Source organism: Centroberyx gerrardi, chromosome 14 (assembly GCF_048128805.1).
Source record: "Centroberyx gerrardi isolate f3 chromosome 14, fCenGer3.hap1.cur.20231027, whole genome shotgun sequence".
In the NCBI taxonomy this organism is placed as follows: domain Eukaryota; kingdom Metazoa; phylum Chordata; class Actinopteri; order Beryciformes; family Berycidae; genus Centroberyx; species Centroberyx gerrardi.
In genome coordinates this window covers 19055831-19195188 of record NC_136010.1, presented here as the reverse complement: position 1 = coordinate 19195188, position 139358 = coordinate 19055831, and the positions used below count along the sequence as shown (strand labels likewise).

The window sequence follows — 139358 nt, the reverse complement described above, 5'->3', positions numbered from 1 at the left end:
CTTATGTGACCCTTCTGTGGAGAGAAGGAAAGAGGGCAGGAGAAATGGCGCTGTTAGAAAGTAAGTACGACTGTGAAGGGTTTGGAGAACGGCAAGGGGTCCCCATGAAAGCAAAATACTAGAAACATAAAGAGGAGGAGAACCACTTCTAATGCAAAAAGGAAAGTAATTATTCAAGTTAACACACAGATAAAAATGTGTTTCCTTTGAGTGTTAGAAGTAGTTCTCCTCCCCTTATTCCCCCTTTCTTCTTGTATTTTGTCTTCCTGGAAACCTTTACCCCTTTAAAAAACATTTGTACCTGAACCATGTGATTTCAAGAAGTTGTTTCCTTTTTGAATTAGAAGTGGTTCCCCTCCAAATATATTTCCAGTATTTCTAAAAGTGATGTAATGGAGGACAAAACCACATACAACCAGTTTACTCACCTTTATATTGTGAAATTAGTTTACCCACCTTTTTGAGCCATATGATACACATGTTTTAGGATATAAATTCATAATTTACATTGTAGTAAGTAGGATCAGACTGATGTGAGGTTAGCTATTTGAAGATATTTTCAAGTAAAATAATAGTATTCTGAAAAAAATGCTGGGGGGGAATTCATAGGTTACGCATTTCATTTAATAGCAAAACATCACAGAAAATGATTGAACATTGCTGTGAGGTGAAATGTGGTGGAACATCAAATTCACTCTGATTTAAAGTCAGTCATATTGATATGGGGAATCAGATCATTTTCTAGCTGAGATAGTGTATATGGTTGATAATCCTCCTCTCTCTCTCTCTCTGCAGGCATTGACACAGTTCATACAGATAGTCCACACACACAAGCACCCCTCCATGTGCTATACTGCCGCTCCGGTTCTGCTCAAAGCCAAATCCTGTGGCGTATGAAATATCTCCCCCCCTCTCTTTGTGTTTCCGTCTCCGAGATGTCACCCCCTGCTGGTTTGTACAGTGAGAGGAGGAGAAAGGGTGGGTGAAAGTTAGAGATTATGGAGAATAAATCTGCTCAAGAAATCTGATTAAACCAGTTTTGGCTCCGGGCCGACTGAACCCCACTGATCATGGTTAAATCAAGCGGGACCTCCCACATTAAACCTGTGCACTAAAGGGGGAAAGATTCAACCAGTATTCATGCCAGTTTTAACTGAAGGTGGGGGGTATATTATATTATAGGATCCACTGGGGGATTTAAATGAGCACATATTTCTAGATTTTCAGATGAACATGTCACAACAAATCCCAGCCATTTTCTAGATTACATTAGGTATGAGGCAGACAGTCACATGATGATGATGTTTGTGTGCCTGAGTGTCATAGACAGTTTCTGAGCCAGACAGCCATTGTGTAAAGCGCATTCATGGTGCGCACACTGACCTTGGCTGTCTGCGACTCTCCACATCTTTACCACCCTGCCTCACATTCTCTCGCTCCCTCTCTCTTTTCTCGTCCCCCTCCAGTAATTGCATGTCAAATCAATGTTCCCCTGTGCAGCCAAGCACAAAAACTTTGTTGCCACATTCAGCTCCCGTTCCTTTTTTTTCTTTTTTTTTATTTGGTTCTCTTTCTCGTGCCTTTACAATCCTCCCCCCGCCGGTCTGTCTCCTCTCCCCCTCCATATCACCGTGTTTCCCCACTCACATTTATTTCCAATTTTCTTTCCCTTTCTGTTCTCTGCCTCTCGCCCTGCCCTCTCTCCATGCTCCATCCTCCTCTCTCATGTTCTCCAGACGCGGGTTTTCTTCTTCCTCCATGCTGCCTCAGCAGTTCTGCCTGCCCAGCCCCTTCCCTGGAGATGACAAAACACGCTCCTCTATTTCAGCCCTTCCTTCTCCTTGCGTGTTTGTCCTTCCTCACTCTAATGGCCCTTCATAAATCTTGCTGTCTCTCTTCCCCCTCTCCTAATGAGTTGCTTCACCTGGAAACAAATAAGAAACTTCCTCTCTACATGGCCTATCAGTGACAGGGAATGAACACTGCGTAGTTTGTGTGTTCGTCTGCAGTGTGATGCCTAATTAAAAGGAAACACACCTTACTCCAGAATACATCTTTAGATTAGTTCTCCACAGTCTGTACCCCTCTCTCTCTCTCTCCCTGATTCTGTCTCTATCACAAAACAGGAGGTATCTATTGTTCCCTCTGTCCACAGGATGAGTGGGGTGCTGTGTGCTCATGACAACACGGCTCCATTCCCCAGCACCAGAGTGAGAGGTAGAGGCTATTAGGAAATAGCTCTGTGGTCATGAGTGACAGGTCTGAATACTGAGAGAGAGAGAGAGAGAGAGAGAGAGAGAGAGAGAGAGAGAGAGAGAGGGAGAGAGGGGAGTCTCATTCATTATCAATGAGAGGTGCTGAGATTGCTTTGAAGATGACTTCATACAGGGTAATGGTTGTTGTGTGTTAGACAGCTATTCTGTCCTGACTTAATGGGGAATCCATTACACGCTTACCATGAGCTGTTCCCTATTATCTCTAGGTTAGTAGGTCATTACATACAACTACTGCTCTATAAGCTAGATAAACTACGCAACACTACGTAGCCCAGGGCGTGTGCACATCCCCACACTCCAGACTCCTACTGTACATTTGTGTCTAGAATGGGACTGAAATGCATAAAAGCTGTTCTCTTATAGTGGAGCCTCCAAGAATTCGTAGTTGCACAGTAGGGGGTGGGCGGTGGCGGCTGCGGAGCCGAGGGTGGGGGTGATATGGATAGAGATGAAAGAGAAGCAAAGAGTTCAAAGTGGTGAGTGAAAAAGCGAAGGAGAGACAGTGAAGGAGTGCACAGGGAGCGAGGAGGAAGGGAGGTGAGGAGGGAGTAATGAAGCCGGAGACACGGGGAAAACAAGCTTTCAAGAAATTGCCGTGATGAATGTAAATAGCGAGCGAGCCTGGCTCAGGGTTCAGCACTTGTATGTAAACACACACACACAATGGAAACCCATGGGAAATAACTAAGTGGTTGATGCATAATTAGTTCTTATCTGAAAGCCTTTTAAAGAGCAAATTAATCTCATATGTACTGTACAACAGGCTGAGAGAAAAAATAAGGGGGAAGACAAAGACTAAGCAGTGAGCTCACAGTAATATACATAGCCTTCAGTGTGTGGAAAAATACACAAACAATCATGGACTTAATCTGCAATGTACTTTTATAAACTGTTTTTTATGGTGAATCTTTTTCTCCCAGCATCACCAATTTTTTTTTTCCCAAGCCTGGAATTATGAACATTTCCACAGCGTTCATGTTGAAGCTCCTGCATGACCGAGATTTGCCCCCCACATATTGAATTCCACTTGTTCGGTAATTGATTTTTCTCATCTCCCATGCTTTGAAGGGTGCAGCAGCCACCTCCTCACAAAATCAATTAATCCGGAGACGTAGTTGACCTACTCCGGTGCTAACCCCCGGTTGTTTGATATATTTAAATAGACAAGCAGGGAATGTGGGTATAAACTCATAACAGTGAGAAGCTATTGATTTAAAAGACGGCTCAAGCGCTCTTTGAAATAATGGGGAAGTTAACAAGCCTCAGTGGGAATATATATATTTTTTGTAAATACCTTCATCAATTTGAACAAAAGATGAATTATCAGCAGAATTTCTGTTGGTGCTGGTGGGAAAAGGGGGGGAGCAGATCAGAGGAGGAGAGGTGAACTTTAAAGATAAGAGGAAGTGAAACGTATGAGATGAAACTTCAGTGATCCTCAATGGGGAAATGGCAGCATGTCACAGATTGGATTTTGTACAACCTTACATGTGCTTCACCTTCTCCCTCCCCCTCTTTTTTTTCCCATCACTCCTGTCCTTGTTAAGTGAGAGATGGGACTGACTAGACATGCAAGCCATAAACATGTTCTCCATCTGCCTCCTCCCTGTCTGGCCTCCATGTCAGTCACACGCCTGACAACTCTGAGGGTGAAAGAACAGGGACTGAGTACACAAACACACACACACACACACACACACACACACACACACACACATGCACACACAGACACCGTATGCTCACTAGCCTACACTTCACCTGAGAAAACAGACACACTCCCGACAAAAAGAAGCTGACAAGCCAAAAGATAATGAGTGGGCTGTCAGGTGAGGTAATTACTGAGCGCTAACGGGTATTTTTGCTCCATTTGAGACATTTAATAGGACAAACAAACACTGAGCAGTCATGTGAGATTACATGCTGAGGTAGTTGTAACTGAGACGACTAGACACTTAGATGTTTTAGACCCAGGATAGAAATCACATAAGGGGAAAAGCAATGAAAGGGAACAGATCAAATTAAGGGAGTGATAGGAAGAAGGGTGATGGGTAAAGCAATATTTGGCAATATGATACCAGAGCAAAAGAGTGCACTGCCTGTATGCATATATGCATATATGTATGTTCATGCATGCATATGTTATATGCACACGCATGCAGGCCTGCTTGTGCATGCGCATGTGCGTGCATGCAAGCATACATTTATTCAACTAATGTCAGTCGGTCATTGATATGTATTGATTCCCATCTGTTTGCCCAGTGTGAATGTCAGCATGTTTCTTCATGTCATTGTGAAAAAGAAAAAAAAATCACGCACATTAGGCTTGTTTAATGACTTAAGTTGCCATGGAAACAGTCTCCCTTTGAAACCTGCTTTACAGTGATGGGGAGAGAAAAGGGAGGGAGAGGCTGGAGGGCTCCGGGGCAGAGGTTTAGTGTGTGTGTGTGTGTGTGTGTGTGTGTGTGTGTGTGGGTCAGGTGCATGGTAAAATGGATATGTAAAACGGAAAACCTTGCTAGAGTGGTCGGTGTGCACTAGGATCTACAGCTGACTTTGTAATTCATCAACTGCTCTACAATAAATCCCATTACTTGAGGCTGTGGAGGCAAAATTGATCAGACATGCCAATGGGTGTGTACCAACCACCACTGTGCAGCGTATGTGTAGCACAGGCCCGATGTATAATGCATGAGATATATTCCTTTGGCAAGAGAGCCAAGTGTTTTGATACAGACAAATTTAACAGCCTGGTTTTCCAGCCTGATGTAAACGTAAGCTGTTTAACGTCGTATTTATTGTCTGAAAAACACAATTATTCAGTGGACTGCGTCTAATTTGGAAGTGTAATTACGCATGTTCGTTAAGGAAAACAGCACAAAGCTAGGGACCTCAAAAGAGACTAGAATAGCGTGCAAAGCCATGAAATGTGGAGAAAATGTAATTGCATGTTGCTTTTTTTATGATGAGACACTGCATACCTACATATTTTCTTTGGCATGGTGTTTGGATTAATCAGCCATCTGCACAGCAAGAGACACTGTTTTTCTCATCATTCCAAGCAATAACACAGATTGAATTTTATGGAAAAAATCAGCATGAAGACTGTGATTACTTCAGAGCTTCAAAATTCTTGCACCCTGCAATTTTACCTGGAAATGTGTAGGCTACTCTTGGTATTTTGGATGGTTTGCTTCACACTTCTTTTACGTTTACTTCTTTTTATTTCATAGACTATGGCTTATGCTTCATGTGTGAGACCTCCAGGTTTAAGTCGATATACGTTCAAACCAATATACCCCTTGAACGCCAGTCCAAGCGCTGGCGCTGGTTCAGTACTCCATCTACATTTTCCCTCTGTCTCATGCTTCTCTGCTCTCAGCCAAGAATGTAGTTTCAGGCTTATCAGACCACAATATACGCAGACATGCTGCTCCACCACACCAAGGTATCTGCTCCTCTCGCACAACCGCTGATCACACAGTAGCCCTGTATACAACATGACACCCTCTATGCAGAATTACCATGCTCCAGTTCATGGGACATGTCTCCTGCCTCGCTCCCCAGGAATCACTGTTAACCCCCACTCCCCACCGCACCCATCTGGAAACCACAAGGTTGTATTCCAGTGGATCTGCACTGCCTGTCGGAGCTGAAAACATCTCCGGGGTTGCTGGAGTGACAGACACCCAGGGGCGCAACCTCTGGGCACGCTTGACTTCACATTGGCTGATCAGCAGAGTTATTTGATTTCCACTTTCAAAGACTTTGACCTGCATATGGTCAGTGTCATTACTGCTGACCCCTGTTATATGGGGGTCACTGATTATGGAATGCATCGCCTCTAGTCTGGCTCTTATCATATCCCAGACTACACACACTCGCAGCCTCTCTAGCACTCCACCCCAGGGATATGTGAAGTCACTCAAGCCTCTATATTCATCCCTGCTCTATGAAGCGCTCAAATCAATTACTTCTGTCGTCTGAGGGCAAACAGCAGAAAAATAGCCCTCTCCATCTCTGACTCTCCCTCCCCCTTTCATTTTCCTATTCCAGTCCTTCCCCTCCTTGACTCATTACTGTGCCCCTGTCTGGGCTCAGTCTCTCCCCCTGTTGTTTTCTCTGTTGGCATTGCCTCGGGCACCAGATGCAGCCTAGTTAACTGGCCCAGACCCCGACTCCAACGTGCAACAGAGACTTAACTGAGGCTTCTGGTGCCACAGATACTAAAAATGTTGCACTGCATACCCGCGAATGCTGAGCAGTTTTTATGTCTAGTAAGCACGGGACTTATTTTGGTATCACATGTATCATCGAGTCACCAAGCAGAAGCTTCCTTAGGCGCTGCACAGCCAGATGAGCTTACTCACGTACAGTCTGTGGTCCCAGTTGGCCAGTGGTACTGAGGCAGTAACCGTGGCAACCCCTCTCTCCCATAACTCTTTAGCCCAGCTATAACAATCCATCCATCCTCTCTCTCGCTCTCTGCACCACTCTACTTTCTGCATCCCAGCGTATCTCTCTATCTTATGCAATTTAGCTCAGCTCTACTCTCTTTGATCATAATTATTATAATCAGCATGAAGTGTGGTTATCATAATTATCAGTATTATCACTGCATGATTATTTGAATACAGCAACTAATAGGCTTGCTGAAGAGGTACAAAATGATTTACATTTACACATCCTTTTCTAGATTAATTTCTGTACTATTAGAAATATACACTAAACGGAATACTTGTCCAATTAGAAAGTAGGAAAATATCTCTGCAGAGGTAAGATGTGTCACATGTTGTAGTGGAGCATTCTATTTACTTTTTTTTATACTTTATAGGTGGGAATTTCTAGCTTGAAAACTAAACAAATTAGTTTTTAATTTAATTACCTCATATAATATGTCACCATGGTTTTAATTACATGTTTCACTTTGAATAATTGAGGAATTACCTGATGATTTTTTCCTTGATATTTCCATCAATACCTTTAATACCTGTAGTTAATATATGCATGATTTGTTTGGGATTTTAAAACCGCTGGAGGTTAAGAATTCATATGTGGACTGTTTGAGTTAAATGAGTGTGTCAACATGATGAGGTCCTGTTAATTACTGTGTCCATTTCCACAGATAATAGTGCATGACATCATCACAACAGCTACTTCATGATTGAAATGTCATTATTAAGGCACAGCGGCATCAGTGTGAGAAAGGGACAAGTTTAGAGTAGAGATTTTAAAGAGGAAAGACAAACAAATACTACTGAAAGGGAGAGAGAGAAAGAGAGAGAGAGAAAGAGACAGGAAAGGAGAGAGAGCGCTCACCTGGAACATGACCCTGTATTGTTCCTCAGGCTTTTGAACCACACACATGTTGCACCCCATTGTGGCGTTTGACCTGGTGCTGGACTGTGCAGGTCCAGAACCGCCCCAGCAGACCAGATCCCACACCAGCACTCTCTCTTCCTCGCTCTCTCTCTCTCTCTCAAGGCCTTTGTCTGTGGCAGTGGGAGAGCCCCACCCTCATTCGCAGGGCTGGTGGTATATTACACTATTCCCTCTTCAGAAAAATAGACAATGCATCCCTCCCAGGGAAGGTTAGAGAGAAATACACAGACGAGTTTAACTGGCTGTGTCACTGTTCTCCTCTTCTCATCTGTTTCATTTGAAATTCAAGTGTCATAATCCAGAGGAAATTCAAATGTGTAGATAATAGTCTCAGAGTCAAAAGTCCATCCGTCTGTTTCTGTCTCCATCGCAGGCAAAAATTGCTTGTTTCAGTTCATGTGCTTGGTGTAGGTTCAGTTTATATATAAAACCACACCATAATATTTATCTTTGGACTGTTGTGTAAGAGGAGGGATGAGAGCAGAGTGAATGAGATGACAGAACCGGGGAGTTGGAGAAAGGATGCGTGCAATCGTTCTGCTGCTTTGTGCTGTAGTGTCATTAAATAGATTCGACAGTTACCTCAGACAATTCGATGCTGATCCTATGAGTTGTCAAACATGATCACACAGCATGCGTGGTCTACCCTCCCTTGCGCGCTCTTTGAAGTCGAAACCTGTGCCGAGGATACAGCAGGTTTTCCCAGCAGAACTCTAGCTGAACTCGCCCACGCTGCTCCCGAGTTTTTACACTCGGAGCGCTAATCCTCCCAACAGCACTCTTTCACCGAAGCACTTTGAAAGTTTCAGATACAAACAGCGCAGCTATCAAAGAACTCGCCTTGGTCCTGTTTTTCTTCCCCCTCTCTCTCTCCCTCACTCCCACTCCAAGCTTCCCACCTGCTACTCCTCTGCTTTCCAGGTTCGCCGAGTCTGGCTGCTGAGATAACTTCAACCACACAAAAGCCCTGTCAGGACACTCTTGTCCCACTCTGGTCCTTCACCTCAGGATCAATGCCTGCTCCTTAATGTTTGGGGTCATAGGCATTTCCTAATTTAACTCCATTGATGCTCGCCAAGCGGAGAGGTGGGGAAGGTTGGGCGGGGAAAGGTGGTGGTGGTGGTGGTTGCCCACTGAACCATTAAGCAGGATCTTTAAGCCCTTGCTGTGGAGCTAAGATAAGCTGTGTGCCAGGGAGACAAGACCAAAAAAACACGCACACCTGCACAAGCATCAATGAATGGCAACAACACACGCTTCTTTCAACTACAAGGCCTGCTACACACCCAACCTGCCAAACGCTCCGTATCTGTCAGCAGAACTGCCACCAGTAGTCGTTTTTCACACCGCATGTCCAAATACAAACGACATGTGAGTAAAATATTATTAGATGGTCTGACAGGATGTTTGGGGAAGGCAAACGCCCGTGTAAAGCCTGTTGAAACGGATTGCAGGCTTTATCTGATCTGTTGTCAGATATCATGACATGTTTAAGATCATTGATTCTCTAAGTCGCAGCATTTCCAATCATCCCTACACCTCTGGCCTATTGCTCTAGGGTGTGACTGAATGAAGGATTATAATTAAATTAGTGACCTCTTAAAGCAGACATCAGACAACCCTCTAACCTTTCCATGTGCAGAAATCAATATCAAACCAACTCATGGATCTACTGCATGGTGTGTATTGGGGAAAGATTGTTTATCATCAATACCACCAGTGTTTGCCTATTACAAATCCTAAGATGCTTTCAAAATGAATGATTTCATTCATGTACACAAGTTATATGTCCTGTGTTTTCAGCCTGAGCCTCTCACACAAGCACATTCTCTCCTATTTCGACCCTCTGCTTTTATTGTCCTTCGGCACTTACAAATGGCCTCAGTCTATTGATATGGAACGGCTACTCGCTCTATGACTAGCCTCATTCTGCGTCCCTCAAGGATACCTCCTATTAGCAAGGACACAAAATCGTACCCTAACTTCCTCCGGTGCCAGTCCCTCCCCTTTCCTCCCCCCCCCTGAGTCTTGTCGCCTTGGTTAAACCTTTATCTTTAATCCTCTGGTGAGAGCTGCCAGTCCGGTCACAGCTGGAGAGTCGTGTCTGAGAGCTCTATCCCTGTGTCTGTGCTGCCAGCAACAAGGTGTTACAGCTGCTAATCCTCATTCAAGCCTCCACTACACCTGCATACTTTCCAGAGGCAGTGTAATCCCAAACGCTGGCTCCTAACACACTCACACAAACAGCACACACACTCACAGTCACATACTCACACACACACACACACACACACACACACACACACAAGGTATCTCCAGTCAAGCCTCCTCAATGAGAAACATACCCATGAAAAAGTGGGAAAAGACTACAACCTGATAAGCAGTTAACACCGTAAGCACTGGAGAGCACACACATTAGCCAGTCAAGCTACAGTGAAGTGTCAGACGGGCTCAGCAGGCGTGTCAACTGCTCCAACTGTTCATCTCCTCTCTCCATCTCCACCTCCTGTCCATCACCCTGTAGATGGGTCTGACAGATAGGAGCCACATAGAAATATGGTATGAAATGAGAAATGATTCTGTCTGAAAAATGCCTATATTCTTGAGAAGATGCCAGTTATTCTGAGTCCTCACAGGCACGAAATGCACCTGAAAAAGTTAGTCCATCTTCAGTCTGCGGAGAGGAAGATTAGAAATGAAAGAATAGCAGGCGTTAAGTCCGTTTTAATCCCCCTTTTGTCTGCTGGTCATTCTATTCTGAAAAACAAAATCCACAGGAGGGTATTTGTGTTTAAGGAGAGAGAGAAAAAAAAAGCATGGTGAGTAGTCCAGGTGGTTTGTGTGTTGAGCAGAGTGCAGCGCCTGTCTCAGGTCAGTGATAAATCACCATCAGCAGCCTCACAAGATGAGAGAAATCGCTGATGGCTGATTGGAGGATACTTCTTGGCTTCTCCCCTTAGGCGCGACGGTAAATGCACTCCCCCACTGCAGCGGGGAACACAAAGGCGGTTCTTCCCAGCGGTAAGGAGCCTGCTGATCTGTACGCCACGCCACTACTAAAGCTGAATTCTTCTGGATTCTACACTGTATCATTTCTTTCTCTCTCTCTCTCTCTCTCTCCCCTCCCTCCCTCTCTCCCCCTCCCTCTCTCTCTCTCTCCCTCTCTCTCTTTCCAGGGCTGGGCTACTGCTCTCTCCTAGTCCCCCATAATTTTTACCCACACCTCATTTGCTAACCTCTCCCCCCCCCTCCTTCTTCTATCCTCTCTCCTGCCCCTCTCTTTTTCTTTTAGTCTGCTTGTCTGCAGGCAAGGGAGCAAACACTGGCAAGCCTGTGTATATGTGCAGGACGGGGAGAAATAACCACCAAAGCTACATAAAAGTGAATGAAATATCAAGGTATTCATGCATAGCACTATCATGACACACAGACAAGCAGGGGAATAGGATCATACATCTTATGGCATACAAGCAATTCTGTGTCACTTTGAGTTCCCGTGAGTGGTATCTATAGCTTAGATGATATGAGAAGGAATAGGATGGCTGCACATTGAAATGCCCAAAGCAGGTAGGGAGCCCATGACTGGCTGTGCATTTAGATGAGGTGCTGCACTGCCACAAAGAAGGAGAGAAAAGAAAGAGAGGGTGGTGGGGGGAGAGAGAGAGAAAACAAGCGGATAACAGGTGTGACAGGATGAATTTAGAGATGTGGAAGAGAGCCAAGAGATAAAATGCAAATGACTGTGTGGGAGAGCAGTCAGGAAGAGGGGATGGGGTGGAGCGCTGCTTTTCTGCAGTGATGAAAATGACCCGCTGAGGGGGACAGGGACAGGGACAGAGGCATGTGGAGGCAGCGCATTTTACACATCTGCTCAGCATGGGCGATGTGTGTGTGTGTGTGTGTGTGTGTGTGTGAGCCGTGTCCCCCCTTTTCCTCCCTCTTTTCCTCCCTGTGTAACCCCACGCACACGGATAATACCACTCGCTAGTTAATTTTCAATTTAAAAAAAAAAAAAAAGCTTTGCTGGCACATTTACTGCAGTGTCACTGCCAAGTATCAGAGCTGGAGAAGTGAGACCGTCCATGGGGCGGAGAGGATTAGAGTATAGATGATACCAACCGGCTGAGGAGAATGTTGTTTACAGCACACAGCAACAACTCAGGGTTGGTTCTTGACCTTTTCTATGGGGATGTTGTCATTTTCTACCTGCCAGCTTCCCATTTTTCTATCTTTATCTGCTCTAACTCTCTCTCCTGCTGCACCAGAGAGAGTCATTTATCAGCTGGCCAAGGACTAAAGAACAACTCCTGCAAGCATGCTGTGTTGTGTCAGTTAGTGTGTTCTTCTCTCCCTCACACACATATACACACACACACACACACACACACACACACATTTTCGACCACTCCTATTGGGATACTTGCTATAAGCCCTGTTCTGGAGCCAGTTTGAAACAGGATTTCACGGTGGCTGTGTCTGGTTCAATGGTTCAACAAGCTTACAGACATTTTGGCCCATTTGAGAATGCTGCAGAGCCTCTAATACTGAACACACCCCACATACATACGCTCGCACACGCATGCATGCACACATCTGCTTGTCTCCTTATCTGTTGCACTCATGCATCACTCTGCCCCAGTATATTTGTCTGCTTTAGATCTCTATCTCAACGCAAAAGGTCAGAATAGCGTCTAGAAATAGCCTGAAATATCAACTGCCTGTTCCACGAGACAGAGAACACTAGAGATCGGACCGATCCGCCTTGTACGGCTCACATGTCACGGTCTGTTTCCAGCTTAAATACCAGCTCTTGCCATTTCACATTATCCACCACTCCTCCTTGCACCTCCTTCACTCTCATGTGTACAAAGGCCAGGTAGCCTGGAGGGCAGCACTTGTATTTCTCTACTGACCTCTGCCTTAGGGCTGACTCTTTGAGCTTACTTCACTTTCATAGTCCACAAGTCTCCATAAGTGATGACGGGGGAGTACAAACGCAAAGCAAATGTTGGGAGATGTTCACGTCTCAGTGTTCCTGTAATATTCTACAAATTCGCACAGTCAATGTGTTACGTTCCGCAAGTTGCGCATCGCCAAAATGCATTACAGGGAAGAATCGTGAGCTCTTGTCTAGCAAAATGTTAATGGGAAATATTATGCATGCATGAGTGAGGAAAAAAGAGGGTAGGAAGAGCAGTGTTTGACAGACACTCAGCAGAGAGGAAGTTTTTGTTGTTCAGGCTGAGTAAAAGAAATAAGTAAAGGAGTGAGGGATGTACAGGAGGAGAGATTAAAGAGTGGGAGGAATACAAATATGTAAGAAAAAAAAGAAAAGAAAACAGGCTCTATCTTTCCAGTGAAGCCTTTTCTTTAGAGAGAGGCAGAGCAGGGAAGCATGGGGCTGATATCAGGAGAGCAATGGAATACCGGTAGAATTTTAACAATGTTCTCATAATTTATTTACTGCTCTGAGGAAAAGGCTGCCAGATAATACACTGCAGCGAGAACCATAGTTTTGTGTTTTTGGGATATATAGTCTATACGTCTGTGTGTGTGTGTGTGTGTGTGTGTGTGTGTGTGCGCGTGTGTGTGCGTGTGTGTGTGCGTGTGCATGCACGCTCATGTGTGACGTGATCGCCATATCATAGAGAGCCCAAGTTAGGGGCGTGACGGCGGTGGAGAGGTACGGGGGGAAAACGACGCCTCACAGCAGCTTCATTCACATTCCGGAGAACTCACTCTGTGTGAAAGCCATTTCACAGTGCAAGAGATGAGGGCCAGCAGGCTCAAAGCGACGCTGAGACGGCATGAGATGAGGACTCAGATAGAGGCGGCGAGAGAGGGATAAAGGGAGGGAGGGATGAAAGCAGGGGAAAGGCAGTGTGTGGATGGAGAGGGGAGCCGGCACTAGGGAGGAGCGCTCAGTACCTGGGTTTCATCCTGTACTTCAGTGGAGGGAACTTTGGACAGTAGAAGGGAAAATGTTAAATAAATGGCTGAGATTTAAAATAGACTTAAGATTGGAATCAATTGTGATGCATTTCAAGAGAAACTAAACATCTCTTAAAATACAATCTATCCCAAATGTGTCCTTAACCTAAAACACTCAATATGAAATACTCAAATCACAATATGACAATATGGTGCAATATGGGCCCATTTAGTGAAAATTTTGACTTTTCACATTTGACTTTTCCAAAAAGGGAGATTTTTTTGGAGTATGTAAATAATAATATGTAGTATTTTTTAATTAGAGGAGACTAAGAGAGAAAGCAGGATTGAGAGAGACAAAGAGAGACTCACTAGAGAGGTGTTGAGCAGTGTAAAAAATAGGATTATTTGTCTATCACAGGAGGCTGACTGTTGTGTGGGTCATGTAAGTGCTCTTACACACAAATTAATGGCTTTTCATGGCAGTCAGGGAGCTGGAGAGGGGTGGGGGGGGGTAATTCCCTACTGTCAGCCCATCACTGTTCTCAAATCCTCACTCATCACAACTCTATATCCTCTATTCCCAATTCCCACCTCGTTCTCCTATCGTGTCACAACAGACTTAACATAGAGCAGGGACGGGGCAGAAAGAGGAGCAGAGGGGAGTAACGGGGGAGATAAGGGGTAAAAGAGAGGGGGGGGGGCGAGGGATTGTACAATACCATATAACCTTTAAAGAATAGATGTGAGGCGGGCAGACAGAGACTAAAGAGATTTCGGCGCGTATAATCCGACTTGCTGTTGGACCACCTTCCCCTTAATGAGGATCCTGCTGAGAACTGCTTGTGGCATCTTAGCAATGAAGAGAAAGAGTTGAACAAAGGGAGAAAAATGGAGAGACCGTAAGAGTTTGGAAGCGGAGGAGGTGAGGCGAGGGTGAAGGGAGCATGAGAGAAAAGCCGGGTGGAGGAGGAGATGGGTTCGACTGCAGTAGCGGGTGGAGAGACAGTAATCGTGGAGGGCAAAGATTGCGCGGCTTGAGAAACAAAGGGATCGAGAGAGGGAAAACACAAGTGTGTGCAGTGGGTGTTGCTTTGAATTTTCCAAAGGGGAAGGTGATTACCACAATACCGTAGGGGAGGATGAAGGCTTAGAGAGAATGGCCTAATTAATTTGAGTGCTAATACAGGGACTACAATATGGAGTCTTTATCTCCTTCGCCTGGATGATTCCTCTCTCGAACCTCTGTCTCAACCTGTAGTCGTATTACACAGAAAATCAGGTGCATCCACATAGAGAGAAGCCAGGCTTGGCATTAACACAACAGGAGGGGTGAAGGCAGGTAGAACATTGAATTAACAAAGACTAAATTAATATATTTATCTGTGAATATTAAATGGATATGATTTAAAACCAGCTGGCTATTATGATGATTCCAGCTGTGTGATTCCAGATTATTCCCAGGCAGAGTCTCCCTACAAATAGCCTAATGCTTTATCTTCATTGACTCTCTATATCAATAAAGACTGTATCATTCAGCTATGAGCAAAGTATTTGATAATCAATACTCTGGAACAATATCAATATCTTTTGCACACTCGCACAGGCGCATGCACACATATACGTACACACACACACATCATGCACACCTTGATGCATTATGAAGAGAGAACCTGGAGAATCCCATTAATCCCCTCCCCCCCCCCCCCCCCTCCTCCCTCCTCCTCCCCCTCTCTCTCACCCCCCTTAGGTGATCTCACCTAATGTGGTCCCCAGTGGCCGTGCGCTTTTCTAAACGCCTGCTTTCACCGGCAGAAGCTTTGATATTATTCTGGTCCTGCTCAGCGCTGTGGCTTGACAGCTGAGCAATCATTTTTTTTATAACATTAAAAAAACAAATTACGATTCCCTTCGCCCTGTTCTTTAGATCCGAATACTACAGTACAACGCTGAGATGTAAATAAAGTGTTATTGTGTAAGCATGCATAATACAAACCCCCTTCTTAAGGTGCTTAAAGACATTTGTGAGCTGTGACTCTCCTACTCCCACACATTCATACTTATGTGCCCCAGGCTCTACCAAATCAATATATCATTAGCCAGTCTCTCCTTCACCCCCCATTCCTCATTCAGGAGAGCCCTGCTCAGAGATCTCAAAGCTTTCCCTCCATCTCTCAACTCTGTCCCCCCCCCCTCACATTTCACACTATTTCATGCTGTTTTCCCCTCCCTTTACCTCGCCTCTCATCTTCATCCCTTTGGCCTATACCTCCCCATACTCTCGCTCCACCTCTGTTTCTGTGCTTTGTGTATTTCTCTGAGCCCACCGTTGACACTGCGAAAGAGGGCAAAATAGGAGGGGGGGGGGGGGGGGGGGATAAAAGGTATAGGGGAGGTATTTGAGCCGTATCAGGTAGAGATGGAGGTGGATGAGGGCAGGAATACGGGGAGGATTTCTGTGTGCAGCGGAGGAAGAAAGAGCAGAGCGAAGCAGGGGATGGAGCGAGGCGAGGAGAGGCGAGGCGAGGCGAGGGAGGAGGGGACGGGGAGCGGGGGGAGGGGAGGCTGGCTGGCTGGCTGGCTGGCTGGCTGGGTGAAATGAATGTGTAATTGCGTTGTAGTGGCTCAACCCCTTCACCAGACAACTGAGTGATGGCAGCGCAGACAAGCCCCAACCCTCCCGGTGGATGCGGCGGAGCCTGTGGGCCGCGGTGCTGCTGTGTGTAAACAGAGGAGGCTGTCAGCATCAGTGTACAGTCACCAGTACTACCAGGTGGCAACACACCCATCCCCACACTGCAAAGTGTCAAACATGGGATGTGGGTATAACGAGCGTGCATGGGTCAGGGAGACATGAATACTGGTCATTTTGATCAGTGAATGAGGAAAAGAGGAAGTGGAAATGGAAAATAGGAAAAGGAAATGGAAACTATTCTGTGTATCTCAGCTGTGAAAAAGCAGAGATTGTATTAGTGGCTTGCCTTGTGAACAATGGCATGGAGAGAATGGCTGGTATGTCTCTCTCTCTCTCTCTCTCTCTCTCTCTCTCTCTCTCTCTCTCTCTCAAATTCAAATATGCTTTATTGGCATGACAGGAAAAAAAACTCAATGTTGCCAAAGAAGTACAGTATTTCTAATGGGGTAAGATTGCAACATTTACTAATATTTAATAATGAATAAACAGTTCACTCCAATTTAGCAATACTGGAAAGAGAAGAAGTCTTTTGAAAGAGTAAATAGATATAAAGGGAAAAGGAAAGGAGGGTAAATCTGGAACAGACAATACATTTTCAACACGTAGCTGATGGCATTTATTAACAAACTGAGCTGCTAGTTCTACAGTTTTTACATTTTACTCTCTCTCTCTCTCTCTCCTCTTCCCCACCACTCTACCTTCACCCCAAAACAGGCCACCCATTCACTCACAGCCCACCCTCCTTCACATTTTTTTTTTTTTATTCTCTCCCCAGTCTCTTCTTTTTTCTTTCCCTCCCTCCTTCCCTCCACTTAGATTGATGCGAGGCGGGGTGACGATGAGGCTAATTAAAACGGCGACGCTGTGCAGTGAAATGAAGGAAACACCACATCTCCCCATAACCGCAAAAAAATGAGAGATGTCATGTGAATGGAACGCCACCTTGGAAGTGGCATGAGTGACGCTGATGTAAAACAGATGCAGGGTGATGTCAGGCTACAGGGCCGGGTGCTGGAAATGGGGAAACACAGGGGAACATATCATTTCAGATGTCCTTTACATCTCTGTGTTAAATGCAGTCCAGAAATAGCCGACTGAGATGACCCACCTTCCCCCCTCTCTCTCTCTCTCTCTCTCTCTCTCTCTCTCTCACACACACACACACACACACACAGAGAGAGAGACACACACAAGGAACAAAGCAGCCTTGTTTGATGTGCATTTCTCTGGGACAACTGATGAAACAAACAGGTGAACTACTGACAGCTCCAAAAGGGGCGGGAATCCGATTCTAGTGACTGTACCATGGTTACTGCAGAGATCTTTAAAGAGGGATTGGCAAGACCAGGGAGGGTGCAGATGGAGGAGTCACCTTGAGGGAGAAGGGGGGGAGGGAGAGAGGGGCAATGCCAAGTTATTTATTTTCAGGTCATAAGCTTGTGGATATTGAGGCATGCACTTGATAAGCAATGAAGTCAGATTCTAAGATATAAGAGGGGTATGAAATTGATAATTGTAAAAAAAAAAAAAAAAGGATTGTAAATATATAAAAAGTACAGAGAAAATGCTGTGGGGAGGACATCATTTACACCACACAAGACCTCAGCAGGTGTCAGTTCCTGTCTGCCTTCATGTGTGTGTGTCAGCGCCACATAACAGTGGGAGCGTGCTCAGTGTTGACGAAACACACTCAAAGACCGGAGCCGCTGGGAGTCTGGTCTTTCTCTCAGCTGAGGCGCAGGTGGAAATGAAATAATATTGATTTAACTCTCAGAAGCAGCATGACAGATCAATTTTCATGCTTGAATCTGAGTGCAGTCCACGAGAAGTCCAAGTGGCATTTATTCCACAACAGCGCTGCAGTAAAGCTCACCTCAGGCACCCCAGGGTGTTTATCTGGGGTGTTTATGGTAACAACTGGCCTCTCACATGTACAGACTCTTGATTCTGGCTCTGTAGTGACATACTGGGGCAGGACTCCAACAGGCCGAGGAGGCGGGGCGGGTTCATCGTAGGATTTGTAATACATTGGAAATTGTAAAGTAAAATATTGCCTAAATGATGACATGATTTAAAAGAGTTTGTAACAGCCAAAACTATATTTGCATATAATGGTTTCAAATGGCTCTTTTGTAAAATGGTATTAGGCGTTGCTGTGGGTTATTTTCCTAAAACTGAAGAGGATTCCAATTCCCCACATTAAACAACAGTGACATCTATTGGTGGTTGAGAAACTAATTTATTGACTCGGGAACTTAGGGTTGTCCAGCTCCATTAAGTCAGCAGGGAATAAAACGTATGGATGAGCAATTTTGCCTGGAGAAAATGTGATGCAATATGCCAGTTTTGGGGAGAAAAAAAAAAAGAATAAGTATATATTGTTTTGGGAGATTCAGAACGAGAAAAAAACTTCCACACTGGAAATTAAGTGTAATTCGACCTGTTGAACAGATACAAACAGGATAATATGGTATAATATTGAATGCTATTTACTGATTAAATAGGGCCTTATGGAATAGCCACTCAAAGGCTTAAGAAAAGACATTGTATGTGATGAGGCAGACACAAAAAAATATATACCAAAACACTTGGAATTATACTTACTATCTTAAGAAATCCATTTCAGTCCTAACCCTTGGCTCACTGATTCTGAATGGCTGTTTAATGAGGCTGCAGAATCCAGTCTCAAGACAGCAGGAATAAGAGCCTGTGTTTAACAGACGATGACTTAAATACAAAACCCTGTGGTTTACACTATTTGGTAGTCTTTATATGTTGGTGTTCTATCTTTATTTATTCTGTTAATTCATCTTGATATGACATGTTTTCCCCTTTTTAATCTTGAGATGTAGCCTACGTGTTCCAGGATACATGTTTCTAAAAGCTGTTTCATGTGTCAATTAAATGTTAGCCTATTGATTAGAATAACTTTTTCCACATTGTTGATTGCTGATTTTGATTTTCTTGCATGAAATGTTATGAGATGTTGGTCACTGAATCTTGATGCCATGGAGGATATTACAATTGAGATTTGTGTTGAATAATGGACAACACTGAGACTGATGAATTGTGTTATCTATTTTCTGATAATGGATTTTTTAGAATTGGGCCTCGCTCTCCATCTATCATCAGTCGCTATTAGGAATGTCTCTCCAGCCCTGATCCCAATAGGTGCCTTGCATATAACAGTTTGATTATTTGTCAAGTGCATTGTAGTATTGTTTTTGAAAAGTGATAAAGCAAATGTAATTGTTTCAGACCTGTCTCATGGTGTGTGTGTGTGTGTGTGTGTGTGTGTGTGTGTGTGTAGGTGCATCAGCGTCAGTGGGAATCTTCTGAGGCTGCCATTACCCCTCTTTCAGAAACCATACAAATACGATCTTTTGTATTATTATGCTGAAAAATAAGTCAGTCCCCACTGTTTAGTTTCATGACGGACCAGCTCAAAGTGAAGGTATCCTACTCAGGAAAATGTTGTATACATTACTGTATGCCTTGCATATGCATGTATAGCCTACTGTAGGCCACTGCATAGACTGCCATGTTATTATTTAACCACAAGATGGAAACAAAAGATCAGACAATGTCACTGATACCAAGATGAGTTCTCCTTTATGTTTTGACATAGCTATAATGCTGAGAAAATGCCCTGCTGCATTTGCTTACATACCAATAACAAAGTGCATTAAGTTTGTATTATTCATTCATTCTTTTTTGCTACCTGCTCAACCTTGGGTTGGTGGTGCAGTGGAAGAGCTAAATGTTATACTGCAACCTGTCATACCATTTTAGTGCGTGAGAAGGTAAGGAGCTTGTAGGCCTATGTGTCTCATTCATCATTATCACAAGGCATGAGAAACTGATCAGTTTGAGAAATTAAACCTTACAGTTACCCAAGGGTCGTAATTTTTAGTATAAGCCACTTAGTATACAGCTTTAACAATACACTGTGACATGACAAACAAAATCTAGGCTGTCTACTGTTTAAATATGGTAAGCATGGATGTCACTGATAAATGGAGGGCATTCATTCAATGCAAGTTTTAAATCACACACACTGTGCTCTTTTCTGTTCACTAAATAATATATTGGTATATTTCATATACTTATGAAACAAGACAAAAGTTTAAAGGTATGGTGTGAAATTTTTCAAAACCCCCTAATCAAATGTAGACCACAACTACTGACACTTAAATAGCCTACATGCTTGTTTATTCGATTTTCTCCAGCAATGTCCTACTTCATGCTCACAGTTACACACATTCACACCTGACAGCTCCACAGGAACAGTTGAGGGTTAAGTGCCTTGCTCAAGGGCCTTCTCTAACCTCCTTATCAAATTTGTCAATCTGCTTTATTTTCACCCATAAAGAATTGTAATTACTCAAATTATCTTTATCATTGTACATTTTATACACCTTGTTGTCATGTCCTCAATTTTCTATTTTGTCTTTTAAAAAAAGTATATTTTGACAAATAGTTGACATGAACTTGTTTGAGAATTTAATGACTAGGGGACATGGTGCTCACTGCCATATAGTTCTGTATTTAGCCTGCAGCAAGGGCCTTTTGTTTTCACAAGGAGGTTTTATAGTGGCTACATTTATTCCTATACTAATTAATTTACAGCATTTTCCTTTTTTGTCGAGGCTTGTATTTTTCAGGCGGGAACAACAGTGACATCCATCGGTAGAGCTGTGACAGTGAATACAGACAGGCGCTTCTCAGTCAATATGTGGGAACCTCTCTTTGTCATACCTGTTTCGACCGGACCTGAACTCTGCTACACAACACACAGTTGTTTTCAACCTCCTCGCTTGTTTTGGTTTTGGAGAGTGAGTGCGCGAGCGTTCGAACTCAGAAAGTGTAACTACACAGTACTCCAACAAGATTTACTTTTGTTTTTGATTTTCTAAATGATTAACACACATAACAACAGGGAGGTTGTTGTTCAGTGTTGGATGATGGTTTAATGCTTAAGTATATTAGGTCAACGTATCGCAAACGTAACTACATGTTTATAAACTTGTTTCGCCGATGCCTTCATGAATGTGCGCGCGCGGTTTGGCAACGGAAATAGTGATTTTCTGCAGAGATACGCAGAATTAACTTAATCTAAACACTTAATCCCAACTCTTGTAAAGCAAAAATGTCCGCTTGTTGCGTGACCGGCTGTAAAAATCGCTATTCGAATACTAGCAAAGTCAATTTTTACGGAATACCATCTGGGTCACAGCCGTTTCAGAGCTACCGGAGGCGTTTATGGTTGCAAGCCATCAAACCTGTGAAATGTACAGAGGAAGCCTTAGAAAATGTTCGCATATGTGGTGCTCACTTTATATCAGGTAAGATGGACAGCTCGTTTTCATTTCACCACATTCTGTAACTTGGTTTAAATGTTAACACAGACATTTGGAGTGTCTGGAAGATGTGATGTAAGTTGATGTGATGTAAGGTAAAGTTGTCTAATTACTGTGTGTGTGTGTGTGTGCGTGTCTTGCAGGTGAGGCGTCCACGGACTTCAAGAGTGCAGATTATGTGCCTTCTGTGTTTGCATGCTCTACACAGAGCCAGATCCCCAGGGCAAAACTGCAAAGGTAAGAAATGTAATGTTGTTATCTCTAGAGTCCATGTTAGTTCAATATAACCTCAATTTGTCAGCTATCTAGCAATCTATAGCCATTGTCACAGCTGCTGGCATTGAGATGCATATCAATTATGAGTTTTACAGATAAGAGCCCTTTCTCATAAGATGACAAGCCCTGTACTGTGCTGGCTAGCAAACCAACAACAAAAAAGTAAACAATATTACAAACAAGCCTACCCTGCCATGCACTTACAAGTCCATGTTAGGACATAGTTTCCTTGCTTGTGTATTACAACCTAAGCCTCGTACAGCGGAGTCTTGTTTCCTTGTCTTTGGCTGGGGAGGACATCTGACTTCAAGACTCGGAACTCAGGGTTTATTTCATGTTACTTAACATTTTGTGCACGACTGCAGATAACATAGTCATGCACATCTAATAACACAGATGCTTGAAATGTGTCTTTGCTAGGTTTCTCCACCATCAAACTGTAAAAAAGTCTATACAACTGCAGTTCTCCAGGAATATTCACATTTTTTTTCATGTCCTAAAATATAAACCTACACAACAACGTATAGATTGTTGTTCAATGTTGTGTCATTGTTTAATGCTAAACTGTAAAGCATTAGGTCGATGAATTTCAACAGTTACTGGATAATTATATACTTGTGATACTTTACTTTATCTTTATTTGAAGTTGCTGAGGGCAAACTTTTCCACACTTTACACACTTTAAGATTAGATATGATGTTCTCCATTTAATTGCTTTTTCACGATTTCTTCTAAGGTTTTACCCTCCCCCAAAAAAGCACCGGCCCCTCCGCACCGTCCATGTGGACCCGACAGTAAAAAGGAATCGGTCTCGAGGCCGATCTCGAGTTGATTTCAGTCCTAAGATCCTCCAATCCTCTATTCCGATGGAAACCACTGACAGTGAACTCTCAGAAGTGGCACCATCAGCTTTAACGGTAGCAGTAATGATCTGTTATTCTGCCGTGTGGTTTTATGTTTTAGGAAAGGCCATGTCTCACATTTGAAAGGACAGAGCAGGACTATAATATGTAGTCAGCAATATCTTTATCAATACAGAAGTTGTTAGATCAGCGAAAGTATCTGAAGTAGAACTGATGCCAGTATCGCCCTCCACTTCAACAGTAGTAGCAAAGACCTATTATCTATAGTTTTATACTCTCTAAGAAAGAGAACTTGTCACATCATTTGAGCTGGCAAGATGCAACAGTATTCATTAAGTGGTCTATGTAATTTCTCTGCCATTACATGAGTCAGCAATCTAAGATGTTTTTTGTTTTATTTTATTCATTATTTTTTTTGAGTTTGCCTCTCCTTCTCAGTCTATCCTTCTTTGTGTGTGTGTGTTTTCTAGGAAGGAGAAACATCGACTGAAGAGACCGGGACTAAAACGGCAGCTTACCAAAAAAGCAGCAAACCAAAAAAATCATCCAAACGAAAGAAAGCTTTGCCGTCATTCAAGGTACCAGCAGGCATTCCAAAACCGTCCAAAAGGAGTCCGGTTGCGCTCATGCCACCTGCCGTCCCCCGGCCAGGTGGGTATCAGTGCGAGGTGTGCAATCAGAACTTCTCCCTTTTCCCACAGCTTGTAAGACACAAGCAGGTTCATGATGAAGAAAGGCGTTTTCGCTGTGAAACTTGCGGAAGGCGCTTCATGACCCGCAGCCACTTTAACGAGCACCAGCGCGTCCACACGGGGGAGAGGCCCTTTGCCTGCGAGCTCTGCAGCTGGTCTTTCACGACGAACCACAACCTCAAGCGCCATCTACTTCTCCACACCAAAGAGGACATGTACCGCTGCCGGGAGTGCGGCGTGCTGTTCTGCCAGCGCCACGAGCAGAATGCCATGCAGCCAATGTTCGAGTCGGAAGACGAGGCCGAGCTTGGGCCCTCTGTCGCCGCGCCTCCAAATCCGAGCGATAATTCGACATCAGAAACCGATCATCAGCGGGAGTCTGAGGAGGAGCTGACTGAGGAGGAGCTGACTGAGGAGGAGCTGACTGAGGAGGAGCTGACTGAGGAGGAGCTGAGCGGCGCCACCGCTGCACCCACGCTCACACCTGCTGCCCAGACTGTGTCACCCGCATCCCCGAACCCTGGACCTTCACCCCAGGCCGCCGAGCCCCTAGCGATGTTCCCCTACACTATAGTCTTACTACAAACCTCAGCGCCCCCGCCACCAGACCCCTTGCCCTCCTTTCAGCCCCGGCCACCCCCACCTCCGTATCCCAGCACCCAGCCCCAGCCCCGCCCACCCCCACCTCCACCTCCACCTCCGTACCCAAGCACCCAGCGCAGTCTCCCGAGATCCTCACTGCAGCTCTTTTCACCCAAATATCTCACATCAGCATTACTTGAGGTTAAAAGGAATTATTTATTTAGGGAAGCAAGTGGTGTCGACAAGAAAAAGGATGAGCAAAATCATGGGCGAAAGAATAAACGGGAAACAATTGCGTATGACATAGAGGTTGTGCTGTGATCTCAACGGTTGGGGGAAATATTTCATTTTTTAAAACAGAAAATGAATTTGCCCCTCACCTTCTACCCTCAGAATGGCCCACTTGCCTCAGCCTTAATATTCCACAGTGCCACTGCTGTGTGTCAGCGACTCCTGCTTTTTATCACAAAGCTATTAAGCTGTTCTCTCTTGCACATCAGTGTGCTTGGTAAATCCCAACAGAACTACACCCTGAGCAGATTGGACTCACTTGGATGGACAGCAGCCTTTTTAGTATGCCATGCTTTTTGCCTTATGATATGAAATGGTAGCATGTTTACTGTTTCTATGTCTACTGTAAATGTATAACTACACACTTCTCTTCAATACCCCTTTTTCTAAACCTGTTTCAACACACTACGTTATTTGCGTCACTTTGCTGTGAGTTGCTGTCACTTTTGAAGTATTACTGGAGAGGTGGGATTTGTTTCACCGTTGTTGCTAAGTAAATGTTACTGTTTTATAGGTAGGATCTTAAATGTAACCGACCTGGATTGTAAAATTGTTTGTTAGTTGCTATATGTATGTACTACAGCTATATTCTGTACTGGCAATTTGTGGAGCGATATCGGTTGATGCTGTGAACAAATGCACAGCGCTGTAGACTGGAAGTGGATGTGAATATCATTATACAGCATATTATCTCTGAAGAGTCACTGGATTCAATTTTCCTAACTACCTCGACTACTTCAGCTACCTCGAGCAGAGAAAATGTTTTTGTTGTTTTGTATTGTATGAATATATCTCTATGGAATGTACACCAATATAGTAATTATTTGGGATACGCAAGTATTACAAGGGTGCTGTTCTGTAACTGACCCTGACCTCCGACCTCCCTGTGGAGCAAGACAAGTGAAAAGAGTATTTCTCTAATGAAGTATCACATTATAGTCACATTAAGCTATATGAAGTATCATAAATGGCTGTAACATAACTTCTTGGCAACTGGCTGGTTATAATCTTAAATTTTATCTTTTTGGTCAACTTCGGCTCAGTTTCTGTCCCTTTTTGTACAATCACTGAATGAACATGTATATCAGAATTAATAAATATGTTAAAGATGATGGCTTATTGTGTGGTCTGTAAGCTATCTTTGTGCAGGAAAACAAAAAGTTGAAGGTTTGATTTACATGTTTCCAGATTCTTTTCTTTGCCAGGTGTCAACGCCTCTGTGAGCTTTTGGATCATGCAGCAGTGACACTGAAACTCTTCATTGAAAACGATACAAATTAAATCCTTTTGTTGGTGGCTCCGCTTCATCTACTCAGTGGTTTCAGTGTTATGCAATATTGGGGGAAACCTAAAACTACTTTTTAGAAGTAGCTCACATGCATCCAAACTACATTGTGGAAAACTGTCAAATCTTGGTTGTGATATCAGGTAAATTCTCACTTGGGGAACAGAGCAAAATTTCTAAGGTGAAATGTAGTCTGTAATAGAAAATGTGACAAGAAGCATTTAACCACTGAGAGAACTACAAGGTTTGATCTTTACCACCCAAATTCTACAAAATGTATTAAAACTAGTAACTGTCGTAGGGCATTAAGTAAATCTGTACTGAAGTTCGATCAGTAGGGTGCAACTCAGTCCACTGCAAAGTTAGCTGCATACTGCAGGGGGTGGGCAAAATAAAAACACCTAACAACATAACTATGAATATCAAGTTCCCAACAAAGAGTAGGGTTTGCCTTCAGAACTGCTCCAATCCTTGAACCCTGAACTGTGTGTAGTGGGATATTGGACAATTCTTCAACTTGGAAAACCTCCAGTTCTTTTGAGAGATGAAGAGGCTGGAAATCAAAAAGGTTTAATGATGTTTAGATCCTACTGTTGAAGGACAAAGGGTAAAAAACAACTCATCAGGCCATATTAATTTTTCCATTGTTCGGGGGTCAGATTTTATGCAGGTTATGTGTGTTATGTGTTGACCTTGGATACGAATGGTAGTCCTGCCATAAATACTCTGTCACAGAGATGTTGATTCAACTCTGTAGTAATTTCTGAGGCTGTAGTTTTGTTTTGTTCAGCTGCTATCCTGTTCAGTGTCCGTCTATCCACGAAGAGTTGCTGCAACTGTGTAATAGCTCAATGCCTCTCGCCAAAGTTGTCAATATTGTTACCAAACAGGGAATTATGTGAGTAGATCAGAAGTGAATGCTAATGTTGTTTGATGCTGACTAAATCCAACTCTTCCACAGTGGTGAGGCAACAAATCCATCACCAGTGAGAATGAAGTTGAGGTTTTGCTGGCAAGCTCATCAACTCATCTGTGCAGTCCAGACCAGTATGAAGCTCAGAGTTGCAGCTTTACAAGCTGAATCCAGATGGGAGTTCTCCCAATGAACCAGAATGGCAGGGGAACTTGTATTTATGCAAGGAGAAAGGCCTGGAATATAGCCTTGATGTTCATATCCACTGTCCTGCATGACACTGTATTGGTTGTGGCTCCAAAGGGTATTTTGACCTGAACTGCTGCACAGTTCTGAAGTAGAACAAAATGAGGCCCTCGCTCATCGGCATAGTTAAAAGCAGACAGAAGCCTGTAGATTAATTGGGTTACTCAGTTGTATAGGTCACTTATGATTATAATTTCAGGGCAAATGAATAAAATATATTTCCTATTCATAGCTACATCTCTGCGCAACCTCCTGTTATGATTACTCCAGAGGAGACTGACATTCCCACGTCTGTTTCCATCTGCACTTTATATTCGCTGTACGCAGCCTATTGGTCCAAAGACACCGGTAATGGTGGCTGCCATTTTTGATAGGCCGTGTCGATTGTCACTCTACGCAAACGACAGTAATGATTGGCTGACGTCGACGGACCCACGCAGCTCATTGGCTGATATTTCTTCGCATGGCTGCATCAGTGACAGAAGCGAGTGGTGCTGATGCTGTGACAATGGGAGTCATCCAGATAAGCATCATCTGGACCGAGTGTGCATAAAACACAGAGGCAGCAAACACGGTGTAATTCATTGTGAGGGACGGATAACCAGCTAGCTAGGAGCACGTGGCGGAGCCTGCAGCTGCTGTTTGGAGAGGGTAAGGCTTTTCCCCTGGAAAGATAAAAGTGAAATGCCTGAGGTGTTGAGTTAGCTGTTTCTAACGCGGGGGGTAGCTCGTTAGCGTGTTAGAGTGTTGGTAAGATGGTAAACCCCGCTAGCGAGGTTAAACAAGGTTAGCAGCGAATCGCAGCTGTCTGGTCAACAACAATTCGCTCATTAAATTTTAGGAGCTTTCTGACAAGTTAAGTTGCACAGCGCTGCGCATAGGAGCAGCGGCTGGTTGTAGGAAGGGAGCTGTGAGTCGACTCGTCCCGGGGTCGACTGCATTGCGGAGAGAGCATGCCTTGCAGAATAGCATATGTGCATAATATTCACCATACTGCCCAGTAAATAAGCTTTCAATATATCAGTACAGCGGTCGATAGGCCTGACAGCATGTTATTGTACCGTGGTGTGGTCTCTGCACCTCAGTTTGTTCGCATCCAGAGAACCAGAGATTTCATTCCAACACATTCATTCATCATTCTCATGGTTCCATACGTTTGATGTATTTGTTATAAATTAAAAAAATATATTAATAAAGTTTATACTTATTAAAAAAGTCTAAATCGAAATAAAACTGTTTTACCCATCATCATCATGATTACTGAGCCCTGACAGCTATTGCATGGATTTGCACAGATTTGTAGTGCGTTGCTATGTATGCTGGGATTTGAAGTTTGAAGAGGTTTTGCTTGTGAGTGAGTGAGTGAGTGAGTGAGTGAGTGAGTGAGTGAGTGAGTGAGTGAGTGAGTTAGTGAAGGTATGGATGGCTGAGTCTGTGCATGCCCCCAAGTGTGCATGTGTGTGCGTAAGTGCTAGATATGCTGACACCGGGGATACAGATACCCTTTTTTCCCACTTTAACCTTGCAATGTTTGCCTCCTCTGCTTCTGAAGCGTAGTGATGGGAGGCTTCAGTCGACAGGAGTTTTTCCAGGAGCTCGCCCATGGCTGCCTGCTGCCCACCGCCCAGCAGGGCCTGGAGCAGGTGTGGCAGCTGCTGGTCATCTGCCTGCTGTGTCGGCTCCTCTGGATGTTGGGTGAGAGTAATTTGTGAGAGTCAGTGTTGTTCACCCTCAGTATCGCCTGCCTCATCATAATCACTACCACTGTTTTGTAGCCTTTATTTCTTTATCTCACTTACGCCAGGCCTCCCGTCTTTTGTGAAACACCTGAGCACGGTGGCGGGAGGTTTCTACACCCTCTACCTGTTCTTCGAGCTCCACATGATCTGGGTGGTCCTTCTCAGCCTTCTCTGCTACCTCATCCTCTTCCTGTGCCGTCACTCCAGCATCCGGGGCACCTTCCTCTCCATCACTGTCCTCATCTATCTGCTGCTGGGGTAAGACGGTTCTCCTCTGATACCAGACGGCCCTGCACACATCAAGTATCTGCTTAAAGTGAAGGCTTTTGATGAAACGTAGTTCAAAGTCAGTGCTGCGGTGGTTTTTAAAATGTTTCACTTGAGGTGAGAAGCGCATCAAAAGTGAGACTGTTCTTCTTTTCTAATTTTATCAGAGAGCTCCACATGATGGACACTACCACCTGGCACAAGATGAGAGGTACGTTAGTTAAGAGTTAAGATAAAAGCAGCAAATGTAATTGCTCTTGATATCACCTGATATCCAGCAGTGATAATAATTTAATCTTGGATTAAGCACGGCTGCTGTTGTCCAGGTTCACAGATGGTGGTTGCCATGAAAGCTATCTCTCTGGCCTTCGATTTGGACAGAGGTGTGGTGACCAGTGTGCCCTCACCCATTGAGTTTATGGGCTATATTTACTTTGTGGGCACAGTCATCTTTGGGCCCTGGATCAGTTTCAACAGCTACAAAGATTCTCTAGAAGGGCGTAAACTGGTAAGCTTGATATCTTTAAGTATGGGGAAAGGTGTGGGTGAGGATTATTCAAAAGAAATATCCTGAGACTGGCTGCTAACTGTTTAAAAACCTTGCTTCTTCTTCCTCATCAGAGCTTCTCGTGGTTTTTAAAAGTGTCCATTAGCTGGGTGAAGAGCCAGATCTGCCTTGTTATTTCCAACTGTGTGGCACCCTACCTCTTTCCTTATTTCATACCTGTCTATGGAGACAAGCTGCTACGAAGGTGAGTGGATCATGTACTGCTGAAACTACTCAAATTTCCTGGTTATTATTTGGCATGGATTACTTATGACTTGTCTGTTTTCTTCTACCTACTACATGCTTTGTTCACAGCAAAAAGAGGAGGAAGATCAGGTAATTCATTATCCACCATGACATATTTTGTCCCGTTCCCTGCATGCTCATTTCCTGTTTACCAGCAGTGACACACCCTCACCTGCACGCCTGCACCCACATCACACCCCCTCACTGTGCATCCACATCTATACCTGGACACCAGTCTCACCCTCTCCTTTACCACCACTGTTTCACCATCTTGGAAACCATGGTGAGATATAATCACATGTCAAGTCAAAAAAAGCATTTGTATAAATTCATTGTAATCGCTGAAATTAACTGTTCCAACTTCTCTCTTCTATCCACTTGCTTCTCAGAGGTTCTGTGGCAAGGTAGGTCTCTCAAACGTCCGAACAATGGTGTTGATGTTGTTGTTGTCCAGAGATTTGAATGTAACTACTTATCTTTTTTATCTTAGGTGGCTGCTGGCGTATGAGAACGCAGTCTCTTTCCACTTCAGCAATTACTTTGTTGGTTATTTGAGTGAGACCACGACTACTCTGGCTGGAGCGGGCTTCACCGAGGAGAAAGATAACCTCAAATGGTCAGAGTTAAATGCTGCAACCATAACATTAAAGTCTCATTATTCAGACTCTGTTAAACAGGCCTCCCTTACCTTGTGTCTTTTGATTCGTAGGGACATGACCGTAGCCAAGCCGCTGGATGTCGAGCTTCCCAGGTCGATGGTGGAGGTGGTGACATCATGGAATCTGCCCATGTCTCGCTTTCTCCACACCTGTGAGTTATAATGTTAACATTGATGCCTTGTGGCAGCAGCTGTTTTTGCTTTTCTCTCCCACTATGAATGGGATGACAATGGCTCAGTTAAACAGACACTCTCAAGCAAGCTGATGCTCTCATTTCGCAGATGTTTTTAAGAGCGCTCTGAAATTTGGAACGTTTTCTGCGATCCTGGTGACATACACAGCCAGTTCCCTCCTGCATGTGAGTACCATGTCGAAGTCGTACACAAGCAGTCGTCACAGCTCCTCTGTATTTCTGTCTGTGTCAATGAGTGAATGAGTGGATTTCTTTGTTTCTAACTCTTGCGACTGGTAGGGTTTGAGTTTCCATCTGGGTGCAGTACTAATATCTCTGGGGTTCATCACGTACATTGAGCACGGTAAGAGTCTGCCTAACGTCGTCTCTTTTCCAAATGAGAACCTGTCCATTTAGAGAAGGTGCTTAGCTTTGCAGTAATGGTTAATTGCACCCAGTACTGCACTCTGTTTCTGTTCGCTGCAGTGCTGTAATTTACCTCTTCCTCTTGTTTCATTTTAATGTTATGGTGTTGTTCTGTTTCAGTGTTGCGGAAGAGGCTTGCAGCCATTTTTAACGCATGTATACTGTCAAAGAAATGTCAGCCAAACTGCACTCACCAAAACAAAAAGGTAAAGTGCACTGGTCTCTTTTTCCTTTTTTGAGATAAGGTTCTTTATTGCCATTCATTTAGCATTACCAGTGGGTTTTTCAGTGCAGTTTGTATGAGTATTACCAAAGACACAAACCAGATATTCCAATCTCTTGGAAAGTATTTCTTCAATTTTTATATAGTTTTAGATTTTTGTTATCAATTTCAGTTTAGTTTTAGTATTTACATACTGCACATAAACAAAAATATGAACATTAAAAGCAATTCATGTATATATTTTTATTTCATTTTAGTTAGTTTACAAGGAGTCAAGATAGTTTCAGTTCAGTTTTAGTTTTTTCAGTCTAGTTTTTATTTTTATTTCAGGTTATGACAATGTTTTCTTAGTCATACTTTAATAACCTTGCTTATAGGCAAACGTGACTATCACATTTAAAAAAAACCAATAGAAATATTGTCTAAAGATGCTGTGAGTAAGATTTACTTGTAAAAAGATTCAATGTATTGTGAAATAATTGAGACGTCAGGTTCTAATGCCTGCAAGAAAAGAAAAAAACACAACTGCTGCAGTTAAAAAACAGGAGCCCGGCCCCAGTGATCTGCCTTGTGCTGTCAAGTGATACATTTTGGGAGTTCTCTGGCATGATGCCCAGCAAAAACCCTTATGTTAGATTGGTTACACATCAAGAGCAGCAGGGAGGGGAAATAATGAATCATGCCAATAGAAAGCAGCCCACAGGCACTGTTCAACATTGTGCTGATAGTTGTTATCACAATTCATTAGACAATGATATATTTAGAGAAAATTCCACACAGGTTACTGTGAAAAGGAAATGCGTGAAACTGCCTGAAGTTATGATTGATGAAGTTCTGAAATGATCTGACATTCTTGCAGAATTCTATTTTCTTTTTGTTTTGATGTTGCAGTCTTGTGAATATAAATAGAACTTGGTGTTTTGTTCCTACAAAATTGCCTGTCCCCCCCTCTGCAGGCGCTATGGGTGTATATGATTAATACAGCATTCAGCGCCTTGGCAGTCCTCCACCTGACATACCTGGGCTCGGTGTTCAACTCCAGTGTGGACTACATGGACGAGGATGAGGTGAGGTCGCAGCACGTCTCCGAGGTTATACGCGACTATGTTTACGCACACTGCACTCACATACAGTTTACAGTACAGTATGTGACATGCGAATGAGCAAAACGCTATGTAAGAACGTAACCGCAGCCGGGGTATTTTTAGAGAAGTGTACTGTCATCGAGCTTACATGTGTATCGCCCCCTACAGGACGATGTGACCCATCATACCATTCAGAAGTGGTCCGAGCTGAGCTGGACCAGCCACTGGGTCACGTTTGGATGCTGGGTATTGTACCGCCTCATTCTCTAATGATGAGAGAGAGAGAGAGAAGGAAGCAATAATGAGAGATGTAAGGCTGGTTCTCCACTCCTGCACTGTGACCTGATCATGCACCGGACTGAAGAGAACAGAATCAACCTATATACAGTAAAAGAAAACCAACATGTCAGCACCGACATGCAGTGCTTGCTCTGTTGCCTGGGTACGTATTATTATAACCTGCTGGGGACTATTTTTGATACACATGAAATGACGGCCCGCCCCTCCCTCCTTTTCTCCGCACCGCACCCTTTTATCTGAGCCGCAGTTGTCAGCCCCTCATGTTGTGACAGCAGCTACTGATGTCTCACTGCGAGTCGCAATCAATACCTATCAGCATGGTGGTGATCGGCTGCTCCTTTCTCTGGACAGTTCATAGAGCCCATTATCTAGCTTTCAGAATCAACTGGTGAAGATGCCCTTCAGGTCTGCTCTTTCTTCGCCTCGAGTGTTTTACAATCATATCTTTAGGTCTAACACAACTTATCTCTTGAGCATGTGTAAGGAAACAAAGAGTTTACTTTTGAATGGAAAGAGCACAGATTATGGATATAGGGCTGCAATTTTATTGTTGCCAGTAATGATTTCCCTTTTTGTGAATTTTAGATAAAGAAAATTAATTGATGACTCTTTATGAATGAATTCAATGATAGAATTTCATAATGGTGTTTGTATTATGATTTGTGTTATTTTTATCCTTTTCCCATAATTTGATCCCTTGATTCCTTAGAGATGATCTTATTTGTATTTGTGAACGTCTGAAACACACACGTCATTATTAAAAATAAAAGTTTATAATCAGGGTATTTCATACGTGTTGCTGTAAACCAACAATGTTAAAACTGAACTTTAGATTGCAGATTCAAGATGCCATTCTACATAATACTGAATATTCATCCTCAAGTAAGGATTCAGGATTGTATTTTGACTATTATTCTGGTATTACACTGCTGCTTTTAATAATATGCTTTTATGTAATTCATGATTACTTGATGAAAAAAATCACCATGAGCTTCTGTGTATCAGATTGTGTTCAGTTTGTGTTTATACTTTTGTTACATCTAGAACATCTCTAGATGTATCAAGGATTTGCCTCTTGGTTACAATCCAAAGCTGTAGCGTTTTAGATTACTGAGCCTGAATGATCTTTCATGCCTGAGAACAAGTGCTCAGTCTTAGCTGACCTAATTCCACAAAATCCCCCCAGTATTTGAAATATTGAACTGATTTTCACTTTAAGCAAACTTTTTCTCCCTGTAAATGTGAAGCCACTGAAACACCTGTGATCTTTTTTTTATAAAATTTTTTACATGAAACCTGGATGGCGGTCTTTGTTTAATTTAAAGTGGGAAAAATAAGCCAAGTAGACGCTGTCTTGCAAAGTGTGAAACATTAAGATATCAGGTGAAAGCACAAGTCAAATACATACTGGACTGCTGTAAGAAATAGTCGTTTATTTGAATATTTATTTACAAGAAGAATGTATGGACTGTTAGACAGCCAATCTTGGTATGGAGTTTCAGGAAAGAGGGTTGAGTTAGGAAAGGACTGTAAAAAGGTAACGGTCTTCAGTTTTTTTTGCTTAAAGCATTGGCCTGGGTCAACCTTGTGTCCGTTTCCGAGCGTCCGACAGGCCCGAGCAGGCGGTGTGGGGAGGGGGACAGAAAAGCAGAGGGGGAGAGGGGAAAGGGAACGGAGTTTGGACAACAGATGCTGATGGATGGAGATGGAGATCAGGTTCACTTTCTGCCTCAGACGCCACACAGCCGCCCTATCTGCAGGCCCGGGGGGGAAGAGGGGAGGGGAGGGGAGGTGCGCTCAGCCCTGCCTGCCCCGAGGACCCCCATGCTTACGACGGCAGGACCCCAGCAGTGTCTCCAAAGCCATCTTCACAAATGCCTGGAAGTTATTGCTTCTCTCCCTTCGGCTGTCCTGCGAGGGGATGAAACAGACAGATACCTTCACTGGGGACACACAGCAATCACAGCGCCTCATTTCCATATTAAGTTGAGTGGTTCCCAAAGTATTTAAATTCTGTAGATGATTTTTTATTTTTTATTTTACAGGAAAATCATGTAGTCTACACACACATTTGATTTGTCTGGTTAAAAAAAAACATTCCTCTCACAAAAGGTCAAGAATTTTTTTTTTCATATAAATGCTTACCTCCTTGCTTCTTGTTATCATCTCCTTTCTGATCACCTTTCTTCGGCTGCTCCTTAGGACTCTGAGGTTGCTGTGAAATTAAAACAAACATAAATGAACAGAATCAACAAAAAAAATAGAATTTAAAGATTGAGTGAAACCAAATGATGATGCTTTTGGAAAAGTACAGGAACCATTTTCCTACCTTGGTAGCTGACTTCTTGTCCGATTTATTACCTGAAAATAGTGGAAACATTCAGACTTATTCTTATTCTATTCAGACTAATCTTTTGGACACAAACTAACTTTTCTTCCATTTTAACTGCTTCCAAATGAATTATCTATATTTTTAACCTTCAACAGCTAGGTGTTGTGGGATACAGATAAATAAAACAAAATACTTTGTGGAAATGAAAATTTTTTCTTCCACATACCTTTTGTTCCTGGCATTTTGGCTGTGCTCCAAAGTCCGTGCTCACTTGAAAATGCAGTGCTTAATGTGGTGTTCAACTCGCTCATTTATGGCCTGAGGTCGTGAATGGGGCCGTCAGTGGGGCCCCTTCGAGAAAGAGCACCATGAACAAGCAAAGAGCCCCGTCAGCTGAGCAGCAGGCCCCACAGTCCTGCGGGCCTTTGCTGAGCCAGGCGAAACCTCAGAGCTGACCTTATAATACCACCATTGTGAACCCACTGGAACTGTGCGCTCATCTATTGTCCATGACAAGACAGCATTTTCATCATGTTATTGATGCCATTAATGGCATAACAGAAAGGTGATGGTGTATTATATTTAAAATGTGTTCTACTGGGTCAGGGATTCCCAAACTTTGTTATGTCAAGGATCCAAATTAGACCATGGACCTTAACCTGATATGATTTTGTCCCCAGAAACCCCATCTGACAAGATTTTTTGGTTAGATATGACTTCATTCAGGATTTCATAATTGTCTGCGGTACTGTAGAGGTGGAGGTTAACAGCAGGGACTGCAAAACCAGTTATCAAAATAATCATCCGAATGCATTCTTTCATTGTGCAGACTTCTAGGTTGAAAAGCAATGGTGATTTTAATCAATTCATTGTTCTGCTGTGACCCCTGGGACCCCTCAATGACCCCTGGTGGCCCCCTGGCTCCAATTTAGGAACAAGGTAATTGGTTAGGTAATTGTAAGGTGTAAATATGTGTGTATTGTGCTTGTGTGTAGGGGAGAGGGAGAATGGAAAATTGAATGCTTTCGTAACATTGCAAGCTTTGATGGAAAGTTAATGTAAAAAAATACATTTGTTGCCTATGAAACCAGGGTAGTAGCTATAGCAAATCAAGTCACTAGGTGTCTGTTTCTAGGCTCGTTGTTTTCCATAGGCGTTGGAAAAATGTTTCTTATGGAAACATTGTGGTTTGTTGCATATTCTAAGTTATAAAATATATGGTCAGTTGGTCATGTTAGGATCTAAAAAGGATATAAATCTTAAAGTTAAATCCTATAATATCCTGTGAACCATCAGGATTCATTTACACATCAGTACACCAGTGGGCAGGTTACAGTGTGTCATGTGACATGGCAGAAAAAGCAGCGATGGAGAAAAGCTAAGGAAGGTGAGCCGTTTTGGACTGTATTTCTCTGTATTTCTTTACTGTATTGTCACATTGAACGTCTCACTATATCTATACATTTGTTAAGTTGTAGAGTAGCTATGTACATCGAAGAATGTCTCGAAAATAGTTGTTTATGCAAGGACATCGCAGATGATGTACAGGCTAACTTGCTAATTGCTAGCTAGCTAGCTAGCTAGCTAGCTGCCAGCTCGGCTGGCCTTTCCTGTTTGTCTACCCAGCGCTACTTGCTACACATACACTTAATACTAAGACAAACCCATTCACTCTATAACTGCACTTGCCTCTTTCGGGTCAGTTCAACACATATTTGCTGGTTTCTACTTTACGTACCAACCAGCAACTCAGTAGCTATCTCTCTTCCCTGTGGTTGCATTAGATTCTTCAGCATCATCACTTGACTCAATGTATCATTTGCTGTGGTGGGGATGGGGGGGTTGACATGATGATGCCTTAGTTAAAACTATATGAATGCAAGTAACAATGTAAAATGTTGTTTACTTTGTCAGGAATCTGCCCTGGCAGTGGCTTCCTCTCTACCCAGAGTGCTTGTGGAATGGCAGCAGTTTGGCAGCAGGTTTTGGCAGTGGACGCAAGGTGAGCCTCAGTCAGGCAGCAGGGTTTTATTATCTAAACTGATGAAGAGACTGTTCAGATGTGTAATGGCTTATAGATCAGTTGTGAATTATTGCGTGTGCTTGTCACCTCTCTCCCTCCCCAGGTACAATGCTTACCGCACGCCTACGTTCCCACAGTTCCGCACGCAATACATCCGCCGGCGCAGCCAGCTGCTCAGAGAGAACGCCAAGTGTGGCTTTGAGCCAGGGCTGCGCAGGCAGTACCTGAGGCTGCGCAGTCAGCTGCTGGCCCTGCGCTACGGGCCCCTGTCCGAGCAGAGCAGCTTCAGGGCCAGCAGTGTGCGCAGCTCCCGCACCACACTGGACCGCATGGAGGTCAGACCCAAAGAAATGGAGAAAGGAGAGGGACGGTGAAAGAGATAGACTAGAAGAGGGATGCCGGTACTGAGTTTGGCTCTCATCCTAACTCGGATGAGAGCCGTGTGGGCGATTGGACTCATCACGTAACAACTTAGACGCACAACACTTTGGTTGTCCATGCATACTAAGCTGAGCAGCTTGCTTGAAATGGCTGGCATTGCCCATGTGTAAAGAAACACGGGATATACTATTAACTTAAAAATTCATGGTAGTTAAGTTTTTCCTCAGACTATGATGGGGTATTATGTTTGAACTGCGTGTGTTATTTGTGATCTGTAGTTCTATTCACTTGTGCTCACTCCACGAGGGTCTGTCTCTCCCTGTGGCTCCCCTCCCTCCCCCCTCTTCTTGACAGGACTTCGAGGAGGACCCCCGCACCCAGGGGGCTCGTGGTCACCGCCGGTCCGTCAGCAGAGGCTCCTACCAGCTACAGGCCCAGATGAACAGAGCCGTCTACGATGAGAGGTAGCCAGAAGAACGCCTCACAGACATCCCCAACTTGCCTCCAACAACTTCTCACTTCTTCTTTGAGCAATTGCATTCTCTTAGATTTATTTCCCCTTTGAGCAGTTGCGTTCTGTTAGATTTATTGGCTGTAATTCTAGTTTGGTTGTATTGAGTAATGATCAAATCTCTCATATTGAGTTGGCAGCTTCAGGCCATGGTTGTGAGGTGTGTCGTATTGATTAAATGCTTGCGTGGTTGTTTTTATTTCTGGCTGCAGGCCTCCGGGCAGCTTGGTGCCCACCTCAGTGGCAGAGGCAAGTCGTGCCATGGCGGGGGACACTACTTTGAGCGAAAACTATGCTTTCGCTGGCATGCATCACATATTTGACCAACATGTGGACTCTGCTGGTAAGTAAATGTTTTTTTTTTAATGTATAATCATCAGTTTAGAAAAATTAAGCTTGAATGTTTTTTCACTTTATCCTTTTTTTCCCTCTTTTCCTTCTGTAGTTCCACGGTTGCAGTTTGCCAATGATGACAAGCACCTCCTTGCCTGCTGCTCATTGGATGGCACCCTGTCCATCATGACTCTGTCCCCGCCTCCACCCAGTGTCAAGGTGACTCTGAAAGGCCATGGAGGCCCTGTCACAGACTTTGCTTGGTCCCTCAGCAATGACATCATTGTGTCGACGTCACTGGATGGGACTCTGCGTATCTGGAATACAGAGGATGGGCGGTGCATCCGGGAGGTCAGAGACCCAGAATCCAGCGAGCTGCTCTGCTGCACCTTCCAGCCCATGAATAATAACCTTACTGTGGTGAGTCCCTTTTGAGACCGGCTGTCGTTTTTATATGCTCTAGTGCCAATTGTCCCAAAAACCCATGGGCAAGGAAGTTGAACTCAATTACAGCGAGCCGCATTGAGAAATCCCTAAGAAGTCATAAATTGGACTCATGCAAGACTAGAAAGAAGTGCTCTGTGAAAAGATCCCTACCTAACTGACCATTTTGTTTATTTTTTTATTTTTTTTTATTTATTCATAAACTAAATATAGTATACTTCAGGCTGCATTTCTTTCTGTGCCCTTGACTTGGAAATTGTTGAACATGAGGAGGCATCTGCTATTGGGTTATCGTAGTTATCACCAATTTCACAGATTTTGAAGTAAAATATCATTATATTTCAAATAGTTTCCTTTTCACTTGCAGTTTTATGAGAGGTGTGTGTGTATCTACAATTTTCATAGTGCCAATTCAGCGACATCATTAGAGGATAATACAGTGGTTGTGTATTAGAGGTCTGTGCAAGCCAGATATCTTCACCCTGCACCTGTCAGCTCCTGCTAATATGTTTGCTGCACCGGCAATCACCATCATGCACCTACCCTCATTCCTTATTGATTAAAAAAAACAATAATGTGCCATGTCCCAAATAGTAATGACTGACAGTCATACAGTCAAAATTCAATCAAGTGAATTCACCAAACTTCACATACAGAAACAAATTCTCCCTGTCTTTGGAAAATGTCGAGTTCAGTACGCTGTTTTGTTGGTAAATAATTGATTAGCAGAAAGTAAAATGAAAGAGAAAGAGACTTGCTCACAAGAGTGTCCTATTATGCCTCATTAAATGTAACATTAAGGAGATTGATATTATTTGTTCTTCAACTGACGATCAATACCTACAATGAGGTATACTAATTAAGGGAGGGAGAAATGTGTTATTTGTGCGTTATTTATGGCACAGACTTTGAAATCTGGCTTGTACAAGTTTAATTGGGCTCTCTGTCAGAGCAGCCATGTATTGGCTACAAGAATTCTGCCTCATGCTACAAGAATTCTGTTGGATTACACATTATGTATATTTATTCACGTAACACACATAATATTATGTATATTTCTATTCAAAACACATGGCACATTTGTATATTTATATTTAATCTCTTGTTATTTAGGGTAACCAAGGGTAACATTGATGTGAGTGACAGAGATAGATGTTAGACATCATGATTGTTTTTTACCCCCTGTGTTCTCTCTCTCTGCTACACATATTGCTCCTCTCTTCCTTATAATAATCCATAGTGTTTCCAACAGCGTTCAAAGAAGAAAATGCTTAACATGCAGAGTGCAAAGCACTAGAACTAAAAATTATATTTCATCTTTTAGCAAGAGTGCCCTGCTTCACTGGTTTGCAAAAGTCTCATTGCACCAGCAACAGCCACAACCAATGCTTCTTCCAAGCATCTCCTCAACGCTGCTAGGTACAAACAAAGAGGGCCTTCACTCCCAATTCTGTCATGCAGGTGGGAAACAGCAAGCACCACCTGCAGGTGGTGAACATCTCCACTGGGAAGAAGGTGAAGGGGGGCTCCAGTAAGCTGACAGGACGGGTGCTGTCTCTCTCCTTTGATGCTCCAGGGAGGATCCTTTGGGCTGGTGACGACAGGGGAAGCATTTTCTCCTTCCTGTTTGACATGGCCACAGGTACAGTAACAAAACATCCACTTGGTAGAGAGCACAGGAGGTGTGTACTGGCTGAATCACAAATTCTAATCTATTTTTGTCTCATGCACTAAATAGTGTCTCTGGTTGAGAGAGAATGAGGTTGAACTGTTTCTGCTGGGCTCTGCTGTTTCTGACTGCCTCCACACAGGGAAGCTGACCAAAGCCAAGCGTCTGGTGGTGAGTGAAGGCAGCTCCATCTGCAGCATATCTGCTCGGTCCTGGATTAGCCGAGAGGCCAGGGACCCCTCCCTGCTGGTCAACGCCTGTGTCAACAAGCTACTGCTGTACAGGTCAGTCCGGCAGAGAGGAAGTCACAGTTTGGTAAAAGGCAGTTCTGTCTCTGCTGTGCTAAAATAGTGTTTTAAGATAGACTTGTGTATTTGCAGTTTGACTTTTTCAGTTTCAGTGTATTCATGCTGTTGAATTTGATTGGTTATTTCACTATGCATTGGCAGGGTTGTGGACAATGAGGGCACGCTACAGCTGAAGAGAAGCTTCCCAATCCAGCACGGCTCCCAGCACGTTCATAGCATCTTCTGCCCCCTCATGTCCTTCAGACAGGGGGCCTGTGTAGGTAAGGAGTCTCTCACACTGCTCCTGCTGTTAGAAGGGAACAGGTGCATCAAAGAGCTCTGCCAATTGGTTTGAGATAATTAGTCCACAGTTCATTACATGCAGCCGGCCATCTCGTGTGCTAGGTAGCTTGCTAGTGTCAAAAATGCTGCATTTAATTAAAATGACATACAATTTGTCCACAATTCCATCAATTGGAGTGAAACTTTGTGCAAAAAATAGCATGACACTAGCCTCAAGACTCTTTTCAGATTTGCCACTCTACTCAGAACTTGACCTTACTTTACTTGCATGCTGTCTTTGCTGTCATGTTGTGAGCCTTCATAAACTGTTTATATACTATTTGAGCTGAATACTTGTTAGCGTTTTAGTATCAGGTTGTGTTTAGTTTGTGGCTCCCATTGGCTGTGATGGATCTCAAACCCATCTAAAATGCCTTCAAGAATCTCCAGTTAAGTGTGTTTTGTAATTCCATCATTACAAAACTTAAACCACTGATGTTTTGCAACATGGTTACTTACATTTTTTTAAAAAGGATGTGAAGTAACCAGCAGTTAAGGCAACCTGGGATTTGCCTTTACTTTAACTCCTTGTCTTAGGCGGTTGCAGCAAAACTGACCTCATATCAGCGTCTCTAGAGTGTTGTGAGGCATCTCCAAATTCTTTTTCCTGCAATAAATCTGAAGGGTGTATTCTACATATAAATGATCGCGTGGTTGTCACAATAATAGATCATTTTTCATCTGTACAATTTATGTCTCTGGAGAGTGTTTAGAGGCATTGTGAGCTATGAAGTTACAAATTTTCAATCCAAAATTTCCACTGAAGCAGTGGATTGAACTGAAGTCGGGGAGATAGAAAGTCGTCGCTCAAGATCTTAATTATGCTGATACTATCCCTTTTAATGAGGATTGCTTCAATTTCCCTCATTTATTTAGCTAGGTTTCCTTGTAATGCCTTTTCAGCATGTTATTTGTTGTTTTTTTGATTCTCTCTCTAACAGTGACTGGCAGTGAGGACGCCTGTGTCTACTTCTTTGATGTGGAGCGCAATACCAAGGCTATAGTGAACAAACTGCAGGGTCACGGGGGACCAGTGCTGGACGTCAGCTTCAACTGCGACGAGAGTTTACTGGCATCTGCTGATTCCACTGGCATGGTCATCATCTGGAGGCGGGAGCAGAAGTGACTGGCCCACCAATAAAATGCTTCCATGCACTGCATACAAAAGCCTGCCGCTCGTTATCCATCCTATAAGTCCGTAGATTTTTACTCGGAATGTAACAGGCTACATTAAACATTTAATGTAATTAAACTTAAGTGCAATGAGATAGAGCACCATGTTGTGTAGGTGGTTGGGATGTTTTAGGAATTCAGCGGGAGGGGGAATACTCCTACAACGGCATCTGAGAAATTGCTTTTCAACCTTCAAAAAGAGAGCACTACTCCCATGCATGTGTCATGGCTTATCTCTGACAGTTAGGGATATCATTGAATTCATGTGAAGAGAATGAAATGTAATCTTCCAGAGAAACCAGTTCCAACACGTTCTATCGCAAGACACTGACAGTCCCTCTGGCATAGATCTAGTTTACTATTTATGTAACTGTTAATCAGGCAGTGTAATCAAGTGTAGTAGACCGCCTTATTTCCTTTCAATTCTGCAGTTGCCTGTTTGCCTTTTAGACAACCATTTCCCTTTTTATGTTTGGTGGTGTATAATGATGTGCATGGCATTGAACCCTGAACCAGCCAGTACTGGCATATCAAATTGACCATCAGAAAAGAAACAAGTGTGTGTGTTAATGTGTGTTTGTACTTGCCTGTATGTGAGTGTTATTCAACTCATGCTGGTTGCAGATTAATATAATTTATTAAATGCACATACTGAATAAATAAACTACTGTAACTCGGTAATCTTTTGTTCATTATCACAAGCTCTATTATTAAAAAAATAAGATGATCAAGTGATGTGATTATCATTGGAAGTACTAGTCATCGTAGTAGGCTCAGATCAGGTCAACAGTGTAGTAAATTAATTTTGGTCTGCATTGCGTGGACCTTGAAGGTCCCTCCAAGGATTCTGCCTACATCAGTGACTAGAAGGCCTGTAAAAACTTGCCAATTTTTGCAGATACTGTGATGAATGTCACTTATTAAAAAGCCACTATATAGATTGCATCCACATAATAAAGCTCCTACAGCTCCTACGAAATTCATGAAATGTGAAAATTTTTATTTCCCAGGCCTAGAGACGCAATGAAAATGATATATAATTGTCTGGAAACATGGAAATTGGTTGAAAACATGACCTGGATCATTCGAGTTGCACTACATGTCATGGAAAAAGCATGGGGTGTGTAGGAATCCTGTAATTGTATCATTTGCCAGTTTTTGTTTTTGAAAATTTGCAGTGTATGACTTTAACGTCTTCATATTTGATGGTCGATTGTTTCCTCTCTGCAAGGTTGGTGAGGGTATCGTGACACAGTGTGGCTGTCTGGCTGTGTGGATGAGAGTGCAGAGTGAATGGTCGCTGTCCAGGAAAGTCAGGCCACGGCTTTGTCTAAAACAGGCAGGACAGGTGCCGATAAAAACAAGGGGAACCTGTCCAGGAGCGCAACAAATACAGCTCCTACAAACCTGAATGCCCTAATAGTGCAGCACAACAATGGATTCAGCACACCTTTGCATCTTCAGAACATACAGTGGGTGAAGATAAGGAATTTGCACCAATGAGCGCATCAAGAAGACAGCTTTTGTTGTGTATCTTGGAGGTAGGAAGAAAACTAAAAATAAGTACTTGGATGAATCAGTGCAGTGGGCATGTACTTTACCTGTTGTGACTGTCAGGCTACTAAAATTTGCATTTGTTATAGTGTCATGCTTTATTTTTCTGTGTCTTTGCCGAATGAAAAACTGTTGGATGTGTTTGTGCGCCGCCTTTCAGAACATCTCTTCTGAGGAGGGAGGCAAGGCCACACACATGACAGACAGCGCTCAGTGAACCTGTTAAACCTGGACTGTTCAGAAGATGTTTACACAGTTGATGCCGCTCGCTATGGAAACATCTCCCACTTCATCAGCCACAGCGTGAGTGCACAAATACAAAGACACTCAATGGAAATTATCATTCATTGAAATTCAAAATATAGGCCAATTAATTACCAAGAGAATACACAATCATATGATGGCTGGAATTGAATCAGGCTCTAATTAAGATTGAAAAATATTTCTGTCTCCGACCCCCCTCCACACACACACACACACACACACACACCCCTCCCCCCTCCCCCACCTCATTTTGTTTTGAATGCCAGAAGCATAATCATTTAGTATATGGGAGTCTTTTTGTTTGCCGTGTCAATGAAATCCATGTTATTTGTTCTTCCAGTTGGGAAAAGGAGAATTAGTAAATGAAGTGTTTTATTTAATTGCTCTGCCTTCTCCTGTCCTGGTGTGACCCGAACCTTCAGGTTTGCAAGGTGTTATAAACCACCTGCACCATATGCTCCCACACCTAGACGTCTTTTCAACATGTAGCATCAAGCCTGGAGAGGAGCTAACAACAACATGGAAAATACATTTCATTTTATGTTTTATGTTTTTTGGATATGGTCCTGTGAAAGTGTGAAATATTCTATCGCAGTTTAATACTAATAAAATGATCTTCCATTCATCCAGATATCTCGGTATAAATACATGTGAGCTTTAACCATCCTTTGTAATAACATTGATTTTTCAGGATTATTTATTTACAATAAATCTATTCCTTGGAGGCTTCCAGGGCTGCCACTTGAAAAATCTGCTATAGAATATCAGTTCTTTGTATTGATTTTCACATTTTACAATCACCACTACTGGATTTTGTTTGCAATTAAATGTTCTCTTCTAGGATACCTCAGTTGTCCTGGTGATGAAAAACGCTCGATATCATGTGTCAGGTTGTTTCTGTTATGGAGCATCAAGATATGGTATTGTTAGTTGTGTTTCTTCTAATTCTACTCTATTGATGCCTGTCTGAACTTAGTACATCTCTACAGTTTGCACATTACTGTGCATTATGTATGATATGTTTATGCTTGAATCCTCACATTAAGTGTTTGAATCCTATTATTCTGTTATCCTCATTGTCTGCTGCATGAATTTACAACACATTATATTGGAATACGTTTTTTTCATAAGCATCAAAATGTAGATTATTCATAACTAAAAGTATTGCTGTTTTATTGTGGCTGCGAAGTATTAGTAGGTTTTACACCATTAACTCACTGTGTGAGCCTTCAGAATTGTACTTGGTAGATCAATCCACGTTTTATGTTCCCACACTGAGTTGTTCAGTTCAAGCCCTGTATTACAATTCTAAACCCTAGATGTCTCTTCACTCTTTTGTGTATTTGTGCACTTGCCTCCATAGATTTAAAAGGTTAGTACTGGAGTAAAAGCATCGTTGTATACATCCTTTTAACTCCATAGAGGTTGTTTGGTCAATGCACAGTGGAGGGAAAAGGGTCCAGAAGATTTATTTTTTTTCCATTTGACGCATTGAAGTAAATAAAGCTAGACTGTTGTTTTACAGTTTTAGCTATTTTGTATCATGATTTTATTTTTTGAACCAAATCTTTTGAACCAAACATGTACATAGTATGTGATTTCTGTTGTAGTGTTTTGCGGTAGTGTCTACTTCCTGTGACCCTACAACATCCAGTCAGGTCAAAACTCAAAACGCATCAAAAGTAGAGTCTTTATTGATGAGTGGGCAAAAGAACCACCTCAGTTTAACTGTACAGATACAGAATATCATCTTGCGAAGGAATGCCAGACGCAAAAATCATGGACCTCATTTCACTTTTCACTTTGTCTTTCCACATCAACATCTGTACAATTTTTAATCCCCAGTCTTGGATCTATGAAATGCAGTGGAATGCATGCTAATACAGAATGCTGTGCAAGTGTCCACATTTAGAAAATTGACTGCACAAATATGCATATACCTATGCCTAACATAGGTCAGACATTTTCATTACATGAATCTTAATTTGGAGAGTCAACTTGGTGTAGTCTAAGCCTATTTCCATACACCAAACATCTCTCAAGTCGTGTCCCGCCCCGAAACATAATTGAACGCACTGTGACCCAGACACTCAAATGGTGACATTTATGCTGAAGGGAAATATAGGGGAGCCTGGTCACATTCAAGTTTCCTTCATGATAAGTGCCACTTCATTTCTTGAACCAAAACCATACTTTGGAAGCATTCCTAAGCTCATCATTTGCAAATAAATGTTTGAGTTATTTGCAAATGATTTTTTTTAAACGTCACATACATCATCATTCAAGTCATTAAATCCCAGGATCTATGTTTGCAATGCACAAGTGATGTTTTCTAATTATTCTGTCCTCTTACTCATTATCCATCTGTATTTCAAATTTGCTTGTACATTGCCATCAAAATCAAAATACATTATTGTCAGTTGCAGCAATCTCTTCAAAGGATAAATTTCCATAAGATAACTGCTCGATTTGTCATGGTTTTAAGACTAGAAAATGAGGTTGCTTTCATATTGACTCAATATTACTGGAACCTATTCTATCATCATTATTTCTCTCTCCTTTCTCTCTCTCTCTCTCTGTCTTTCACTCTCTCTCCCTCCCCCTCCCTCTCTCCCTCCTCTTCATATCTCTCTCTTTATCTCTCTCTCTCTCACACACACGCACACACACAAATGCTATATAAAAACACACAAGCAGGAATATATTTTCCTGTACAGTCTATACAATATGAAATCAAGTCATATTTCAAAATAGTGTCATCTGCTTAACATGTATTGTTTACAAATAAAGGAAAACAGGCAATTTTTATGATACAAATAAACCTGACACGCCCTAAATCAAGTCCAAAAAATCAAGCATGTTAGGGGTTTGGGTTCACAACAGCTATTTAAATGTATCCAAGGGTTTCGTGTCCGCTTGATATTTTGCAGTCTCCTCTGAATCACATGAAAAGGCGTCCAGGGTCGTCTAACAATCCATTCAGACCCTTTGAGTCCCTTGATGAGTTTCGAAGTTAGTCACACACTGAACAACATTCTCTATCAATAGTCCACCAGTACATTTCCGCAAGGATTTCAACCCTCTGTGTATCTGTTTTATGTCTCATGTGACACAAAAGCTAATTCTCAGTAGAAAGCTCTAGGGCGTGTCCCTCTGAAATAAGGCAACATTATTTTAAAATGGCATCTGTCATACTTACTTGGTGTGGTGATTGTTGTGATCGTTCCTACCTATTAACCATACAGTACATGAACAGAAACACAATCCATAAAAAGTGTTACCAGGACTTCTCTTATTGCCCTGTTCAAACCTTCTCACCTGCCGCAGAAGAGAAACTGTCGGACATTTTCATTCAAATATCAACATTCTTAATCAAATGGCACTGCGCCTGCATTCGTTGGCAAACTTTCATTTTGTTGTGTGAGACAACAAAACACACATTGACACTTAATCAAGGTGCATTACATTACTTCTACTCTCCAAATGTCCCTTCTAAACATGAAACATTCCCCTCATTAAGATCGTCGCTAAGCCAGCCCGTACGTTATCACATGATGCAGTAGGCCTCATCCTGGGGCAGGTGTTGTTTAGTCCTCCAGTAGGTGGGCAGGTGGGCTCTCAGCACTTTCCTCAGGTCCTCGTTGAGCAGGAGGCAGAAGATGGGGTTGACTCCAGCCTGGGCAAAGCTCATCCACACCGTGATGGACAGGTACCTGTGGGGGATGGTGCAGGACTTGACGAACACCCTCCAGAAGCATGCCACTATGTAGGGAGCCCAGAGCACCAGGAAGAGCAGGGTGATGGTGTAGAACATCCTGCCCAGCCTCCTCTCTGACCTGACCTCTTCCATCCCCAGCAGCCGCCGGTGTTGGTTGTGTAAATTTTGCCTGATGCCCAATAGGGTGGGTGGCATGGGACCACGGCCGAACCCTGCAATCCAGTTAGCTGCGGCCTGACCTGTGGCCCCGGGACCATGGAAAGTCCAGTTCTGGCTGATAGCTGGCACCAGCTGGACAGGTTTCATCTTGCGGTGCCGGTACTCAAACAGCAGCAGCTTGGCGTAGAAGCCGTGGGTGGCCAGGACCACCACAGCCAGCATGAGCATGAAGCCCAGGGTGTCGTTGGTCTTCAGGTAGCGGTGTTCGAAAATGCACTGATCCTCATCGCGGATGAACTTGTATGTCCCCACATCAAAGACGGGCGGGAACGCCATGGCAACGGCCAGAGTCCACACCATGCAAATGATGGCAGCGCAGGTCCAGATGGTCATGCGCTTGGCGTAGAATCGGTGGTGGGCGATGGCCAGGTAGCGGGTAACAGCCACACAGAACAGCATGAAGGCAGCGTGAAAACAAAATAGCACAGCCATGAAAGCCACCACTTTACAACTCAAGGCACTGTAAGTCCAGGCCGAGCTGTTGTGGACGGAAACCAGGACAAAGGGGAAGCAGGCAGCAGAGCGAACCGCATCGGCCAGGCACAGGTCCAGGAGGAAGAAGTAGGGGGCCTTGTGGAGGGCCCGGTCTCGTAGGACCAGGAGGGAGACTAAGAGGTTGCCTGCAAGGCTGACGCAGATGATCAAACCCAAGAAGACCAGCTTAAAGTAGGCAGACACATCTGAGGCAGAGATTCCTCCACTGTTGCTGCTGCCGCTACTGCTGCTGCTGCTGCCGCCTCTTGCCAGTCCGCTCTGTGAGGCCAGCACAGCCAGCAAACTGCCAGGGCCATCGATGGCAAAGCTCTGGTTAGCCATTCTACCACCTTCCACCGGAGCTGCGGTTAGGGCCCTTTATCAACACCACTGATCCTCCTACAGCCGTCGTGTCCCACGGCTCTCTCTTCTTACAAGGAGAGGCCGTGAGGATCTATTCTACATGACAGACTCATCTTTCCTCTTTGTCCACAACCTCACCACCTGTGAATAGAGACACACATTGTGAGGGCTGCCACTTGAGTGAAAAGCAAGATGTCTGACATGTTTGTTAGGTCTGAAACAATCCACTGACAGAAACAAAACTTGGAACCAAAGGCATGGCTGCAGAAGTGGTGTGTTGGGCAACACTGTGGAAATCTCTGCCTTCCTGTTTCTCTAAGGCTGGGATCAGATCAGCAGCTCTACAGCATGCCAGCTCCTTGGCTCTCTCAGTAATTACCTTGCCCGTTGCTAAGATACAACAGCTCACATACTTTGTGCAAGTGTGGGTGTTTGAGTGAATGCATGGGGGTGTACAGGGGGATGGAGCAGACACAGTACAACCAACACTAGGCATGCCCAACAAACAGAGATGTTGTAAATGAGCAAAGAACATTTTATGCTTTCTCTCTGTTGCTGTGTGCGTGTGTGTGTGCGTGTGTGTGTCAGTTAAAGAGCGGAGGGTGTAATCTGTAGGATTCACAGCATATAACAAATATGAGAATACAATGCCAGGGAGGCAGCCATTTGGTTTTACCGTGCATGAAGTGTTAGACATTGAAAATTCACTCAACATGAAGTGGAAATGTTCACTGTGATTCATATAACCATAGCTCATTCTTGATGTATTTGCAAGGAACATGAAAACACCCTTGTTTTGAAGAAAGGATTAAAAAGAATAATGACATTTTAGTCAATTGAAAACCAAATACAAGACATAACCTTTGTACACACCTCACCTAAAAATCCCTTTGTAGCCATAAGGCAACGATATGAGGTGTAACACATAACTGTGCTTGTCTGGGTGGGCGCTATGTAGGCCATGAAATGCAATATGATTTGACGTGAATGGCCTTATATTTTCCACATGTAACAGACTTCTACCACCTTGACAAATGGCATTTCACCTGATTTGATGGCTGTCCTGTCAGCTAGGCCTGAACCATGTATAGCCTAAAGTGAAAAACAGATGAACAGGTGTCACAATCACCTCTACTGTGTGTGTGTGTGTGTGTGTGTGTGTGTGTGTGTGTGTGTGTGTGTGTGTGTGTGTGTGTGCGTGTGTGTGCGTGTGTGTAACCTACCTTTCATCCTTTCATGTTTGGATTTATTCTTCTCACACGTTTAGAATTGATCCGAGTCGCTTTGTTTCACTATTTGTTAAATTGAGAGAAAAAACATTATGAAGCCTCATGCTCTTGCTGTGCTGTCAAGCTCAAACAACACCTGTTATGCATAAATCCATCGCAAGGAAATCGAATTGAGCAACATATAATAAACATAACACATTACAGGCTATCTAATAATCAATAGCTGATCAAATAATCCAGGATGAGGACTCTAGGGTTAAGCCACAGTTAAGGTATACAAAAAAAATATTCACTGCCACCCTTTTACAGTTTCATAGAGAGAAGGATGTGTTCATTTTGTCTCTGTCTGAAAATCATCCGAGAAAACAGATTTTATGTTGCATCACGTCGAAGATGGATTTCCAGAAGACTAGAACAGACGCGAAAAAATATCTTGTTCTGTTCATATATCCAAATGATGTCAGATTTTCAATGCTTATAATAACCCACCCACAAACGTTAGAGAGAAAAAAAAAAGATCGCGCATCCCCTCAATGAATATCGTCTTGGCATGTATATTGGCTAATGGCACCCGAACAATTAGTCCACATAGACATCAGCCTCGATACATTTCTTTTTTTTCATCTTTGAGTCGAAAGGCTATTTATTTACCCTGAACAGTAATATGCAGTCTTTGTTTTGCTGTCCAGCGAAGGTAGACTACAGCTCAATAGTCCATAATAAAAGCCTCCATCACAGAAAAATACATTTTTGAACAAATCCGGCATTGCCTCTTGAAATTCACATCGCAAACACTGTCGAAATCACGATAAAAATCAAAAATAACACGGCTGGATTAGGCGAATTATTCCTGAATAATCCCAATTATGGCTGCTTGCAAGGAGGCAGCTCGCATATTCGCGGAATCTGTCGGTTTTGTTCGGAGAGCGAGAGAGAGGCAGAGAGAGAGAGAGAGAGAGAGAGAGAGACAGAGAGAGAGAGAGAGAGACATAGAGAGAGAGAAGCAGAGAGAGAGAGAGAGAGAGAGGCAGAGAGAGAGAGAGAGAAGCAGAGAGAGAGAGAGAGAGAGAGACAGAGAGAGAGAGAGAGAGAGAGAGAGAAGCAGAGAGAGAGAGGCAGGAGAGAGAGAGAGAGAGAGAGAGAGAGAGAGAGAGAGAGAGAGAGAGAAGCAGAGAGAGAGAGGCAGGGAGAGAGAGAGAGAGAGAGAGAGAGAGAGAGAGGGAGAGGCTGAACTGTGGAACATTGTAGGCCATAACATTAAAGTGATGTTTTATTCTAATCCTCTCTGAAATGATAGGCGCATCATGCATGACACGTGCTTTCCATTATGTAGAAATGTGGAGCTCGAGCTGTCAACAAACTTTCGCATGTCCTCCGTTGGTTTTCTTTTTTCCTTGGAGAGAAACTGGGCTGATGGACCCATAACGACACAGACAGGCCTGGTCCCTAACCACCGTTATGAAATTTATGAATTATGAAACGGATGGTCCCAGGCCTCACATCTGATTGGCTGAGTCACCCTCCAAGTCGTTGTAAAATACCCAATAAACGCAGTTAAACAGTTAATTTCAATATCAATGTGCTAACCGAAAATCACCACTCATAGTTTACCGGTACTTATTTGTTGCTTAGCAACCAAGTTGTTTAGTTACTGTTCAAGATATTGCTTGGCGAAAGAATAATATTTAACTATTATTAGGCTACCATTAAATTATTATCGTTAAATGTCCAATAAATGCAGTAAAAAAGTTAATTAAAATATTAATATTAGTAATTGTGTTTACCAGGTTTTTAAACTACTGTTCAACATAGGCCCATTGCATGGAAAAATAATAGCCTAATATTTAACTACTAGGTCTATTATAATAAAATCATTAGCTATATTGATTCAAGTTAAATGGTTTTTTAATATAATGGTGTGTCACTGCTGTTTGGTGTCATGCCTTGCAACGCCTAGCTCTTCTAAAATCACTGTTAAACATGGCTCTCAATGACTTATTGCTTAAATATGATGATTATTTCGAAGTGAGCCTCTGTTGTAGAATCAGTGTTAGCCACACAAAGAAATAGATCCCCACCCTTTTCCCTGCAGTTGTCTATTAAATGCAACAGTATTATTAATATATCATAGTAATATTTGTTTTAAGGCCAGATATATAATCCAAGCATAATCATAAGAATACCTGACACTAGGGAGGTATTCAAGGACTGATATAGAGACGGCAATGGGTTTTGAATGCTGTGTTTCTTAAGTTAAATATAAGCTATGATGGGTTGATTCAGCAGAGAAATGCTTATTTTGCACCTTGAAGTATATAACTCTTCAAGAATACTGTATATTTGTACACACGATTTGTATGCTCACAAAAGTATAGACTAGGTCTTTAAGAAATGAGCCTACCATAAGGGAATGATCAGAAATAGTCAACAAATCATCAGTCAACTATGTAGCATCTGAGGAGGCTTCCCTGGGAATTGTCAGCATCCAAATAACACTGATCTCGGTTTACAATTGCCGCTCTGCGCTGTACTGTAGCACGACACCATGACTTCAGTGCAATGCATGACCTTTGGCTTATATCTGCAGCTCATGTTGCCTCTGTGTATTTCCACTTGATGCAAAGCAGGACATGCTCCAGAGATGGAGGGGCTAAAACCTCTGATGATATTTTAGTGGTCTGTCAAACTATATTTACAAAATGTCCATTGCAGTGCCATTGCTGTGCATGCAACTGTTGTATACACATTTCTAAAGTGCAGGTGAAAGAAAGAAAGAAAGAAAGAAAGAAAGAAAGAAAGAAAGAAAAAGACACACAGGGCTTCAGAGTATACGACCATATTTTATGGTAATACACTGGAAAAACTTTCATCACTTCAAACATGTCATACAGTGGTTCAGTCTGTCTGTGAGGTTGTCAAAGTAGTGCTATAGGATCGAGTGTTGTGCAACAACAATGTGGGTTAACAAGCATGAATTGTCACTTACTCTTTGCAAACAGAACAGTAGGAACGTGTATTAAATGACAGGTGCAGTAGCCAGGAGGCAGATATTCTCTAAAATAAAAATATCACTGCCATATGTCATACAGGGCAGTTTTCCACTTGTTTGTTTTATCCCTTCTCCAGCAGGATCCATTTCAAAACTAATGTTTAGGCAACTACTAAAGGTCATTAAGTCATCATTTTTTAAACACTAAGACAAAATACTGTGCATAACCATGCTTTACAAATTCCATTTGTATAACAAACCTCATTACTGAGAAATTGTGGCTTTTCAGAGTGTTCCGCTATGGAATTTCTTTTTTTGCCCCTCAATAATGACAAATAATTACACATAGAGTTAACTTTGGCAGTGTGGTTAGACTTCAGTTATTCTGATACAACCTCAGCTACATTCACAACAAAAAAATCTACTGCAATATAGTACTGAGTGTATTGGAATATGACACCAGGTACACAGTATCTCCACATAGCAAGAAGAAAGTAATTGCAAAGTACTTGCAAACAAACATCTGTTATAATACAGATGACAGTGTGATCACAATGCTGTTGTAGAAGTGGCTCAATTAACCAATTTATCCAGACCTTTATACCTTTTTTCAGTTATTGTGCATTGAAAATATTTTCAAGTTCTCATGTAGTCTGTACTATATTATGAGGTGTTTGACAGAATGCATGAGAAACATCACACTGTAAATTTGACCAATTACTTTCTCCTCGCATTGGACATTGTATTGACATTGAAAATATTCACAAATGGAACACCATATCTTTTTCTTTTGATTGAAATCGCACATACATCTACACTCACACAGGGACACCTAGAAACAGCAGCAGCAACGACGACTAGAACAAGAACCGCATGTGCTTATTTTGGAATCATGAAAAGGCACTTAACTGGAAGAACAAAGTTAGATCAGTGTAGGAGAAGGAACTACTCTGCCACAATCAGAAACAAAGCGAACCAAAAAAATAGTCCCACGAAGAAGAGGGCACTGGGTTCCTGCAACTCTACGGAGAGAAAGATGACTCCGCTGAGGAAGACGATGGATGGTATCAGATTCCTGTCCAAATCACGCTCAGACTGGGGCTTTAATGGCTTGGCAACCTCCGACAAGGTGTTTGGTAGATTCACTAATAATGTGTCAGGGGAAACCTGGAGAGAGTGCTGCTTCTCTTTCCTGGCCTGGGTAGAATTAGGAGGTAAGTTCTGGCTCACCTCGGTGACACCTGTAATCACTGAGGTGTTGTCTGTGAGTGCAGGTGATGGTGCAGCTTCACCTTCAGCTCCCAGAGACACCTGGCTCTCGAGAGACAAGAGGGCAGCTGGACTGTTTTCATCATGCGGTGCAGAGCTGGTTGAATCTTCTGATAACCCCGCAGCCAGTTCCCTCGATCTGACTACAACCCTTCGCCTAAAGCGCCGAGGAGTCACACTGGGAAAAGACTCATGGTCAGCGGGCGGCTCAGGAGAAGGGTGACCGGCGAGGCTGCGGGACAGTCCGTCCTCTCCGGTTGGCCCAAGGTTTGTCTCTATGGTAGGTGGCCACATACTCGAGGCCACTGAACAAAGGATTCCCTCTCCAGCAGCCTGGGAGCTGTCCGATCTCGGCCTTCTCTCAGTCAGTAGGTCTGCCGTATCACACTCTTTGCGTCTAGCAGCAGTGTCTCTCTCTTGGACTTGAAGGGACTCTTCCTCCTCCTCTGTGTTCTCATTACTAGGGCTTGCCTCTTCAATGACCTGGGAGATGGCTAGGCTTGCCCTTGTTAGCAGGACTTCCTCACCACTCTCTAGGGATGCAACATCCGTGTCATCCATTAATGCCCATCTCTCAGACACTTCAGCGTAGGATGAAGAAATCTCTGTTTGTGGGCTAGTGAACGAATCTGAACGATCTGCTGAGGGACTACTCAAGGCAGTGAGTGGCTTCTCGGTGTGGATGGAAAAGTCTTGCTCCTTCTCTCTATCTGTGCTGATCAATTCCTCTTGCTTCAAACTTTCACATTCTTCAACTGAACCCATCGTCGCCTCCACCAGAGACGGCTCAGTTGTTTCAAGACGTTTGCTGCATTCGGATGCAATAAATAATTCTTCATCAATGGTTTGTGGTTTGATTTTGGAAGACACGTAGGGCGATTGCTCACTCGGAATCACAGTGGCAGTGGGCAGCGTGTTAGTGGTCGATGGACGGAAAATGTCTGGAATACCAACTTCCTCTCCAATGGCCTTTAATTTTATCTTTGAGTCGGTCTGTAAGGCTCCCTCTTCATTTTTTTGGAATCCAGGATCAGCCTCAATGTCATCGAGTGATGTCTTCTTCTCAAAAGAAGCTGGACGGACCAGGGAAATCTCTGTTTGAGAGCTACTTTTGGAGCTTGTGCTACATATCGGTAGGTGTGGTAGGGAAGGGGTTGAGGCAGGCGGCAGTGCGGAGGGACGACTGCCTTCGGGCTGCTCTGAGATTTGGTTGCTTGATTCACAGTGGAGTCTGGGTAAAGGCTGTGACTTATTTGGCTGAACTGGTTCGCTGGCTTGGAGTATAAAGGATATCTCTTCATCATCAGTGTGCAACATGGTTTCGGAAGACATAGAAGGGAACTGGTCACCTGGGGATACGGGGGTAGTGGACAGTGTGCCATCAACAGATGGAGGCTCTTGGTTGGGTGGGACTGGGGGACCAGGGGGGTGATCTGCAATCTGTAAAAGGAAAAAGTGGAGACAGCAGTGACAGCCAGGAGAGTATCAAGACAAAGGGGAAAAAACAAAATTCACATTAACATTGCACACAAAAAGAAGAAAAGCATTTTACCGCATACTAATGCTTTTCTGTGAAATGGATTCCATGCTGACAGTGTAATTGTGGAGAAATGCAAACAAAACAAGAGCAGTGTGATGGGATTAGCCGACATTTTTACACCTAAAACGTTGGCAAAAACGTACATTGTAATGTTTTGACTTCCCCTGACATGAGTACAAAATGCTGTGAAGAGATCTTTCCTCTGTGGTATGGCAGTCTGAGGTGAATCAAAGATGCTTTCAGTTAACTGGAGTCCATACAATTGGAGTGCATCCAAAGGAGAAGAAAAACTGTATTAATACATTTTTTTCTTAAGTCAAGTCAAGTGAAGTCAAGTTTATTTATATAGCCCTTCATCACAAACCATGTCTCTCTCAAAGGTCTTTACAGAGTATGACATAATAACTATTTTACTGTGGAATTCAATATAAAATTGACAGGTGCAACTCCACTGAAAATGTACTTACTGTATTTTCATATATAGATCTGAGGCGGTGATAACTTTTTTTTGTGTTTTTTTGTTTTTTAAACATCAGGAATTGGATGCTAATGCCATCCTGAAAAGAATCAGATAATCTATGCTATTCTCATGTTTTCAGAGTCCAGCCTAAAATCCCACTGAGATGTTGAAGGGACCTGATATCAGCGTTGTGGGCAAAAAAGAAATACAGAATTACTAACATTTTGAAAAAGTCCTACAACCAAAACAATATAAAGTTTAAGTAACATATGATATTAAATGCTCGACAAATATTTGTCATTGACACAATTTACCACAAATGAAACAAGAGGTATGTATAATTTTGCATGCTGAATTTTTCTTTTATTGTAATTTCATGCCTCATAGGTTTTTACACCACATACTTTCCTAGAAGATTGTTTTCACTTTGACAGAACAGAGTACTTTGTGATCTCAGACAAAAAAAGTCAATTTAGAAAGTATTTCATGCAGAACAAAATGAGTAAAAACCAAAGGGGACCCAAACCTTTGCCCATGACCGAATGCTCAGAAAGTAAACTATGGAAACTGTGGATACTGGCTAGCAAAAATTAATTATACTGACACCTTTTCACTTGAAAATGATGACCCTAAATATCTAAACATTGGTTGCAGTTGATGTTGATAGTTGACCATGGCTATGGACTCACCTTAAATTCTAATGTTCTACCAAAATGAAAGATGGCTTTAAGTGACATTATACATGTGAAATATTGATCTAAAAGAAACATAGACAAGCTAGATAAGTACAGGCCTAACAGGAAGATATCTGCGTAGTATCAGTCAGATAGGTGGAAATTTTGCCAGCACCTCAGCCCAGTAAAACCTGACCACATGCTATCAATCCTATGCTGCTAGAAGGTGGGCTATAATAAAAGATCCAGCGCAGTGATTTCAACTAAGTCAGGAAAAGTTTAATGTTGATTTCTAACACAATGAGCATCATTTTTTCAGTTTTTGATGATTAGATGGTACAAAGCTTGTAGGACTGAGTGAGATAATATTTCTATCTTTGGTGAACAATTATCCAGTGTTTGCCACTCAGCAACAATGGAGGCACAGAGATTTTGGCTAGTTTGGCAAGTAGCTGGCTGGCTATTGTCTGACAGACTATGGGGCACCTCATCTACTACACATGCTGTCGACCAATCAGAGCATTCATTAAAACCTGAGTGCAGGTGACAGCATTTGCACCAGGAAGTAGATTGGAATTCTAAATCTGTTTGATTCTGTTGACAACCAGAGTTTTTCTAAGGACGTCAGTCAAATTTCCACAATGGTGAAATTTAGAATATTTTGGGTAACTTCACATTAACAGGTCCTTTGTTAAGTTATACCATGAAATTGAGAAATGCAATTCTCATTGCACTGACCTTTAATGCCCAACTATAGGCTGTCTGAGGTAGTTTAATCAACTTTATGCAGACCAACTGTAACTTTCCTCTTCTGCTGAAATAATATATTTTTTTCCACTTTGATGTGATTTATGTATGGAACCAATCCAAAATCATCTGTTGGTTGCCAAAATGCTAATGCCAGCCCCCTGGTAATCCCAGTTTTAAGCAGCTCAACAGTTCGCTCTCCCACCCTCTTATTAGAAAAATAATGGAACATTGCAAAACCTTTTACACTTTAAAATGCTACAGCTTACTATTTCTTTGGTAAGCCAAAGGTTCAATTCAATCACTGAATTGTACTTAGCACTTCTTTGGAAGTTAGTGTTTACACATGGCAATGCTACATGCAAGCTTGCTGCGGGGTCATGGTGGGAGAATTGTGCTTTTCTTCAAAGAGTTGTGCAACACTGTGCGGTCTGAAACAACCGTTTTTATAATTGCAAGTTTGGGATCTTGACATAAATCCCACTAAAAATGTAATTTAAATTAATAATTGATTTAAAATTTTTAAATCAATCTTTGTTCAGTGGAATCAACCAAGATCGGGGGCCGTTTCAAATGAATCACTAACATACAAAATGGCCGCCTTTGCACCAAGATTGTTGAGTCTAATCAAAGCAAATAACAATTCAACAAAACATTCTCTCCACCTTGACTATAGCACATTATGGGTGGACACCACTACTATAATCAATAATGATGCAAACATACAGTGGATTAGACAGGTTGTAAATGATGTTAGTCACTTGAATCACTTAAAATTGAAAAAAGGCCATAAATCCAAATTAAATGGACCCATGACGGGGGACAAGAAAGCAAAGGGGACAAAAACAAGAACACCATGCATGCTGATGTGAATACAGTAAGAAGCTGACAGTGCAAGTAGCATAAGACTCGTGCTGTAGCAGGGAGGAGCAAGACATTACCTAAGTTGTGGCGGAAGCTTCAATGAGCTGTGAACAATATAAACAACCAAGCCAATGATAAAAATTTTATATTTTTTTTAAAGTTATAAAAGTTTAAAAGAAATGTTTGTTATGTTTTATTAGGCACATGGCTTGCATAAAGGGATAAAGCACTTAGCCTGCTTGTTAAATGTGATTGTATCAACAACTGCATGCAAATCAAGATAATTTGGACATAATCCAGCTAGTCATTTGCTAAATGTTTGTCCTCTGTTGGCAAGTAAGCCAACAAGCTATTCTGTTCCAAACATGAAGGACTTATTTCAACTTTTACAGGTCACAGAAAGTTCAAAGAAGATAAATATCCCCAATGAAACCTCTATTAGTTTATGATTTATTCCATTAGAAACGGTTGGTGGAGAATCCCTTCTTACCCAGTCTTCATATTTTACCCTTACCTCTATGTCGATCTCTGGCTGTATGATGATTGGGCAGACGGGTGTAGGCCGAAAAGGTTGGGACTTGGAGGGGCCTGGGTCCTCTGAAAATGAGAAAAGGATAAATATGCTGAGAGAGGATGATTCGTCTGTACAGAAGAAGCCTATGACTTAGTTTCAAAGAAGAGAACTGCCAATATTATCTGCATTTGTTAAGTATAAATAAATGGATCAATTATACATCTCTACAAATGTCATGCAATACCATCATATCGAATTACCCATTATATTAATATTGGCATGTTCTCAGATAGTGAAACATGTCTGGTGGTGATATTGCATGACAGCATTCATATTGTACCTTCATCCCTGTCTGACTCGTCGTCATAATCGTAATCATCGTCCATACTGAAAGAGACGGAAGATTTAGGTTATGAGACAATAAACTCATAAAGACAAAGCCACTCAAAAGTACATTCTATAAAACAATCAAGCATCTCTATGATTTTACAAATGTAAATATTACCCAAGACATAATTGAAACCTCACAGAGGGATCTTGTGCTTAGATAATAACATTGTAATAACAGTGCAGTATTTGAGGCCTAATAACAATTAAAATACTCTCAGTGGCCTGTATTCATTTGTTGAGCTGACTGCACCATGTGAGGAAGCAGCAGACAGACATATGAAAGAAAGAAGCTTAGATATACTGAGTTTGCAGCTGAGGCTGAACAGTGAGACCAGAAAGGCAGGTCCACCCTGTGGAAGTTGGGTATCATGGATTTGTAGCCTCATCCACTACCAGTTAATTCAGGAGTAAGTGGTCCTGTCTGAAATAAAAGGACACCACATTTTGGATCCAAAGATGGAAATCTATCTCATGTTTAAAATAGGAGTTCATGTATATATGAAGGCGGCAGAAGTGGGTGGTCATACTACACCATCCTCAGCTCCTGTCACTGTTTGTTTTGCATACTTAAGCTTATTGTTTGCTGATGCAATTCAACTCCTTAACTGCTGAATCAGCTGTTTCAAACTAGCACGGTCAGCCGTCCCTTTGGCCAGACAGTACTGGTACAATTCAGTTTCTGAACTGCTGAGCAGGCTGAGCAGGGCGTTTCAAGCCAAAAGGGTCAGCCATGATCCATTCCATTGGCCTATTGCTGTTGAGATCAATGGTGAGGTCAGATATTACTGGGTGAGATATTGTAGGCTGAGGGTGAGCGTCAGTGTAAGTGCAAATACAATGTAAGTCTGTGCAAGTGCAATATCGTGTGTAGATGATGTATCAATGAGTATAGGTCTGATCAATGGGATGACTGAGACATGGGCCTAATTCAACTAAATGTATTTCTCTTGATGACATACATGCTCTCATCCACCACCCCACGTTCCTCTAACATCCAACACAGGTGTTTATGTGCTCACCCTAAACAGAGAAAGGGAAGTTACATCAGATCCCAAGTATATGTAAATTCAGGAACATTAATAAACAATTTTCAATAAAATGGAGATTGAAGGGGCTTCCTAGTGGCCCAGTGGAAGGAGCGTACCATGTAGGAGCGACGTCCTGGGTTCAAATCTGGCCCAGGACCTTTGTAGCATGTCATCACCCTCTCTCTCCCAGTCTTTCCTGTCTCTCTACTTTGAACAAATAAGGTTGGAATAAGGGGAGAATTGATAAAATATAGTAATGATCCATGTTTTTGAAATTGTCTTCAAAAGCATGACGCTGCCTAGAAACTGTAGAAAAGTTTTCTGTCATATAGGCACATCCCTTCCCAAGAGGGGAGGGGGAACATTGGCAAGAGTCCACCCAAAGGATGCCAAATGAAATAAAGGTCAAGAAGTGTGATGAGCATGTGACAAGAGCTACGCAAATAGAGTGGAAAAAAACTGCCATGCTGTTGATGCTCCCTATGCTTACTGCACTTCCAGTTTTGTGTCAGTGGGGCGGATGTGTCTTCAAATCTGACAGACATCAGACAAAAATCTTGCGGTGATACATTTGTGGTGACATGCAGTTGCCCAATTCACTTTTTGCTAAGCCCCGCCCCCCTACTGTTGCTATGCCCGTCAAGCTTTCTTACTCCATCAGGGCAAGCACTCCTCAACAATAACATTAGGTGCACTACCAAGAGAAATCCTTAGTAATTTTTGTAAAAATGGTCCTATGATTTTAGAAAGAAGCAGACTTAAAGGTCTTCAGATGCATTTGAAGGTTGCAAACATGATGTCAGCCTGACTCAGCAGTGAGCTGATGTAAAAAAGATTAAGATTGAGCCATATGCCCACCGGTCCCACTGCAAAAGTCAGCAACCTCATCACTTGGCGATCAAGGCAGATGACATTGAAATAAAGGACCTGCAGACAATCTTAGCTACAGTCATATAAGACAAAAACAGACTGTGTACATTCAGTATCAGCTGTAGCTCGCTGGCTAGCAATATCTATGTTTACCTGAGGTGGATACAGTTTGGTTAAACATTTGCTACTCCAACAGAACTTCAAATCAGGAACTGGAACTATGTCTCAGTTGGAGTCATATATTTTATAGATTTTGGCACCTGGGACTCTCTGCACCCCATAGTTACCTGCTACCAATACATACTAACCCTGTAAACATGTGAAACTCAAATTATCAGTCAACTTCAAAAGCCCTTAATGAATCTGGAATGGTCGCTGTGGTGGTGTGTTGGGTCTGCACTCCCCAAACTCTCCTTTTTTAATCAGTGACTCATCCATCCTTAACAACCCATCTGACCCCGTCCTATTTCCCAAGGCCTGCGGTGGAATGAAGACCCACATGACAGCTAGATCAGTTTATATCCTGAACCCTCAAACAACCATCCCTTTTATGGGTCCTTAAGCTGGGGGGACTTTTCCTTATGTCCTCTGCCTGTGTCACTACGCACTGTGCGATTCATCATGTGCTTTCATGTTGATGTAACAATAAATCACGCATTTAAATAGTCCTCTCTGCTATTATCTGACGTTAATGCAGTAAAGGAGGAAGCGAAGGGGGTGTGTGTGCAAGACTCAGAATACGCAAGGGAAAGGGGCCAATCTATTCCATTGAAATTGGATTGGTCTGATGTCAGCTGTGGTTTCTCTAAGGCTCTGATAGAAAAGGTCAGAGGTAAATCTTAGTGCAGGGAAACGCCAGGGCTGAAAATGACACCTGCCCTTTGCCTATTTTGATCACCCACACACACCACTGGATGATTGGCATTCTGCGAGGGGTGTGTACTCTCTCCAAAACACCTCTCTCCAACACTGCAAAGGCTGAGGACAGCAGCCTGTATAAAAATCAGTCTGTCCCACATGCAGCATTGTGTCCTAAACAAACTTTACGAACACTTTACCAGGCGGCTTCAGTACTTGTCCTGTGTCCTCATTATGTAACAGAGTGTGTGGCTGTGGCTCTTAACACCCTGCTTTACTTCAGACTTGGGTTCTTATTATGCCAAAGACAGTCTCAGGCAGAGCCACTGAACAAAGCTGAATGCCCATTTCACCCAGACAAGTCACAGCTTGGCCTCAGCAGGGTGTGACTAGGCCTCTGGAGCTCTGCAGTTGTATAGCACACCGCCCACATCTTGTGCTTTTGTCATTTTGTTGACATCTATCTCTTTATGAGTAGATGGACAATATGGTCCCTAAACTAAAATCAGGCTAATGCTTGGGTCGCTGAATCAGAGCCCCCCTCCACCTCCCCTCTGCCTTAGAGAATTGTAGTTTTTCCCTGATCAAAAGGATGTATGTATGGTTTGCAAGACAGCAGGAGACTCATGTTTGACCTCCAGTAATTAGCTGCGTGGTGATCTCTCTGTGAAGGTCAGAGATCAAAGGAATATCTCAGGGGAACAGAATATTGCTCCGTCCCGAAACTAGCACACATGCCCTGCGAAAATCATCCTCATCCCATGTTCTCTGCTTGACAGTGGAATGCACACACGACAGGAAATTTACCTGTACATTTTTGGAGGTTTCAGGATACCTCTTATGTCTTGAGTGTCAGTGCTGGTTTGAGCCGAATCGTCTTCGTAGGACAGGAGGAGAGTCACCACGTAATTCATTTGTGAGTTATTAGCCCAGTAATCACCATCAGAGGTTTCATAGCGAACAACAAACTCAATGCGGGAGCCGTGTGTGTTATAAGGTGGTGCGAAAGACAACTTGAAGGAAAACTTGTCAGTGTCCCCGTCGTGAGAGCCCTGCACATAGTCAGCTGGGTAATCAAAATAGGAAGCCCAGTTGTCCATGGTGGATCTGATATAAACTGCTTTGTGGAAAGAGATGTTCAGGACTCGAATTATCCCACTGACGGCAAGTGGCTCGTTCTCTACTGGAGACAGCAGCTCAACCTCCACTTTATTAGTGTGCACTGCCTGCAGCAGGACACTGTCGGCGGGCGCCTGAAACTCTGGGTTCACATGATAGGTCGGTTCCCGCTCTGGCTTCCGATACCTTGCCTGCTCTTCCTCCCACCTCGCATCATCCTCTTCATCGTCCGAATCGAAGGCAACAAATTCCTTCACGTCGGTCAGATCCCCACCTGTTGTATCGGCGAATGACACTCTCCTCCTGGCGGCAGGCAACGCCGAGTGGATCCGCATATACTCGGCGGTCTCGTCAAAGATCGACTGGCCTCGCTTTCTGGGCACCGGGGAGCATCTTGGGATGAGACGGACGTCCTCGGTATCATCATCTTCATCATCATCGTCCACGGGGGACTTACACTCTCCTTCCTCGGCTGACTTGCCAGTTTTGATCGTGGTGAAAAGGCCCTCTTGACTTGGGATGGCTAAAAAAGACATTTCTGCAGTTGTTTACTGTCAGGGAAGCTGTGCGCTGAAGAGAGCACATATGGCGTCTCCAAAACACTACCAAATATTTCAGATTTGCGCAGCAGTGGCCCGTATAGATCCAGCGCTGTTCCTGCGTTACGCACAGAGCCTCCTCAGTCAACGTGGAGCGTTAAATGTCACTCATGGAAACCTTGTCTTTACTGCCAGCCCTTGTGATAGACTATCCCTCTGGTTTACATGACTTTAGTATGCATCGCAGTTTAGCTGCTGTTGCGGAAGGAACAACCTCTAATTTTAGCCCTGACCCAACGGCACTCCGTGCCCCAAATGTGTCTTTTAAGTTGGTATAATCCTGCGACTCCCCCTTGTTTCGTTTGGTTCGGGCAGGCTACACGCCCACTTTAATATTACATCAACTGGAAATGCGATATAACATATCTAGGTTATAGTATCTTTTTGGAAATATTGCAAGTCTTAGTAAGGCATTTAGACACCCTCCTCAACAAAGGACACCCTCAAAATAGTTTTGGTATAACCTGCAGACATGCGCCTATCAGATGGAAATCTATCAGTGCACCTTACTATTATTTTAGGATGTCGCCCATTTCATCACCATAATTTCATGGTCAAACACGCCCCAAACACGTCAGGTTATGACAAATACATTTATCTCTTTCATCCATATTATAATTTAGACTTGGATCGATGCTCATGTAGGCCACTATTCATATGCTATGCTATAGGACAGTGATTCTCAACCTTTTTCATATCAAGGACCCCTAAATGAATACACATTAGGGCAACGGACCCCCATGAGATTATATCTCTCGGACCCAAATCTGAGAATAATTTTATTGTTAGATGATTTTATCCAGAATTCCATGACTATCGGTAGAGAGATAACAGTGAAACTATGATCAAAACAGTCATTCTTCTGTGTTCTCCAATTGTCTAATTGTGCTAACTTCTTGTAAATGAAATACTAGTTAAGTTTAACAATTCATCAATTTGCTGGGGACCCCCTGGAACTCCCTCAAGGACCCCTGGTGGTCCCCAGACCCGACGTTGAGAACCACTGCTATAGAACCTACAATTCCACTTAATTCCCTTGCCTATAAGCAAACCAAGTCTTTCAAGGGCTTCCCAGCCTCTGTGCCTTGGTTTGTATCTATTAGACTGTTTATGCACATAAGACCTTAACTCCTCTGATGAAAAAGATGTCATCCTGCTCTGCTGTATCTCACCTAGAAGAACGGCAAAGACAGCATTTGAATGTTTTATGAATAGTTAACGAAAACAAAAATGATTTTTGATCTTGCCTTTTTGCCAAAAAGGTGTTTTGTTTTTATTGTAGGCTACACCTCATCCTGGTTGACCCCTCTGTTTTTCTATGGTGGGATCTCAGTCCAGAGATTCTGGTGCTGAAGTAAAACGGATAGGTGTCGGTTACAAAATCTATTTATTTAAAGGCCCAACCAAAATTACAAAAATTGTGCAAGCAGCAGAGCAAAATAAACTATTATGCCTAAGCAAGCAATAGAAAACAAACACTGTTGCTAAGTGAAATAAACGCTGCAAGGTTTATAAGCCTGGCTCTTGGCCTGCTGGTGCGTCCTAATTGCTATCTTGCATGGGACAGATCAACACTGCTGCATTTTTCTGATGATCTTATCAAAGGTATAACATAGGCCACTGTCTGTCTACGCACAAAGCACGTTGCACTCCGCCTCCTTTCACACCCAATAACAACTGCTCGGTTTCATCTGGCTTGACGTTTGAGATCTTGAACCCTCTGTATATGAATATAATAAAAAATAATAATAAATAAATAAATAAATAATTGTAACGTCGCCTGTTTCACTTACTCCTACAAGACGACCCCGTAAAAAGTAAAAATTGTTTTAATCTACAAAATTTTTCCAATAATGTTTGACGAACTCAATAGCATGGTATTTGTACGTCTTATTAACATCAGAATCATCTCGTGACTACAACAGCTGCACTTGCGCGCTGCGCAGTTGTCCCTACTCTGGTAGAGCTGATCCATGTAAACAAACCCTTGTAAATGATTGGTGGAGAGCTTTTAGCGCGGCGTACCGTAGCCAATCAGAGAAATGTTTTTCTGTCACGTCGCTGCACGAATAGTAAGCTAAAGGGAGAGGGCAAATATAAACAAATATAAAGCATACTGGTTTTAAACAAAGCGCTAGTTTTGCATAGCACGGATATTTTGGATTATTTCTACAGACTCTTGCTTGTTGGACTTTTACTCGAGAAAATGGGGTACAGCCATGATTCGAAGGACACACGAAGTGGGTAACAGTAGCTAACGTTAGCTAGTTGTAGCAACGTTAGCCAAAGCCAGCTAATTGTCACGCAAGGCCGCGGAAAAACAAGAGAGCTGCTTCCTATATTAGCTTCATTAAATATGTATATTGTCATCTGAGGAACAGAATCGCAGTGGTTAACTAACTAACTAGCTTAGTGGTGTCTAATCGATTTAGTTAAGTTTGTTTTAGTTACGCTAGCTGGCTAACTAGCTGGTTAGCTATTTTGGCTAGCTAGCTAGCATGAGTGAATTGACGGACTGCAAGCAGTCCGCTGACTCTGCGTCGAGGAAACGATGTCCATCACCCGACCAGGATGAAAGCAGCACGATTCCCAGCAAGTCTACCAAAGTAAGTGACGCATCAAATGAAACGCTTTCGACTTCACAAAGTTGCAAAAATAGTGAAGCGGAAAGTAAAGAGACTGGGAGAGGGAACCAAGCAAAAGATAGCGAGGGAGAACCGGCTGTTGTGCAAAGGGAACATGGTTCTGACAACACTGATAGCGCCAATGTCCTGCCTATCAACAACTCAACCAAGGCTGATCGTCATGATGCCAGCGGCACCGAAAAACCACAGTCCTCAGATGCACAGGGATCTGGTGACGCAAAAGTAGATGCTGAGAAAGATGCTAGAGGAGAGTATCGTCCCTCAACTTCCCTGGACCAATCCGATTCAGCAGCCATAGCAGCTGCTGAAGCACTTGCCAGTCTTACAGGAGGAGATGGGGAAGACAGTGAAGAGACTCCTTGCTCATCTGAAAGAGCTGAACAGGAGAAACGGGGGAGTAAATTTAAACACCGTGGTGGCCACGACTCCTCAAAGGAAAGCTCTAAAACGCAGGCAGCTGCAGCAGATAGCTCCACATCAGTGCATAGTGTTGACAGAGAAGACGCAGAGAACATCCCAGACGCAGATGAGGGAGATGATTCCATACCTGGTTCTTCCTCCACACCAAGCTCCTCTTTTCCATCTGACAACGAGGACAACGATGATGGGGAGTGCGCCATAGTCTCGGTTAAGATGGCCCCGGAGATAAGACAGTCAGTGGCTCTTCTAGCGCAGGTACAGATGAGGCTGGAAGCTCTTGAGAAAAAGAGTGCCCGGCTTCACCAACGGCTGGAGTTGAAGATGAGTCGTCAGCGGCGCCCGCATCTGGACCAGCGCAGCTCCATCACACAATCCATTCCTGGCTTCTGGGTCACGGCAGTATCCTTAAATGATGAAATCTCTATCTCTCTCTCCCTCGCTCTCTCTCTCTCTCCCTCGCTCTCTCTCTATCTCTATAAATCTATCTCTATCCCTCTCCCTCCCTCGTTTGTGTTTGAGTGAGTGAAGTCATGAAAGAGAATCATTTTTGTTTGTTTTTCCTTGACTCCAATGTGACAGCTGTTGAACCATCCTCATCTGTCGGCTCACATCGATGAGACTGATGAAGATGCTCTCAGTTACATGATTGACCTTGAGGTAAAAAAGAAAATTGGGGTTGCATTCTAACAAAGTCAAAGTAGGCTATTTTGCCTGGTAGCAAAATTCAAACATTTTCTCATGTCTTTCTCAGATTGAGTCTTTCAAGAACAACAAACTGGGCTACAGGATCCGCTTCCACTTCAGAAGGAACCCTTACTTCCAGAACAACATCATCATGAAGGAGCTCCACCTTGGGATGGGGGGTGAGAATAAGTCTGTGGAGTTTAATGTCAAGGTGTAGAAAAAATGCATATTTGACAGAAGGGCATGCATCATAGTATCATCATGCACCATATCATGATACAAGAAGTCACAAAATGCATCTTGGAGTTATAAAAGATGTATTGTATAGCTGGGTGACACCTGCATTTTATACCGATAGCAACATTTTCATTTATCATATACATAATATTTATATATTTTAATAATTTAATTGGTTATATTTTTAGTAGGCCTAACTAAAATAAACATGCCTGTCTAAAATCAAACCTAACAAAATGCATTAATAGCCAAACAGGGTATTTGGCAGTTATTTGGTCATATTTTGGGTTTGAAAGAAATTACAAGAAACATCAACCCATTTTCTGCAAGAACTGACAAAAAGTTGTGAGTCTGAGGAGTGTATGGCCAGGAAAACCAAGATGAAGTTCAGCAAGCTTGTCTTCTCATCAACACCCACAATGTAGGAACAGTGCAACTGTACAGTGAATGCTGCAATAACGTAGCTATTGTCACAATATTGGTGTCAAGGACAAGGTATTGTGATATTTGCAAATATTGTTTTAAGAATAATCTGATGAACCTAACTACAATTGGATCACAGAATTTACCAATTCAAATCACAGTTTCACATCAGAGTTTCCAGACAACTTACTCTTTATGATGCACATATATATTTATTTGTCTATGTAAAAAAAAAAAAATAAGTAGCCATAGCAGGCCTAAACTTAATTTGTCATTGGGAAATTGGTATAATATTTACTGCACTTCTGATATTATGACAGTATTGATCTTGAACCTAACATTATGTATCAGTGGTGAGTTGAATATATAATGATGCTTTTATAGAGTGGGCTTCTATCACAAAGGTGTTTTCACTTCAACCCCCCGAATTTCTGTCCCCTATTGAACACTGTACTGGCTGTGTTTACATTTTGAGTTATTTGATCAAATACATTTACTACTGACTGAGTTTTGCTTGTATTTGGAGGCTTTAAAAGGATCGTATACAAAAAGACTTATTTCCCCTGTACAAGTCAAGCTCTAGAATTTGTGAAAATACATAAAATTAATATGGCCGTTTAAATTCAGGATCAGGACGTTTAAATTCTAATGTTGGCTGTTCTGTCTCAGGATCTCCCGTGTCGTTCTCCAACCCCATCCTGTGGCATCGTGGACAGAACCTGACGGCCCACAGTGAACCCAGGAAGTCATCACGTGGGGTCTACCAGACCTTCTTCAGCTGGTTCAGTGACCATAGCAACCCAGGACGAGATGATATAGCACAGGTGAGTGAGACAAGAGTACGTGAATATAGCACACAGAAATGTGGTCCTGTGTAACTCAACAGATATAGCATGGCATTTACACTGCCAGGTTCAGGGGGCCAACCATTCTTAAAATGTACGCACTCATGTACACACAAATCTACGCACTCATTGTACTATAAGGCATTTAGGAAGGTTCAACAATAAGGATTGCTTGATTGCCCAGGGCCAGTAGACATTGATTTGGGCAAGTCAATTGGTCAGACACTGGCCCAGTTGCATCAAGTGTCTGATCTTACTATTTCTAACTCTGTAATAAGCCTGTTATCTTTGCCTCTAGGCTTTTGCCATTGGCCCACTCTTCTCTTTGTTGTGCTTTTTCTGACAAATCAGTTTGTATACCAGCTCAGAACTAGTCAGAGTTGTGTGGAGCCAACATGGTGACAGTGGCTACTTTGAATTATGAAGCAAAAAGTAAAATTTGTTTCTTTTTCGTCATAAAAGCAACAGTTTTTTGGGGTTGAAAATGATGAATCAGTCTGTATCGTTTGTACTGTTTGTCTGCAATTTCCAAGTAATGCAGATCGAGGAGGCTCATTTTTAAAATCACTGACAATATGCAAACACACACTTGATGCCAACAACATGAGCTGGCAGTACCTAGCTTGTATGTTGGCAAAGCGGCTAGCTAGTATGAGTCACTCTAAAATACGCCAAAATACGCATGCTACTGCAGTCATATGTGTCAGGTGTGTGCTCGAAGAGGCCTGTGTAGCAGGTCTGTATATGGTGTATTAAAAGATTTTCAAGAGCATTTTCATCCAAATGTATTGAAAGTAATGTCTATGCCAATGTCTAGATACTTAAGGATGACCTGTACAGAGACCCTCTGAGATACTACCTCACTCCTCTCTGGGAACCCAGGGAGAATGGCAGGTACGTCACACAACCACTTCTCATACCACTTCTCATACCACTTCTCAATGTAGTCAAGCTGCAGAAACAGTGTAATATGTAGTCAGTGGACAAACTGCTTATTAAGGTTATATAGTCCAGAAACGCTTCCAGTTTCCTGAAATTTTGTCTGCTGGGAGGACACCATCAGCCAGGCGGAATGCATGCTGAAGCCGTTAGGGTGTTCATTCTTAACATTAATGTGTGTGTGTGTGTGTGTTTATTTATTTTCCTTCAGTAGTACCAGTGGGGCCAGAGCAGCTGACAACAGTAATGGGGACGAGTGTGTGGTGATCTCAGACTCGGACGATGACCAGGAGCCTGGTGAGGCTGGACAAGGCCACAGCAGGGAGGAGGAGGAGGAAGATGACGATGAGGAAGAGAGGGGGCAAAGTGCAGGTCAGTAACAAGCTGTCATTGGCTTTCATGTTAAAGACAGCTGAAACCCTCGATGGCCCCCGGGGGCCTGTTGGGGTACAAAGGGTTCCCACGGGCCTTGAAAATCCTTGAAAGTTTGTGGATTTGAGAAAAATAACCTAAGGCCTTAAAAGTGTTTGAAAATGAATAGATGGCCTTGAAAGTACTTGATTTTTATGGCCTTGAAAGTACTTGATTTTTATGGCCTTGAAAGTATTTTATTTTTTTTATTTTTTTTATTAAAACATAGCACCCAAATTCATCAATATGTCTCAGCTCTCTGGACCTTGATGCTAGGACCACAAGACTATACATCCTGAGGAAAACCCTGTGATGGATATTTGCGATCATAAGTAGAAAATGAGGCCTCTATGATGTCATATCTTACCCCGAAACATGCCAATTTCAAGTCCTGAATTTGATGTCTATATGAGTGTGGGAACCCTGGGTACAGTTTGCAGTTAATTTTACACACTTATACAGATACACTTAATACATTTAATTGGACTTGATGTTGATACACTAGTATTCTATTACTAATACAGTTTAGGATTTATTTTTAAATCATATGATGGCAAATAGCACCCTTATGAAAGCTGTTATAAAATGATTCCATGTATGAAATCCACAGTGTTTGCCGCTGCTTTATGTTGTGAATGAGAGGCCAAGGGCTTGTCAGCATCAAGCTCAATGGGCTTGTTGTCCTGTAGTTGAAATACAAATGTCTGAGTAATGCAGGCTAAACTGAATAGACAGGCAATATCTCCTCCTCAGATGAGAGCCCAGAGGAGGAGGATGATGGAGAAATTGTGATTGACGGTAAGACATCACCCTCAACAGCAGTGTTGCAAATTCACCTTTATCACAAACAATCAGGGTTTGGGAAATCTTGGGGTGGCGGTGCATTTTGGCTTGTTCTTGTTTCTGTTGCTCTTTCTCTGCTCTTGATTATGCGGTTTTACTTGACAATCTGACAGTGCTCTACATTAACACAAAATCTGATTTGTTTGGGTAGTTATTCTTATATCATTGCCATCCTTGCCCAAAAAGTATCCCTTGAAACATAAACAGTCTTAATTTTGTCCCCCAGGCTCTGATGACAGTGACCAGGAGGCCAGAGAAGATGAGGAGGAGTCCTTTGGGGAGAAGGATGAGGAGGTATACGTCGATGAAGACGAGGAGTCGTCAAGGGAACAGAAGGCCAGAAATCAGGACGATGAAGAGGATATTGAGGTTGACGAAGAGGACGAGAGCAAAGATTGAATCCTTCTTCCCAATGTTGGTCATTTTTTATGCACAGAAGCTCTGTAGTTGTTGTTGTTGTTTTATACCTAAAATGCTTAACAGCATTTTAAATCAGGGTTAACTAATAAAAAAAAGCCAAGGCAGCGTGTTCCCCTCCATTTTATACAGTCTATACTGTGTATTCTAATGTACTCTAATTCACTTTTTGACAGATGTTTTTCTAGAACAGGTTCCTAGGCATATTATGCCGCACAGTACAATTAGTCTTCTATTTAATGGAGAATAAAATATGACAGCCTACCCATAGGTAGGTGAGACTTTATTTGATTGCCTTGACTTGGCTTGTTGGCATTAAATTTGTTTTCATTGAAAGTTCTCCAAACAAATATTACTGAAGCCTTCAATGGCATCAGTGGTCATTTCAAGGTTAACCTTTGCCTGTTGTAGAATATGTGACAAGGTAAAAGCTTTGTTTAAGCTAAATTGAGATAGTGACAGTACATTTCAGATGCACTAAGTACTGAACCAAATTTTGTTCTCAGGGATGATTGTGGCGGTGATTTTATTGAAAGAAACATATTGATTTTGAGACCTTTTTTTTCTCTCCGGTTATTGTTGGCTGTGTATAAGATAGGTGTACTCTACTGTAGTAACTAGAAACAAATATTGTTTGATGTACTGCCTGTGTTTTTCCTCTCCTTCCATTTCCTCAGTGTTGCTGCACACCAACCTTTATCCCCGTTAACACAATTTATCAATTTATAACCATCTATGATGTTTGTTTAAATTCATCGGGTAGTTTATATTTAATCAATACATTGACCTATTTCTGTGGATACCTAAATTTTGTAACATGCTCCTGCTATATGTAGCTGATAGGTTTTTTGCTAAGGTTTTAACTGAATAATACTTTGAATTTGCTTTCTCAAAAGTTTTATTTTTTGTGTTTAGTTTGTATTTGTGTTTTTGTGTTTTTGATTTGTGGTCATTTCTTTTAAAAAGGATGGTATTTATTACATTTTTTTCTACATATTTTCCACTGTACGACATGCCTGTGTGCATGAGACGTAACACAATGATTACATTAGATACATGGCTGTGCTGTTTAGAGGAAATATTTTGCTGTGCTCAAATGTCAGTCATAGATGGGTTAAATTGAGAGCAACAGTACGGGGTGGACAGTAACGAAACTAGTATTTGTATTTACTTACTTTTCTTAGCAGTCGATGATTTGTAAATAATATTTCAACATAGTCTTTTGGATAAGGCAGTAGATCTGTTTAAATGACAAATTTCTCAAATCTGGAATTTTACATAGGAAACATGATCAGAAAGTTATATTTTGTGTGCTGCATTTTATAGAACACTGTAGTTTAAAAATACCTTAATTGTTTCTGGCTTTGTTTTATTTTGTTTGCTTAAAGATAAAATCATGTCCACCTTCTGACTCAGACCTAATAAAATAGCAAATTGTTTCACCTTGTGGTCTGTTGTGTTTTGCGCAGCACTTTGCAACATCACCTCGTATGAACACATATAGGACATTTCAATATTTCCTGTGCACCAGGATTGTGCCTCACTCAACTGGAATTTGTGTACAGCAGAGCCAGAAGATGGCAGTGTAGTTAAGATCATTATCACATCCCACGCTCTAGGTGTGCTGTGAGTTCTGGTTTGGGATGGATATGCTGTATAGTGCTTTGATGCCAGTATTAAAGATTTAGTTTTCCTGTGCCCCAACATAAATGAGGATGATTAGTTGAATCTTGCACAGCTGTTCCTCAAGTCTGTTTTACTAGTGACAACAAATTATGCATGAGGTAGTGAGTGAAAACACTTATGGGATATGTAGGTTGGCTACAACATTAGTTTTCTTGTAGGAAAGAATAAAAAAATTACTGCTGATAGCCTTTAAGGTAAGTGTCAATCTGCAGTTCATCTTTGATATGACGCGGGTATGTGATATGACTTTGACATTTTGCATGTACTCTTAGCACTGCAAATAGCCCCAGGCAAGACATTTTTGGACAGGCCCAGACAAAGGAACAGCAGCGATGTTCCAATGGTACACTTAAACCCTTGATTCCACTTTTAATGCACAGCTATAAATATTCCACTAGCAAAAACCTGTCCTGCTGTAGGCCCAGCACCCAGAGGCATGCAGTTCTAGGATGGGGATATACTATTAATACAGGCAATGGAAACATATTATATAAACATATTATATCCCATCAAATGACAGTGTTTGTCTCCTCTTTGAAGCAGTTTTATTCAGCCCAGTGGGTTAGTGTACCACCTTCGAGCACAACACATGTTTTTATGACTATGAATTAATAATGGAGGTGGTTCCTACAATATTGATCGTGACAAACTATGTACAGATTGCTGAGACAACAAAGTCAGTGTTTGGGCTTGTTTGTGGTCTGAGGGCTTTCTGTGAAGGCTTTGTTATGTATGGGGTGGCAAAAGCCTAAATGGATTCCCTAGTGTAAACTACACTCCCCAGGGTTGAGCCGGTGTTGCTACTGTACACAAATCTTCTTGTCATGCTGCTTGACGCACTCTCAGGTTTCACAAGGTAGTTCCCTGGAACCTGCTCCTCAGATTCACTGCAGAATGAACTCAAATCTAAAAATGAAAAGATAACACACTGGCAACTCGTCCGTCTTCTGTGTGATTGATGTTGACAAGGAGCTTTTCTCCAGGTTAATGACTGTATGGTGTAGAGTATGAGGAAGAAAAGGGCTTGTGTTGCGCTGAGGCTCATCCATGGTAGGCGGGTAATCTGATAGGTTAAAGCGGGGCCCCTGACTGCCATCTACCTGTGTGTGTGTGTGTGTGTGTGCGCGCACATGCATGTAGGCTTGTTTGTGAGAGCGTGCATTCATTTGTGCGCCTACATGCATGCACACACAGACGTTGCCGGTTCCATACATTTTTGCAGGTTTTAAATACCACAGTGTGCACGCATGCCTGTCCTGTCCGCCTGTACAGCTAATCAAGATTAAACACAGCATTTGAACTGTGCCGAGAGAAAATGGAGAGGGATGAGAATGGAGAACGGAGTGAGTATGATTGAGGGAAATAGATGACTGGAGCGATAAGCCGAGCCGCCCAGGCCCTGACAGATACGCGCGGCAGATGGATGACTCTTATCTGGGAGATCACAGAGTGCACAGTGACGCCTAGGCCCAGTTACAGAGAGCCATGATCACACCAGACAGATGAATAGGCCTACCCCCCACCATTCACATCGCACATGCACACACGCACGCGCGCACATACACGTGCACGTGCATGCACACACGTACACACGCAAACCACTTGACAGAATGAACAGATTGCAGCGCTTGTATTACCTACTTGTCTTTGACATTGAAATTCACCTGGAGCCTGGCGTCTCAAGGATGTACGTAGAGAGAAAGAGAGAGGGAGATAGAGGGGGGATGGAGAGAGAGAAAAGGGGAATGATTTTCATTCTAATTGAAGCTGCAGAGCTGTAGCTTGTTGGAGCGAGTGTATGTGTGTATCCATGTCTGTGTGCACATGTGCATGCATATGGGCATATGAATTTGTCTCCAAAAGAGCTATTCAGTGTATTCTCACTTTTTTTTAAGCCTAAAAGGCTTTCCAATGGGATTCTCCATACATATGTAAGTACAAAGGATGTCTGTGATACAGGTTCAGATGGAGTTGAAGTGAAGATCTTAGTGCATACTAAAAACAAAACCATTCTGGACTTTTTAGTGCCTCTAAAACCACAGAATCTATCTTTAATTAGCTAGAACATTCGCACACTCATTTATTCAGCTGGTTCCAAATGCTAATGCAAGAGTGGTGACAGATTTACCTTGCAAGACACAAGCACTGCACTTTCACTCATCTGACACACAAACTCACTATCCCTCTTTTTCTGTGCACCCCCCCACCCCCCCACCCCCCTTTTGTTATTTGGAAGGAGCTATTCTTCAACAGCTGTTGATTCTCCCAGCTGCATTTTATAGTGAGGGAGAGTGCCAGTCTTGTCTTCAAGGCAGATGGTGGCTGGCTGGCCGGCCTGGTGGACACGTGGCATGCTGTACACGGCGCTCCGTCTCCCTGAGCTTCCTTGCTGAAGCTCAGGGAGACCGTCCTCTCTGTAAAAACCTGCAATCTCCCCACTTCCAATACAGTGCGAGGCAAGCAAGCTGCGACTGGAATGTGCGCCACGTATGCGCACCTTCGTGTCAAAGATGTTGTTCTCTTCTTTTGATATTCATTGGCGCGTGAAGTTCATGGATGTCAGTAGCAGCACCTGTTCCCATATCTTTAAGTTTTGGATGTTTACATTTTTTCTGTCCTGTAAGATAATAATTGTAAGCAAAAAAAAAAAAAAAGCTGGGAGAGAAATATTCCTGCAACTGCAAAGTGTTGTGGTTATACATTTTTGGAATAATCCTGATCAATAATATCCTTCATTTTCTCTACCCACTCAATTCCTCTCAGGGTTGCAGGGGGGCTGGAGCCAATCCCAGCATGCATTGGGTGGAAGGCCGGGAGACAGGCCGCCAGTCCATTGCAGGGCTTGTTCAAAGACTCTCAATGTTCAATTCATCAATACAGAAAAGGCCGTCAGTAAGTCAAATAATGGGTTGTTTTTCCTCGGGGGACAATACTCCGCCCTTAGACTTGATGACATGATTGATGTGTCTGAGGGTCAGGGATTCAACTGGAGCCTTCTTGTCCTGCAGGGATGGATGTCTCCCTCACATTTCACATCACCTATCCATTAGACCAGAAGATCCTCCTGACAAAGCTTTTTGTGGACCAGACAGACACAAAGTTTGCTTTCTAACACATGCTGTCTGTCTCTGTAATACCAAATCCATCCATCATGCTGTAGGTAGCAGGCCTATTCGCACCCTTTTGTGTCTGGTCCTTCCACTCACACAGAGTAAAAATGCCCATTCCAGTGTAACGGTGGTGAACACACGGTGGCTCCTATCTCTCTCAGCAAGTTGAGGCAATAGTGGGTGGGTGCTGCTCAGATAAGACCATTGAATGGTGCAGTATCAGAGCCATGGGTGACGTTAGAGGTGCCTGTGAAGCAGTGGGAGCCGGGCAGTGTACTGCTGTCCATGGCCAAACTTGAGAGCACACGGAAACCTGAACTCAGCACACACTCATGACTCATTTCCTCAGCTGGAAAGAGAGGGATGCCTCCCATAGAGCGAGAAACAAAGACCCCCTCCGCTCTAAACCTGGACACATCTTGGAGACACCATTGTAGATCGCATCTGGTTAAAACCCAACATGAATACGCATGAAACCCAAGCATGTTGTCACATAAAGGTCATTTCTGGGAGAGGGAAGTCTGAACTGAAGGTTCCTGAAGTTTGCCAGGAACTGCCCTCCTCTTTGGCTTTTCACACACATTGCTGTCACTGACGCATCGCTTTGCTCCATGTGTTTATTTTATTTTACTGTCTGCAAGGCCACTGCTCACAATATATCCAGCCTCTGCTTTTGTGTCTTCAGTGCACCTACTGCGTCAGAGCTTACCACAAAGCACTCTAGAAGCTGTTTAATTTCGAGCTCGGGGCTGTATTAAGAGGATGGATGTCCTTTACGTCCAGCCCCCCCCCCCCCTCCTGCTGACTTTGTCACTGTTGTCGTGAGCCCAGGAGCCGGCCAAAGAGGAATCCCAGGAATCTTTTTCATCTGTCCCGCTGTAGAGTAATGGTGGCATTTTTCAAGACACAGAACTGGCTCCCCATTAATAGTGAAGCACTGCTCCTGCATTCGTGTGTAAGAATAGCCCTCCTGGTGCATGAGAAAAGCATTTATATAAGACAGTGGGTGTAAGTCCATCACATCAGGTTCCATCAAACTCAATCAAATCCATTGCAAATAAACTTGGCCAAAAAACTATATAGATTAATAATAAATAGTTTCACTTTTACACCTAGAAGCCAGTGTAGATGGAAGCAGTGTGATAAACGCACCAGCAGCAAGAGGGTTAATAATACCCATATGGTGTACCAAGAGGTTTGGTCCAATGCTGCTGTGGGCCAACAGGAGAGGGAAGGGTGGGTGGGGGCAGAACAGAAGGGAGAGGACAGCGGGGCAGACAGACTCCCAACACCTGCACCTGGTCACTTGATTCAGACTGGAACAGCATCAAACTCCCAGTAAAGGATACATGGAGCAGCATCTTGATCGCATCAGATAATGGTGATGGTTGTTGCCATCCATACTTAAAGTTTTTTTGGGAGGAGTGGAATAAGCGTTCAGGGATCAATTGTTGTTGCTTGTTTTTGTTTTTTTTCTGTCTTACATTGAAGGAATACCGTCGATTAATAGGCAACGTTTTTTTTTTATCAAGGGGATTTTAAAACGCATTGGATTGTTTTATTCCTGCGCAGGGCTGGGAAAGATTTTCCAACCCCGCTCCGAGGTGCGAAACGCAGGGAATGCAGCGATAACACCCTGCAAGTTTTGGATCTCCGTGGCTTAGCGGGTATCGAGAAAGTCAGAGAACAAAGGTAGGACAACTTTTTCTCTCTCTCTCTCAACCTCAACTTTTAATCTATGTTCTCTACTGTAGATCATTGAAGGAAATAGGACGGTTTCTATCTCGGGATGTTGAGTTCACAGGTAAGTGTGCACTCCCCATGGAAAAAGAACTAGGTTATAGTAAGCTTATAATACATTTTAAAGGTATACCGTGTAAATATTACAGCAAAACTTTCAAATATCACGCCGCTACCACCGGTCAGTAATTTTACCATAGAAAATCCTACAGAAATACCGTAACAGATAAAAAATACCACGAAGTACAATGGGTCACCATAAAATCACCATTGACTACCACAGGCACGCCAGTGATATTTCTTACTGGTGATGGTCGCAATTTAGATATTTCAAGGTTTTGAATATGATGAATATCTATCATGCTTCTAGTTATATTTGTTTAATCATAATTTTAGATGAACCTAGATTAAGTGTAATGGGTAGGATTGGGTTTAGTCTATACTATTGAGATAGCCCATATGCTTAGACCCAAAATCTTTACCTTAATTCCCTATATAAGAATTACCTATAGGAATGCTTATAATAAAATTCCTAAAGGGAATTCTTGTGTGTCTGTGGTACTCAGTAGTGACTTTATAGTGGTCTTATAGTTTTTTTTTTGTTCTATTATAAAATCTATTATAGGATTAGTACACATCTTTCTCATAAGAAAATTAAGGGTTTACAACCTTTTTTAGTGGGTGATCCTGTATTTAGGTCACAAATTCCTATGACTCTTCATGAAATCTGTTCACATCAACGTGATTACACATACTGAATATAAGTCACCCATAAGGGGGGCAGAAGTCAAGCTGCTCTGCTGAGCTGGTCCATGGCAATCAGGCCAGGAAGTGGCTTCTGTTTTTAATTTTTAAATGATCAGCACACCAGTCATTTTAGTTTGATCAGAATTTTTCCATGGGACCCCATTTTCATATCATGGGACCCCACATAGTTTCCATGGCTGGGAAAGCCTGGTCTAAAGGCTTTATCTCAGCACACCTTATTATGAAATGTAATGACCATAGGAGCATTTGTGAAGTTTGTTAAGTTTTAAACCATGAATACTTCTTTTAAAAGCCATAATTTCCTGCCTTGGCTACATGGATGTCATGAGAAAAAGAAAGGCCGGTGGGATAGCCTATAGCCCAAGCAAAGCACACCTTCAGGGAGACAATTTAATGGATGTTATGGACTCAGCTTTTAGTATTCATAATTTATATGGGATCCTCTCCAGCAAAGTGCAGATGCATAATGAATGCTTGAGTTAAGGTCTAACAGTTAGGCTACCTTTCAACACCCCTAAACTGTCAGAAATTGTTTCAGATAGGACTACCTGTTTCTTTGAACTGTCATGTATTTCAGTCATGCATTTTGGAAAGTAGGTGTGCTTTGTTGAAAGATTGAGAGACAGACAGAGAGAGAGAGGATCACTGATGAGTGTTGGGGTCCTGCTTTCTGAAAGTTTCTTTGCTTGCAAGTACCATTATATAATCTTTACACATACCTCCCTACATTTGTGCTCTAAATAAAGAATAGGGTCGTTATATTTTCCAGAGCAGGTGTGCAGATTTGGATTTTGTTCTTTCCTGCCAAACTATACATCTCGCCTCAGAAGGCTGCGTGCCAGTCTTCTGATCAGGGAGATCAGAGGGAGTCTCTTGCTTGTCCTTCCTTCTTTTTCTGTCTCATATTTCTCATGGGGCGCTCTGTAATAATAGCTCATTCCTCTGTCTTTCTTCGTCCAGATTTAGATCTCTGTGGTCTACCTGCATGACTGTTACCATGACAGCATCTGGGGTCCAACTCCTCCTGTTGGCCTTATGTGTTTACAGAGGCTCAGGCCTGCAGCAGTCCGCCCCACGGGTTCGCCTCTCCTTCAAAGGTGAGCTCATACAGACAAACTAAAAACTCCAATGACAGCTGGGATTGTCGTAATAGGTTCTTTTGGTTATTTGGTTTCCTCCTTAGTCACTCACACATACGCACTCACACACATCCGTGCGCGAACGTATTTCCTGCCTCATGTCAAACAGTGCGCCACAGAAAACAAAAGGTGGATGTTGCGTGTGGCTGGTTGCTGGTAGTGCCCTTCGAAAAAGTTTCTCCCCACACCCTAAAGCCCACACGCACACACACAGTCAGATCTGACGTTTCTGCTCTGTTCTTGATGTTTGACATAATGACACAACAGGGAAACAAGTGAAATTTGATCACAAGCGCAAAATGGTATTTTCCAACTTTAATATCATCGCCGAGAGGTGTGAATACAAGCTGGGACAGATGGAGTCGGCATTTGGGATTTTCCCATGTAGTCTGCTCCCTGTCCTCATTAGCTGTAATGGTAGAGATTTATGTTACAAATACCTGGATGACACCTTTGATCAAAACAATGCTGGATGATTACAGTTATTCCTAAATCCCTATGATGTTGTCACTTCTTCACGCTACACCCACAAGTACACACACACACATACACACACACACACACACAGCACACCTCAAGTACCTGTAAATAAGAATTAGAGGTGTGACTCAGATTTATAAAATTCCTTACTGCTTTCATGTGGAGCTGAGTCAAGACATTTTGTTCCCAGGTCAGGTCTAGGCAATGTTAGCATGTTTGGTGCCTTATCTTGTTACACAATAAGAAACAATGATTTTACATGATCTTTTGCTTCATATCAGCCACTGAAAGTCAGATCAGAGGTGAGATAATCATGAAATCTGTGAATGATAATGACCCACAGTGGCCCCATTAGAGTCTGACAGCAGTGACATGACTGAAATCAGCTGTGTACATACAGTACATAGTCATTGTACAGGGCGGTGGTTCATTTTACAGCTTGAGAGTAATTGCAGTGCATTTTTATATGACCCTTGACTCTAATCCCATTCAGTAAACAGCTTATACACACCACTGTGTTTTACAGCAGGTTGCATGAAGTAGTAATCTGTACACGCATTTGGTCTTGTACAAGCTCGTGTTCCTGCCCACATCATTACAGAGCACTCCATCATGAGTTAATATACAGCAGCTGGTGTGATAAGTGACAACTGAGAAGTATTGAACTATTAGATTGTTGGCTCGGGCTTAGAGATAACGGTGGCCGCTTTCACAGACCTCAGTCACCCTTCCCCCTAATACCAAAGGAAAGGGAGAAAAGTTGGATTTACGACCCAACTGTTTTCTGCCACTCTAAGGATTTATTGTTCATTGTTTGTGACAGGGACTCTCTTTGTTCCCAAAGGCGCCTGCGGAGGAGGTTTTGGAGAGGTGGGGGGTGCATGTGACTCTTCTGAACGAATGAGCTCGCCTGGGTGAGACTCTGGGGTACGGGAGGCCTGCAGAGGATAGAGATCTTGTATTGTTTCCTCTGTTTCTGGGAAATTGTGTCAGTTATACACACTTCAAAGGGATTGACTGAGTCCCGTTCGACTGTTAGTCGGACAGAATTAGTCAGCATTGCTAGAGAGCAGAGCGTGCGGTGTAATTGAAGCCACGTTTTAGGATCTCATGCCCACTCAGCACAGTCAGTTTCTTCATATTTTTGTTATGCCTGGGACTGAAAGGTAATTGTCAATATTGCCATTGTGACAATATGTTGAAATATGAGAGCTGATAGTGGCCTAGCTGTAGCCTCGTACCTGCATCATATGTCTGTTACAGTGTTTTCTTTCCACTGTTATTACAATGTTGTCAGGGGATAAGTGTTTTCTGGATGTTTACCGGATGATGGCAGTACATTGTTTGCTATTTGCGGAGGATGGAGCCATGTATAGGGGTGTGGCGTTGCTAGTTTTAGCCTGTGCTGTGAATCCACTATGGCCCAGTGGAGCTTGGCCAGAGGCTTGTTATCCTGTGTTTACCTCTCAGGAACAGAACCGGACCTTGCCCCACCTCTAAGACCCCATCCCGCGTCTGCCAAAGATCCGATTGCTTAGCTTATTTTAGTGGCACATTGACTGCATCCTGTTAACGTTGACCTCAAACGGAAGATGGCAGGCACTTTGAAGTAAATAAAGATGCTCTTCCTCCTGCTTCCCTGTAAACCCGCTTCTGAAGGTCTCTGTGAACTGCTTTGTGATAGTGAGCCTGTTGTTTTTCACATACCTCTGCCATAGGCCATGACTCAGTCTGCACACAGCATGATGAATATCTTACACATGCACATGATTTGTGTAATGCCTTGTGAATTCAAAACACTGCAGTGAATTATTGTGCGGATGGAGGGGAAAGTAATTCACATTCTGAGGTAGAGTAGTGCAGCGCCGAGTCCATTTGTTTTACAGCAGAGGAAAATTGTTCAATCAAAGCTTTCGGGAGAACGCCTCGTGAAACAAAAGAGGAGAAACATTTTCCATTTCAGCATGTCTTAACAGGTCATGCTCTACCGAACACAACCCTGATCTTAAGAATTAGCTCTGAGTTCCACTGACCGTGTATCCTAAGGGACCCGCTTTTTCGTCAAGCTCCACAGGGCATGTGGTGCCTTAAACTCAATCAGACAGTCGGAACACATAAAATATTGAGATCTTAAAAGCGAATCTGGTTCTTAAAATGCTCTAAGTTGAGTCATATTTAATCACTGACACACATTTTACCGAAAAATAAGTGACAAATGGTGTTGGTCAAGGGACTGTAAGTTCATCCAAGCCAGTGGTGAAGCATTTTAAGTGAAGGCGTTAGGGGAATAATATGATTTTGAGAGTTAAGTAAAGGAAAACTTTGCTCCCCCTGCTGGATATGAAATAGTTTTTTGTACAAATGCTGCAGACATTTATGACAATGCTGCAACACTTTTCACACTGAAAACTGTGTGTGTTTGTGTGTGTCCATGCATGTGTATGCGTCCCTATACATGTGTGTTTGCCCCACAGAACTGATGGACACTCGGGCGGCGCGGCCGTTCAGTTTCTCCTTCAACACCAGCGACTACCGCATCCTACTGATGGATCAGGACCAAGGCCGTCTGTACCTGGGCAGCCGGGAGTACCTGGTGGCCCTGGACATGCACAATGTCAACAAGGAGCCACTCATAGTATGTACAAACACCAACAGTTTGTGTTTTCTTAAATGCAGTCTGCTATTTGGTGTCTGATATTCAGTATAGTTCTCCAGATCTGTAAATGTAATCCCTAATAATCCTGTATTTTGGGGAATTTAACAGTTATCTGTACTTTCCTCAATGCAGATCCACTGGCCAGCATCTGCCAAGAGAAAGGGAGAATGTCAGATGACAGGAAAGGGAAGACAGGTGGGATCTTGTTCTTGTATGCTGCTCTTTCAAGGATCTGAGACTTGTGTTTTCAAGATGGGACAATGATTCCCCGTGGTGTTTGAATTCCATTTGTCTTACCCTCTTTACCCAGGGCGAGTGTGCCAACTTTGTGCGGTTGATAGAGCCGTGGAACCGCACCCACCTCTACACCTGCGGTACAGGGGCGTACCAACCCATCTGCACCTTCATCAACAGAGGCTGGAGGGCAGAGGTGAACACAAAGAAATGTGCAGTGCTTAAAGCGGGATTTAATGCAAAGTCCCTCAGCAGCAGGCCTGGAAAGCTTTGTCCTGCTAAATATTTCAGGACTACAAACTGGGACACTGATTTGTTTACAATTTTCCCATACTCCCTTGTGACGTGTTAGCACTCTATTTTTATGCGTCCTCTCCTTCTCTAATCTGCTCCTGCAGGACTACCTGTTTAGGCTGGTCCCTGGGTATGTGGATTCAGGGAAGGGAAAATGTTCCTATGATCCCAACCAGGAGAACTTTGCTGTTCTGATCAGTAAGATTCCCTTCATTTATATGTAAAAAAAAACCCATAAAGCCTTTTAAATTCCTTGTACTGTTGAATCCTAATCTGCCATCTCTCTGATGTCCCATTGTCTTTGCAGATGGGAACCTCTATGCGGGCGTCCATATTGACTTCATGAGTACAGATGCGGCCCTGTTTAGGACCATGGGAGGAAGAACAGCAATCAGGACGGAGCAATATGACTCCAGGTGGCTCAATGGTGAGTAAGTGCGTGTGTGAGCAGGTACATGTTGCTGATGATAGTTTATTATGATTCCTCTCATTTTATATCTCAACCACCAGCTTCACTCACTCCTCTCATTCTTTTTGTTATCCTCTAGAGCCTGTGTTTACTCAGATCCAACAGATCCCAGACAGTGCTGAAAGGAACGACGACAAGCTTTACTTCTTTTTCCGTGAGAAGAGTCTGGACTCCGGCGGCGGGGCGAGCCCCAGCGTTCTAGCGAGGGTGGGAAGAGTGTGTCTGGTGAGTTAAACCAAATTCCATCTGTGGTAACAATCTATGCAGCTCGTAATATGAAGCAGAGGCTGTTGTACTGAGCTGTAACCTGGTTTTTCCACCTGTCTAGAACGACGAGGGTGGACAGAAGTCCCTGGTGAACCGTTGGACGACGTTCCTTAAGGCTCGCCTCATCTGCTCCGTGATCGGAGAAGACGGGGTGGAGACGCCGTTTGATGAACTGAGTAAGGCCACAATAAAATACCCCCATTGAAACTGATTGCATTTTAATTGAAACTGCTTTTACGATTGTGTTATTGATTTGCCCGTCGTCGTTCTTCCAGGGGATGTTTTTATTCAGCCCACACAGGACGAACGAAACCCTGTGGTGTACGCTCTCTTCACTACCGCTGGGTGAGCAGGTTATGGATGCTTGGATGTCTTCTTATCCATTTTTATATAGGAGTCATCTCCCTATCTTTCATTTCTGGGGTTGGGTGCTAGCTGCCTCCTACATCTCGTAACTGTCTTTTTCTGTTCCAGCTCTGTGTTCAAGGGCTCAGCGGTCTGTGTGTACTCCATGGCCGACATCCGGAACGTCTTTAATGGACCCTTTGCCCACAAACACGGCCATAATTACCAATGGACAGAATACACTGGCAAGATCCCCTACCCACGGCCTGGAACAGTACGTTTCAGTCATGCTATCTCCAAAGTGACCAATTACATATATATATATTCAATCAAACTGCAACCAACCTTACACCTACTTACACCAAAAAATCTCCACCCCTTCTTTCGTCCCATCCAGTGTCCAGGAGGAACGTTTACCCCCGGCATCCGCTCCTCCAAGGACTTCTCAGACGAGGCAGTGAACTTCATCAGAGCCCATCCCCTCATGTACCATCCCGTTTATCCTATCCACCGCCGCCCCCTGGTGGTGCGAACCGGCGTGGACTACCGCTACACTGCCATGGTGGTGGATCAGGTGGATGCTGTGGATGGACGCTACGAGGTGATCTTCCTAGGGACAGGTGAGAGAGACGCAGCGAGGAAAGATTGATGGGACCGGCCCGACTGAAGGATTAGTCTGGAAAAGCATGTCTTAAATATAATTCCCCCCTCTCCCACACCCAGATCGTGGCACTGTCCAAAAAGTTATCGTTTTGCCCAAGGACCCGACCAGCATGGAGGAGCTCACTCTGGAGGAAGTGGAGGTGTTCAGGGTATGTCTCAATATGTTGTCCTGAAAAGACTAAACTGTTGATCTCAAAGATGAAGATGTATTGATCTGTCTGCTTTTTATTTATTTACAGACCAGAGCTCCTGTCAAAACGATGAAGATATCTTCGAAAAGAGTAAGCAAAATTCTCATTATTTAAAGTCCCCATGAAATGAACTCCCGTTACATTTACTTCCTGGAAAACAGAGTATCTTTCATGGTGACCTCATGCTGCACTAGTAGGCGTAAATATAAATTTCTAACCAATAAAAGCATCAGATTTTTGAACAGTCCCGCCCCTCCGCACCCCTCCCATCAAATAAAACTGCCTTTCTCTCCCTGACTCATATTCCATTGGTTTAGACTTTTGAATGATCCCTCACTGCATTATGTCCCGCCCCAACATCCTGTTTCAACAGGAAATGCATCAAATCCAGAAAGTAAAGATGCCATTTCATGGGATGTTTAAGAAAAGTCTGAATAAATTATATACGTTCCATTCTTCACAAGCACACTGATTTGAGTTTATTTTGCTTGTGTCACCACAGCAACAGCTGTACGTGTCGTCGGATGCGGGGCTGACCCAGGTGTCCCTGCACCGCTGTGGTGCGTATGGCAGGGCCTGCTCTGACTGCTGCCTGGCCCGGGACCCCTACTGCGCCTGGGACGGAGAGAGCTGCTCTGCCTTCACCCCCTCCACCAAGAGGTCAGGGTCACTATCTTCACAGACTGTTTACAGCTCTTTCCTATGCAGCAATAATGTGTAAACTCAACTTAATTCCCTCTAAATTCTGATTTTCTCTGTCTCAGGAGGAGCAGAAGACAGGACGTTAAACATGGCGATCCACTGAGGCAGTGCAGAGGCTTCAATGCCAAAGGTGTGGCAGTTTTTGTGTGTGTGTGTGTGTGTGTGTGTGTGTGTGTGTGTGTGTGTGTGTCTTCAAGGATCCTGGTCACTTCAAATTTTTGCTGAAAGCTCGTCAAAATCAATTCTCACTACTTCTCTTCCTCTGTTCTTTCTGTTCAGTGGAGAAACGTCTGAGAGAGACGGTGCAGTTTGGGGTGGAGGGCAGCAGTACGTTCTTGGAGTGTCAGCCTCGCTCGCCCCAGGCCACAGTCAAGTGGCTCTTCCAGAGAGAGGGAAAGAGGAAAGTGGTACGGAAGAACAATTTAGTTTTTCTAAACATCAAGGGAATCACCCACTTTCCCATTAGAAATCCTTACTCAAACACTTTCTCACTGTCTTTTCTTTGTTCTGCAGCTCAACCGGGTGGGGGGAGTCCTGAAGACAAACCACGGTATCCTTCTGAAGTCTCTCAACCAATCAGACGCCGGGCTCTACCACTGCCTCGCCACGGAGAACAACTTCAAACACACGGTGGCCCGCGTAGCGCTGCGCATCCTGGACCGGGCCATTGTTTTAGCCCTCACCTCTCAGGATGAGGACGAACATCCAAAAACTCGCCCGGCGGGACAAAACCACCACAACTCCCATCAACCCTACCTGCAGTCACCCCTCGTCCCCACGCCCTTCCCACCTGAGATTAGACTGATTAATCAGTACTGCCAGTCCTACTGGGAGCAACTCAGTCCCAAACAGCAGCAGCAGCAGCAGCAGCAGCAGCGCAAACGCACCAGCCGCAGACACACAGAGAGCCAGGAACAAGGCCTCGGCTAGAGAGAACGGGACTGACGCCGTCCAACACTGGCCTGTCTGGACTCTAGGTGGACTTCCATGTTTGACACGCATGACTGTGCGTCACCTCCATTCACACAAAAGCAGGTGATGCTCTCATGCCGTTGTTAAGTATCTTGAAATAGAAAATGTAATATATTGATTGTGAATATAATATATATGGTCATGATATGGTCAATCCATTGGTTTACTCTTGTATTGTATGATAATAATATAAGGGTATAAATGCATACGTTGCATGCTTATTTGTTTGCAAATTGTACAGTTTACTCTGTTGTTTTTTTTTTGCAACCTCGATGTATAATGCTGTCTGTAAGGTGTAATGTATTCTTTCAAACCAATTCCATTGTTGTCATGTAATGACTCCCTTACTGTCCTGTGCTCTAGTGACCTATGTGTGTGTTGAAGATATGTGTAGCAAACAGTATTCTTCCAGTTATGCACTTTGTTGGTGGTGGTTTTAGAGGGAATTAGGGCTCTTTGCACAAATGTATGAAAAATATAGGAACATAATTTTATATGTACATGTTATAAAAATGGGAATGAAACTGGCTCAGATTTAGTATTGATTGTTGTTGTTCTGCCAAATACTGTATTTGCAAAAGTTAGAAAGGCTCTTTTCAATGGAAGGACAAGGAACAAGAGTTAAATGGAAATATCTTCCAATCAGAGCCACCGTTCACCTTCATTGTGAGTAACACAGTGCTATGTGCTGTCATGCTGATAAATTCTACACTGGAAATGTTCAAACAAATATATAAAGATTTCTGAATTCTCAAATTAGCCTTTCACTTTCAGTCCTTTATATTGAATTACATATATCACTCACACAGTTTTAATCATATTCAAGTTGTACTCCAGACTGCAATGAACGAACCCGTGACAAATCAAACAGCATTTAACAGTGTTGCAAGTTAGGGGTTGACAAGTAAAAATCACAGTCAAATTAAGTTCAATGCCTATGGGCAAATATAAGGAAAATCCACAGGAACAACAACTCGTATATCAGTCATCCCATTCGTCATCGTCATCTTCATCATCCCCACCCTCATCTTCACCTTCATCTGAAACAGAAGACAAATATAAAGTATAAGACTTTTTTCACTCTCTTGATTCAAGGTTTTCAGAACTGCCTTCTATGGAAGGTGGAGGAGGAATTGTAATTCATATTTACCAGAGGAATGGATGACTTTACTCCTCTTCTGCATGACCATCATCAGAGCTCCTACGATGCCCTCCCCTCCCTCTGGCTGTGCAGATGGAGCTGGATCAGCACACTCTGTCACCTAGAATACACACCGGGACAGCAGGATGCCATTTTGACATGAACATGGGGCTCAAGTGATCAAGTTAAACTCTACTTATGATGCATTTCAGTACGATAATCAAGAGTTGCATGTTGATATACACTCACTGAGCACTTTATTAGGAACACCTTACTAATACTGGGTAGGTATCAGCTTTCAGCTCAATGTCAACCGGCTACCAAAGTGACATCTGCCTCCAGGTTGGACGTGTTGCATTCTGAGATGCTGTTCTGCTCACCACAGTTGTAAAGAGGTTATCTGAGTTACTGTAGACTGTTCTGTCAGCTCCAACTAGTCTAGCCATTCTCCTCTGACCTCTCTCATCAACAAGGCGTTTCCGTCCGCAGAACTGCTGCTCACTGGATGTTTTTTGTTTTTCGCACCATTCTGTGTAAACTCTAGAGACTGTTGTGTGTGAAAATCCCAGGAGATCAGCAGTTTCAGAAATACTCAAACCAGCCTGTCTGGCACCAACAACCATGCCACGGTCAAAGTCACTGAGATCACATTTTTTCCCCATTCTGATGCTTGATGTGAACATGAACTGAAACTGCTGACCTGTATCTGCATGATCTTATGCATTGCACTGCTGCCACATGATTGGCTGAATGGATAATTGCCTGAATAAGCAGGTGTACAGGTGTTCCTAATAAAGTGCTCAGTGAGTGTATAACATTTGTGGAATATTTGAAAAAAAAAAAAAAAAGTTTGGTTTACATTTCTGAGCTTCTTCCCCAGTCGGATCTGATCTAGCAGGGCCCCTCTCCCGTCTCCACCTCCACCTCCTCCTCCTCCCCCAGATGGAGTGGTGGGTGGCGGCGGGCCAGCGGAAGGAGGAGGAGGAGGAGGGAAGTCTGAATAGCTCGGCGCCTGTGGGGGCGGAGGGGGAGGAGGCGGAGGAGGTGGAGGTGCAGGGCCTCCCCTGCTGGCCGCAGAAGGTGCAGGAGGAGGTGGAGCGCCCATGGAGCGGTGCGGGCCAGAGGGAGGCGGGGGAGGGGGAGGGGCATGGGACGACATGGAGGGTGGCGGCGGTGGGGAGAAGTGAGAGGACTTAGAGGGTGGGTGTGATGGGAAGTGGGAAGACGTGGAGTGCGGCGGCGGCGGTGGAGGTCCACCTCGATTCGTGGGAGGTGGGGGTGGCAGGCCTCCGCGCACCGGGGCCGGCTGTGGGGGGCCCCCTCGCTGTGGCTGGCCCGGGACAGGGGGCAGGGGGCCAGAGCGGCCTCGAGGAGGTGGAGGGGCGGGGCCAGAGGAGGAGAAGCCAGGCACCAGAGGGAGAGGGCCCTGCCTGCCAGGTGGAGGGGGCGGAGGTCCAGCTACAGAGCAAAGGAATGAGAAAAGACAAGATGCTAGATTACAACCCAGCTGAGCTTTAGACCCTCACAGTAATCAGTAGAGTAACGATGTTGGAGAGGAAGCACAAAATGATGCAGTCTCACCTCCTTGGTTCACCTCCTTCTTGACCGCCTCCATGCCTCCAGACTGCTCGATGATGTTGTAGATGAGCTGGGAGGTTTCTTCGTCCCTCATCTCGGCTTCACCGATCCCAGCGCAGGAGAGCAGCTTCAGCAGATCGGGGTCGAGGTTGTTGGGGTCCCAGCCGACATGAGTAACATGTCTGACAGGAGGGAAACAGGTGTGAGCGCAATAAAATTAAGTCTGACAGATACAGCTACAATTTGAGCAAATAGATCCGATAATAGAGAGGATATGGAGTAAAATAACAACGATTCTCTTCTCGATAATACCAAACTTCACTGCCTGACATCTCACTTTACTCACTTAAACCCACTGGGTGCCCCTATGTCTGCTTTGGAGAGCTTGGTGCCCTTTTTCTTGCTCTTCTTCTCCTTCTTGGATTTGCTGGTCACATTTGAGGGAGCCACTGGTGAAAGCACAGAGCGGTAGCGTGAAGGCTGGATATCTGGGTTCTGGATGTCCACCGTGGCCATGGAGGGAGAAGCGGCGATAGCAGGTCCTGGTTTTGCAGTAGATACAGATTAGATACAGTTTGGCACTCGTTTTATCTAATGCATCATGGGCGGTAATAACAGTTCCAACAGAAAGACATGCAGAGGAGGAGGATGAGGAGGGACGCACCTTTGCCATGTGGCAGTGGAGGTAGGGCGCCTCTTTCTGTAAAAGTGACAGACAACATGAAAAGAGGAAGGAAGGACTACTTTCACTATTAGCTACATTTTGTCTATACTAATTTGCATCTTACCATTAGACAGCAGGGGGCGCTGTTTCTTATCTGTGAATAACAGAGGATATGAGAGTGTGAAAAAACAGTTTTCAGCACTTCATCACACTAATGTACGACATTTCTGCAACTGACTTTTCCTTAAAGTTAACACATTTCTTTCTTGTCTAAAGCAGAGCAAGCTGTAATAGATACAGTACCATTTAGAGCTGCATTTTTTAAAGATTGCCCTGAGAATTTATTTATTTATTTTTTGGTATGTTTTATAAAGCACATATACTGGTTGTTAGACTGCTTGCTAATGATGTAACTGAATATATAAAGAACTTTGGCCTGAAAGCTTTCAAATTTTGGTTTAAATCATCCTCATTTAAGTGGATTTAAATTGATTTGACTAAGAATGATGAAACATATTGCAGTTGCCCCTTTGAATCACATTGATGTAGTATTACCAGTGATTAGATATTTGTGTGGCGATTATTGAAGAAGCAAACCATTTCACCTGCACAGAGTTTTTGGACTACTCTTAAGTCAAAGAACCATCTGAATATCTTACGAATATACTGTATAAATATCGTAAAGTCAGGAGTTATGCTTTAAGATATGGCTATGAACCATAATCTAAAAACTCAATTACATGAATTGTAATTCTAAAAACAAACAACTACATGGAGACGTTGAACTCGCTGACCTTGACGGTTATTTCTTTGGTTAATCTTCTCCTCCACAGCGTGTTGGAAAGCCTCAGCTTCCTGTACATTAGCAAAGTTCAGCCCCACTTGACAGTCCTGCATTGTGTTAGAATGAACAAGATATCACACACTCATTAAAAAAACCCACAATATTCTGAAGTTCTCTATATTCAACACAGGAAGTTGCATGTTTAATATCAAGAAATTGCAAAAAAAGAAAAAGTGTGTGTGTTCTTGCTTACATCAGCAGCAAAAGTGTGAAAGTATGGCTGAGAAGAGCGGTAAACAATCTGGTTGTAGAGCTCCTGCTCCCACACCTGCTTCCCTGCCTGTGGAAAAAAAACATGATAAATATTTCAGCCTTGCAACAGCAGTCAGATCTGAGTCGTCTTCTGTCATTGTGTATTAAGTCTTTAATGTGGTGGTTAGAACAACCAGTCTGAAGAGGGCCCAAAGCTCTCATGGTCAGTCTCATGTGTTCAGGCCCTTGACATAAGGGCACCGCTGTGTGTGGTTACCTTCATGTCAAATATGCGTATGAAGTAGGAGCGCTGATGGTTGTCCTTGACGAAGCAGACCACTCCAGTGTGCTGCAGGCTCCAGCTGGACGAACTGTGAGGCAGAGCCATGTACAGCTGTGCTACTGCAGTGGCCATGGACTAAACACACACACACACAACACACATTAGATACAATGGAGCACTGATAGGGCACTTCAGCATTTCACTGCAGTTCACTAGTTATTTTGCAGCTTTGTGGTGGCAGCTCACTTCCTCAAATGCTTTCATTTATATAGATAACAGCTTGCAGTGCAGCGTCGCTCTAAAAGGCCACTTTGGCTGTTTTACTTTTTAAAACGTGTGGGTCATCACCAGCTATTGTTGTTCTTTTGTAATGCCAGCCAGCTGCAACTGAAGGCAAACACTTAAGTTCACCTCAACAGCTTGAAGAGAGCAACTTCTGCTCTGTATGACTAGACCCAGCTACAGCCTCTAATTCTGACAGCAGAGGAAGCAATGGTTCAGCCACCACTTCCTGTTACAGCTGCCTCCTTTTTGATGACCTAATGTCAGCAACTTATTTTAAACTGCATTTGTAACAAAATACAGGAGCTCCCTTTGAAGCTGCCTTAAAGAACAAATATGCCAAATTACCTTTGGAGTTTCTAATATATCCTACTAAAACACACAGAAAGCTAATAAAAGCCTGTGGTTTAACGGCTCAACTCTCACATTCGCTCATAAAAATTCTAGACATGGTGCTTCACCGCCAAAGGCAACAGAGACGAGGCTCGAGGGTTGACATGGTAAAGACTAGTATGTAACTACTGGGATAACCTGTACTACCTGTCACTTTACAACATAGCCTCATATTAGAAAGCACACAACAGCCAGGACAGACACAGTGGATAACTCCTACAGCAGGCCAGGTCAGGACTTACAGCACACCTTCTGCCCAGCAGCTCCTCCACCTTCTCATTCTCCTGCAGGCTCAGCAGAGAGCTGTGGCTGCTCTCCGTTTTAGTTTTGGATCCACGGCTCATGGTCCTCTGATGAAAAAACAAAATCTCCCAGTTGGTCTTAAAGGATTGCGTACGGCATTTAAGTGCCCGTCCTCTCCTCTCCTCTCAACACTGACAGAATACTGAGCTCAAGAGTGTCAAGGAAGTTTCTCTTCTCTCTTCTGTGATGTGCACATAACAACTCAGAGCAGGAAACGGACAACCGCACTTCTCTACCCCCACTTTTCTTCCTTCTCTCAAGCGAGAACAAATGAATGTGTTACTTCCATTTTCAGAACAGGCAGTGCTCTGTTTCTCAGTTTTTCTCCTCCTGTGTGTAAATTCAGATTACGGCTTATTGTCATACAATTGTGAGGTTTTAGTGCACTTATCCTTTTATGTAGATGAAGAAGAAGAAGAATATCTCAAAACATATGTACAAATGAAAGACATTGAACTTTATTGACAGATAACAATATTCAAATTAATTTAAAAATATACAGGACGAATAACAAAATCGAAACATCTTTTAAGTCAAATTTCAAGACCAAAAAAAAAACAAAAAAACAAAACAAAAACAGAACAGACATTTTTTAACAGAAGATCCATAGATCAGTTATTCACAATAGTGACGTTTTTGGGACTGCTATAAAGGACAGCATTTTTGACACTGGGTTTTAATGCTCCATTTCATTTTGTAACAGCCTTCACTGTACATAAAATATAATAAAATATCATAAAACTGTAGAAAGTGTATTTCTTGATGTGACACATGATATTCTTTGGTTTGAAATATGATTGTTTTCAGACATACAAAACCCCCTCAAGACTGTTAAGAACCATCTTTCCACTTCTGATGACTCACATGTGTTACTTGAGTCAGTAATTCTCTGTTTAAATGACCTTCATGAGTAGCAGCAAAACACCGCAAGTTGTACCGGTATCTGTCAAATCATAGTATTGATGGTAGGTCGCCTCAGACTGGAGTCTGAAGCTGATCACCTTCACAATATTCATGTTAAGTGTTACAGGAATAAAATAACATATTGAACACACTAAATTCTTTCCCATGTAAAAGTCATCAGTTGTGTTTGATAGACTGGAAACGTTAGTGTGGTGCCATGTCACAGATACAAACCCTCTCTGACTATACTTAGCTGAATCAGTGAGGTCAGAGTCATCACAGTTAGCAATATTTGGACAACACTGCACAAATGGACTTGATTGTACTAATATGTAGTAAAACAGTCAATGATGAATGAACAGAGCAAAATGTTTATGATAAAAAGCAAATTCCCAGGAAGGGGAAAAAATGCAATATAACACAATATCAAATTTCTTTTCCATAAAAACTTAAATTGCAGGGAAGTGGATAGGAAGGACTTTGGCAGTGACTGAGCTATTCCATGAAACTGTACACATACCCTGTACCATCTTTACTCTAAAAATGGGATTTCCATTTGAGTCATGCTGTTCCCTCTTATCCTTAATGCTGCCACTATGTTTTTCATGCTGCCTCTCCAACATCTTTACAAATGCCATCAAACAACATCCTTAATGCGAGCCACAATATAGATTTTCTCAGTCAGAACACATTGCTATTCTCGTGCATCTGTGTTCTCTCCTCCATATAGGACCTATTGTCTGCCCCACCAAATGTCACAACTCTTTCTTTTCTTGTAGGCGAAGGTTCATCATGTATCCCTCCTCTCGTGCGGCCAAACACTCTTGTTTAGCTTTGGTTGAGTATTCGGCAGATCGGGGGTAATTTAATGACGGGGAGAGCTTTGATTGGCATTCTGTGTTCGTAGTTCCTCTGTTCAGTCGCAGCGGCTAGTGGCCGCCTCCACTTCGTGCCTCTCCAGTCACCCAGTCAATGATAATAAAGGACAAGCTCATAATCATAAAGATGAATCCCACTGCAGCAAAGCATGCGGCCTACAGGAGGGGAAAGAGGGAAAGAGGAGTGAGAACCAAATCTACACAGAACAAAAATATAAACGCAACACTTTTGTTTTTGCTCCCATTTTTCATGAGTTGAAATAAAAGATCTAAGACACAAAAGGCTTATTTCTCTCAAATTTTGTTCACAAATTTGGTTAAATCCGTGTTAGTGAGCACTTCTCCTTTGCCAAAATAATCCATCCACCTGACAGGTGTGGCATATCAAGATGCTGATTAAACAGCATGATTATTGCACAGGTGTGCCTTGGGCTGGTCACAACAAAAGGCCACTCTAAAATGTGCAGTTTTATCTTGAAAAAAGACATTTATTAGGTACTGAACTATGGATCTCACATGACTAGGGCTACAGATACGCATTTTTTGAAAAGCAGTCAGTATCTGGTGTGACCACCATTTGCCTCATGCAGTGCGACACATCTTCACATAGAGTTGATCAGGTTGTTGATTGTGGCCTGTGGATTGTTGGTCCACTCCTCTTCAATGGCTGTGCGAAGTTTCTGGATATTGGCAGGAAGTGGAACACGCTGTCGTACATGCCGATCCAGAGCATCCCAAACATGCTCAATGGGTGACGTGTCTGGTGAGTATGCAGGCCGTGCAAGAACTGGGATGTTTTCAGCTTCCAGGAATTGTGTACAGATCCTTGCAACACAGGGCCGTGCATTATCATGCTGCAACATGAGCTCTGGTGGACATTCCTGCAGTCAGCATGCCAATTGCACGCTCCCTCAAAACTTGCGACATCTGTGGCATTGTGTTGAGTGATAAAAACTGCACATTTTAGAGTGGCCTTTTATTGTGACCAGCCCAAGGCACACCTGTGCAATAATCATGCTGTTTAATCAGCATCTTGATATGTCCTGGTGTATGATGGTAATCTCCTTTGGTACATCTAAGATGGCTGCCATAGAAGTTTGATAATGCTGTCATAGATATAACCATTGTTTTAAGTAGTGTATGAGATCCAGAAAGTTCCATGAAATTTCGCATTTCTCATGGTAACATATTGTCTTTTTTAATCTCATGCACTACACTAAAAACACCATCTTAACTTCAAAAATGTATATATATAAATACAATTATTTCTTTACCTAGATGAAAAACTCGAACTCTGACTAGAAATATAACCTGCGAGAGGTGAAGGAATCGAGCGCTACCTGAATCTTGGGTCTAGACAGCAAAGGCTCCTGTTCCTCAGGAACGATCCGGATGTAGAAGATTCCAGGAAGGATGAAGATGAGGCTGGGGGCAGATGTGGCTCCTGAAGACGGAAGAGGAGAACAGAGAAGTGAAATGAGTGAGATTGTACACAGTAGTTCACAGTACACAATATGCAGTGAAGCCAGGACCAGCTGGCCATTCTGCCTCTGTGAACATACCAATGAGGCCAAAGATGTCTCGGATAGAGGGCACGAAGATAACAAGCAGGTTGACGATGATGAGGAGACAAACTGCAATGCAGATGTGTCTGGCCCAGTGGAAGGGCTTCTCAGGGAACAAGATCTGGAGCACGGCCCTGCGGATCTGAGGGAGGAAGGAAAGAGTAAAGGAAGAAAGGGAGAGAGGGAGGATGGGCGGAAGAGAGGAGACAGGTTTTAGCCAGACAAAATGACATCACCATGACAAAGGTAGGCTCATGTGTCTCATACAGTGGTAATGTATCTCATTCCAAGCATCATTCGGATGATTACCACATAACTGTCACAAGACAAATACAACCCAGGCCAGGGACACTCTTGCCCCTTGCTATCTGGGCGTAATCATTAAGTGCAATGCTGTTTCTGGCTAAAATGACAGACAATGACAGATGCACATCTCACCGGGAAGAGAACCACAGGCACAGTCAGAGTGACAGCCACCAGCACAGCCAGACGCACACACAGGATCAGTGTGTCCAAGGGGTCCACTCTGCTGTAGGTGTGCAGCAGCTCCGACTCAACAGCAACTGCCCGCAGAGAAACAGACACCCCTAGTCATATCTCACGTGGCCCAGTCCCTCATTCACAACGAGTGATGTGAAGTGAGAACAAGCGGGTCATTCATTTCAAACGCTGCGATTCACAACATCAGCACAAGGTGACATTTGACTCTTGAAGCGTGTCTTACCGTAAAAGGTGAGGTAACCAAAAAGAGCAGTTAGCAGGTACATGACGAACATGGCCAGGATGGAGATGTTGGCAACAGTCTGCATGCGTTTCTTGGTAGCGCTGGGGTAAAAGTAAACAGAAAAAAAATTACATTAGTCCAAATAAAACTTTAAGCATTGCTATCTGTGTGCGGATGAAGGAACCACAGTTTGGATATGCTGTTTCCTTGATAGAGGATTATAACATTCAGACTTACTCTCGCAGCTCAGTGTAGATGGGAAGCACCTCAGGGTGGCAAACAAAAGCGAAGGCCAGGATTGGGATGGTGTACGCTGTCTGAAAACCAAACAAACCCAAGCTCAGTGAGTAAGACACCAAACATTGATTGAAGAAGACCGCACAGTATTTCAAATCCAGCAGGCAACACAATTTACAGCTTGTGTTGATATAAGACGCTTTAGTGCGGAACACGATGAACTTGCTGCACTAACCAGGACATGGAGACATAGTTCACAATACAGGAAACTGGAAGGAGGCAATGTGAACATGTCGTCTAACCTGTGAGTTGATGGTGAATAGCTTGGCCTCACAGGAGTCGTCTGTCCCATTGTGGATAGTGAAGTCTGCAGCAATTTCAGTCAAATTATGATGGTCCTCATCCAGTGGACAGGGGATGTTGAATTTCTTGTAGATCACCTAGAGAGACAAACCCTCTCGTTAATGGAAGATCAAATTTATTAGAGGAATAGTTGGTTATAGGGTCTGTAGACTCTTAGCTCAATGACAAAGACTCACCGAAATTAGGAAAAAGACCATGCAGGAGAGGGAGAAGCCACTTGTGTAGCCCAGGTAGCCTGGATTGCACCAAAAACAAGAAGTAGCAGAATGACTTATGATGCTCGCAGATCCTGACAGATCCTGCGATGAGGTGGTAGTTTCATTTCAGTAAAGGACATGGACGTAAACAAAATAAGACAGTGGAGACATGGTGGACATGGGAGAGTATGAGGAGTAAATAAAGAAAGTGTGACAATGGTGTGAAAAACATACCAAGCTGTTTCATGAGTGCTAGTGGAAGGATGATGGCAGCGCTAACAATCATGATCAAGTAGTTTCCATTCAAGAACCACTCTCTAAGAGACAGCCAGACAAAGAGATGGAAAATAAATAAATAAATACATCAGTATACCACCACACATTGTAACTACTGCACTATACATGAATCAATGGCGGAAATGTCACGATCACACTCACCCTGTGTTTTCATGTTTTCCAAGGAAAGCTTGAATGACCAATGGGAGCTCGGACTTGACAATGAAGAGGTAACTGGACATTGCTGAGAGAAAGTGAAAACAATTAGATCTTAGTAATACACACACACTTTCACTGAGAGATTCACCTTGGGTTATCAGGTACATAACATCAAAAGGAAGAAACGGCATGACATTGCTCAGTACCTCCAATGTTGTGTACCGTTATGATACAGCCAGCCAACATTTTGCCCGGGTGTCCAAAGGCCCGATTCCCAAGCTGCTCATAGGCCCGGATGCCTGAAAACACACAAACATTATCTATGTATAAGACTAGTAATAAACACAGAAATGACTTATTTTGCAGCCACACAAGCCAAGTTACATGTGCTCAACTTATTACTAACTTACCAACAACTCCAGCACTCCTCAGCAGGAGATGGATCGAATATGCCGACAGAATGGCAATGAACACCAACAGGATTCTGAAACACACGAGAAGGGAGATCTGTTAGGACATACAAGTCCTCTTAAGACTACATAAAGGCTTATCAATGGCCTAGTCAATCTTGACATTATTCGTATTAGGGTGGAAGCTGTGCTGCACTCTCTCAATTCAAAAAATAAAAAAATAAAATATTTAGCTATTCTTTAGCAACTTATATTCTGTTAATATATAATTGTTGCAGTAATGAGAAGTATCTACTGGAGACTCGCTGTCCCACACTTACAGTGCCCCTCTGTGGACAAATGAAAAAACGGCTAATCCATGAAGTGTGGGGACACTTTCTGTTTGTGTTTTTTTTTACACCCACACAAGTGAGATTAGTAAGTGACGCCATTCATTGGTTTACCAGCCTGCCAGCCCCCCTCCCCCCGCTACATAGCACAGGACTGATCCAGGCAGGCGTGCCTCGGATCTGATCACTACGGGCTATTTTTAACCACTCAAATCTGATTTAGGGAAGCCGGCGTGTATGAGCTCTACTATACACTCTGATAGATCAGGCTACATACTCAAAACAGCAGTTGTGTACGTTATGCATGCCGCTCACACAGGTAGACGGACAGAAACACAGACATACACACACAGACACAGTCACATACCCACACCTACACAAACACACAAAACAAACACTCCTGCTCTATTCTTGTAAGTAAACTTAAGATTTGCTGGAAGGATAGACTGGTGAGTAAAGAGTGTGGCAGGCTGGACATTCTGCTAACATGGTGCATCATCATGCTGAATATAAAGCACAAGGGGCCCGAATCAACATCACATTGTTTTGTCACAACAAGGTATTTTGAACCTGGACATATAAATGCACATGTACACTCACACTGCGCTATGAGCAAATACACGCACACGCACATGCACGCACAAGCACACACATACACAAACACACACATACTCACAGGTTTCAGAGTTCAGCCAAATGTGGGATTGTGTGTTTGGCCTGCATACTCACATAAAAAGGATAATTCCGGTGTTGGACATTGCAAAAGCCAATCCCAGAATTCCACTGCCCATTATGGCGTTGCTGAGGTTAAAGATGGACATTCCAAACGAAGTCTTCCCCTCAAACTGCAGTAAGAGGACAGCAGAGGATATTGCACAGATGAATCCTTTCATAAATGCAAAGTTACCCACATCATATCAAAGGATACGAGGAAAGGAGGTAATGAACCAGAAAATAGGCCTGCAAAAATCACATTAGCTATCTACCAAGAAGGATTAAGATAATTCACACCAAAGACTTTTCAATCAGACTGCGGCTGATTAGTTTAAGCATATAGCACATTTCATTATTATATTTTAGTATGACTGAATTCATTTCAACAGTGTTTTTAAGTATGGCCGAGCCAAAGCACTCACATCTGTAAAGTGAGCTTCTTTCTTGCCACCACTTTTATGTGGGAGAAACTCATCGCGCTCAGCCATAGATTCCAGCGCATCAAACCTATAACAAAAAATAAACATTAAGAGAGAATGAAGACAACAAACAAACAAAATAGGCAGACATGACGACTGCTGTAAAACTATAACATACATTTAAATATGGCTTCAAAAATTTGAACTCCTTGAGCTGCACTTGATTTATGTTTCCAGGCACTTAGCAGCCTTAATGTTGTATACCTTACTTGCAAGATGGGATAAACCAAGCTTTTTTCCTGAATTTAAATGTATTCGACTACTATTTTGCCCAAATCTGGTCATGATTCTATGTTTTTTGCTGCAATCTACCTCGCTAATGTTCGACATATGAGGCTTACCCATCATCCCTGCTATGTCCATTCATCTTCTGAAGCTCCATTCTGGTTGTTAGGTCTGTGAGGTGGGAGACTTTGAAGGTCTACTTTGCTTGACTGACAGAACCTTCTTCAAACTTTCACCTAGCAGGAAGTGGAGAAAACAAGTGTTTAATCAGTGCTTTCCTTAACAATGTGAGGAGCGGTCTGGTGAAAACAGTTACTTGTTTATGGTCAATCAGCATATATCAACCTTGACATTTGTTCATGGACTCAAACCAAAATCTACTAAGAGTTTGCCCATAATACGTGCATGGAGGGTTGATGTCACCTGGGATTGTTTTGTTTTCCCCCACACGTTACACTCCAATGGGACTGTTGCACTGATCTTGCCAACTTTCCATTATTAACAGAAAGAATGCTAGCTCTTTACTTTCTTTGCTGGTGACTATTGCTGCTCACATTGACCTCTCACGTTGTTCCATGGACAAAACCAATAGTATGCTGGCTTTAGTATGCATCAACATTTTAAAGGTTTAGCCAGAACCAGTGTTGCCAGAAGCTGCAGGAAAATATATCTGTATTGGCTCGATACTCTAATGAGATGGATTTATGACCTAGAATGACACAGACTGTTTGAATCCCCCTCTCCATTGCAAACTCACTACATTACCTGTAATTGAACAGAAGGAAGGCACTACTCTGACAAGAACCACTGAAGTGGACTTATATAAAACAAACTGAAAATTATATGTGCATAAAACGGAACAGACCTATTTATAAAGTCTTGAGAGAAAGACACTGCGATCAGTTTTCCTGCTTGGCGAGGTTAACAAGAATGTGATTTCTCACATTTTCTTTCAGCGATATAATTATCCTTTCACACTGTATCATTTGATAGTACTAACCCTGACATTAGAGATGAGGATAACAAAACTTCTAGGTAACCAAGATGGTCCACACAATACAAATCCACTGGCAGAATAAAGGGAAACTCTAGTTTGGGATGTAAGTCAATTTAAAGCTTATGTGACATGAAACGCTTTAAATAACAAATGTTGTCAGAGGACTTATGTTGATCTAATCTGCTCTAGGCAACACAAAGCTGGCATGGAGAGACACTGAGAATGAGCGTAGGTCTGCTACTGCCACTGGGTCATGGGATCCTTGCCTCCTCTCTGGGTCAGGCTGCCCTCAGGGTTTTCACATCTGACCCCTAAGGACACACTCACACTACATTGTGTCATTCCTTCGGAGTTTCACACGAAACAGGAATTTTTATATTCCTACGCTAATCCTTGAACAAGCCTATTGAAGTACGATGGTGCATATTACTTGGTTGCTGAAAGCATTGGCCTGTGGAGACAAACAATAGGTTCCAGTGTAAAAGGTACTAATTAGTCTAAACACTGGCTTGACTGGCCCATGCATCCTGGCCTCCAGTCAACTTGGTTAGTAACTTTCTTTAGCTACATATCCAACCAAATTCCCATGGCCCACAGCCAACACACACAGCCAAAGAGGCATAGAGTACATGTCAGGAATATTTTGCATTTTAACTTCCACAGAGAGACAGTTTCATGCGATTAATCACTACAGTCTCATTTTAAAAGGCTTATTTTCCAATTGGGTCCTGCTTTGAATTTTTATGGGAGAATGGAAAAACTAGACAAACCTGATTTACTAGAAACTAGATCGATGTTACTGATCTCAGCATACACTGTTAGAGATCAAAACCACTTTTAAAAAAAAAGTATTCTTGTATCTATATCGACATGTACAAACATTTTCCCAGCAAGCTCCCCCCACCTCCTTTATAAAATGTTTAAGGCCTGAGTTGCCAAAAAAATACAATTTTACAACACTAAGCGTTCCCTCGCCTGTTTTCAATAAAACACACATAACACACAAGTTATGTTAAACCAAATAGAAATTACTGTGGCCTTAGTATCCAGCAGTGTACCACATGGCTCTTGTCTGACGCAAGACCAGCTCACTATTGACAGTTAGCCCTTCCCTTCCTCAACACCTAAAGGACTCTCACTGCAGGATATTCAGCAACTTACCCTGGTAGTCAAGAACAAGGATAGTTTCCTTTTCACCGTGGGAATTCTTGTATATTGACAGAATAAATCCTCAAGGAAGTTCACTCAATTTTTCGGCTCTTCCAATGTTTATATATAGCCTTCTGCTGAGGAGTTTGGTCTCTCCAAAGCTCCTTGGTAGTGAAGGGAGGAGAGAGTGAGAGAGAGCTTAGTGTCTGGGTGGGAGTGAGAGCGGGAAATGGGAACACCCATACTTAACCCTTTGTTAAACCAGTTACAGGTAGTGTGCAATTACACAGTCGCAGTTGCAAAGAGACTGGTGGGATCCACTCAACTGGTATCTACACTCAAAAGGTGTCAAATCTCAGAGGCACAAGAAAAGAAAGAAATTGCTTGTAGTTTATAGAGTGATTGTAGTTTAAGCCTACATTTAATCCCAGGAACACATCGGATCAGGTGTGCTTCTAATGCTAATGGGGGAGAATACCATGACCATTACCATGTCATTACAAACTCATGCAAGTAGAGGGGAGGGGCGAACTGGGTGTCATCTGAGGTGGGCTTTGTTACAGCATGGGCGGATACTCATTGACAGTTTACATCCTGCTGGAAGTCACAGTGATGTTAATTAGCTTAGGAGATAAGTGCTTTTTTAAGGTTGCCTGCATGTGATTCTGCTTAAGACTAAACTTTGTGCGTGCTAACAGTTATCGTGTGCTTGAACACAGAGAAACAGTTAGGCCCACACTGACATGCAAGAGGAGCAATGAACAAGTCATGCAAATTACAAGTTACTGTATTATGTCACTACAGCAAGATCCTAGAGCTCTGCCTGCACAGTTCCAGTGTCTCAGATACACAAGAAAACTGAGGGTTTGTATCAGCTCACACAATGATACACCACATGAAGACTGATAGTGTTCACATTCTATAAGCTGTATATAAGGAGATATTGTGCAGCACACAATACATTCTAAATACAGCAATTAATTAAAACAAATGCCCAAGCTGCTGCTGGCTCGTCAGGACTAAGATGTTAGTTGATAAAGTTCAGCTTAACTCTGCACACCCAAGTAACACCCACATTTTCTTTATCTCAACAGGACATTCTTCTCTAGAAAGTTAGCCTTTCTGTTGTAAAATGATCTCATCTAGTCATAGCACAAAATGAGAAGCAACAATTTCCATTACTCTAAAAGTAGTTCTCAAGTTGTGTCAGTTGTTATAAAGCTGGGCATCATGATGAAAATAAAAAGTAAAATCATCACATTTCAAGAGTTCAGAAATCCTGGAGTGTTATGTTAAATTTCCTTGCATGTGAAACATCTGGATAACACTCATGGACAGTCTGCCGAATCTAAATAATGAGAACAGAATGGTTACCTTGAATCATGTCAGTGACCTCAGTGACACGTATTCAGTCAAGGAAGTGCTTTGGTAAAAGCCAGCAAGGAGCAGAACAGTGATAACATTATATAACTTATAAAACATTTGCAGACGTGAGGAGACATTTTGTCTCAATGAAATCATGCATCAAACATTTACTTTTATTTTGGGATGTAATAGCCATGCCAATGATTGAAGCCAAGTAGCACTCCAGTTTCAGTGAGCCATTCAAAATGCCACCTCTGCACTTAGCATTCTGCCAACATGTAACCAAAGGGACAAGCTGGGAATAAGAACATAAATATATCCTCAGCTGAATGGTTAAAACAGAATCCTGTTGGATTTAAATGTTTTCACTGTGGAAATAAGGATAACATTATTCTTTTGTAACTTTCCCCATATATGAATGGGAAATGGTGTCGTACATGGTGGAGCAGCCACAGTGTGCTAAGGCCTTCCTCTTGTACTCACCTCTCTACCAACAGTCACAGACAGAGGGATGTCTTCAGTCTAGACAGAAGTAACGGGGTAACAGTTTCCTCTATGTCTAAACTTGGTGCCTGGTTCACTTCCAAAACCTGCTTTTTAGAGAGCCAAGAAGCTCTCTGTAGCTGTAAGAGGAGAGAGAGTAGACAGACAGAAAAATGGGGAAAAAGGAGGGCGGTAGTAATTGCCCGCGTTAAGAAGTTTCCTGCCATGTCACAAGCTAAGCCACTCCCTATTCCACAGAGTCAAAGTAGGACACGTGTGGAGCTCTGTTACTTTATGAAAGAATCTTATTGTAAATATTTGGACACTGTCAGCATTGAGGCTGAATTTTCAGCCCAGGAGCACTAAAGCAGATGTGCAAACCTTGTGGAGCTAGATAAATGTCTGCTCAACTAGCTTTTACAATATAATGTAGGCCTAAAACTGAGCAATGTTGGAAATATTCTATCCTATGCTTCCATGGTTTATACTATTATGGTGGGTATATTGCGGTTGTGCAGCTGGCGATGGCAATTCTGTTGGCTGTTGAGTTGTGGGAAATTACTTTTTAATTCCTTGTCTGTGCTCCAGCTTTTAGTCATCACTTCTGTAGCGTCGCCATCTAGTGGGCACAAAGTCTCACTATAGTCACACTGCAATAAGCTCCAAAAATCTAATGGTGTACAAAGGCAATCGCCATGTAATCAAAAACAGCATCTGGAGCATTAAATATTCATCCTGCAATCCTTAAGACCCAGGTCACACAATAATTGGTTTCAGACCGTCAGAGGCCATATGGTGTGTGAGGCTCTCTGAGCTTCAGCAGTCTTATCACGTTACCCTTGTACACACACACAGGCCAATTTCACACTCTTTATATGATGCGATGAGAATAAGTAAAACCGAACACAAAGACATAAAAAAGTACCGTCTTTATTCTAAAACTAAAAAAAATCATTACATAATCAACAGTTAACATCTGTAAAATAATGCCAGACTTCTGTGTAGTAGTCATACTATGTTTGAACTAGGGGTTTTCCTAAGTTTATCGATGAGCCAGGAAAAACTTGTGGTCCTTACAATAAACACGTTGCTATTTCCCCTTGTCAACCCACGCAAAGTAATTACAGCGAGCCTCAGGATTGGAGGAATGCCCCTGAGGACGGGCGCACACAAAGAACTGCCTGCCCATGTTAGGCCCCTCCTTTTTGACAGTCCGAAGCACACAGGGTTCCCCATGAACTTTACAGGCGGGTGGCGGGGGCGGTCCGTGAAGCACAGACTTCCAAAACACCGACGATGCCCCCTTCTTGGTATCCGAGGGTCCCACGGTGGGTTGTGAGGTTAAACGTTCAGCTTTCGTCTCCATCTGTTTGTCACTTTCCTCTGTGCTGCTGCTGCCGGGGCACAGCTGTGGCGAGCCATCACCGACACCCTCAGTAACCTCAGCGTCCCCGCCTGTGCCTGGGGAGACATCTTGTCTAGTCGCACACCCTTTTTGGAAGTTCTGTGATGAGGTCACTTCAGCTATCCCAAGCATTTTTTCACACTGACTAGCAGGGGTTTCCATAGAAGGAACGACGTTAGTGAGCTTGGGTTTGAAAAAGGCAAGGAGGCTGCCCTGAGGCTTTGAGGAAGTCTTTATTGTCTTAGTCTTTTTCCCCTTCGGGACAGCAGAGTCCGCCGTCAATGTCCTTTTCTTTCCAGAGCTGTTTCCGGCTCTAAGGGGGTTTACATTCTCCCGCCTCTCTTCAGCCTCTTGAGATCCAGGTAATGCATCCCTGGACTCAGACTGGATTGATTTTTGGTCCACTTTAACGAGGAACCGGGAGAGTTTCTGCTGCTTGCCAGCAAACTCTGGCAGATGGCGAGTACAGAGAGGAGGAATCTTAGAGCTGGGCAAGAGAGAGCAGCGGAGTTCCCCCCACACGGGACAGTGGTCTGACCCCTCCACCTCTGGCATGATATCTGCTGCCACAAACTGCTCCTTGGCCAGCAGGTAGTCAGCAAATATATAGTCGATGCGTGTGCCGTAGTTGGTCTGGCGGGCACCGGTGAGAGTGGACCAGCATGTGAAAGCATGGGTGCGAGTTGGGTGGAAGTAGCGAAAGGTATCCACAAATTTTCCACTGTGGACGGGATCTACTGAAGTTACCTCACATTCTTCAGCTGGTTCCTCCTCATTCCCTTTTCCTTTACCGTCACTGTGCAAGAAGCCATTCAGCCATTTTCTTCCAGGGTTCTCCTCAAAATCATCCTAAGTGATGGCAAAAATAAAGTAGGAAGAGTCTAATTATTATGAGCATGGATACATTGTGCACACTTAGCATGGATGTGAATTTGTTATTACCCACCATATGAAATTAACCTAAATTATCCTTTAATATACCAAAGTAGAAAAGCCCTCATATGAGAGTATTCTAACCCTTCACTTACAATGCCATCGGGGTCACAGTGGTCTAGTGGCCGGTGAGATGTATTCACATCTCCTAAAACAATCACATGGCTGAAAGAATGAACAGAGAAACAAATTCATAATAATATTTAATTCAGACTGCTCAAGTGTTAAATGTCATTGCCAATCCTCCCTAAACTCTCACCTCCCAGCCTTGAGTATGGCTTCAGCCCGACACTGCAGCAACTTGTAGAACTGCAGTTTGAACTGTTTTCGCTCCGGCTTTTCAGGGTCAGCTCTTGGACAGTATACATTGATTATTGTAACTGTTTGCATTTGGTCTTGACACCTGTGGGGGTAAAAAATATAAGGCCACATAAACAAAAGATGAATACCCAATACGGACACAGTATGTGTGCCACAAAAACATAATATGCTTAAACAAAGCATCCCAATTGAAACTTCAAAGTAGTATTTTCCTCTTACATGATTCTGTGCTGGGTAATAACAGCTCGTCCTTCATTGTCCAAAAGCTGCAACTCCTCATCAGAAAACTCTGTACGGTCACCATGGCATCCAACAGACCCTTCATGGTTGGTCAGCAGACCTGTAAGACCCTCCTCAGCAGCAAATGGAGTGGCGCTGTCTTTACAGTAAGTGGCAACCCCTGTGCAGGGCAGGAATGGGAGGTAAATTTAGAGTTTGCATACTGTAGTGTGTTGGTAGCATCTACAGTGTAACAGATGACAGGGGGCACTCACTGTTTCATGAACTAATAGAAGTAATAGAAGTATCCATTCGGCAAAATTACTGCTAGATAAAAGGTTTTGGCGTGGATACACTTGGGATATGACTGAAACATACGACAGAAACAGCGGCATAGCCCAGTGGCGTGAAGTGAATTGTTGTAACAATGTTATGAACCTGAATAGCCGCTGCGTCCACGACTGAAGCTGAAATAGGAGTTGTAGCCGTCAACAATGGCAGTTCTTTCATCAAGCAAGTCTCCTGTGGGGGAAAGTTTGGTTGTTACCGATTAAAATAATATATTATTATAACTAAATTAATATTAGATGAAGAGCTTCCTAGGATAACGTTATAACAGGCTTGCTTTTAGCTGACAGCTCCCGGGTTTTCCAACGTTACTAAGCTAACCACTTACTTGTCACTTTTGTCTCCTGAACACAGATAATATCTGCGTCCAGCGAATCAAGAGCGTTTTTAATGCCACCTCTGAAAGTCCTAATGCCATTTATGTTCCAAGTAACGATCTTCATGGTGTACTACTATGCACAGCGATTGAATAAATTACTGGAGACCGCAACCAACGTGCGCTGCACATACGGAAGTACAAAGGAAGTCCAGGACGTTACGAGCGGAAGTCTCTTTCTTCACTAACCTCCGGCTTTTCGTTATTTATCTCCTATTTCGCATTTGTTGATAGAATATAATACATTGCATACATTGTATCCATGGTTAAATGTCTATGTATCGATATATAGAACAGACCACGATAAGCCCCAGTGAGAAGATAAAGACTGTTTCCTGTACTTGGGGTGAAATTGCACAGTGCCGTTGCTAGGGGGGGTAATCGTGCTTTACGATTTCGGCGCGCTTTTGACACTCGACCTCACTGGGAAACAAGAGAACCGGGTGGGAGGAGAAGCGCTGTTCTCTGTAACCTGGCCCTGCTGTCACTGTTAGCTATCGTTGTCACTGGCTAGCTACTGAAGGAACAACTCAATTCACATTTGTTGACGACTGACGCGCCGGATACTTGACGCAAGGCTGGAGGTGAGTAGCTCGTTTGGCTAATACTGGCTAACTAGCTTGCCTAGTAATGTTAACCGGGATCCACTGGTGTTAACAACGAGAGAGCAAACTACCGCTACTCGGGAGATCGGTCTCGTGCATTGCGTTAATGTAATTTAGCCGGTTACGAAATAGGCAGCTAGCTAAATTTTCCAACTAGAGGTTGCTGGTTGCCTTGTACTATCGTCTTCTGGTCATTTTAGGCCAAAGCTACCCGTAGCTAACTGCTCAATCGTATCCTGTTTGCTAACGTTAATGTTAATGTCAGTCTGGACAACCCGGCGTGTGGTGTTTCATCTTCGGTCAGACAAGTGGACATCAGGAAACGGGAGAACTCCGCCCAACCCAGGCAACACGGGTGGGAAATCATACACCCTCAAATAAATGCGTTTTGTTTCCCCGGATACTTTGTGGAGGACATTTGGGGACACACTTCAGGGGATGTAATTCCAATCTAGCTAACGTTAACTAGTAACTGCCTGCATATTCTGATTGAGACGTGGTATGGTTGATGTAACTCTTATATTACATTATTGGCCAGTGATGTAGTTAACGTTACGTTTTCTCTGTGGCGAACAGTCCAGTCTTAGCATCTCAGTTTAGTGCCAGCCTGTCGCTATTAACTAAGGGGATTTGCGGAATCATCAATGGCGATCTTTAAGATAGCCACGGCCTAGGAGGTAGCTTAGCCAACCAATTAGCTAGCTAGCAATGTTACTAGCTACAGGAGTGAACTGTATGTTGTACCTGCTGCTAATATAGATATTAGAGTCCGAATTGGCGAGCTACTTGGTAACTATAAGGTTAGCCATGTTTCCAAACAGGCAGCATTTAGGTAATGTGTTCTTGCATTTGTCTAGTGGCTGTTTGGGCTTCTGCTAATCTCACCCTATGCAGTTTGCCATAGTGTGGGTTGGTAGGCTTTATAAAAAACCTATATGCCTATATAAACTTGATAGCAGTTCCAATGCCTCAGTTAGCTCAGATAACCTTCATCTTTGTGTTTCTTCTCTCCCACAGTGTGGAGTAATGAGAGTGGAGGAGTGAAGGAGGCAGGCGTCCCGGTGGAGCATTAGTAGACCAGTGGGAGGCCAGGCAAGGATGCTGGAGGCGGATGCAGACCCAGCAGGTGCAGCAGTGGAGGGAGAAAGGGAGATGGAGAGTGGAGACCTGAAGGCTGAGGTTTTACGACTGACTTTGGAGCTCCAGGAGGCCACTGAGGAGAAGCTGCAGGCAGCCCGCTATGGCCTGGTGGTGCTGGAGGAGAGTGCTGCTGTCAAGACCAAACACAGACAGCTGGAAGAGGAGCATGAAGTCCTCAAAGTGGAGCTACAGCAGCTCAAAGAGGTAGGATGACCCAGAGCCTTCTAGTTATGTGTAGACAAGATATATTGATTACTCTGTAAGGTTGTGATCCCCCCCCAGCATTCCAGTTTTTGTTTTTTTTACACATCGCTGCCATATCTATTTTAGATAACTTGGCTAGCTAGCGAGCTCACTCCTGTTTTTTAGTATGGGGGAGGAGGAGGAAGTTCCATGTTTCTTTACATCAAACAGTATTGTGTGTAATGATATACTGTTTGTACTTGATACATGATTTTCCAGAATTGAACTTCCATGATGATGCTTGTTCTCTTGAAGAAGAGTTGAGACAAGAGATTTTTTTTTTTTCCATCAAGGTGCATTACTTACATTATCTTTGGTTGACAGTCGTGCTCTAATGCTACTCCAGCATGAATAAGTGCCAGTCACACACTGTACTGCACTGACCATTGACCAGCTCTGGATTAGTCTGACAAAGGGGCTGCTGTTGGGAAATGAAGAGGAATCAAGCAATAATTAAGATTCTGGGACTAGTATTATGCAAGCTTGTTGTGTGTCAACTGCCAAAGGTTTTGATCAATACAACTTTGGTTATAAAGTTATAATGTAGGAATCTGTAGCCCATTTTTCATACTTATTATTTTCCTATTTTTACACATCATAGCCCCCGTTATTTTCTCTCTCCCAACTTTAAACTTCACATAAGCTTGCTTGCCAAGGTAACAAGTACAAGACCCATTTTGATAGTGACATGTTAAGTAATTAATGCCTGTCTCACGGTAAGAATAAGCTGGTTAAGTGAAAGAGCCACCTGATCCTTTCTGGAGAATTGGGCCTAAGCAAGAGAACAGTTTGATTTCTGCAGCCTGTTTGCCAGTCAGGCAGCTAACATAAGTGGTAATTCCATAATTAGCAATGCGTTTCTTATCCAGTTCACTCAACATTGATGTTAGTCAGTGACTGCAAATAATATTAGTAAAAAAACCAACAACAAGCAAGACTACAAATAAAATAAAGATGTAGTTATCCTACATGTAGTATATTGGTTTACTATGAAGCATAGGGGGTGTGTATGTGCTAGGGATGCACCGATCCGATACTGATATCGGATATCGGTCCGATACTGACTCAAATAGCTGGATCGGGTATCGGTGACAATGGGGCCGATCTATTCAATTCAATTCTATGCTTATGTCTACGTGCGCATACTACGTCATGCGTCAGCAGCGCGCCGGTAGACATGGCCATTTGCCTTCGGTCCGTCCGGTGGCTCCTCCGGTCCAGCACATGGATGTATTAAACTCGGTCCAGCAGCTCCGGAGGATCCCGCCTGCTGCGCGCAGCGTCTCGCGCACTGAATTCTCGCTCATGGGGCGCGAGCCTCCCGCAGCTAGCATCCAGGCTAACAAGCTAACCTGGCGCCCAACCCTCATAACAGAGCCGGGGTCGGGGTGAGCTGACCGGGGGTCGGGGTGAGCTGACCGGGGGTCGGTGCTGATGCTCGGTAGTTAAAAACACACCTGCATGAATACTTTGTCTCGGTTATATGTTTAAACTCTCCCGGGTCACCGCGCGGCCGAGCAGGCTGCCATTTAACCTGCTAGGTAAAGTAGTTTTCCACCAATTATACAATCGGCGCGTCCAGCCAGACTCCATTCATAAATCCAAGGTTTACGGGGACTCGGCTGTAGGTCAACGTTGTTTCCTGCCACAACACGATTTAAAGTGTTTTCCGTGTTCGTCAGGTACTGCTGCTCCATTCGGCCGACACATAGTCAGACTAACATACCTTGTTTTTTTTTCTGAGGGCTGTTTCATAACGCAAGATTACCAGTTATTTCAGTAATTTAGGCTTATTCTGCATATTTTGAATGTTTTGTTTTTACCAAGTTACTTGTTTATACTACTTGTGTGAATTGTGATTTAATTTATCAAGTTTGTTTGCACTAGTTTGTGACTTAATTGTGATTGTTTACATTTTGTTCTCATTTGATGCAGTTGTATTGTTTTATACTGGAATTTTAATTCCTGACCAATTTGTTGCTGCATTTAAAAGGTTTACACTTGAATTGTAATTCCTGTTAATTTTGAAGATGTTTTACCAAGTTGCTGGAGCACGATTATTTATTATTTTAATAATAAATAACAATTGAGTACATTTATATCTATGTATTTATTTGTTACATTTTGTTTTACAAAGTTAGGAAAGCAATGTTAAAGTCAAGCCTGATGTTGCTTTACACATAAAAGAATGATCCCAGTCTCTTCCACACAGTGAGGCATAGCCTACAGTTTATTAATTAAACACTGGTATGGGATCGGTACTCGCTATCGGCCGATACCCAAAGCCCAGTTATCGGTATCGGTATCTGGACTGAAAAAGTCGGATCGGTGCATCCCTAGTATGTGCTAGTGTGCGTGCATGTGTATGTACACTGGGGGGAGGATGTTATTGTTCTGTAAAATCTACCTATTTTCATAGGACAATCTCGGCAAATGGTAAATGCGGTCAAAATTCTAATGTCTGACATTATTCACAAAGGCACAGCCTCTCTGGTGATGCTGCTCATTTTAAATTAATGGCTGTTGATGCCTTTTGGTGTGCTCTGTGGGCCTGAACAGACTACCATTGACCTAGATTAGCATGCCACATTTTGCCCAGTAGAGTATGGCATGACTATATGATTGCTCACCCCTACAATGGTTTTTGTTAACTTCGTCTTCCTGCTACCAGAATAACAATTCTCTGTTAAGGCTGAGGCTTCTTATGAATCATCTAATGAATTTGCTCGTGATCAGGATGCTGAATCAGTTTTGCTCTTGTAATGTCATATGATGTTGATAGCATCAGAGAGAGGATACTGTTTAGTGCTTAGAACCGGTGAGACAGGCTCCAGAGCCCTTTTGTCAGCATATCCGGTATTTTAGACTTGCTGGTTCATTTCTGTGTTCAGCTAAAGCGGATTCTGGTACTTCTGTACAAACAGTGTGGCATTAGTGATTGGAATGAGGTTAGCACTGGATAGTCAAGATACAGACTAGATGTTTATGTCAAAGCACACATTATCAGGCAATCTTTGCCTTACACAGATAGGCATTGATATTGTGACGTGGTTGGTAAATTTACCATAGTCTAATTTTCTAAACAAACAACCCTCTGGTAAATTTATAGATTGTGTCATTCAGTCTCATTGATTCATGATAATTGACCGTTGTGTGGTAAAACTCAGTGGTTATGGTGCTGTTTGAGACTCGAACTTGACTGTGGTGAGGGATCAGGCTCAATTTGAAACAGTCCTTACTGACAGATGTGAGATGGGTTAATTTTGTTTCCTGTTGTCAACATCTGCACTGGCCCATGCATCCGTTGGGACCTGAGAAATATTCAGTATTGCTGAAGCAGGCATTATTAAACTGGTTTATGTAAGAAAATAATCTCATAAAATTCTAATCTGTCATGTGGTCAGATTTTTGCTTTTGTAATTGTTCCATCCACTTGTTCAAATCAAAGGCACAAAATCATTCAGAATCCTGCTTAAATGCAGTCGGACATTTAGTATTGAATTGTTGCCCGAGTTACAGTAAAACTGGTCCATTACAATGTTATAAAACCAAATATTGAGCAAAGCTCTTTATGTCTGAAGGGAATTAGTGGTACAGAGTTTCAGATATTTCACATAATCTGCATAAACCTCATTCCTTGGCATTTTAGCCTGCCTACCTAGTTCCCGGCAGCGTTATAACAATGTAGAGCAGACTCATGTTGTAAATTGGCATCATTATATAACCAAATCATGATGTTCAGTTGAGCGTATTTAGTAGCATGTTCATTTCACTTAGCTCCTTATATGGTAATACTTTCATCAGCAGTCGTTGATGCACACTGCTAGAAGCAGCATTACAAGTGCATGTTGTGTCAAAGTTATTGATTATGCTGAGCTGAGAATTCCTTACAGCCTACACTCAGCATCAGCCAGATCTAATTTATAAACTGAATTTGTGATTTTTTTATTTATTTTTTTGTGCAAAATTCTCTTGACATTTCACATGTGAATAGAACACAAAGAAATTCATGCATTGTACTTAAGAAAAGCCTGGTATTACTGTATTAAATGCAATATATTGGGCTTGTAGTATCACATTGATTAGATAAAAATAGACTAGATGAAATGGTGTAGAAGTTGTGGTTGAGGTCTGACGTGTTCTGTTACAGAAATGTAATGGTTCTGCACTGTGTGATCAGGTTTCAGCTAGTGGTTGTCAGGGAAATCCTATTTCCCTTTCCTCTGCTAAAAATGTCTACATTTCTTGCCTTGATATGAGTAGCAATGCATGAATGCAATTGAGTACTGCTAATATTGTTCCTATGTGTAAAATCTTACCCTCTTCTTTTGCCCTTTTTCCTTTGTGTGTAGGCATTTGCAGATTCTGTGAGCAGCCAGAAACGTGCAGCTGCTGATGGAGAGTGCCGGGAGGAGAGTCTGCTGCAGGAGACGGCCACTAAGGAGGCTGCCATGGCAACCCGTATAGAGGAAGTACAGGCAGAGTTAAAGCAGGCGCGTCTTGCTCTGGGCAACGCCCACGCAGAGATCGATAGAATGGGGGTCGTCTCCACCCAGCTAAAGAAGGTATGGAGGGCCACTTATCTATTCACTCAACACACCTGTATTTATACTGGTGTACTGATGTTATACTGTATACTGTTTCAGACCTATTATCCTCATGATGCTGCTATGGGATTGAACCCCTGAACCGCTAGCCATCATACTGCTCCAACTAATTTCAGATATTAGTTTTGTAGCCTCCTTACCAAAGTAAAATCAGCTGGAGCTTAAATGTTGTGCTTTGCATTGGCTTGACAATGGGTTGTGTTCCACAGGAGTGTGAGTGTCTGGAGGCAGAGAAGGGCCATCTGAGGGATGAGATGAAGGAGTATAAAGTGCGTGAGCTGCGCCAGTTGCAGGACAACGGCGAGCTAGAGGAAGAGAACATATCTCTGCAAAAGCAGGTGTCTGTGCTCAAGGAGAATCAGGTCAGTCATCGCTCAAGCCCCAATCTCACCAAATACACATCATTTCCACCAAAAGCGATTTTGGGGTCTAGAGCCCACATATATGGAGGAGAGAATCGACCACAATTAGAAATAAATGATTAAATAAATTAATTTATTAATAAAAATTGCAAAAGTACTGAAAAACAAGGCCAAGAACTTTTTCAAAACACAGCATGTGTCAAATGTTTTTTACAGGCTTTCTATCATCTAGTTTGCAGTTAAAATGTCTGACTGTAATTGTTGTTAATGATAAATGGTCTCAAAATTTTGTGTGTCTTGCACGAGAAATGATGTTTACTTCTCTTGTGGGTTGTGTCCTTTCTCACAAGTGACGGAGGAAAGAGGTTATGTGGAACTCCTATTGTTTGGAGTCTGAGGGTGTGAGACAAGTGCTTCTGAATGCAGATGAGCCTTGTCTACTGTGTTGGAGGCACTGGATCTGGCTTTCTTTGTCTCGTGCCCATGCTTTCCTCTATCAGTGTGTTGGACACAAACACTCATTGTTGAAGAGTAGTCTTGGGTCCTATATTATCCATTTTGCAGAAATCGCGAACTGAATCACTGAATCTGGGTTTAAAAATGGAGTTTAGACATAAACAAGGAATACCACACAGAATTATGAGATGGGGAAATTGTTGTAAAAACAGTAAAACATTTTCTTCTGAGTAGTTTCTATAATGAAAAGATGAACAGAGTATATATCATGGTGACATATATGGGGAGCAGAACTTGTTCGTTGGATGTTGAAAGTAGCCTATTTGTGCAGTTTTGTAATGTATCGAAGTGTATGGTGGAAAATCCACGTGGGTTATGAAGCCAAAATGTAGAATTGACAGTCGACCTTCTGCTAGAGCCTACATATCCCATTTGCAATATACATGTTTCCGCTGAATACTCAACAATAGCGTAAACAGTTTAGAGTTGGGCATTAATCACCCGCACATATTTTCCAAAGTATGTGCCGCTCTGCCAAGCCCCAGTCGCTTTCAAACTGTCCACGACCAGTTCTGAGCATCGCTGTGTATCAGAAGCGCTCTGCATTATGTGTTGTATGCTTAGTGTGTGCATCATCATCTGTTAGCTGCCTTTTAGGTAAAACCTAATGTTGCCTCTACTGTAAGAAATATTTTGTCCAAGTTTTAGATTCACCCCCAAATGATTTTGAGCACCACCAGCCACAAGTGTTCAGAATGGTTAAAGATGCCTGTTAAATTAATAAAGAAAGCTACACTTGATATATGGTTATTGTAAGCATAGATGGATTAAGTAAGACAACCACATTTGGATTACAGGCACCTTTTTAGCTGCAACCAGCAGCTGGTTGGTCTGTTGGTCCCAAAAAAAATTTGATTTCATAACCCTGCACATGTACAGCTGCAGGATACAGAGATGCAATAGCTATTTCTCTGACACTGGTGCTTTAGCTCACTTGGTAGGACAGCAGACATTTATGTGGGGCATCCTGGGTTCTAATCCCAGGGTTGGTAAAATAGGCTTTTGTGTTTGGTTTCACAGAGCCAAACAGGTCACAGTTTATCACAAATTAAATGCTTTTTTAAAAAATATTTTATTTTGGCACTTCTGTTTATTAGATAATTGACAGTAGAGAGAGACAAGAAAGAAGGGGAGAGAGAAGGAGATGACATGAGACAAGGTCCCCAGGCAGGATATGAACCCAGGATGTTGTGGTTACATGGTATGTGCCTTTGGCATCTGAGCCACTACGATGCCCCCTGTTTACAGGGACTTCCGTATAAATGAATAAAAATGGAAAAAAATGTTTTTCTAAAAATCTAAATGGATTTCATAGGGCCCTTGTAATTCCAGGTTATGTAGAAAAATAAAGTGAAAGGACTTGGTTCTCATTCTGCTGTATATACAATTAGCTTTTGGCTGTAGGTACAAAGGGATTTTGGTTCACCTTATTCCATAATGGGTACCACAAACCAGCTGCCCCATAGTTTCTTTACCTCTGCCATCCAGGTGTGTGACTGTAACACTATTGTGCTGAATGTAGTGATATGTATTTAGGCATGTTGGATGCTAGAATGTGCAACCATATCTTCCATATAATAAACAAAAAACTGAGAAGAACTTTGATTTTTTTTAAAAACCAACAACAACCTTTTTGTCTCCTGGTTTTGTTCATGGTCACGTTCAGGTGGAGTTTGAGGCGGTGAAGCTGGAGTTGACCCAGAAGGACGAGGAGCAGGATGAGCTGCGCGGTCAGCTGGAGGAGGCGGGGAGGCTGAGGGAGATTGCAGAGAGGCAGCTGGATGAGGCCCTGGAAGCCCTGAAGGAGGAGAGGGAGCAGAAGAACAGTCTGAGGCGGGAGCTCTCCGCCCTGGCCCTCAACCCCTTCGATTCTGTGGGGAACCTGGAGCTCCACCTGGAACAGCTGGACGACAGCCAGGAAGAGGGCCGGGGGGGAGAGGGTGAGGGAGAGGACCAGGACAGCGGCTATAATAATGGTCCTGGGTCTGCTCCCGATTCTGCTCACCCTCCTCACTTGGGGGGCTCCAAAACTAACGGCCTCATCCAGCGCTACTCCACTCCACGGAATAGTGACGTATTCCTGCGTGCCCCGGCCTCCGGGCTGGTGTCGGACCTGCTGAGTGAGCTACACTTTTCAGACAGCCAGAAACTCAAACAGCAGCTCCTACAGGTAGGCAACAAGACACCATATGCCACTCTTTTAAACAGTTACACTATGCCAGCCAAAAAAGGTCAAAAATGTTTTCACACTAACTTTTTTCATAATGTAAAGCAATAATAATATTCATAGCTTTTGATAACCATTATCATGATATAGCTACATGAGCAGAATGTTTGTCACGCACAGTAGTCCAGTGGTTCTTGGTGGTTGACTACCAGCACTCGCTCGAGTCGGGACTGCAATTGTTTACATTCCACATGCTCTTAAACATGATACGGTTTCAAATGATGAAAACAGATTTTGTTGTATTGCCTGGCTGGGTTGGTGTGGATCTTCGACACAGTTTGCAGTGCACGCTGCTCTGTTTATTGTCAGACTTTAAGTAGCCAAAATATTTTCACACTGCCAAAGTTGAATGACTATTCCTATCAATAATGTCTTGCTCATTTAAGCTAAGGGTCATGGCTGTGGGAATGTCTCTTCTTTGCTGTCACTTGAACTTTTGTTGCAAAGGACATTTTGTCCATCTTCCTTACTGCCCTGCTAAATGTTGCAGCTGAAACAGTAGCACATGGTGCTGCTGTGGTGGGTGTTTTCCTTTCACTGTGCAAACTAACTTGCATAATGGTCAGCTCTATTCTAAAAACAGGATTCGCTGTTCTTGTGTCATTAATGAGCTTGCTGTCAAAGTGTGAAAAATATCTGATAATGATTTATTGAAAATTTTTTATTTTTATATTGAGGAAATTTTCTATTTATATAATTATCGTAATCTTTTAATTGCCCACTCCTACACTAAAGTTACCTCTTTATGCTTTAGTATAACATTTAAAGAGGAATAGAGGCTCTTTGTCAGAAGCTGTATTCTGGCACAATAAAACAACTTAAAACTTGTGACCTCAGTAGTTACCATGGCATGTACCTCATGCGGTGATGTCTGTTGGTTTTCTGGGTGCTTAAAGTGTATTTTTCTGTACACTGGAAGCCTAAGGCAGTAATGGATTATTACAAAATGACTACTAAATACTGTATAGCAGATATGGAAATTGATGCAGACAGTCTGCAGTGTTAACTCTTCTCATGGCTAAGAGGATCCACAAATCAAAAACACAACAGAAAACACTATTAGACTTTAAGAAAATAATGTATAAGGCCCATTGTATACACATACGGATTATTTCTTGGAAATATGTATTGTTATTCCCAGAAGTGCTTTTATGCTTCGACGAAAGGAGGCCGTTGCACCTACATAAATGGTTACTGCTCCATTCATATCTACTCTGATCGTGCTAGCTTATAACACCTACTTATCATGAGTTGAGTAGTAAGGTTGTCACAGACAGATTAGTCTGTGTGACTGAGTTGTCTATCTGCTGCTTCCTGTTCTAGACCACATCCTCTCTGTCACTGGGCCAGTGTACCTTTCTGTAGAATATATATTATCAGTTATAATAAAATCACCTGGCAAACACCACATTGCAACATCCAAGTCATCAAACGATCTAGAATAACTCCTACCTGTTCCGTTAAGGAATAAGGGATACTTAAGAAAATTAAGAATACGTTGACCTTTTGTCTTGCTCTTTTCCTGAAGGAGATGTATTATTCATGATGCACTTAAATCGAGGGTTGGGTTAGCAAGCTCCTGCCCAGCAGATGTTAGGAGCATAGAAGTGGAGCTGAGTGGGTTCAGCCACTGTGTCTCAAGTACTCAGGTACATAAATAATGCACTGCAGTTGAGGGGAAAATGTGTGTTTTAAGGGCTTGGAGAATTGTCTTTTTGTTTCATGGAAAATAATTAACAATCTGCAGGGGTTAATAGCCCTTTGTTTGGCTTAGTGCTGAATAAAAGGATTATTCAAATAAATAGTTGACGATTTTCAATCTGGTTAGCAAAGGTAATCTAAAGGTATTCCTAATGTTTATACCTTTTAAGATTTTCAGTTTGTTTTTTTTGTGTTCCCCAGGCAGAACGAGAGAAGTCTGGCCTGGCCAGCACAGTAGAGGAACTGCAGATGCAGCTGGTGCTGTCAAAACAGGCCCTCAGTCAGCAGGAGGACAAGGTGGGCTCTCTGACCCAGCAGCTGGAGGCTGTGCAGGGCAGCCAGCAGCACAACCTCCCCGAGAAGGCAGAGGACAGGGGGGACGATGAGGCAGAGAATGGAGACGGAGGCAATGTGGACTTTGACTATGAGCTAGACACCAAGAGTACGGAGGTGCTGGAGGCGCGCATGCGCGCGGCCAGCGAGGAGCTTCTGAAGCTGAGGGAGGAACTGTCCCAGGCAGGAGCTCGCTACAACAGCCTGGAGCAACGCTGCAAGTATGAGAAGGAACGCTGGAGAGCAGAGGCCCAGGAGCTGGCTGACAAGATCCGTCAGTGCATCAAGTCCAGCAGGCAGGACCAGGAGCGCATCAGTGAGCTGGAGAAAGAGATCGGAGCCACACGGAAAGTGGCCACTGACTCCGAGGGCCACTTGAGCGTGGCCCAGGAGGAGCTGCTGGCCTTCTCTGAGGAGCTGTCCAACCTCTATCACCACATCTGCGTGTGCAACAACCTGACACCCAAACGGGTCACCTTGGACTATTACCGTGACGGCGCCAAGGCAAGCGGAGGTGGGGCCAGTGGTCGGAGGGCACACCACGTCCACCCCCACAACCCACAGAGGAAGCAGCGTCCCAATGACATGTTCATCTCCAAGGCTGCAGCGTTGCAGTTTATGGGGGAGGTGGACAGCGCAGGAGGCAGTGGAGACCCTCCTAGTTGCCCTGGATCCCCCACCCTGGACTTCAGGGACCCCTCCAACGTTCGCAACTTGGTGGCGGTTATCCGTTGCCAGATCAAACACCTCCAGGTAGGACAGCACAGCTTATCACATTTGTCATTTATCAGAAACCTCAGAGGAAGAATGCTGCTGCTCTCACATGGATTCCTTGTGAGCTGAAAGGCATAACCATGGCAAATTCTTACTCCTCCTGTACAGTGGCTTCATCATTACAAGCCCTGCTTTTGTTCTGTGGGAAGGAATCCCCTCCTCCACAAGTTTCTCACACCTAATGCTCAGCTCAGACTGTTTGGTGTAGTTTAGTAGCTCCAGGTCCTGTCCAGATCAACCCCCCTGTCTAGGCCCTGTTGACACGTGTGTAGGTCTGAATGGATTGGATTATCAGAGGTCAGAGTCGAGCTGGAGCTACCACCAGAGTCAATCCTTTCAGATAACAGGGCCTGGAACACTGGGAACTCTGTACTCTGTACAGAAATGCTTGGTTGTTTTTTATTTTGACCATATGTACTACTGAAGATTCATTTGACAGGCATATAATCCTTTGTTCAGGAATGTGAGCAGAAAAATATTTGATCCCCTCGCTGAGCATGCACTGGGTAACATGCTACTTTTCTGAGCCTTTGAGCATATTGGCTGCTGTTTGGCCCCTGATAAAAATCATACTGAGACATTTAAAAAACGCACACACACACACACACACACACACTTAAAAATATTTCTCTGCCATCAATAGTTTTCCCATATTGCCATGATGACCAAATGCCACATTGCCAGTGAAAGTGAAAATGTATTTAACTCATTTTTAAGAAGTGACTGTGTGTTCCCACAGGTGGCGGTGGACCTGTGTCGCCAGAGGGGCGCGTTGCCTTACTCGGCGCTTAGCAACAGTGGAGAGTCAGAGCGGGATGCTGAAAACCTCTTGGAGGAAGTACTGAAACTCAAGTCCCTTCTCAGCACCAAGAGAGAACAGATTGCCACCCTCAGGACTGTCCTCAAGGCTAACAAACAGGTATGGCACAGCAGGCATTTGCTAGGCCACATCTTTCCTCTTTGATCTCTTAGCATGGTCGCAAAACGGTTCTTTTGATGTAGTTGGGGTCTTAGATTGATTAAATGAAACTGTGTTGCTATTTCAAGGATGCTGAATGACTTGTACAATCTAGTTTTCCACTGAAGATGCTGCTCTCAATCAACCTGAGCTGTCAGTGACTTTCCCTACACTGTACTCCTGTATGGTCCATGGTCAATGTGGAACTTTTTTACTTTAACTATGTAGCTGGGCATTTGATAAAAGCTTTCCCACATTTTTCCATTTTGGCTTACTATGAGAGTTCTCATCTGGTTCTTGGTATATCAAAAAATCCTTTTATCTGACCACTAAGAACAGCTGCCTTGGTACTGAGAAATTGTTGTCAAGTTCAGTCTTTTGATCTTTTTTTTCCTTCTACTGCCAATATTTTGACCCGTTCTTGAATTATCCTCATAAAATTCAGTATTTTTCATTATTAAATTTGCTGTCCTGATAAGGTAAGAGGGGAAGTCTTTCTATTTCTTAATAAATCTATTATCCATGAATAATCTTGACATAAGCAACATGGCTGGCCTGTATTGTCACTCTTGTATAGACAGTCCCTTGGGCTCTACGTGGTCCTGCACCTTGAGTGGAGTATGATGATGCACTCCTCCCCCCCCCCTCCCTTTCCTGTGCCTCAAGCAGTGCGTGACCTGCTTCTGTCATCCCCTTAACTGCCACTCTCCCTTTCACACACACACACACACACATACATACACACTCAACCTAATCTGCTTGGCTGGGCCGAGCTCACATAGGTTACCTTCTCATGTCCAATGTCTGGGTGTTTTGCTGTGTGTCCTCTGGCAGAAAGACTCAGATAATACAGTTTTCATGTTCAAATTATCAAAGAAAAGGTTTTTGGTTGACCTTGATTGCTCTGATTCAGATTGCTATTGCACAGAATGCATGTCGTAGTCACAAAATGTATGGCTTGTTTGATTATGCGTACTCTACAGAGTAACAACATTTAGAAAAAATGAGGGTCTTCAAGCTAACCCGCCATAGCGAAAATCTACGAGCCTTTGGCTGGTGGTTGGTGTGTAATCCGTTATGTGTATTTGACTTGAAAGGCTTTGGCTGTTTGTAATAGAATCTGTATTTTTTGTCATGATTTCAGACTGCAGAGTTGGCTCTGTCCAACTTAAAAACAAAGTATGAGACGGAGAAGAGCATGGTGTCAGAGACCATGGTGAAGCTGAGGAATGAACTCAAAGCCCTGAAGGAAGACGCTGCCACGTTCTCCTCACTCCGCGTCATGTTTGCCAGCCGGTAAGCTGTTCTTTTTATGTAGTCTGCCACCAAACATAGGCTAATGGCAACCTAGAAATCTCTGGACTGGGGGAAAATGCATCCTATTGAGTCTGGTAATAATAGAAAACTATCTTATCAGAAAGACTGTTGCATTAATTTTGTCCTGTGACAGTGGATTTTTGTTTGCTTTGCGTTTTGTTTGAACTCAAACAGGTTCATTAGTTCTGACTGTCTGGTCTTTTCCATTTAACTAGTATTCTTCATGCTTAGTATTGGTGCTCTTGTTGTGGTACAGCTTTTGCTGCTAGTGTCATCTAATAAGCTTACCACCTTCCTTAAGCCTGTGGACAATCCATGGGTTCACGTGACGATTAGGAACCACATGCTCTGCCCTGTGCCAACAGGGGGGAGCAGGGACAAACTCGTCCTGTCAAGCCAGGTGACCTCAGGGAAGGAGAAGCCTAATGTTAATGAGAGAGAGGGGGTGTTTGTTCAGGGTTGGTCTTACAGATCACAACACTCTCTGCTTCACTTACCTCCTCAGAGCTTATGCCTCTGTTCACGTGGGCCCTTGCAGTGCCTGTTGGGAAGTTGGGAGTGTTTGTGTTCTTGTGTGTGTGTGATTAAATGTGTGTGCTGGATGGGTGTTTGACAAGGATTTTTCCCCTTTGCTGTTTCTTAGTTGTACAGTTGTCTATAAGTACATATTTTTGTGGTGGACAGCAGAAATGTGTGCATTAATGTTATTGGTTATTAAAGCAAGCAGAAGCTTTCTTGTTGGACTTGCATTAGACTGTCTCGGCTCTCCAGACGGTTATGAGCTGGCATTTGATTATCCTTAAGAGGGATTGGAATACAGACTGTGGTCAAGGACTACTGTCTGTTGCAAAGGGCTAAAGATTATGGCTTTTAAAACAGACCCGCTTATAATCCAGTTTTGTGGTGCCATCTTGTGGACAGCTGGAGTGACTGCATTTGTATATGGTGCCAAGAGAGAAGTCTTAATTCTTAAAGCCCTGGATTCTTGTTGCCGTCTTTACTTACCTCTCTTTTACAATTGGTGTTTGAATTATGTGTCTGCGTCATTGTGAGTCGTGTATAATATCTGTTGTGTGCCTGTGGCTTTGTGCTTAAATTTGTTTTTGTCCGTTTGTGCATGTTGTCGTCTTTGTGTCTGCGTCTCTCAGGTGTGACCAGTATGTCACTCAGCTGGATGAGATGCAGAGGCAGCTGGCAGCGGCTGAGGATGAGAAGAAGACACTGAACTCCCTGCTGCGTATGGCCATCCAGCAGAAATTGGCCCTGACCCAGCGCCTGGAGGACCTGGAGGCTCCTCTCTCTCCCCACAGTCTGAGCAGCAGCCCCCGACGCTCCCGGGCCAAGGAGTTGGGCACCAAGTCGGGCCGGGCCCCACGGAGCCCCCGCAGTAGCCCCGCACGCCCGCCACTGAGGAACAGTCCACGCGCCAGTCCAGTTCTCGGCAGCAGTGTTCCCACCATGGCCACGCACCACCTCCGAGCCCTAACCCGAAGCCTCCACACCAGTCCTGTAAGAACCCACCCCTCCCTCTGTCCTGACACCCCTATCCAGATGAGCAGCCGGCCTCACAGAGGCAAGGGCCTCCCACGGGACGCCACCTTCATTAGAAGTCGTAGTGTCAGTGATGTTTTTAGCACAGAGGTGAATCCTGGACAGCTGGGTAGTGACCATTCCCTGTCCCGTAAAGGCTCAGCCAGTTCTCTGAACAGTGATTTCATGGTCAAGACGCGTGTCGGAGATACAAGACAGGGTGCTGCAGGCCGGAGAGCATCAGTCCCTGCACGTCAGGATACCTTTATCACAACTCGCGTTGTACCCTCCTCTTGCACCAGGCTCAAGTCTTCTTTGTTTTCTTCCTCCATAGATAATCTAACCTCTTCTAAAACTCTGTATGTCTATCCTACTAACACATTTGAAGCGCAGGGTGTAAATAAACAAGACCAAAAGCCTCAGTTAAAGGCAAACTTAGATGTTTCTGTACGAAGAAAACAACACTTGGCTCACAGGTCTAATTCTGTGCAAGCAGCATCTACAAGCCGTAATACGTCTCAGCCAGACGTGGTCTCTTCTCAGTTTAACGCTAAATCCACAGCGGCCCTGACAACCACCTCTTTCTCTGTGCACAATCCACCCGGTAAGTCCAGGATATCTGGGGTCTGTAGAGAGGCCAGACGTGGATCCGCCTCAGCAAGTAGAACCGCTGAGGAATCGCACGCTAATGCCAGTAAGAGCTCCGGAAATAAATCTCAGGCCAAACCTGCTCGGGCAGGGAGCTCACAGTCTAAATCATCTCGCAGGCGATGAGATAAAGTGGCATTATACTTCACCGACTTAAAGAAATACGCTATGAATCATAATCTTCAAGGATCGATTAATAATATTTGTATTTTAATCATGGGTCTTGTTGCACACATTTTGTTAAGAACTAATGCCTATTGGGGCTAACAAGTGTTCGCTTTCTATACATTTCAACCTTAATTCATAGCCACCAACCTCTTGTGAGCTCCTTATTTGCTGATCCTTTGTCTCTCTTGATGTGCTGCATTGATATGTTTTGTGGCTTAATTATCCTCACCCTTTTCATTGATTATTTTTTGAGTTGAGAACTAAATATGTTTTCTTTTGTCTCTGTCTCACCCCTGTCTCTGTAGCGCTGAAAAAGTCCTTCCATCACTCCAAACCCCCACTCCTCCATAAGGACCTGTCTTCATGTCGACCCCACGGCTCCCTCCTCCTTTCCTGACCCGAGACATCCTGTCCATCCGAGACTTAACGCCACATTCCCCGCTCTACCCACCAGAACAATGGATTAAAAAAAAAAAAAAAAAAAAAAACATCTCTCATCCCGCCTTCTCGGCTCTCTCTGCTCGGAGAAGAGATGCCTGCATGCAGCCTGGAGAGGAGGGATGAAGAGACAGATTTGCTGCTCATTGCTCTGTGATGTCATTGACTGTGTCTTGTCCCGAGTGGCACCAACCTCCATCTCATGGTCTTGTTAAAGGCTGTGTGTTGTGATGATCCATTGACAGTATTTATTCCAGACTGATGCACTCTTCATGTACAGTATTTACTGTCCTCAAACTCAAAATTAACAGGCTTTGTCTAACTGAGCAGCCTCTCCTGTGTTTCACCCTGCTACGTTTGCATATGCAAGGCTATGATCTGTTTCAAGGCAGTATGTCTTGACACTCTTGCCTTTGGCCTGGCCTCCTGACCAGGCCTGTCCGGCTGCTTGTAGTGACAGTTACCCAGTAGATCAGCTGTGATAACCCTCCCAGGTAGTATGGTTTTATAGAACAATGCAGCCTTACTAACATAATTGCTATACTAAAAGTAAAGAGCTTGCTGTTGTCTTGAGGTTTATACCTTTCATTAGTGGTAGTTGAATCCCCTTTTTTATCCTGTAATGTGTCTGACCCTTTGGCTTTGGCCTATCAGCCATACCCTTTAACTTGAGGTCAGTAAACAGGTCATTTCACTGATGGAAATAGATCAGCCATAAGTTCACCACCTCAGGTCAAACACCAAGTAATCAGATTTGGGATTTGGGAGATGTTTAATGGGCATCATACTTACTTTGCAAACTATGCAGACCGAGTCAGGACAGTGCCTGTATCCTTCCTGTTGTTCATCAGGATCAGGGTGGGTCTTCAAGCTCCCCTTGACTTTTGATTAATTACAGAGGCCCACTGCTGCCATTTTACACCTGTCATTTGGCATCTCTCACAGTAAACATCTTGTTGTCATTTGGGGACGCAAACCGGTCCAAGCATCGCTTTTGCTGATAGTTTGCTCTCCTGCTTGATGGGTTGTGGGGCTGCAATAACACTGCATTGTATCACTTAAGACTTACAGGGGCTTAGTTTACCCAAACCTAATACTAACCAGGAAAAATGTCAAATGGACATTTCTCTTGGTTACCAAGTCAGGGTAACAGTTGCCTCGAGCCCACTAATTCAGCATCAGATTTGTGTCACTCTTTTCAACAGCTAAGCTATATATATAAGCTATAGCTTCTCACTACTTAAATGGGATACTTTGACATTTTGAATTTCATTATTTTATTTCACCAGGCATTTGTATGCATTGGCACTCTGTTAACTAAAATTCTGCAAGCTACCAAAGTGAGCTTTCCAAGTTCAAACTAACAGGTAATACTCACAGCAAGCTAGTTTGTTTGCCTGTGGTTAACTAGGAATGCTAACAATGCTGGCAAGCTGTTATGGTTGCTGAAGGACAAATGTAGAAACATTTCCCTACGTACCTGTAGGAGAACAAAATACCAATAATAAACATTATTTGTATAGCACTTTTCAGAAGTTATAATGTGCTTTATAGCCAATAGCAAAATAGAGATGGATGGCAAAAGCCCTATCATGAAATAAAATGGAAAATGATTCACAATGTAAACGTATCCCTCTAGCAACCCAAGACAGGAATGGTAATACGGTAGTTTGATGCCAGGACTGTGTTTTGAGGACCGCAGCGGATCTACCGCCTGCTTCAGAGTGCATTTTAAATTCAAAGAAATTAGAGAATCTAATGAGACCAGTCATATTTTAGTCAACGTTTGGAAATGTCTGTTTAAAAGAAGGAAAACTGAATGCAAGAAAATGTTGACAGCAAATTGTTTCACTTTCTTTACCGTCCTGTATTGTAGGTTTTAGAAGAGGCCACGTCCTGCTGATTGATGTGTTTGTTTTTTTTTGTGTTGAAAATTTTAGTGCCTTGGTTTCCCTCTGGTCTGTTGGTTTTAGACTACATCACATTTTTAATATAGGCTACTACCGTAAATCCTCTAATATTGGCCCAGGCCTTTATTTACCTCAACTGCAGAGGGTACCAGGCCTTTATTGGAAGCAGGCTTATATTAGAGACCGGCCTTTATTTCTAATTCCCTCTGTTTGATAAGTATATTTGCTCATATTTTAGTACGAAGCCTCCTTGTTTTCTGATCTGCTTCTGTTGGGGTTCGTTAGGTAGCCGTTTTTTTGTTACTGCATTGCATTACCGATAATTATGGTAATCGACGACGGCATGTTCCAGAGACTTCCACCGGCCGAGCCATCTTGTGGCACTTGTACGTTACTACAAACTACAGTTACAAACAGGCACCAGGAGTTTACCGGTATCCACCGTTGTTTGCATGTAAGCTGAAGCTAACTGAAGCTAAGAATAGAATCTATACAGTTATATCATATCGCCGTTGGAGGTTTCGGCACGCCGAGGGCTAGTCTTGTTTCCTTTGTTTTTTTCCCCGGCCTGTATTTGAGGCCGGCCTTTATTTGTTGACCACGCCCCCGGCCATTATCGGAGACCCGGCTTTTAATTGACTACAGGCCACTATTAGAGGATTTACAGTATTCAACACTGTAGAAGTGATGTGTATTTTTTTTTTTTTATTTGAAGGAATGTTTTGCTTGTTTTTGAGGTAACTCATTGGCAAGTGTTAGCACTGATTTAAAGTAATATTTCATTTTGGTGGAATATTTTCACTTTTTAGCATGCATACCTTGAATGAGTTCATTGTCAGTCAACAATTCCCCTGGAAGTAATGGTCACCATCAACAATTATTAGCCTATTGAGAACTGAAAAAAGCCAAAATTGCTTATTTCTGATTGTGGACGCAGAAAATATTATCATCACCATAGTTCATAGAAACAGAGGTACGATGTCTAGATAAGGTTTAGACAGTATAATAACACAGCTATAGACAACCAGGGAGCTATGGCCTATTGATAGTTGACTGTTCATGAACTCAAATGGGGGTAAGTATGCTAAAAGTGAAAATGTCCTACCATAATGAAATATTGTGTTGAAGGTTGTAAATGGATTTCTGAATCTATTTAATTCACTCTTTCGCAAGTTGTGTATAATTTAATCGGCTATTGCTGTATAATGTTTTTAATTAACAACTGTATTTATGTGGTCTGCATTTTGTGTATATTGTTGTAGAAAATGACTTGCACATGCCCCACATACACATTTGGTGGTCCTCAACTGTTCATGTGTATGCAATTTATTTTATTGACCTGTGAACCACTTTTGTCATGAAGAATAAATAAAGCGAACACTGTACATGTACCGTGGAATTTGGGTACTAATGCAGTATTATTTGAAACTTATTGATATAGTATTTTGAGATGCCTGCTGTTAATTATATGGGATATAGGCTACTATTGTTTTAGGGGAAAGTAACATAAATACACATGTGTATTGACTACAGTAATCTGACTGTTAGTAACTGTTGCACAATGCAATCTGCACTCATTAAAGGAGTAATTCACCTCCTCAGTGAGGAAAATATAGGAGATAATGAGCTAAATATTGGACATTTGGACCCACAATGCAGTCGTATTGCTACAAAACACATGGATCATGCTGCTCGAGTTGTTTGGAGACATTTAATGGACATTTCATACTTTTTTGGAGCTGTAAACAGATGGCCTCATTAACTCCCAATATTTTGGCAGGAGGCTGAGATGGAAGCGTGCAGGTAGATCTTAGTTCTGATTGGTTACAGAGACTACGGCCCCTCCCCTTTCTCTCCTCTTTTTAATAAAGGGGCGTGACAAGTGGCACTGGAAAACGAGGCAATGGCAGGCAAGCGTCAGCCAAAGTTTTGTCAAGTAGCAGCTTGCAGAAGCAGAAGAACAGATCTGGTGTGATTTGCTGCATTGGACTGTAACAATGTCTTTCAAGACAGCGGGTACCGCTGTAAGCCGCGCGTTGTGGACTAAAGGGAACAGGACTCCTCCAGTTGCGAGATCTTGTAAAGTGAACGCATTGTCCTCTAGATGCGTGGTTACTGGAAGTGGACGGCAGGCCGCCCATAAAAAAACCCAAAACGATGAGCAAAGTTGTGGCTCAAACTCCTGCAGAGACGCGCTTTTATCCAGCGAGCCTTCACCAGCAGCTCACAGACACCAGGCTGGGGGTAAGAAGAGACCCCAGGAGCCCCTGGGTGCTACTGGTGCCACTGGTGGTACTGGTCTTACTGGGCGCTCGTACTCATCCACCGCCACTAAAGTGGACCAGAAGACTTACCTGTGGGCTCGTTACAGTGAGATGAAACGGCTGGTTCACGGTAAGTGGGGCAGCTCTATGCCACACTGTCCCGTGTCTCCGCCATTAGAATAAACTCTTTTTGCACATTTCAGCATTTTTCTGCCCTGGCACTTAGGAAACCGCTTTAGTCATAACCACGTCATCTAGTCCCACTGTTCCCAGAATAAACATGTTGGCATAAAATGCCCTTTATCTCTTGAAGACATTTTGTTCAGGGATTGTGTTCATCCTCTTTCGAAGTAGGTCATATCGGACAGATGGCAAATTAATGCTGCCAGTTCCTCTATGCCAAATGTGTTACAGTAATTAAGTTGAAACAACTGAATATTGTTCTAAATAAACGCACGCGGTATGAGCGAAAGCAACAAGGCTATAACAAGTCAACAAGTCTGTGGTTCATCTCTCGGCTGCAACTCTCCAACAGCATCTAACCTGAACAATATAACCTGTTATTACAGCATGATATGCCATGATCGTAACAACAAACCAGCCCTAGCGAAAAATCACTGAAATATATATTCTTATAGGGACTTAAAGTGTTCCTGTGGTTGTTTGGACTAGGGGTGGACAATTATTAAATATTATTGCATTATTATTATTGTTTCATTAGAATGACATCATGGTGAATTAAAGATGTGGGGTTATTGTGATACACAATTCGGTTGAATAAATTAATGCTAAAAAGGAAATACTAATTAAAATCTCTCACAGAATGAGATCTAAAACAAAGTAGGGAATCTTATTTGAAAATGTCAGATTGATCACAGTTATATTACCATGCAGTTCAATGCAATGAACATCAATTTGATTATTTAGCATGTGTTTTTGCATATGTAAGCAGATGTTGTTATATATCCATATCAAAATAATTTCCTATGATTATGGTGCTGTTGATATTGTGATGTATTGTGATGTGATGTGATGTGATTTGTCCATATAGCGCAGCCCTGCTTTGGTATATTGTTTCACCCCTATGGTATCAATATAATACTGCTATAATTGTCCTGTAATATTCCTATACAGACTTATTTTTTGTAAATGCCAAAGCAAAACACGCATTGACAACATCCTGGGTTTTAATCTGGCCAGTCAAATGCCATCCCCTCTCTATGCTCTCTAATGAACTAGTAATGCCATAGAAATAATGTTTTGACATGTGACATAGTATTTTAAGTCTGGAAAGGAAGATATTTCCAGTAGTAGAGCTGAAGGTGAACTTGCCTCAGAGCGGGTAGATCCATCACCTCTGCTGCCCAGCTGCCCCCACTGAACTGTGCCAGGACAGAAGGCCATGTCCCACTTTCACCCATGGACACGCAGTCAAACTGTCCCATGTTCATGTTCCAGTGAGGGGTTTAGAGTCAGATTGGGAAACAGATTCTAAAATCTTTGTTTAATCTGTGCCTGTGTGTTTGCTGTGTAACTGTTGTCCTTGTTTAAATAAATAGGGTCCAGGAAAAAAAACAGGTGATGAAATAGATTATACAAAATAAAAATCTCCATTTGGATAACAGATAATGAAAGATGTGCTCAGATTCAATGATTCATTACTCTACAGTGATGGAAAAAACTGGAAAAATAAGGTTTTGATTTCATATGGTTCGATTGTTTGCAGTGGCTTTTGGATTCAGTTCAATGAAAAGTACATTTAAATCCTAGAATTGCACATTGCGCAACTTTGACTTCTCTGTAATCCTGTTGTTGCCTGCCTCGCTAGACGCACTGTTTTCCCCCCTGCAGAAGTGCTTAATCAACAGGTTTCCTAATCTCTGCATGCCTTTCCTCAAAAAAAAGATTAGTGCTGAATTTTAAACTTTAAATTTTGAGTCAAACGTGGTGAACGGCCCAAACCTAGCGGCGGTTAATTTGGATTATGCATCATCCTCTTAATTCTGATTAGTCAGTGTTAGATCTGTCTAAATTGATCTGTATTGTACTTGTTTAATTTGAATGAGGGTTTCCCATCCACTCTCTCTGGATCAGACCTGATCCCACCAGGTGCCTGTAACCTGCTCAACTCCTCCACCATCTATGCCAACAACGAGGTCAGCCTGGCTGAGGTGGACATCTACGGCTTCGACTACGACTACACACTGGCCCTCTACTCTAACGTACTCGACACCATGATCTACAACACGGCAAGAGGCTTCCTCATCGAACACTTCAAGGTCTGTTCCAGGGGCTTAAAGTGTCTTGACATTACAACGGCATTTAGATTCCCAATAATTAATCCATTTTGCTTGACAGTACCCTGAAGGTATCCGCAAGTATGACTACATTCCCAACTTCGCTGCTCGGGGCCTTCACTATGACATTGAAAAGGTGAATGTTATAACCAAGCCCTTCTTTGGAAACAAAATTGTTAGAGTGCAGCAGGAGAATACAGGTAATTACAAGTAAAACTGCTTTTTGCCCACCCTTAAGGGTCTCCTGATGAAGATAGATGCGTTCCATTACATTCAGCCAGGAACTGTGTATCGGTGAGGGTTGATACTGTGTTGTGTGCAAATGTCCCAAAACGCTAGTAAGCCTTCGAGGCAGTGCAGAAATGCAATTTAGCCCACAATTATAACCAACATTTTAAATTCCTGCTTTTGATCCTTATATGCTGCAGTGATTTTTGCCCATTTCCTTATGCCCATCCCTGCTGCTGAAGGCTATTTTATTTTGTCTGATCCTGTTGCCCCGGTATCACACGCTCTGGTGCATTCATTCCTCTGTGGCGTCCCCAGGGGCCTGAGCCCGGTGCCAGACGACAAGGTCCTTCAGCTCTATGGGGGGACGCACCATGTCCCTCTGCAGCAGGACAGCGGCTTCTATGGAAAGGTGAGGCGGAGAGTTGTACGCTGTGTTATGTAATACAATTGGATCATCTATGTCAGGTACACCAGGTCAGTGGAGGGCAGACCTGGGTGGAAAAACACATCAGTGCCTCTGAATATTTTATTTATCTATTTATTTATTTTACTTTTATGAACATGTCAACTTTCATGTAAAATGGAGTTGAGGGGAGAGAACAATCTGATGAGTAAAACTATGCATTCAATGTAAAAACACAAACATCACATCCAACAACCATCCAACCTTTTAATCAAAACATGTTCTTTCTAATATTTTGAAAAAGTAAATGCCATTTTTTAAGTATGATATTATAGTTCTCTGCCTCTTCTCTCACTGAATATGTGGTTAAAACTATGTTCATTCCAGCTTTGGCAGATGAAAAAGAGTTTTGCTTAACAGTTTAGGCTCAGCACATCTGTCATAATCTCATGCAGCAACTCTCGGAAGCATTCGAGGATTAAATGTGTTTGCTGTCCACAGTTGTGTCAGGTGTCTGGCTTTGCATGGCTTTATCATTACGTAAATCCTGTGGTTGAATTTTGTAATCTCAGCTGTTCCCATGTCGTCATGAATCAACTGGAAGGCAGTTTTCTAATCCCAAATAAAGCTGACTAAAGCTGGACTCTGTGTCCAACAAAATCTGTTGTTCATAGTTAAACAAATCTCTATTGAGTCTGACAATCACACAGGTAATTTGACCTGTTTGCTAATTAGGAGCGGTTCAGGCTTTGACATTTTGGCTCAAATAGTTTATGGTCCATCAAGTCTTTTAAGTACTTCCCTGCAGTGGGAAGTATGCCTCCCCGTCTTCTAATCCTCTGTGAAAAACAGTCCTACCCAAAATCATTTTGCTGTGGCTCTCGTCTCAATTAGGGATTAGCTGTGTTTGCAGGGTAGCCTCTCAGCGGGTTCTTGTTTCACTGAAAAGAAAATGGTTCCAATTATTTAGCTTCATAATTAGGAAGCGGTTCAAAGGGGGATAGAGGTGTGTTTTCATTTTACAAATTCACACACATTTCTTGCATCCCTCCTCAACAGATCAAAATAAATCTCAAGCATTTAAAAATATTCTCTAACACAGGGGCCGAAGGTGAAGCAGTTCATGGACATCTTCTCCCTGCCAGAGATGACCCTTCTGGCTGTGGCTAACGATTTCTTCATCTCCAACGACATCGAATACGACCCAGTTCACCTCTACAAAGACGTCTCGGTGAGCACGCCCACTGACTCTCACTGTGTTTTTCATTTCACACTATATAAAGTTCTGTCCTCACCCTCTAGCTCATACCGAGAAACATACTGATGAGAAACATTCTGACCCAGTTCATTTGACTCTTTTGGCATAGTGTGATTCTTCAGCTGGAGGCTCAGGTATCTGTTGACCTCAGTGAAAGCTTGCAATGGATTCACATGGGTAGAACAGAGGACAATAACTGCTCTCTCTTGGTCCTGGGGTGAGAGGGGGTTTTAGTTACAGGACAGTACAGGGTGTTATCACTGTGTAACATCGATCTAATCCTTGGAATCCTAGGAAGCGATCGGTATGGTTCACATCAAAGGCTACATGTACAAATGGATCATGCAAGATCTGGGTGAGAAATCCATTTCTTACTATGTTGTTAAGCCAATATATTGCTGCACATGCTCTGACTTCACCGTTACACTTTGTGCTGATAAGTGTTTTTTCTGCTCTCCACAGAGAAGTTCATTCTGAGAGGAGAGGAGACCTATGCTGTGTTGCATCAATTGGTCAGTCAAGGGAAGAAACTATTCCTCATCACCAACAGCCCCTTCAGCTTTGTGTAAGTGCCTCTGTCAGACAGAGCCGTGCCTTCATAAGTGCCACCTGACTGATGATGAAGGCAAACAATACTGCTGCAATCTCTGTTATGTTGATGTTTTTCTGTCTGCAGGGATAAAGGGATGATACACATGGTGGGGCAAAACTGGAGAGACTTTTTTGATGTGGTCATTGTACAGGCAGACAAACCTCACTTCTTCACTGACTGTGTCAAGTGAGTAAGTGTTTCTGTGGTGAAGGTGCCACCCTCATCATCTGATTCAGAAAAGTTAGCTGGATTCAAAACGTATTTCAACTCAAAAATGACACTGAACATGATAAATTCACAGTTTATTGTACTGGAGTTTCAATTGTGACTTTTCACCTTGCAATGTCCTTCAATATTGCCACTCTCTCAGGCCTTTCAGACGCTTGGATGGAAATGGTGACCTTCAGTGGGACAAGATAAACAGTTTGGAGAAAGGACAGATCTACAAACAGGTAATACAGAGTGCAAACTACACAACTGTGGAAAAACCCAAGATCGCTGCACCGCTCACATTAAGCAACCTTATTTCCTGTAGTTTCTTGTCTCGTCGACATAGTGGTGCGCACTGCAAACGGTGAGTCACATATTAAATGATTCGTCACATCAAGGATTTCAATATCTCACTGTCTTGCGAAAACAAATGTGAAACGTGACTTTGTTCTTCACATGATTGTGCAAAAATGGGGTTTGAGAAGGAAGAGCAGCTGGCAGCACTTACTCTGTGTGCGCTCATTTGTCCCAAAAAACAAAAAAGGAAGTGCTAGATGCAGAATTTGGAAATTATAAAGCCATAATGACGTGTTGTTTTATATTTATAGTTTCCATCTATTCTGCCTGGTTTCCTCGCAAGCCATCATTGGCTATTGCTTCTCACCATTCTCAGAACTTGTCTACATATCTCACACTGCAAGAGCATTGCAGATTTTTTTGCTGACAAAATCAAACATGTTTGAAATCCTCTGGATGTATGAGACGGCTCAGAGTGTCTGTGAAACTTTTTCTCTGACTCGCTCAAACTTAACAATCTTTGGTGACTTGTCGTTCCAACATGAGGATTTTGTCTTCAAGAACTTGTCTGGGACAGCTAAATCGGGCCTCAAGTTGTGTAGTGTGCGCCCGGTTTAAGTACGCCTTTACTGCGCTCTCTCAAAGCGAAACGTTACCTTATATTTGAGCTGCTGCTCCTGGTCACCTCATCATAAGGCTTATGTGTCTCTATGTGCATTTAATAGCTGTGTTTCTACACCATGCATGTTGTCTCAGTCTTAATAAACTAAATGAAATCCCCTGTGGTTTGTGGCTCTTGTTTTTGTGTTTCAGGGGAACCTGTTTGACTTCCTCAGACTGACAGGCTGGAGAGGATCAAGCGTTCTTTACTTTGGAGACCATCTTTATAGTGATTTAGCTGTGAGTGGCAAAACATCATGATGACATTATCAGAGGTCAATGAATGCATTAGGATTCCACAATTAATCCAGATTATTTTGTTAGGTATTGATCATGATTGTTAATTACAATTATTAGTCTTTATGAATTTAATATCACATTTATTTTACTGCCTTTTATGTATCTTATATCAGTGTCTTCAGTATTTCCAACTGCAGTGGGAATTCTAAATGAAATGAAAATGTTCAATATTGCTGATATGCCAGTCTTCTATGGTTATTAATTGTGGAAACTAAAATCGCAATATAAGATTTTACATGATTAATTGTGCAACCCTAGAATAGAGGCCCAGAAAGACACACACTGACACACACACCTACACAAACATACTAACAGATACATACACTGCCCTGAAAGATACTGTAATATTTATAGAAAAATAAATGTATTCTACCACAGACTGAAAGGCTTCAGGCCAATTCGCATTTACATAATGTTCATTATATCTAATCAGTGGACTTTGAGAATGAGCGACCCTGTAGAAGCCTGGTGATGAAACATGTTGTTTACAACAATCTATTTTGTTGCTGCTGCTTTGACACATTGAAGAGATGTAAACATGTGGCTGAGACAGCTGAGTGGTTAATTATCGCACCTCAGGAGCCACATGTGTGGCCCAGGATCAGATTGCCCTACAGCTTTCTCCTGTTTCTCTCCTCTCAGATAAAGATATGTAAATATGTAATGGGTCCTTTCAGAGTGCGGTAGAATACTCTCATCATTGTATGGACTGTTATTAATGCTCTAACAAGCAGCTTAGTAGAGCACCGCTGCGCACAGGGCCTCCACAACCAACGGACTCTAGTATTCATATTATAACACATGGTTGGATGTTACATCACCCACACACGTGTCTGACCAAAGCACTTGTACTTGTTGTGGCAGGACCTGATGTTGCGACATGGCTGGCGCACAGGAGCCATAGTGCCTGAGCTGGACCTGGAAACCAAAGTGGTGAGCACAGAGCAGTATGCCCAGAGTCTCACCTGGCTGCAGGCTCTAACTGGACTGCTGGAACGCCTGCAGGTGAGAGATTCACACCAAGCACCTTTGGAGTGGTTCAGTTGAACTCGGGTGGCACCAAATAATCACACAGACACCTGGAAATGTGGGTTTCGTTCCTCTTCCAAGAGAACTGTGGTGCAGTTCCTTAATAATGAGAATGTAATCCGAACCAACTTCAGGAAATTGCCCCAAAACTCAAGGTTTTATGGGTATAAGGAAACATACGTAGACATTTGATAGCCAGCAGTTCCTCGTGCTTGGAAAGCCTCGCATCACAAAATGAACTGAGGGCAAACCGCAGTCTGGGCTGATGCTCATATTCAGCTATTTCTTCATGTTTTCTTACCTGGTATGAAGGCAGGTTACCAAAACTAAATGAGCCCGTTGTGAGTCCATGTAACTTTTGTTTACAAGCCCTCGTTTGCTTGTAATTGGGCAGTGTGAACCTAAATGAACCAAATACAAAAATTAAGTTAACCTTTCCACCCTGGTTTGGACCAAAGAAAACAGACTGTATGTGTATCGCACCCTTAAGCTGAGGATCTGATAATTCTTTGCTAAAATATGGGTTAATCTTCCATCTTTAACAGTTTATTTTTTATATAAGAGTACACCTTGATTTGTTCATACTGTTATATTCTTTTATAATCTAGATGCATCGGGACACAGAGTCAAAACAGGTTTTGCAGGAATGGCTCAAGGAGAGAGAGGAACTCAGGTGAGTACCACTTATATCTTAAATGCATTTGCTACATTCTAAATCACCTTATTCAGCTAAACATCCACTTTCGCCTCACAATGAACTTGCTTTTGTCAAGTTATTTCACTGCATAGATGAATCATCTCAAAGCGAACCATGACCTTCTATTTTCCAGGTTGATGACCAAGAACCTGTTCAACCCTCAGTTCGGCAGCATCTTCAGAACGTGCCACAACCCCACCTACTTCTCCAGGCGTCTGTGTCGTTTCTCGGACATCTACATGGCGTCTCTCAGCTGCCTGTTGAACTACGACCTCTCCTACACGTTCTACCCCCGCCGCACCCCTCTGCAGCACGAGGCTCCGCTGTGGATGGACCAGCTTTGCACCGGCTGCATGAAGACCCCTTTTCTGGAGGAGATGGCTCACATACGATGAGAGCAGCCACTGCGCTCTCCTCATGGACTAATAGGACTTTATATTCTAGGCCTGGTGAACACTTCAGATAGCCTGATGAGCAAGATTTATTTAGGCAACTTAAGCGCAGCACAATTCCCTCCACAGGGCAATTCCAACTCCCGTCAGTCCTGCATATTGACCTACATACCCAATGAATTCACTAGAGGGCGCTGTAGATTTAGTGCTGGTCAGAGAGCATGCGGTTCACTCATGTCATGTCATGGCACTCATGTCATGTCAAAGTAGTACAGAAATACTGAAAAACATTAGGCCACTGTTTGCAGAATTAAAACAATAAAAATAAACAGAATAAAACCTGACATAACTATGTGTTGATCTCTGTTGTTGACCCTCCTTTGTACGCTGGAGATGTTCCTGTTGATGTGATAATTATGCATCAGAATAAATATAAATATTTTAAGATTACTGAATTATGGACAGGATCAGCGTAGCCTAGTTCTATGGAAATATAGTCTTGGTGACTCATTTCAACGTATATTCTTCCAGCGAGGTGGGACTTGTGGAATATTCTCCCTCTGTCAAATCTTCTCATTGGTGGTCTGGTCGCTAGGCAGCGCAGCATCCATTCATCAGCACGGTACTCAGCACCACAAACTCACCTCACTCCTGCTCGCTGCCCGAAGACAACACCAACGGTACTGTACTCTATGCATGCTACAACACGGATTTTCGCGAGCAAAATACGTCCACGCCCACGTAGACTGGTTATTTATGTGGAAGAATTGTCTTGGCTACTTGTAGGCTAACTGAAAGTAAGTAGTTGGTGCGGAAACACCGAGTCATAGCAGTCTTGGACAAGTTTTGTTATGCTTTGATAGTAGCCTACTGTGCAGGAATCCTTCGTGTAACTACTTAAGATTTTCGCAACCCTATAGTACTATAGTTTAGTTACGTTTGTGATCATCAAAGTGCATGGAGTGAATCAGAATTTCACCCACAGCACAATGTGACCACTATAGTAGTGTACACTGTAGTATCGGTGCCGACGTCACACGAGACGTTTTCGATGCATGCATCATTCCTCATGAAAGCATCGAATATGCATGAATTCAAGGAAATCAGGCGAAAACCACAGGGGGGCACAGGCTCTCTGCTCAAATATTAATTTTCTGGGGTGAAACAAATGGATTTAACTGCTTTACTTTCAGCACAGCTTGTTGCTTTTTTTTTATTTTATTTTTTATTTATCGATGCACAGTAG

General features: G+C 43.0%; 13 protein-coding genes across 25 annotated transcripts in view; 7 read left to right on the top strand and 6 right to left on the bottom strand.

The window, feature by feature from the left end:
- LOC139911304 (PDZ domain-containing protein 4-like) overlaps positions 1 to 7652 on the bottom strand; it is a 13734-nt gene extending 6082 nt beyond the window's left edge. Inside the window, exons 1-2 of the mRNA XM_071898811.2 lie at positions 7593 to 7652; positions 1 to 14 (exon numbers count right to left, since the gene is read on the bottom strand). The exon at positions 1 to 14 is cut by the window's left edge and continues 40 nt beyond it. Coding sequence (XP_071754912.2) covers positions 1 to 14; positions 7593 to 7652 — 74 coding nt within the window. The remainder of the gene's footprint in view (positions 15 to 7592) is intronic.
- A 12628-nt stretch (positions 7653 to 20280) lies between these two features.
- On the top strand, positions 20281 to 32423 carry LOC139911308 (protein-serine O-palmitoleoyltransferase porcupine-like). Of its 5 annotated transcripts, XM_071898816.2 has the most exons (14): positions 28349 to 28484; positions 28594 to 28786; positions 28963 to 29006; positions 29122 to 29303; positions 29417 to 29547; positions 29658 to 29678; positions 29978 to 29992; positions 30079 to 30204; positions 30298 to 30398; positions 30529 to 30605; positions 30720 to 30783; positions 30966 to 31051; positions 32025 to 32135; positions 32322 to 32423. In XM_071898816.2, the coding sequence occupies exons 1-14, from the start codon at positions 28349 to 28351 to the stop codon at positions 32421 to 32423; spliced, it is 1389 nt and encodes a 462-aa protein (XP_071754917.2). The 5 variants fall into 5 exon arrangements, with proteins under 5 accessions (XP_078144511.1, XP_071754917.2, XP_071754919.2 ...); XM_078288385.1 differs by lacking the exons at positions 29658 to 29678; positions 29978 to 29992 and adding an exon at positions 20281 to 20304 and having other exon boundaries at positions 28382 to 28484; XM_071898818.2 differs by lacking the exon at positions 29658 to 29678.
- On the top strand, positions 21346 to 25168 carry LOC139911310 (uncharacterized). Of its 2 annotated transcripts, XM_078288395.1 has the most exons (5): positions 21346 to 21626; positions 21785 to 21878; positions 22654 to 22834; positions 23251 to 23358; positions 23482 to 25168. In XM_078288395.1, exons 1-5 carry the CDS (start codon positions 21431 to 21433, stop codon positions 24373 to 24375), a joined length of 1473 nt encoding a protein of 490 aa, XP_078144521.1. In that variant the 5' UTR covers positions 21346 to 21430; the 3' UTR covers positions 24376 to 25168. The 2 variants fall into 2 exon arrangements, with proteins under 2 accessions (XP_078144521.1, XP_071754921.2); XM_071898820.2 differs by having other exon boundaries at positions 22654 to 22840; positions 23251 to 25168.
- A 3707-nt stretch (positions 32424 to 36130) lies between the features above and the next one.
- On the top strand, positions 36131 to 42629 carry wdr13 (WD repeat domain 13). The gene is made up of 10 exons (XM_071898803.2): positions 36131 to 36172; positions 36700 to 36787; positions 36912 to 37143; positions 37544 to 37653; positions 37913 to 38043; positions 38146 to 38453; positions 39939 to 40119; positions 40289 to 40430; positions 40596 to 40714; positions 41717 to 42629. Exons 2-10 carry the CDS (start codon positions 36747 to 36749, stop codon positions 41899 to 41901), a joined length of 1449 nt encoding a protein of 482 aa, XP_071754904.1. The 5' UTR covers positions 36131 to 36172; positions 36700 to 36746; the 3' UTR covers positions 41902 to 42629.
- Positions 42630 to 46410: 3781 nt separating this feature from the next.
- Positions 46411 to 48519, bottom strand: LOC139911311 (putative G-protein coupled receptor 173). Of its 3 annotated transcripts, none has more exons than XM_071898823.2 (2): positions 48423 to 48519; positions 46411 to 48383 (listed from the first exon to the last, which is right to left on the bottom strand). In XM_071898823.2, the coding sequence occupies exons 1-2, from the start codon at positions 48517 to 48519 to the stop codon at positions 47314 to 47316; spliced, it is 1167 nt and encodes a 388-aa protein (XP_071754924.1). In that variant the 3' UTR covers positions 46411 to 47313. The 3 variants fall into 3 exon arrangements, with proteins under 3 accessions (XP_071754924.1, XP_071754925.1, XP_071754923.1); XM_071898824.2 differs by having other exon boundaries at positions 48426 to 48519; XM_071898822.2 differs by having other exon boundaries at positions 46411 to 48519.
- A 4070-nt stretch (positions 48520 to 52589) lies between these two features.
- Positions 52590 to 63854, bottom strand: LOC139911312 (uncharacterized). The gene is made up of 4 exons (XM_078288554.1): positions 62780 to 63854; positions 59167 to 59213; positions 58827 to 58909; positions 52590 to 55467 (listed from the first exon to the last, which is right to left on the bottom strand). Exons 1-4 carry the CDS (start codon positions 63625 to 63627, stop codon positions 53704 to 53706), a joined length of 2742 nt encoding a protein of 913 aa, XP_078144680.1. The 5' UTR covers positions 63628 to 63854; the 3' UTR covers positions 52590 to 53703.
- Positions 63855 to 65648: 1794 nt separating this feature from the next.
- On the top strand, positions 65649 to 72979 carry tspy (testis specific protein Y-linked). 5 transcript variants are annotated; one of them, XM_071898809.2, is made up of 8 exons: positions 65651 to 67154; positions 67335 to 67412; positions 67507 to 67618; positions 68769 to 68923; positions 69762 to 69838; positions 70098 to 70255; positions 71030 to 71092; positions 71364 to 72979. In XM_071898809.2, the coding sequence occupies exons 1-8, from the start codon at positions 66189 to 66191 to the stop codon at positions 71534 to 71536; spliced, it is 1782 nt and encodes a 593-aa protein (XP_071754910.1). In that variant the 5' UTR covers positions 65651 to 66188; the 3' UTR covers positions 71537 to 72979. The 5 variants fall into 5 exon arrangements, with proteins under 5 accessions (XP_078144608.1, XP_071754910.1, XP_078144607.1 ...); XM_071898807.2 differs by having other exon boundaries at positions 65654 to 67154; positions 70095 to 70255; XM_071898810.2 differs by having other exon boundaries at positions 65659 to 67154; positions 70095 to 70255; positions 71048 to 71092.
- A 4635-nt stretch (positions 72980 to 77614) lies between these two features.
- LOC139933389 (semaphorin-3F-like) lies at positions 77615 to 88026 on the top strand. Its single transcript, XM_071927450.2, has 18 exons — positions 77615 to 78042; positions 79819 to 79955; positions 82952 to 83112; positions 83266 to 83328; positions 83444 to 83563; positions 83766 to 83859; positions 83969 to 84088; positions 84210 to 84355; positions 84459 to 84573; positions 84673 to 84742; positions 84872 to 85016; positions 85140 to 85362; positions 85466 to 85554; positions 85645 to 85686; positions 86099 to 86256; positions 86361 to 86428; positions 86578 to 86705; positions 86812 to 88026. The coding sequence occupies exons 2-18, from the start codon at positions 79844 to 79846 to the stop codon at positions 87226 to 87228; spliced, it is 2271 nt and encodes a 756-aa protein (XP_071783551.2). The 5' UTR covers positions 77615 to 78042; positions 79819 to 79843; the 3' UTR covers positions 87229 to 88026.
- A 41-nt stretch (positions 88027 to 88067) lies between these two features.
- wasb (WASP actin nucleation promoting factor b) lies at positions 88068 to 93126 on the bottom strand. Its single transcript, XM_071927452.2, has 11 exons — positions 92890 to 93126; positions 91967 to 92107; positions 91691 to 91777; positions 91448 to 91544; positions 90778 to 90807; positions 90654 to 90689; positions 90336 to 90531; positions 89993 to 90171; positions 89271 to 89869; positions 88421 to 88532; positions 88068 to 88310 (listed from the first exon to the last, which is right to left on the bottom strand). The coding sequence occupies exons 1-11, from the start codon at positions 92989 to 92991 to the stop codon at positions 88252 to 88254; spliced, it is 1638 nt and encodes a 545-aa protein (XP_071783553.1). The 5' UTR covers positions 92992 to 93126; the 3' UTR covers positions 88068 to 88251.
- Positions 93127 to 93386: 260 nt separating this feature from the next.
- Positions 93387 to 104423, bottom strand: LOC139933392 (sodium-coupled neutral amino acid transporter 3-like). Of its 2 annotated transcripts, none has more exons than XM_078288269.1 (16): positions 104404 to 104423; positions 100526 to 100645; positions 100128 to 100212; positions 99721 to 99836; positions 98663 to 98736; positions 98459 to 98551; positions 98256 to 98337; positions 98052 to 98134; positions 97797 to 97855; positions 97560 to 97697; positions 97258 to 97337; positions 97021 to 97121; positions 96735 to 96859; positions 96294 to 96438; positions 96072 to 96175; positions 93387 to 94887 (listed from the first exon to the last, which is right to left on the bottom strand). In XM_078288269.1, exons 2-16 carry the CDS (start codon positions 100564 to 100566, stop codon positions 94783 to 94785), a joined length of 1431 nt encoding a protein of 476 aa, XP_078144395.1. In that variant the 5' UTR covers positions 100567 to 100645; positions 104404 to 104423; the 3' UTR covers positions 93387 to 94782. The 2 variants fall into 2 exon arrangements, with proteins under 2 accessions (XP_078144395.1, XP_071783555.1); XM_071927454.2 differs by lacking the exon at positions 104404 to 104423 and adding an exon at positions 102568 to 102609.
- A 907-nt stretch (positions 104424 to 105330) lies between these two features.
- Positions 105331 to 108118, bottom strand: apex2 (APEX nuclease (apurinic/apyrimidinic endonuclease) 2). Its single transcript, XM_071927448.2, has 6 exons — positions 107958 to 108118; positions 107720 to 107803; positions 107282 to 107462; positions 107001 to 107144; positions 106837 to 106906; positions 105331 to 106657 (listed from the first exon to the last, which is right to left on the bottom strand). Exons 1-6 carry the CDS (start codon positions 108070 to 108072, stop codon positions 105494 to 105496), a joined length of 1758 nt encoding a protein of 585 aa, XP_071783549.2. The 5' UTR covers positions 108073 to 108118; the 3' UTR covers positions 105331 to 105493.
- A 318-nt stretch (positions 108119 to 108436) lies between these two features.
- Positions 108437 to 128882, top strand: LOC139933383 (protein bicaudal D homolog 2). Its single transcript, XM_071927445.2, has 10 exons — positions 108437 to 108589; positions 109628 to 109954; positions 114346 to 114558; positions 114810 to 114962; positions 117145 to 117648; positions 119608 to 120492; positions 121253 to 121432; positions 122616 to 122767; positions 123937 to 124297; positions 125440 to 128882. The coding sequence occupies exons 2-10, from the start codon at positions 109709 to 109711 to the stop codon at positions 125443 to 125445; spliced, it is 2700 nt and encodes an 899-aa protein (XP_071783546.1). The 5' UTR covers positions 108437 to 108589; positions 109628 to 109708; the 3' UTR covers positions 125446 to 128882.
- Positions 128883 to 129384: 502 nt separating this feature from the next.
- Positions 129385 to 138451, top strand: nt5dc2 (5'-nucleotidase domain containing 2). The gene is made up of 14 exons (XM_071927446.2): positions 129385 to 129876; positions 131841 to 132025; positions 132105 to 132179; positions 132282 to 132337; positions 132590 to 132683; positions 133780 to 133908; positions 134230 to 134290; positions 134398 to 134500; positions 134612 to 134713; positions 134898 to 134979; positions 135848 to 135934; positions 136859 to 136999; positions 137632 to 137696; positions 137854 to 138451. The coding sequence occupies exons 1-14, from the start codon at positions 129480 to 129482 to the stop codon at positions 138113 to 138115; spliced, it is 1839 nt and encodes a 612-aa protein (XP_071783547.1). The 5' UTR covers positions 129385 to 129479; the 3' UTR covers positions 138116 to 138451.
- Positions 138452 to 139358: the final 907 nt, after the last annotated feature.

Bases quoted from the DNA above. Each gene is read 5' to 3' on its own strand.
- LOC139911310 (XM_071898820.2), top strand. From the start codon at position 21,431: ATGTCCGCTTGTTGCGTGACCGGCTGTAAAAATCGCTATTCGAATACT. The intron at 21,627-21,784 runs GTAAGATGGACA...CGTGTCTTGCAG, and splicing joins TGGTGCTCACTTTATATCAG to GTGAGGCGTCCACGGACTTC. The intron at 21,879-22,653 runs GTAAGAAATGTA...ATTTCTTCTAAG, and splicing joins CCCAGGGCAAAACTGCAAAG to GTTTTACCCTCCCCCAAAAA.
- LOC139911308 (XM_071898816.2), top strand. From the start codon at position 28,349: ATGGGAGGCTTCAGTCGACAGGAGTTTTTCCAGGAGCTCGCCCATGGC. The intron at 28,485-28,593 runs GTGAGAGTAATT...CACTTACGCCAG, and splicing joins TCGGCTCCTCTGGATGTTGG to GCCTCCCGTCTTTTGTGAAA. The intron at 28,787-28,962 runs GTAAGACGGTTC...TAATTTTATCAG, and splicing joins CTCATCTATCTGCTGCTGGG to AGAGCTCCACATGATGGACA.
- wdr13 (XM_071898803.2), top strand. From the start codon at position 36,747: ATGGCAGCAGTTTGGCAGCAGGTTTTGGCAGTGGACGCAAG. The intron at 36,788-36,911 runs GTGAGCCTCAGT...CTCCCTCCCCAG, and splicing joins GTTTTGGCAGTGGACGCAAG to GTACAATGCTTACCGCACGC. The intron at 40,120-40,288 runs GTACAGTAACAA...GCCTCCACACAG, and splicing joins CCTGTTTGACATGGCCACAG to GGAAGCTGACCAAAGCCAAG.
- LOC139911311 (XM_071898822.2), bottom strand. From the start codon at position 48,519: ATGGCTAACCAGAGCTTTGCCATCGATGGCCCTGGCAGTTTGCTGGCT.
- LOC139911312 (XM_078288554.1), bottom strand. From the start codon at position 63,627: ATGTCTTTTTTAGCCATCCCAAGTCAAGAGGGCCTTTTCACCACGATC. The intron at 59,214-62,779 runs GTAAATTTCCTG...CGTCTCTTTCAG, and splicing joins AAACCTCCAAAAATGTACAG to TATGGACGATGATTACGATT. The intron at 58,910-59,166 runs GTACAATATGAA...TCTCATTTTCAG, and splicing joins CGAGTCAGACAGGGATGAAG to AGGACCCAGGCCCCTCCAAG.
- tspy (XM_071898807.2), top strand. From the start codon at position 66,189: ATGAGTGAATTGACGGACTGCAAGCAGTCCGCTGACTCTGCGTCGAGG. The intron at 67,619-68,768 runs GTGAGAATAAGT...GTTCTGTCTCAG, and splicing joins GCTCCACCTTGGGATGGGGG to GATCTCCCGTGTCGTTCTCC. The intron at 71,093-71,363 runs GTAAGACATCAC...TTTGTCCCCCAG, and splicing joins TGGAGAAATTGTGATTGACG to GCTCTGATGACAGTGACCAG.
- LOC139933389 (XM_071927450.2), top strand. From the start codon at position 79,844: ATGACTGTTACCATGACAGCATCTGGGGTCCAACTCCTCCTGTTGGCC. The intron at 79,956-82,951 runs GTGAGCTCATAC...TTTGCCCCACAG, and splicing joins GGTTCGCCTCTCCTTCAAAG to AACTGATGGACACTCGGGCG. The intron at 84,743-84,871 runs GTGAGCAGGTTA...TTTCTGTTCCAG, and splicing joins GCTCTCTTCACTACCGCTGG to CTCTGTGTTCAAGGGCTCAG.
- wasb (XM_071927452.2), bottom strand. From the start codon at position 92,991: ATGAGCCGTGGATCCAAAACTAAAACGGAGAGCAGCCACAGCTCTCTG. The intron at 90,532-90,653 runs GTGCGTCCCTCC...CTGCAAAACCAG, and splicing joins TCCACTGCCACATGGCAAAG to GACCTGCTATCGCCGCTTCT. The intron at 89,870-89,992 runs GTGAGACTGCAT...TTTGCTCTGTAG, and splicing joins GAAGGAGGTGAACCAAGGAG to CTGGACCTCCGCCCCCTCCA.
- LOC139933392 (XM_078288269.1), bottom strand. From the start codon at position 100,566: ATGGAGCTTCAGAAGATGAATGGACATAGCAGGGATGATGG. The intron at 98,552-98,662 runs GTAAGTTAGTAA...GTGTGTTTTCAG, and splicing joins GAGGAGTGCTGGAGTTGTTG to GCATCCGGGCCTATGAGCAG. The intron at 96,439-96,734 runs GTGAGATGTGCA...TTCCTCCCTCAG, and splicing joins TGCCTGTGGTTCTCTTCCCG to ATCCGCAGGGCCGTGCTCCA.
- apex2 (XM_071927448.2), bottom strand. From the start codon at position 108,072: ATGAAGATCGTTACTTGGAACATAAATGGCATTAGGACTTTCAGAGGT. The intron at 107,463-107,719 runs GTTCATAACATT...TGCCCTGCACAG, and splicing joins TGGACGCAGCGGCTATTCAG to GGGTTGCCACTTACTGTAAA. The intron at 106,658-106,836 runs GTAAGTGAAGGG...GCCATCACTTAG, and splicing joins ACTGTGACCCCGATGGCATT to GATGATTTTGAGGAGAACCC.
- LOC139933383 (XM_071927445.2), top strand. From the start codon at position 109,709: ATGCTGGAGGCGGATGCAGACCCAGCAGGTGCAGCAGTGGAGGGAGAA. The intron at 114,559-114,809 runs GTATGGAGGGCC...TGTGTTCCACAG, and splicing joins TCTCCACCCAGCTAAAGAAG to GAGTGTGAGTGTCTGGAGGC. The intron at 122,768-123,936 runs GTAAGCTGTTCT...TGCGTCTCTCAG, and splicing joins CGCGTCATGTTTGCCAGCCG to GTGTGACCAGTATGTCACTC.
- nt5dc2 (XM_071927446.2), top strand. From the start codon at position 129,480: ATGTCTTTCAAGACAGCGGGTACCGCTGTAAGCCGCGCGTTGTGGACT. The intron at 134,980-135,847 runs GTAATACAGAGT...TTTGTGTTTCAG, and splicing joins AAGGACAGATCTACAAACAG to GGGAACCTGTTTGACTTCCT. The intron at 135,935-136,858 runs GTGAGTGGCAAA...TTGTTGTGGCAG, and splicing joins ATCTTTATAGTGATTTAGCT to GACCTGATGTTGCGACATGG.